Source organism: Oncorhynchus masou, chromosome 10 (genome assembly GCF_036934945.1).
Source record: "Oncorhynchus masou masou isolate Uvic2021 chromosome 10, UVic_Omas_1.1, whole genome shotgun sequence".
Taxonomy (NCBI): Eukaryota; Metazoa; Chordata; class Actinopteri; order Salmoniformes; family Salmonidae; genus Oncorhynchus; species Oncorhynchus masou.
Window position 1 is genome coordinate 18,278,377 of NC_088221.1, and position 114,397 is coordinate 18,392,773.

A 114,397-nucleotide genomic window follows, 5' to 3' on the forward strand; every position below is an offset into this window, starting at 1 on the left:
TGGGCATTCTCCACTGAGATACCACAGCAGAGAGGACACACAGAGATAAAGAAGTCTGGAACAGAATGAATCTCCCTAGGCATCATCCTACGCTAACAGGCAACAAACCCGTTGTAATTAGAAAAAGGCCGAATTGAATTTCTCAGCTAAAGACCCTAAAACCTGCGGGATTGATTGCAAATGTTTGAAAAAAATGACCGATTTCATCATCACAGTGTTGTGATGTTATGGGTCTGAAGTAAACATACCTCCCTGAAGACAAGTCATATTTGATGCTAACTGGACTTTTTTGGAAACATGGCAGAAGGCTCAATGAAGACCTTAGAAAACCTTGAGGAAATTCCCTCAGTTTCAGTGACTCCAATAAAATGAAATGACTACTTATTATCAAGGCCTATCTTCTGCTTAATTGCTGCTTGCTTTCACTTGACATTTCTTTGATACATAAAACGCATAATTATATGGTTGGAAACTAGATTTATCGCTCAGGGTCTCCTGCTTTGTCTGAGCACCAATGTTTTACCCCAATCAATTTAGCAAGCATTAATATTTAAATTAAGACATGCCTTGGAATGTTAACTAACAGCCTTCAGCGTTTTCTCCAGTGAGTTGTACTCTCTTCAGACAAAAGGGTTTGAAAAGGGTTCTTCGGCTGTCCCCATAAGAGAATCTTCTTCCTTCCAGGTACACTCTACTGAATGTTGGGTTAAAAACAACCAACCAACTCGTTAATAAGCATTGATTGGTATCAGCTGTGTAGTGCTAGGGCAAAAAAACAAAATGTGAAACCAGGTGGGGCCCAAGAACCGAGTTTATGAAACCCTGATTTTCTGTAGCTATGATGCACCGGGTCAGATCAGAAGACTGAAGTTGGGGATAGTTATTTTTGCTCACTCGTGAGAGTAAATATAATTCCAATGAATCTGTTCTGTTGTAAAGTCAACACATATTACATTTAAGCACAGACACTTTTGGGGTTTTATTGAGGTTTATACAAGAGTATGAGTCCTTTAAGGGCCTCTGCATATCTGAATGTTGGGTTAGTTACTGCTTAGTTATGATATCTAATAATAATGCAATTTAATTTTATATTACAATGTGTAAGGTGCAAAATAATTGGAATGTGCAGTGTACAAATTAAACATGATGAACAGGAATGATATTTCTTCTCACAGGAGGCCAAAATAATGATATGGAAAGCCATGCCCGTAAAAGGACATACATTATTAATTTATCCATCAGTTGTTGTTTTTTTCACTTTCATGCTGGGTTGACCCAACATGTATGTATTTATATATATTTTTATTTTCCAGTCCATAGGTTATTTTTAGGAGGCATTGCCTATGTGTGGGGTGGCATTTAGATTGTTATTGTTGGCCACCCATGAGAGTAAATGTCATTCCTCTTCATCATGTTGCTTACATTTCCAGAAATATTATTGCCTGTTACATATTTTAATATACAATAAATAAGATTTAAATATCATGAAGTGTTAACTAAGAAATATACTTTTGTTGGTAAACAAAAGGTTACATATTTACCAGTGAAATGGTCACAGGCCCTTCCCAACAATGCAGAGAGAAAGAAAATAGAGAAATAATGGAAAAGTGAAGAGCCAGTGTAGTAGGATTCAATCTTAGTCCTGTAATGATGCTTTGCTTGTTTGTTGCTTCATCGGCAGGGCGTAGCGGGAGTTCTTATAAACGTCTGAGTTAGTGTCCCACTCCTTGAAAGCGGCAGCTTAGTACTGACGTTGCCGGTAATCCATGGCTAATGGTGGGGACAACATCATCGATGCACTTGGCATACACATAGGCACTTGAGACAGTCAACTTGTGTAAGACTCACTACACAACAAAAGTGTCAGTGCTCAACCTTAACATATACTGAAAAACACAACAGAACAGATTAACCGGAATTACATTTACTCTCACAGGGGGTAAAAAAATAGCTATCTGAAAGCCAAGCACCTACTAAGCCACACCTCCAGTCTTTTGATCTCACCGGTGGATCATAGCTCAATAACCCATCTAAGTGACACAACTGACTGGGTTAAAAATAACCCAAAATGTGTTCTGTCCACTCTTTACCCAGCGTTGGGTTGTTTTAAACACATCATTTTTTAGAGTGTAGAACCCTTTATCATTCCAGGTAGAACCCCTTCCAGAGAAGGTTCTACATGGAACCCAAAAGGGTTCTACCTAGTACCAAAATGGTACTACAAATGGTTCTCCTAAGGGGAAATCCAGAGAACCCTTTTAGGTTTAGATAGAATAAGAGGCGCTAAGAGTGTAGCAATTACCTTTGGTGAATGTGTACTGAACAGAAATATGAGCGCAACATGTAAAGTGTTGGTCCCATGTTTCATGAGCTGAAATTAAAGGTCCCAGAAATGTTCCACACGCACACAAATCTTATTTCTTCCAGTGTGTGTGCAGAAATGAGTTTACATCCCTGTTCGTTAGCATTTCTCCTTTGCCAAGATAATCTATCCACTTGACAGGTGTGGCATATCAAGAAGCTGATTAAACAGCATGATTATTACACAGGTGCACCTTGTACTGGGAACAATGTAAGGCCACTCTAAAATGTACAGTTTTGTCACATAACACAACGCCACAGATGTCTCAAGTTTTGAGGGAACATGCAATTGGCATGCTGACTGCAGGAATGTCAACCAGAGCTGTTGTCAAATAGTTGAATGTTCATTTCTCTACCATAAGCCGCCTCCAATGTTGTTTTAGAGAGTTTGGCACTTCATCCAACCAGCCTCACAATTGCAGACCACGTGTAACCACACCAGCCCAGGACCTCCACATCCCACTTCTTCACCTGCAGGATCATCTGAGACCAGCCACCCGGACAGCTGATGAAATTGAGGACTATTTCTGTCTGTAATAAAGCCCTTTTGTGGGGAAAAACTCTGATTGGCTGGGCCTGGCTCCCCAGTGGGTGGGCTCCCCAGCTCTAGAAAGAGTCTTGGTGGTTGCAAACTTCTTCAATTTAAGAATGATGGGGCCACTGTGTTCTTGGGGACCTTCAATGCTGCAGAAATGTTTTGGTACTCTTCCCCATATCTGCGCCTCGACACAATCCTGTCTCGGAGCTTTACGAACAATCCCTTTGGCTTCATGGCTTTGTTTTTGCTCTAACATGCACAGTCAACTGCGGGACCCTATATAGACAGGTGATGTGAAATCAATTGAATTTACCACAGGTGGACTTCAGTCAAGTTATAGAAACATCTCAAGGCTGATCAATAGAAACAGGATGCGCCTGAGCTAAACTTCGAGTCTCATAGCAAAGGGTCTGAATACTTAGGTAAATAAGGTGTTTCTGTTGTACATTGTTAATACATTTGCAAACATTTTGAAAAGCCTGTTTTCGCTTTTATTCAGCTTTGATGAAATATATTCTTCATACTATAAAATAACATAAAATAACGGCACGGAATTCTAAGCAAAAGCATGTCTTCTAAATGAACTAGTGTAGTCCACAGCCATATGGCATAGCCAGATCAGGACCTGACGTAAGGACACCTCAGAGTATGTTCCTCTGTTCTTCTGAAATAGACCACATTTTCTTCATATTATGTTTCTTTTGACCTGTCGAAAATAAATAATGGATTTACGTATGTAGGCTATATTACGTGGAATTATTTGACTTTTAAAAATGTAGATCTTCCAAAGGTCTGCATCAGTGGCTTGTGTGGAAGCCAGTAGATGCTAAATGTGTTTATGTTCATTAACGGTCAATTACTGTGAGACCGACAATCCCCGGCTGGCGTAATTCCGTGTCCGCCAAAGCCCTAACCGTAACTCAGTAAAATAATTGAAATTGTTGCATGTTGCATTGTGATATTTTTGTTTAGTGTACATCTGAGAAACAATGCAATGTTTCTAGTTATTTACTTTGAGATATTTGTTTTGTTTTCCCCTGAAATTTGTTCGTCTTGACATCCAAGAAAGTTACCGAAGGGGGAACAAGCTAACTGTATTCACTCGACTACTGTGATGATGCTTTCACTATGTAGTCTCACCTGTAACAACACAGATGTGTGGTCTGTAATATAAGTTGCAGAACATTCAATACAATAACTATTTCCCAACCCGACATGAATATTTTGTTGATGTCTCAAGAAACATTGCAAAGCAAGTGTAGTTATGGAGAATAAATAAGCACTGCTAAGCAATATTTCAGCTTCATTCTATTTTACAGTCCCTTTTGAGAAGCCACATATTAATAAAAAATCTGTTTACAAGATCAGTCTTTTCAAATAGTTTGTCAACGAGACTGCTCTGGACTGCTCCAAATGTGATTATTTTGCAGCCTAGTTCTAAAATGGATTATATATTTTTTTCTCCCTCATCAATCTATAGACAATACCCCATAATGACAAAGCAAAAACAGTTTTTTAGAAGGGTCTGAATACTTATGTTAACGCCATATTTCCGGGTATTTTTTGTAATACAATTCGCAAATGCGTTACAAAAAAATACCCTGAAATATCACATTTACATAAGTATTCAGATCCTTTATTCAGTACTTTGTTGACGTGCCTTTGGCAGTGATTACAGACTCAAGTCTTTTGGGTATGGCTCTACAAGCTTGGCACACCTGTATTTGGGGAGTTTCTCCCAAACTTCTCTGCCGATCCTCACAAGCTCTGTCAGGTTGGAAAGGGAGCGTAGCTGCAAAGCTATTTTCAGCTCCCTCCAGAGATGTTTGATTGGGTTCAAGTCCGGGCTCCGGCTGGGCCACTCAAGGACATTCAGAGACTTGTCCACTGCAGTGTTGTCTTGGCTTTGTGCTTAGGGACATTGTCCTGTTGGAAGGTAAACCTTTGCCCCAGTCTGATGACCTGAGAGCTCAGGAGCAGGTTTTCATCACGGATCTCTGTACTTTGCTCCATTCATCTTTCCCTCGATCCCGACTAGTCTCCCAGTCCCTGCAGTTGAAAAACATCCCCACAGCATGATGCTGCCACCACCATGCTTCACCGTAGGGATGGTGCCATGTTTCCTCCAGATGTGACTCTTGGCATTCAGGCAACAGAGTTCAATTGGTTTCATCAGACCAGAGAATCTTGTTGCACATGGTCTGAGAGTCCTTTTGATGCCTTTGGGCAAACTCCAGCCGAGCTGTCATGTGCCTTTTACTGAGAAGTGGCTTCCATCTGGCCACTCTACCATAAAGGCGTGATCGGTTTCCAAATGAACTGTATCTGTAGCTCTGAGAATTACTGCTCCTTGTTGAAGTTGCACAATTCTCTGGTAGGAGTTGGATACTCTGTGTCTTTATTGGAAGTGGCTTTTGGTTACTATGATGAAGTAGAGTGCTAACACATTTAAAAAAAAATTTTTTTTGTTAAGAATCAGTTGGCCAGAATAAGGACATATTGAGGTTAACCCAAACTGATCTCCTGTCCCACCATGTCCAAAGCATCTGTATCCCCATTGTGCTAAAGTACACTTTGTCGACCCAAGGACAGATCATCTAAATAGGAGAATCGAAACATGACCTCTCTCCTAGAGGATACCAATATTTAAAATGTTTTTCAAAGTTCACACACATACGCTACATGCAGTGGTGTAAAGTACTTAAGTAAAAAAATACTTGAAAGTACTACTTAAGTCATTTTTTTGGGGTATCTGTACTTTACTTCGCTATTTATATTTTTGGCAACTTTTACTTCTACTTTACTCATTCCTAAAGAAAATACTGTACTTTTCACTCCATTCATTTTCCCTGACAACCCAAAGTACTGGATGCTTAGCAGGACAGGAAAAGGGACCAAATCACATACTTATCAAGAGAACATCCCTGGTCATCTCTACTGCTTCTGATCTGGTGGACTCACTAAACACATGCATCTTTTGTAAATATTGTCTGAGTGTTGGAGTGTGCCCCTGGCTATCCATACATTTTAAAAACAAGAAAATGGTGCTGTCTGCTTTGCTAAATATAAGGAATTTGAAATGATTTATTATTTTACATCTACTTTTGATGCTTAACTATATTTTATCAATCACAGTTACTTTTGATACTTAAGTATATTTAAAACCAAATACTTTTAGACTTTACTCAAGTTCTATTTTGTGACTTTCACGTTTACTTGAGTAACTTTCTATTAAGGTATCTATATTTTTACTCAAGTATGACAATCAGTACTTTTTCACCACAAAAGTACGTGGACATTTCATATGAGTGGATTCGGTTATTTCAGCCACACCCTTTGCTGACAGGTGTGTACAATCGAGCACACAGCCGTGCAATCTCCATTGACAAACATTGTCAGTAGAATGGCCTGTACTTAAGAACTCAGTGACATTCAACATTTCACAGTCATAGGATGCCACCTTTCCAAGGTGGATGCCACCTTTTCACAGTTCATCAATTTTCTGCCCTGCTAGAGCTGCCCCGGTCAACTGTAAGTGCTGTTATTGTGAAGTGGAATCGTTAAGGAGCAACAACGGCTCTGCCGTGAAGTGGCAGGCCACACAAGCTCACAGAACGGGAGCGCTGAAACGTGTAATGTGTAAAAATCATCTGTCCTTGGTTGCAACACTCACTACCGAGTTCCAAACTGCCTCTGGAAGTTACTGTTCATCGTGAGCTTCATGAAATGGATTTACAAGCAGCCGCACACAAGCCTAAGATCACCATGCGCAATGCCAAGCATCGGCTGGAGTGGTGTAAAGCTCACCACCAATGGACTCTGGAGCAGTGGAAGCTGGCAGTCCGATGGACAAATCTTGTTTTGGCGGATGGCATGAGAATGCTACCTGCCCCATTGCATAGTGCCAATTGTAAAGTTTGGTAGAGGAGGAATAATGGTCTGGGGCTGTTTTTCATGGTTCTGTCTAGCCCGTTAGTTCCAGTGAAGGGAAGTCTTATCGCTAAAGCATACAATTACATTCTAGATGATTCTGTGCTTCCAACTTTATGGCAATAGTTTGGGGAAGGCCCTTTGCTGTTTCAGCATGGCAATTCCCACTTGCACAAAGCAAGGTCTATACATACATGGTTTGTCAAGATCCGCGTGGAAGAAGTTGACTGGCTTGCGCAGAGCCCTGAGCTCAACCTCACCAAACACCATTGGGATGAATTAGAACACCGACTGCGAGCTAGGCATAATCGCCCAACACCATTGCCCGACCTCACTAATGGTCTTGTGGCTGAATGAAAGCAAGTCCCCGCAGCAATGTTCCAACATCTAGTGGAAAGTCTTCCCAGAAGAGTGGAGGCTGATGTAGCAGCAAAGGGGGGACCTACTCATGATTTTGGAATGAGATGTTCGACGAGTACGTGTTCACATACGGTTGGCCATGTAGTGTATCTACAGTGGCTTCAGAAGGTATTCATACCTTATTATTCCACAGTTTGTTGTGTTACAGCCTGCATTTAAAATGGATCTCACCCATCTACACACAAAACCCCATAATGACAAAGTGAAATCATATTTTTAGAAATTTTTGTGAAATGTATTGGAAAAGAAACTCAGAAATTTCTCAATTACATAAGTATTCCCACACCTGAATCAATGACTTCGTAAGATTGTCATGTCTTGTTATGTCTGTTCCTGTCCTTTCTCTTGATTCTCTCTCTCTGCTGGTCTTTTTAGGTTACCTTCTCTGTCTCTCATTCCTCAGCTGTTCTACATCTGCCCTAACTAGCTCTTTCACTCTTCACACCTGTTCTCTCTTCCCCCTCTGATTAGGTCTCTATTTCTTTCTCTGTTCCTGCTACTTTCAGTGTCTGATTCTTGTTTGTGTTTTTTGATGCCAGAAGCAAGCTGTCGTCTCGTTTGCTTCCACCTTGTCCTGTCCTGTCGGAGTCTGCCTGGCTGAAGCATCCTGCACTATACTAACGTTCTTTTTGTTTCCCTGACAACGTTGGAAGAGGATTTATGCCATTCCTGTATTTTCATTAAAGAACTCTGTTTTCTGTTAAAACCGCTTTTGGGTCTTCACTCAAGTTCATAACAGAAGAATCAGACCAAGAATGGACCCAGCGGCTCCGGACCCTTTTCACTCCGCCGTCGAGATCCAGGGAGCGATGCTAGGCAGACATGAGGAGGAATTGTCTGCTGCTCAACATGCCGTTGAGACCCTGGCCGTCCAAGTCTCCGACCTCACAAGACAGGTTCACCAACTCCACCTCGATCCACCGCCCACTTCCAGGGTTTCCGAGTCTCCGGAGCCCAGGATCAACAACCCGCCGTGTTACTCTGGGGAGCCCACTGAGTGCCGCTCATTCCTCACTCAGTGTGATGTGGTGTTCTCTCTCCAGCCCAACACCTACTCCAGGAGCGCAGTCCGCATCGCCTACGTCATTTCTCTCCTTACCGGACGGGCGCGTGAGTGGGGCACGGCAGTCTGGGAGGCGAGGGCTGAGTGTATTAACCAGTATCAGAACTTTAAGGAGGAGATGATACGGGTTTTTGACCGTTCTGTTTTTGGCGAGGAGGCTTCCAGGGCCCTGTCTTCCCTATGTCAGGGGAATAGATCCATAACGGATTATTCTATTGAGTTTCGCACTCTCGCTGCCTCTAGTGACTGGAACGAGCCGGCTTTGCTCGCTCGTTTTCTGGAGGGTCTCCACGTCGAGGTTAAGGATGAGATCCTCTCCCGGGAGGTTCCTTCCAGTCTGGACTCCTTAATAGCTCTCGCTATTCGCATAGAGCGACGGTTTGATCTTCGTCGCCGAGCTCGTGGAAAGGAGCTCACGTTCTCCGTTGCTCCCCTCTCCACATCACTGCCACCTGCCGCTTCACTGCCACCCTCCTCCGCCGGCTCGGATGCTGAGCCTATGCAGCTGGGGGTATTCGCATCTCGGCCAAGGAGAGGGAACGGAGAATCACCAATCGCCTCTGTCTCTACTGCGGCTCCGCTGGTCATTTTGTCACCTCATGTCCAGTAAAAGCCAGAGCTCATCAGTAAGAGGAGGGCTACTGGTGAGCGCAACTACTCAGGCCTCTCCTTCTGGATCACGCACTACCTTTCCGGTCCATCTCCGCTGGCCCGGTTCATCTGCTTCCTGCAGTGCCTTGATAGACTCTGGGGCAGAGGGCTGTTTTATGGACGAGACCTGGGCTCGGGAACATGATATTCCTCTCAGACAGTTAGGGAGCCCAGGGCCTTGTTCGCTTTAGATGGTAGTTCTCTCCCCAAGATTCAGCGTGAGACGCTGCCTTTAACCCTCACTGTCTCTGGTAATCATAGCGAAACCATTTCTTTTTTAATTTTTCGTTCACCTTTTACACCTGTTGTTTTGGGTCATCCCTGGCTAGTGCGCCATAACCCTTCTATTAATTGGTCTAGTAATACTATCCTATCCTGGAATGTTTCTTGTCATGTAACCTGTTTAATGTCTGCTATCCCTCCTGTTTCCTCTGTCTCTTCTTCACAGGAGGAGCCTGGCGATTTGACAGGGGTGCCGGAGGAGTATCACGATCTGCGCACGGTGTTCAGTCGTTCCAAGGCCACTTCTCTCCCTCCACACCGGTCGTATGACTGTAGTATTGATCTCCTTCCGGGAACTACTCCCCCCGGGGTAGATTATATTCTCTGTCGGCTCCCGAACGTAAGGCTCTCGAGGATTATTTGTCGGTTTCGCTCGACGCCGGTACCATAGTCTCCTCCTCCTCCCCCGCCGGAGCGGGATTTTTTTTTGTTCAGAAGAAGGACGGGTCCCTGCGCCCATGCGTGGATTATCGAGGGCTGAATGACATAACAGTTAAGAATCGTTATCCGCTTCCTCTTATGTCTTCAGCCTTCGAGATCCTGCAGGGAGCCAGGTTTTTCACCAAATTGGACCTTCGTAACGCCTACCATCTCGTGCGCATCAGGGAGGGGGACGAGTGGAAGACGGCGTTTAACACTCCGTTAGGGCACTTTGAATACCGGGTTCTTCCTTTCGGCCTCGTTAACGCTCCAGCTGTCTTTCAGGCACTAGTTAACGACGTCCTGAGAGACATGCTGAACATTTTTGTTTTCGTTTACATGGACGATATCCTGATTTTTTTCACCGTCTCTCTCGATTCATGTTCAGCACGTGCGACGCGTCCTCCAGCGCCTTTTGGAGAACTGTCTTTATGTGAAGGCTGAGAAGTGCACTTTTCATGCCACCTCTGTCCCTTTTCTCGGTTCCGTTATTTCCGCTGAGGGCATTAAGATGGATCCCGCTAAGGTCCAGGCTGTCATTGATTGGCCCGTTCCTAAGTCACGCGTCGAGCTGCAGCGCTTTCTGGGCTTCGCTAATTTCTACCGTCGTTTCATCCGTAATTTCGGTCAGGTGGCAGCTCCTCTCACAGCCCTTACTTCTGTTAAGACGTGCTTTAAGTGGTCCGTTTCCGCCCAGGGAGCTTTTGATCTTCTTAAGAATCGTTTTACATCCGCACCTATTCTTGTTACACCTGACATCTCTAGACAGTTTGTTGTTGAGGTTGACGCGTCAGAGGTGGGCGTGGGAGCCATTCTTTCTCAGCGCTCTCTCTCTGACGGCAAGGTCCATCCTTGCGCGTTTTTCTCTCATCGCTTATCGCCGTCAGAACGTAACTATGATGTTGGTAATCGCGAACTGCTCGCCATCCGCTTAGCCCTAGGCGAATGGCGACAGTGGTTGGAGGGGGCGACCGTTCCTTTTGTCGTTTGGACTGACCATAGGAACCTTGAGTACATCCGTTCAGCCAAACGACTTAATGCGCGTCAGGCTCGTTGGGCTCTGTTTTTCGCTCGTTTCGAGTTTGTTATTTCTTATCGTCCGGGCTCAAAAAACACCAAACCTGATGCTTTATCTCGTCTCTTCAGTTCTTCTGAGGTCTCCACCGACCCCGATGGGATTCTCCCTGAGGGGCGTGTTGTCGGGTTGACTGTCTGGGGAATTGAGAGGCAGGTAAAGCAAGCACTCGCTCACACTCCGTCGCCGCGAGCTTGTCCTAGGAACCTTCTGTTCGTTCCCGTTCCTACTCGTCCGGCCGTTCTTCAGTGGGCCCACTCTGCCAAGTTAGCCGGCCACCCCGGCGTTCGGGGTACGCTCGCTTCCATTCGCCAGCGTTTCTGGTGGCCCACTCGGGAACGTGACGCGCGTCGATTTGTCGCCGCTTGTTCGGTCTGCGCGCAGACTAAATCTGGGAACTCTCCTCCTGCCGGCCGTCTCAGACCGCTTCCCATTCCCTCTCGACCGTGGTCTCACATCGCTTTAGATTTTATCACCGGACTGCCTTCATCAGCGGGGAAGACAGTTATTCTTACGGTTGTCGATAGATTCTCTAAGGCGGCTCATTTCATTCCTCTCGATAAGCTCCCTTCTGCTAAGGAGACGGCTCAGATCATTATCGAGAATGTTTTCCGAATTCATGGCCTTCCGTCTGACGTCGTTTCCGACAGAGGTCCGCAGTTCACGTCTCAATTTTGGAGGGAGTTTTGCCGTTTGATTGGGGCTTCCGTCAGTCTCTCGTCCGGCTTTCATCCCCAGTCTAACGGTCAAGCCGAACGGGCCAATCAGACTGTTGGTCGCATTTTACGCAGTCTTTCTTTTCGTAACCCTGCGTCTTGGTCAGAACAGCTCCCCTGGGCAGAGTACGCCCACAACTCGCTTCCCTCGTCTGCTACCGGTCTATCCCCTTTTCAGTGTAGCCTCGGGTACCAGCCTCCGCTGTTCTCATCTCAGCTCGCCGAGTCCTGCGTCCCCTCCGCTCAGGCTTTTGTCCAGCGTTGCGAGCGCACCTGGAAGGGGGTCAGGTCGGCACTTTGCCGTAATAGGGCGCAGACTGTGAGGGCCGCTAATAAGCGTAGGACCAAGAGTCCTAGATATTGTTGCGGTCAGAGAGTATGGCTCTCCACTCTGAACCTTCCCCTTAAGACAGCTTCTCGCAAGTTGGCCCCGCGGTTCATTGGTCCGTTCCGTATTTCCCAGGTCATTAATCCTGTCGCAGTGCGACTTCTTCTCCGCGCTATCTTCGTCGCGTTCACCCGGTCTTCCATGTCTCCTGTGTTAAGCCCGTTCTTCGCGCCCCCGCTCGTCCCTCCCCCCATCCTTGTCGAGGGCGCACCCATCTACAGGGTTCGTAAGATTTTGGACATGCGCCCTCGGGGCCGTGGTCATCAGTACCTAGTGGATTGGGAGGGGTACGGTCCTGAGGAGAGGAGTTGGGTTCCCTCTCGGGACGTGCTGGACCGTTCGCTGATCGATGATTTCCTCCGTTGCCGCCAGGTTTCCTCCTCGAGTGCGCCAGGAGGCGCTCGGTGAGGGGGGGTACTGTCATGTCTTGTTATGTCTGTTCCTGTCCTTTCTCTTGATTCTCTCTCTCTGCTGGTCTTTTTAGGTTACCTTCTCTGTCTCTCATTCCTCAGCTGTTCTACATCTGCCCTAACTAGCTCTTTCACTCTTCACACCTGTTCTCTCTTCCCCCTCTGATTAGGTCTCTATTTCTTTCTCTGTTCCTGCTACTTTCAGTGTCTGATTCTTGTTTGTGTTTTTTGATGCCAGAAGCAAGCTGTCGTCTCGTTTGCTTCCACCTTGTCCTGTCCTGTCGGAGTCTGCCTGGCTGAAGCATCCTGCACTATACTAACGTTCTTTTTGTTTCCCTGACAACGTTGGAAGAGGATTTATGCCATTCCTGTATTTTCATTAAAGAACTCTGTTTTCTGTTAAAACCGCTTTTGGGTCTTCACTCAAGTTCATAACAAAGATGCACCTTTGGCGGCGATTACAACTGTGAGTATTTTTGGGTAAGTCTCTAAGAGCTTTCCACATCTGGATTGTACAATATTATTCTTATTCTTTTTAAATTATTCGAACAACAAGCCGATTGTTGATGGTTGCTAGACAGCCATTTTCAAGTTTTGGCATAAACTCTCGAGATGATTTAAGTAAAAACTGCAACTAGGCCACTCATGCGCATTCAATGTCATCTTGGTAAGCAACTCCAGTGTAGATTTGGCCTTGTGTTTTAGGCTATTGTCTTGCTGAAAGGTGAATTTGCCTCACAGTGAAACAGACTGAACCAGGTTTCCCTCTAGGATTTTGTGTGTGATGGATTTATGGATTGGATGGATTTATTGTGATAATTTTTTCCTTAATCTCCCTAGTCCTTGCCTATGACAAGCATAGCCATAACATAAATACACAAAGCGTGGTACTCAGTGATGTGTTGTGTTGGACTTGCCCCAAATATAACGCTTTTTGTATTCAGAACATTAATTTCTTTGCTACATTTTTGGCAGTATTACTTAAGTGCCTTGTTATAAACAGGATGCATGTTTTGGAATAATTTAATTGGTACAGGCTTCTTTCTTGACACTGTCATTTAGGTTAGTAATGTGGAGTAACTGTTGTTGATCCATCCTCAGATTTCACATATCACAACCATTAAACTCTAATTGTTTTAAAATCACCATTGCTCTCATGGTAAAATCCCTAAACAGTTTCCTTCCTCTTCCTCCTCTGAGTTAAGAAAGACACCTGTATCTTTGTACTGACTGGGTGTATTGATACACCATCCAAAGTGCAATTAATAACTTCACCATGTTCAAATGGATATTCAGCGTCTGATTATTTGTTTAATTTAAATTCTTCATATCTACCAATCAGTGCCCTTCTTTGCAAGGCATTGACAAACCTCCTTGGTCTTTGAATCTGTGCTCACGACTCGATTGAGGGACCTTACAGATAATTGTATGTGTGGGCTACAGAGATTGGGTAGTTCAATTAAATCAAATCAATTTTATTGGTCACACACATGGTTAGCAGATGTTATTGCGAGTGTAGCGAAATCATGTTAACCACTGTTATTGAACACGGAATGAGTCCACGCAAATTATTATATGACTTGTTCAGCACATTTCTACTCCTGAACTTATTAAGGCTTGCCATAACAAAGGAGTTTAATACTTACTGATTTAAGATGTTTCAGCATAACATTTTTTATTACTTTCTCAAAAAAACTAAATTCTACTTTGACATTATGAGTCATTGGGTGTAAATCACTGACACAAAATCTCAATTGAATCCATTTTAAATGCAGGTGACACGACAAAACATTGAGAAGGTAAAGGTATGTGAATACCTTTTTAAGGCACTGTTTTTTCATTTCTTATTACACTGAAATAATATAATGGGAATGAAATAAAGCGTGTTAGCTCAAGTACAAAAATACGCTCAATATACTTCCTTTTGGATCATCTCCTCACAGGTGTGATTACTACCTCTGAGGGTTTAGAGCTTGAGGTAGTCACCTCCTTGGGAGTATGGCTAGACGGCACACTGTCTTTCTCTCAGCACATATCAAAGCTGCAGGCTAAAACTAAGTCTAGACTTGGTTTCCTCTTTCGTAATTGCTCCTCTTTCACCTCAGCTGCCAAACTAACCCTGATTCAGATGACCATCCTACCCCTGCTAGATTATGGAGACATCATTTATAGATGGGCAGGTAATGGTGCTCTCAAGCGGCTAGATGTTCTTTACCATTCGGCCATCAGATTTGCCACCAATGCTCCTTATAGGACACATCACTGCACTCTATACTCCGCTGTAAACTGGTCATCTCTGTATACCCATCGCAAGACCCATTGGTTGAAGCTTATTTATAAAACCCTCTAGGCCTCACTCCCCCCTTTCTGAGATATCTACTGCAGCCCTCATCCTCCACATACAACACCCGTTCTGCCAGTCACATTCTGTTGAAGGTCCCCAAAGCACACACATCCCTGGGTCGCTCCTCTTTTCAGTTCGCTGCAGCTAGCGACTGGAACGAGCTGCAACAAACACTCAAAGTGGACAGTTTTATCTCAATCTCTTCATTCAAAGACTCAATCATGGACACTCCTACTGACAGTTGTGGCTGCTTCGCGTGATGTATTGTTGTCTCTACCTTCTTGCCCTTTGTGCTGTTGTCTGTGCCCAATAATATTGTACCCATGTTTTTTTACTGCTAGCATGTTGTGCTTCTACCATGTTGTCACGTTGTGTTGCTACCATGCTGTGTTGTCATGTGTTGCTGCCTTGCTATGTTGTTGTCTTATGTCTCTCTATATGCAGTGTTGTGTTGTCTCTCTTGATTTGTTTTGTCCTACATTATTATTCTTATTTTTATTTCTTATCCTCCGTCTCTGCAGGAGGCATTTTGCCTTCTGGTAGGCCATCACTGGAAATAAGAATTTGTTCTTAAATGATTTGCCTAGTTAAATAAAGGTTAAATAAAATAAACAATGAACATGTTCTTTTGAATGGCAGACATTCCTTCTGTTTTACATGGAGAGGTAGCTGAACAGAGCTCTAGAAGACTGAATATGAGGTTAAAACAAGCATCTCAAATGAAATGAAACATTTTTTTTTGTCACGAGCCCGAATACAACAGGTGTAGACCTTATCTTGAAATCTTACTTACAAGCCCTTAACCAAGAAATAAGAAATAAAATGTAAAAAATTAAACAAAAGTAACACAGTAAAATAACAATAATGAGGCTATATACAGGGGGTGCCGGTAACAAGTTAATGTGTGGGGGTACAGGTTAGTCGAGGTCATTTGTACATGTAGGTAGGGTTAAAGTGACTATGCAGAGAAAATAAACAGTGAGTAGCAGCAGTGTAAAAACAAAGGGTGATGGGGTGTCAATGTAAATAGTCCGGGTGGCCATTTGATGAATTGTTCAGCAGTCTTATGGCTTGGTGGTAGCAGCTGTTAATTAAGGAGCATTTTGGATCTAGAGTTGGCGCTCAAGGTACCACTTGCCTTGACAATTTTTTGGGCCTTCCTCTGACACCGCCTAGTATATAGGTCCTGGGTGGCAGGAAGCTTGGCCCCAGTGATGTACTGGGCCGTATGCTCTACCCTCTGTAAGCGCCTGTAAGCCGCCAATTGAGAATGAAACAAAGCAGATCTGTCCAGTGGTCTGTCAGTCTTAGTGAGAGCAAGAATGTTTCACATTAAATTACTAACAGAAGGAAAGGCTGAGAAGGAAGGTTGTAATTATATGTCCTGGCTGAATACAGGATCAAGGAATACACCGAGCTAAATGTGGCAACGTATAAGTAGAAACTTTACTAGACCAATGTCACTGTAGCATTTTCATTTTATTTGTATGGGGACAAACACCTTGGCCAGGAAGAGCATGAGGAGGAGCAGATGGGTTGGTGCACCCACAGTGCTGGTGTCTCCGTTCTCACCAGGACCCTGGCAAAAGACAAGGAGAAAACGTCTGTCAGGTTGGCCAAGGTACTTTATGCAGATGACTTGATATGTGTCCTACTAATCTGAAGGATGACTTCAAATTAGTAATGTATGTTTTTTTTGTGTTTTTTTTTTTGGGGGGGGGGGTGCATTTGATTTAGGGCATTGCCTGTATATGCTATTTAAATAACTTATCTCGGTGCTAATACCTGAATAAAATATCAAGGAAACCAGTTTCCTAGAATATATATGTTGTCCTGTGCCTTTCAAATATAAAGGTATTGCTCAGAATCAAAAGACTGGCAAAACAGTGCACCCAATTCCTTAAGCATGTCTTATCTTTAAAAGTCATGGTGATAATCTGAAGTCAAGTGAAAACATGTGGGTCCTCTAAGAAGATTTTGAAATGCTGTAGGCGAAGAGGCTTAATGCAATCAGTGTTAATCCTTTAATCGGAAAGAACCTTTTCTCTAACATAAAGTGGTGTTCACTTCCTCAAATGGGAGTTTCTAATGACTCTTTAATTGGTAATGAGTGTTTTAGTAGAATACTAGTAGAAATATCGAGTGATCGGCTCGATGCGTCATATTTTCTTCTAGAAGGGATAGCAGCGAATAATAGCAGTACTAAAGTAAAGCAGCATAAGACATTATGTTCGGGCTGTTCAATGTTTCCATTGATCACATTGTTAACAAAGCATGTGACAGTTCTACTGAGACTGGTTGTGGAGTGGAGACATATTCTCCTGCTCTTGAATAAGTTGTAATGGATGTTCTGTTGTTCCTGCATCTCCACCCACAGTCTCAACTACAACCTTCCTTTGTCCTCTCTGCAGCTGCTGCTGCCAGTAAAAAAGGTAGGATGGACTCCCTGTGAATGACTCCGACTCCTCTCCTCCCAGCCAGTGGATCAGCATGCATTTTGTCAGTACAACCCTGATAAGAGGTGAAATCAAATATTTCAGATTTGTCAATTGGCTCTACAGTACATTGCCCCAATCTCTTCAGAGCAATGTTGTTTTCCTATGACGCTTTTCTATCCCAGACCTGGTCTGTTTCTTCTTAGAGAGGATGGATTTGCATGTGTGGTGGTGGTGGAGGAAGGCCTGTTTCACTCTGTAGTGCAGATGGAAAGGGGAAGTGGAAGTAAACAGCAGTGTGGTTGGTTGGATTGGTTGGATTCCCTATAAAAATGCATCCAGACATCCTGCTCTGTCTCTCTGGCCTGGTCAGAGAGTGTGACGAGCTCTTTGGTGGCCAGAGTGGAATAGCAAAGCCTTTACACAGCTGTGGAGGCAGATATGGCCCACGAAGTTTAACCACATTTCTCAGTGCTGAGTAAATCCCCTAGCTTTGCCTAACAAGGAGTAGACTGCTTTATTATGACAACAGAAGCCAGATGTCCTGTTTTGGCAATTTTTCCAACGAAGAGCAGGGTGACGACTGGACATTATATTCAGCAGTACATCTTTAACACACCCACTTGGAGATCTTGTTGAATAATGCACAAAGGCCGAGTGATCTTTTACTTAAACCAAGCTTCAAAAATGTATTACTCGCAACACTGTCTGCATTGAGAGACTGAGCAGAGACTAGGGTTGCAAAGGTAGGTTACATTACTGGAAACTAAGTTTACCAGTAAACTACCAGAATTTTGTTATCTTTCAAGGATTTTATGTAATCTGGCTCCTTTGGGTACTTTAGATTATCACAGGTGTCTGTAATAGTCTCTGGACCTCTGTGACACTTTATAAGATTATTTAAAAATAATAGAATGACAAAGCTGTAAACTAAATATACACCATCAACTTAGTGAATACCATTGGTGTTTAAACCACCTAAGGTCGATGTCCGCTTCCCAGTGGGAATCTAATTAGCATAATAAAAACATCTGTCAGTTAAATCTAGAGATATCTGTTTTTTTTTTATTTTATTGGATGCCGCATCCGCTTATGCCGCACTTCCGAATCTGCTGTGAAAGGTGACAGAGCTAAAGCGGTGTTTGTCAGACAATGAGACAAACCCTGAAAATCGGTCTTCTCACAAAATCATCTGTAGCGTTCCGAACGGCTTCCAAAATATTATGTTCCATGTAGTAAATCTGTTATTCTATGCGTTTGTATGGACTAATAGCAGTAAGATCACTTTTTTATGATTTTCTTTTTTTACATCAAATCATTTTTTTTGATTTTTTTGGGGGATACTTCAACGGGTCTTAAAATTAAAAATCAAATAGCTAAATGATCCTTGTTATGACCTTCTTAAAACAATTCCAAATAGCTTAGCAGAACACTCACTTCCCCAGTTTAGACAGGGCTTAGACTGTTTAGTGCCAAAAATAAGTGGATAAATACATGTAAAAGAAAAAATAACAAATGTTTCCTGATCTTTCTTATATCGCTCAGATATATGAGAGATATTTCAGAACCAACTTACTTTTGATAATGTTTGGGGACTATATGCGGTTCCATGTAGTGAATATGGTAATTAATGCATTTGTAAGGGCTAATAGCAGTAAGATCAAAATGTCATGCCCTGACCTTAGAGCTTTTTATGTCTCTATTTTGGTTTGGTCAGGGTGTGATTTGGGTGGGAATTCTATGTTCTTTTTTTCTATGTTTTTGTATTTCTTTGTTTTGGCCAGGTATGGTTCTCAATCAGGGACAGCTGTCTATCGTTGTCTCTGATTGGGAACCATACATAGGTAGCTTTTCCCCACATGGTTTGTGTGGGTAGTTAATTTCTGTTTAGTGTTTTGCACCTTACAGGACTGTTTCGGTTATTCTCTATGTTATTTTTGTTATAGTGTTCAGTGTCAATAAAAAGCATGAACACTTACCACGCTGCGCTTTGGTCCGATGATTCCTCTTCTTCAGACGACGAATACCGTTAAACAAAAAAAAAACATTTTGATCAAATAATTTTTGTATATACAGTACCTGTCAAAAGTTTGGATACACCTACTTATTCCAGGGTCTTACTTTATTTTTTTTAAATTTTCGACATTGTATAATAATAGTTAAGACATCAACACAATAAAATAACACATATGGAATCATGTAGTAACCAAAAACGTGCTAACCAAATAAAAATAGATTTTATATTGGAGATTCTTCAAAGTAGCCATCCTTTGCCTTGATGACAGCTTTGCACACTCTTGGCATTCTCTCAACCAGCTTCATGAGTTAGTCACCTGGAATGCATTTCAATTAACAGGTGTGCCTTAATATGTGGAATTTATTTCCTTCTTAATGCATTTGAGCCAATCAGTTGTGTTGTGAAAAGGTAGGGATGGTATACTGAAGATAGCCCTATTTGGTAAAAGACCAAGTCCATATTATGGCAAGAACAGCTCAAATAAGCAAACTAAATGACAGTCCATCATTACTTTTAAGACTTGAAATTCAGTCAATCCGTAAAATTTCAAGAACTTGTCTCTCATGAGGACTGCCTGTAAGGGGGTGCGTGCTGGCTGCAGGGAAGTCAGGCGCAGGAGATTGAACTTGGTATAAATGGAGCAGTTTAAATTTGTGCTCAAAAACTCAGAAAACCAAAATATACAAAATAATACAAGGGGGTACAAAACCCGTCGCACACCAGAACATAACTTGCACATAGCTTACAAACAAACAATCACCGACAAGACACGAGGGGGAACAGAGGGTTAAATACACAACATGTAATTGATGGGATTGGAACCAGGTGTGATACAAGACAAGACAAAACCAAAGGAAAATGAAAATCGGTGACTTCGACCGCCAAACGCCGCCCGAACAAGGAGAGGGACCAACTTCGGCGGAAGTCATGACACTGCCACAGGAAAGGAAGACCCAGAGTTACCTCTGCTGCAGAGGATAAGTTCATTAGAGCTACCAGCCTCAGAATTTGCAGCCCAAATAAATGCTTCACAGAGTTCAAGTAAGACACATCTCATCATCAACTGTTCAGAGGAGACTGCATGAATCAGGCCTTCATGGTTGAATTGCTGCAAAGAAGCCACTACTAAACAACACCAATAAGACTTGCTTGAGCCAAGAAACACGAGCAATGGACATTAGAATGGTGGAAATCTGTCCATTGGTCTGATGAGTCCAAATTTGCGATATTTGGTTCCAACCGCCGTGTCTTTGTGAGATGCAGAGAAGGTGAACAGATGATCTCTGCATGTGTGGTTCCCACTGTGAAGCATGGAAGGGGAGGTGTGATGGTGTTGGGGTGATTTTCTCGTGAAACTGTCTGTGATTTATTTAGAATTCAAGGCACACTTAACCAGCATGGCTACCACAACATTCTGCAGCAATATGCCATCCCATCTGGTTTGCACTTAGTGGACTATAATTTGTTGTTCAACAGAACAATGAACAAACACAACACCAGGCTGTGTAAGGGCTATTTGACCAAGAATGAGTGTGGTGGAGTGCTGCATCAGATGACCTGGCCCCCTCAACCAGATTGAGACGGTTTGGGATGAGTTGGACCACAGAGTGAAGGAAAAGCAGCCAACAATTGCCAGCATATGTGGGAACTCCTTCAAAACTGTTGGAAAAGCATTCCATGTGAAGCTAATTAAGAGAATGCCAAGTGTGTGCAAAGCTGACAGCAAGGTGACTACTTTGAAGATTCTAAAATTACATGATTCCATATGTGTTATTTCATAGTTTTGATGTCCTCACTATTATTCTACAGTTTTGAAAATAGTACAAATAAAGAAAAACCCTTGAATGAATTGGTGTCTAAACTTTTGACGAGCACTGTATATTTTTCTGATACCTCAAGTGGTCTTAAAATTCAAAATCAAATAGCTAAATGATCCTTGGTATGAACTTCTTAAAACAATTCCATTTAGCCTAGTAGAACCCCCTCCCCCGGCTTAGACTCGGCCCAGGCTCTGATGGGTTAATATGAGAGTGTCAGCATAAAATATGTTTTATATATATTTTTTTTACAAACTTTTATTTATTTACTATGTCAATATGTATTTGTTGTCAATGTTTTGGTGGCAGTTGTGGAAAAAATGTCAATAGTTGGAAGATTTGCGGTGAATTGAAAATAATGTTAAATAAGGAAAATAGATGCTTTTTCATTAATTAGGCTATTTTCTCTTGCTTCATATGGTTTAACTACTAGAAAGCCAATGACATTATGAACACAGATATAATAAATGAATCCTATATATTAATATAATGTGTACATTGTACAGTCATTTTACAGTATAAATTACCAAAGTTACAATTGATTGCCATATATTTGATTTTCATGACCAAAATTACTGGTAGCTTTGGTAAATTATAGATAACTTTGCAATCCAACAGTAGCTGAGACACACTCTGTAAATAACCAAAACCTACAAAAAGGAAGATACACAACCATTTATGGATATTCAGCAAAATAACATAGGTATTGCAACCATGGTGAAGATAGAATGTTATAATTTAGAAAAAGTTGAAATACAGAAAATATTCCTAAATTTCCTATATATTCCTATTGTAATAACAAATTCAAAGATATGCAATGCAGGAAAACACGATCATTGAGAATAGGACATTCTGTTTGGTCATGGTTCCCTCTTGTGGCCGTTCAATTAAATGATTTGAATCTAGGTCACAATAACATCAACAAACACTGTATTTTGATTTACAACATCTATATGCTCAAATATTTTGTATAATCTCACAAAAATCATACTCCACCCTTAAGCAAACCGAGTTAAGTGGCGAAAGGACCATATAGGATTGGGCATGATAACTCACCCCACCCATAAAAAGATAAGCCAGTAATCAGGAAGCGGGTTTGCCTGTGTTCCAGTCTGGGGAGAGGAGAGGTGAACTCCCTGTGGTTATGTCTGGGACCCTCTGGTCCACTTCCTGGCTTGTGAGAGGGGTCTCTCAGAGACCAGACAGCTCTGGCTCCGGCACTTCATTACAGTGTTGAAATGTGCCAGAATTAAATCTTTATGGAGTCTGCGGAGAAGCTGCAAAAAGAGAAACCTTCCGCTCCAGTTCATTAGAGTGTGAACCACTCACATTGTTCCTGACTTCCCTTTACACAGACTGGGCACATTAGAAGTAAGAGCGAGAATAAATCATTGCAGTACTTGTAGTAGTTGGAGCATACTGACAGAACTCTGTGAAGTAGAAATTAAAAGGCATTTTAAAGACAGTAAGAGGTTATTGCCACATAACCTTCTGCCCCATTTTTAGTTTCTATGTATAGTTTTACAGAGGATGATAACAAGATGATAAAATTACTAATATCACATCATGGAAGTCATAGGAAAATGAACATACAGTGAAACAATCAGGCGGAAGAAGGGTTCGAGTTGGCAATAATACAGTATTAAAGCAGCTTGATTAGATTAAAAACATGTCAATACTGATGTTGCACAAGGTACTAAAGCATGACTATTAGCATTAGCAACGTAATGTTAAGTCAAGGTGAACATGAACAAGTCTTACTAGCATGACTTGCCATCTCAGAGACAATACTGTGGTTGTTACTAAGGCATAATGTTTGGTCAGGACAAACAAATAATATTTCCCAGCAAATATTCAAACAACAATGAAAAAAACTCAGTGAAAGTCATGACCATATTTTTATCTTAGTACAGTGCCTTCATTCCCCCTCAAAAGCTATAAAACAATTATAGGGGAGAAGAAAAAAACAAACTAGCTTTTGGTACATTTCATGACAGTGGCATTCAAGCACAAACTGAGTGATGCTTTTCTCTTTCTATACTCCACATTGTGGAATTACATTCACAATGTTCTGTATCTTCCAGTTTAATTTTTTCCCTTCAAATAATCTAAACAGTAAGATGACAGTTACTGTTTTATTTGGATGCATGAACAAATCAATGAATTAATGACTTATTACAATCAGTTGCAGAAGGCCACAAACATTAAAATGAGTTATAAAAAGCAAGTGACCAAAAGAGTGAAGTTCAATACCACTATCAAAAAACACAAACAATCCATTTTCATTTGTTTGGCAATAGCTCCACCAAGATACAAATAACACAAAGACACTTGCAGCTTCAAACATAATTGGATGTCATGTTTCACTAAGAAAGTTGTATTTTATTTTGGTTATAGCATATCTGCATTATATCTCACAGGGTGATATTACAATATAAATATAAGCATTACATGTAGGCTATTAGTACCAATACGTTTAGGATACATTCAGATTCATTCTCACACCATTGTTCTGAGTTGAAATAAAAAAAATAAAAATATAAAGGAAAGAAAGTGAAGTATTCAGTTACCATGGGGAAACAATATTCAGATAGTCACATGTCAGTGATGCTAATTTGCGTCTCAGTTGGGGTACTGTCTTAGTGGCAAAGTGTTGGAATCAGACTTCTGAAATATGAAAACTGTAAGACACACATCAAGAGCGAAATGACAACATTCACTCACAGACAATTGGCACAACTCAGTAAGTTTAACCTACAATTTAGAGAAGGACGAAGTAGTTAGAGCGAGTGCGTATAAACATCACATCTACTCTCTGGTAGAGTGTATTGTCTGCTGATAGGAGCTGCCCTACCTGACACCTTTCCCTCTGCAACTCTGGGCTGTCTGACATCTTCCCCTCCAGAGGACCAGAGGAGGGGGTCGTAGGGGCCACAGTCTGGGGCCCAGGGCTGCTGCTGCCCTGGGGGCAGGGGGCAGTTATGGATTCTGTTTGGGTCACACATCCAGGTTAGTGCGTGGAAAGTTAGAGGGAAGGTGTGGAGAAGTTCCTCTGAGCGGTCCAGAGTAGGAAGGGGGATGCCTTCCATCCACCCTGCCGCTAGGCCTGCCTCTGAGGGAGGGACTGGCAGGCTGTCCCATTCCACCCATTAGCGCAATGTCCTCTGGGCTGCAGCCCCCTGGTTGGCCCGGTGGTCAGTGAAGTAATAACAGGTCTGTATCCTCCAATCTCTGCCCTCTCTTCGTCAGAGGGCTACTGCTGCAGCAAGTCATTGGGGGATGTGGCCTGCACTCAGGCATACCAATTGAGGTGTAAAGTTCATCTGACACGCTGTTTGCTGTTGTTACCTTGGTGACCGTCGAGTCCCTCCAATGAGCCACAAGAGCTGCATTCTGAAACGTCGCCATGGGAAACTGGGGGAAACCATTTACACATAATCAAAGTCTTATCTCCACCTCGTGAACATGTAATTTATTCTAGGTTGCAGAGTTTCAAAGAACAAAGAATGAGACATGCTATTCAAAGACAATGAACGTACCAGTGATATGATGATCCATAAACCTTTTCCTTAGAGTGGAATGCCAGACACCCCAGAAATGTTAATCAGGTGTGTCTAATAGAAAAATCCGAAATATTCTTCATATTAAGCAGCAATATACAATACAGTGTATTAGTGCTATTTTCAGAGATGAAATGGCCAACAACTTGATCATTGGGCAGCTCCGCACCTCTCTGATTCAGACGGGTTGGGTTAAATGTCGGAAGACACATTTCAGCTGAATGCATTCAGTTGTACAACTGGCTTGGTATATTCCCCTTTGCCTGTGGATGGTGAGTGGTACTGTAGCTGTCGCTGGGACAACCTTTGACGTGGCCCACCAGTGTGTACTGCTCGGGGACCTTGAAGAGCTTGTCAGAGAGGGGGCTGTTGTCCCCCTGGTCTTGGGAGAGCAAGAGCTCCGACAGCACTGGAGAGTTCATTTCATAGGGGGACACATCCGCACTGGAGGCCTTGTTGGAGTCACTGGAGCAGCACCTCTCACTCAGAGAGAAGGGATCCTCAATCATCGGCAGGCCTGGACCACTATTGGAAAGAGGAGAGAGACATTATGAAGAAGAATCTGCACCCTAGTTACAAAGTATGCCATAATGTACAGATAAGGGGGGAAATTTTGAAGTTCCACATAAAGCAATTATAATTGATTAGCAAATAATGTATTAATCATTACTCACATATTTGTACGTTAACCTATTTAGTCAGACATTTATAAACAACTTTCAAAGTATTTAATAATGATTTATAAGATCATTCATAAGATGTTTGATATAGGCCTCTATAAACCAAATATTTTTGCCCACGGTCTCATCTAAAGTGTGGGCTATTTATACTTTAAAAATACTTCATAAATCTTTGGAGTGACCAGTGGAATTTCTCCCAAAAAGGAGCACATGCCATTGGTAGACATTCCAGCAGTACCTGATGCTCCTTAAGGTCTCAACATGGCACCTAGAACATACAGTATCAATGGTTAAACATTAAGCACGCAATACAGAGGATGTTTAAAACCATTTTATTCCAAAACAGTTACACTGTTGTAATAGTTTGATGTATAACTTCACATACACTCTATGCTGAATGAAAACTTTTTTTGTTGTCTGAAATGCTAACATAAGATTTCTCTGCAGTGACTTTTCTACCAAAATCAAAGTGTGGATTCCATTCACTCCTTGGAGCAGTATAATCTCAGTTAACCCAAAACTAAAATCTTAATTTGGCATCATCTGGTCAGCTGCATGATTAGGTTCTGGGTCCATACGTGTTAGAAATTGGGAGCTCCGAATTGCAAAGTCTCCAGCCTTGCAAAAGGAACAATACACACAAATCCAAAAAATAAAAATTAAGAAATTAAAAAAATATCAGAACAAGCCATGTCAGAATCTGGAATATAAATATACACTATCGTTCAAAAGTTTGGGTCACTTAGAAATGTCCTTGTTTTTGAAAGAAAAGCACATTTTTCATACATTAAAGTAACATACAATTATAGTGTACACATTGTTAATGTTGTAAATTACTATTGTAGCTGGAAACGGATGATTTTTGAAAGGAATATCTACATAGACATACAGAGGCCCATTATCAGCAATCATCACTCCTGTGTTCCAATGGCACATTGTGTTAGCTAATCCAAGTTTAGCATTTTGAAAGGCTAATTGATCATTAGAAAACCCAGCATCCCGGAGTTGACGTTGAGTACCCGCAAAACACAACGTCAACAGTGAAAAGGCAACTCCGGGATGCTGGGTTTTCTAATGATCAATTAGCCTTTCAAAATGGTAAACTTGGATTAGGTAACACAATGTGCCATTGGAACACAGGAGTGATGGTTGATGATAATGGGGGACACATCATCCAGTGTGGATGTGTCCCCAACTAGACTGCGAGGTCAGTGAGGGTGTGATTGTCCCTCAACCTTGTCTTCAGCCTCAGCATCATGATGTCCAGTCTATCCAGCCACTGTTTGCCATGATACCATGGGGACAGCCTCTATAGACTGCCTGGTGAACAGGTGACATGTCTACAGTGTCTGAGAATTGACAGTCCACCAGTGTCCTACAGACAGAGAGAGAGAGAGAGAGAGAGATTATTATAAAACAAATCGAATTCAATTTGATTTGTCACATGCCTCATAAACAACTGCTGTAGACTAACTGCTAAATGCTTACTTATGGGTCCTTTTCCAACAATGCAGAGTTAAAGATAAAGGTCCTGATGTTGGTGATGAGCTTGGAGGGGACTATGGTGTTGAATGTTGAGCTGTAGTCAATGAACAGCATTCTTACATAGGTATTCCTTTTGTCCAGGTAGGTGAAGGCAGTGTGGAGTGCAATAGAGATTGTGTCATCTGTGGATCTGTTGAGGCGCTATGCATATTGGAGTGGGTCCAATTGGACAATTGATCTGTGTTTCTAATGATTTTGGGGCAAAAGTCGCCTATTACTGGTTCCCGGAAACCCTGGTATGTTTGTATGGTCATTGTGGGGATGACATTGTCGACGCACTTATTAATGAAGCTGGTGACTGATGTGGTAAACTCCTTAATGTTATCTGACGAATCCCAGAACATATTCCAGTCTGTGCAAGCAAAACAGTCCTATAGCTTAGCATCTGCTTCATGGGACCACTTCCATACTGAGCGCGTCACTGGTAATTCCTGTTAAGAGTTTTTGCTAGTAAGCAGGATGAGTACAGTCTTAATGTCAGCATCGGTTTGTGGTGGTAAATAGACAGCTGCAAAAATTCTAGATAAAAACTTGACTAGTAAATAGAATGTTCTGCATCTTATCATGCAGTAGTCGAACACAGGTGAGCAAAAACTAGAGATCTCCTTATTATTAGAGATCGGTTTTGACGATGAATAGAAGCACCAGCAATATTTATATCTACAGTTGAAGTCGGAAGTTTACATACACCTTAGCCAACTACATTTAAGCTCAGTTTTTCACAATTCCTGACATTTAATCTTAGTACAAATTCCCTGTCTTAGGTCAGTTAGGATAACCACTTTATTTTAAGAACGTGAAATGTCAGAATAATAGTAGAGAATGATTTATTTCAGCTTTAATTTTTGTCATCACATTCCCTGTGGGTCAGAAGTTTACATACACTCAATTAGTATTTGATAGCATTGCCTTTAAATTGTTTAACTTGGGTCAAACGTTTCAGGGAAGCCTTCTACAAGATTCCCACAATAATTTAGGTGAATTTTGGCCCATACCTCCTGATAGAGCTGGTGTAACTGAGTCAGGTTTGTAGGCCTCCTTGTTCGCACGCGCTTTTTCAGTTCTGACCACAAATTTTCTATAGGATTGAGGTCAGGGCTTTGTGATGGCCACTCCAATACCTTAACGTTGTTGTCCTTAAGCCATTTTGCCACAACTTTGGAAGTATGCTTGGGGTCATCAGACCAGAGGACATTTATCCAAAAATATGATCTTTGTCCCCATGTGCAGTCTGGCTTTTTTATGGCGGTTTTGGAACAGTGGCTTCTTCCTTGCTGAGCGGCCTTTCAGGTTATGTCGATATAGGACTCATTTTACTGTGGATATAGATACTTTTGTACCCGTTTCCTCCAGCATCTTCACAAGGTCCTTTGCTGTTGTTCTGGGATTGATTTGCACTTTTCGCACCAAAGTACGTTCATCTCTAGGAGACAGAATACGTCTCCTTTCTGAGCGGTATGACGGCTGCGTGGTCCCATGGTGTTTATATTTACGTACAATCGTTTGTACAGATGAACGTGGTACCTTCAGGCATTTGGAAATTGCTCCCAAGGATGAACCAGACTTGTGAAGGTCTACAATTGTTTTCTGAGGTCTTGGCTGATTTCTTTTGATTTTCCCATAATGTCAAGCAAAGAGGCACTGAGTTCAAAGGTAGGCCTTGAAATACATCCACATCCACAGGTACATCCACAAGAAACTTGTGGAGTGGTGGAGTTTTAATGACTCCAACCTAAGTGTATGTAAACTTCTGACTTCAACTGTATGTCCGCATTCAATCCCGACTCTGAGAAACAATGAATATTATAGTTTTTTAGGTCCCGTTAATTCTTCTTTTGAGTCCAGGGGATTAGGGCCTGGTCCCGTGTAAGCAGAATGTCCAGAGCTTGTTAAAGTAGACATTTTCGTCCAAATCAAGGTAAGTGATTGCAGTTCTGATGTCCTGAAGATGTTTTCGGTCATAGGAAATTATGGCACTATGTACAATCATTAAAAGTTACCAGCTAGACCAGGATGAATACCAGTCATAGATATTAGCTAACTGTCATCATAAGGGTTAGGCTTCAGGCTTAGGTTCCATTAATTATTGCTTACTATTTTTAGGAATCATATCACATATAAACAGACACCTAGTGAGATAGCTAGCTATGTAGCCAGTTATCTAGCTAGCTAGCTAATAATTATATGGGTATCATACATTTTACTAGTAAAATAACAATCCTGCAGCAGCCCTCTCTTAGTTGTGGTAGACACAAATTGAAACAGACACTAGCCAGTTCATTTGAGCTCTTAGCTAATACCAATGACAAATGGTCTTTAAGCATTTTATTTTGTACAGTTACTTTGTCAAATAAAATTTAAATAAAAAAGACAAGGCAAGAGATGAGCTAAATCATGTAGGCTAGCTAGCTAGCTACGTCGTCTCATTTTTGGTTGACTGACTATTCGGCTTGTATCAGAAGTTCATTTCACAGACTAATTTCATCAATCGGAAAACATACTTGAAAATTGACAGATTATAATTACCCACATAAAAACAAATTGTATACAGTTTCTTACCTTACTATTGTTATCCTGATCTCAATGTCAAAGTTGTGAGAAAACTTTTTGGTCCAAGTAGAGGCGAAGCGCCTCCCGGTGGCAGCATATATTCACTTTCCGTCCCGCACTAAAACTCATAATTTACTCAAACCTGACAATGACACACTGGCATCAGTCATTAATAGGGGCGATTTAAGAGCTCTACACATACCGCTAATAAACTTAGAGATGTTTCTATGTTAAATGCACATGTTTAGTATTAGTGGATGAAACCCATTTCTTTGCTTAGCTTTACTTCCCTGAAGTGTTTCCATTCCCCTGTAAGGGTTGTCCTATTGCCTGGAGCAAGTGAACGGAGCAGTCGGCCAAGTTGAGCCTGCTCTAAAGTTGCTCCAAGTGTTAGTTTTTTTTTACTGAAAACAACAAAGCTGTAAGGAATTACAATGCCTGAAACAGATCTTTCTGGTTCATTCCCATTGTTCAAGTGTAATACGGATCATTTATGGCAGTTATGGAGTTGGGCAAGTTGAGCATGCTCTGTGGCTGTCCCATTAGGCAGGGTATTTTTAAACTGAAATCAAACAAACTGAAAATAATTTGAGACGGGTGTCTCAAAACAAGTTAATATTTTTACCTGCTACACTGGAAGTATAAGTTTTGGTCTGGGCGAGCTGAGCGCGAGCCACTTTATCCTTTTACTCCAGACTGAGATACTCTATATAGGGGTAACTTTACAGGCCACGCTAGCTTTACCCTCATGTGGGTGCTAGCAGGCATGTTTGGTAGTGCTACATATCAACAGCCAATGTAAACCAATCCAGTAGGGATTGGAAGCCTCAGTATGTTGAGCTTCGATGAGTTCTTCACACCACAATATAGCAGAAGTTTTGCATTAAGTTAAGCTTTGCCCAACTTCAGTGCCGCCCTGTTCAACGTACGTACGCACGCACGCACACACACGCACACGCACATGCACACGCACACGCACACGCACACACACACACACACACACGCACACATACGAACCGCACTGCACTGCACTCTGTTCAGAAGGCCATAGTGCAAGGCCATCTAAGCACACAGAAGGCCACACACTCACGAGTGCTGAGAAGCCTTCCTCCGCAGTAGGTAATCCACCACATCAGGATCTGTCTCCAGCAGACTCATTAGAACCTCATTCTGCAGGTCAGGTGGCACCTGGGAGGGCCAGAAATACAACATCTTTAACTGGACATCTGAATTTAACTGAGTTGGTACATCTATCTCATTCTGTGTTAGCTTAAACTGGATATGTACAGTAACTCCCTCAAGAAACAATCAGCTGCTCAGATGTAGGCCAACTTTTGAGCCATATATTGACACAATAATGTACAGTGCATTCGGAAAGTACTCAGACCCCTTGACTTTTTCCACAATTGTTACGTTACAGCCTTTTTCTAAAATTGATTTTTTTTTTAAATTGCCTTCATCAGTCTACAGACAATACCCCATAATGACAAAGTGAAAACAGGTCTGTAGAAATGTTTGCATATGTATAAAGAATAAAAAAACAGAAATACCTCATTTACATAAGTATTCAGACCCTTTGCTATGAGACTCGAAACTGAGCTCAGATGCATCATGTTTCCATTGATCATCCTTGAGATGTTTCTACAACTTGATTGTAGAAAATTTAAATTGGTTGGACATGATTTGGAAAGGCACACAACTGTCTATATAAGGTCCCACAGTTGACAGTGCATGTCAGAGCAAAACCAAGTCATCAGGTCGAAGGAATTGTCCATAGAGCACAGAGACAGGATTGTGTCGAGACACAGATCTAGGGAAAATTACCAAAACATTTCTGCATCATTGAAGGTCCCCAAAAACACAGTGGCCTCCATCATTCTTAAATGGAAGAAGTTTGGAAGCACCAAGACTCTTCCTAGAGCTGGCCGCACGGCCAAACTGAGCAATCGGGGGAGAAATGCCTTGGTCATGGAGGCGACCAAGAACCCAATGGTCACTCTGACAGAGCTCTAGAGTTCCTTTGTGGAGATGGGAGAAACTTCCAGAAGGACAACCATCTCTGCAGCACTCCACCAATCAGGCCGTTATGGTAGACTGGCCAGACGGAAGCCACTCCTCAGTAAAAGGCACATGAAATCCCACTTTGAGTTGGCCAAAAGGCATTTAAAGACTCCCAGACCACGAGAAACATGATTCTCTGGTCTGATGAAACCAAGATAGAACACTTTGGCCTGAATGCCAAGCATCACGTCTATAGGAAACCTGGCACCATCCCTACGGTGAAGCATGGTGGTGGCAGCATGCTTGATGAAAATCTGCTCCCGGGAGCTCAGGACCTCAGACTGGGGTGGAGGTGCACCTTCCAACAGGACAACGTCTTTAAGCATACAGGCAAGACAATGCAGGAGTGGCTTCAGGACAAGTCTCTGAGTGGCCCAATCAGTGGCCGGACTTGAACCCGATCAAACATATCTGGAGAGACTTGAAAATGGCTACGCAGCAATGCTCCCCATCCAACATGACAGAGCTTGAGAGGATATGCAGAGAACATTGGGAGAAACTCCCCAAATACAGGTGTGCCAAGCTTGTAGCATCATACCCAAGAAGACTCAAGGCTGTAATCGCTGCCAAAGGTGCTTCAACAAAGTACTGAGTAAAGGGTCTGAATACTTAAGTAAATGTGATATTTCAGTTTTGTATTTTGTATTAATTAGCAAACATTTCTAAAAACCTGTTTTTGTTTTGTCATCATGGGTTATTGTGTTAAGATTGACGAGGGAAAAACAAAACAATTTAATCCATTTTAGAATAAGGCTGTAACGTAAGAAAATGTGGATGAGTCAAGGGGTCTGAAATCTGTAAATATGTACTCTGAAACACTAAATTACAAGAACTGACGCAAGGATGTGTCAAGAGATTGATAATATCGCTCAAGATTTACAGCAGTTCATGTACAGTTTGAAGCTACAGTACCATATGTTAACGCATGCATATTAGATTATTGCTTAGATTAAACAATGGCCAAGAGAATGTTGTGTACAGGCTAACATGTTTTTGTGTTGGAAGGTCCTACAGACTAAGGTTAAGAAAAATAGAGCTAGGTTAAACAGGTCATCCACAGTTGCTACATCCATACTCACTGGTTCTTGACGAATATAACTTATAAATGCCTCATGAGCTAAATTCAACTGTTGTACCCTATCAGAAACTAAAATATAAACTTATTTTACTCCAATGTTTTTAAACCTTGTAAATGTAAACAAATACTATGTATTACCTCAAAATATACAAATACTATCATTTGTATATCTTGGAAGGTCAATCCTTGCTCTGTTTATGAATTTAAGAGTGTTTACATTTCTCCAGGTCCATCCCTCAGATTTTTGCGAATTGCCTCTTTCAGAAAAAAAGAGCTTGGTCCGAAAGGAGACTGTAATAATATTCCTTAAGAGTCTACACCTGTGCGTCTCTCTAAGTAACATAATAAAAAAATTCCCATCAAAATCTGTCAGTTTAAACTAGAGATATCAGTTTTTTACATGGGCTGCATCTCGACCCATCACATCCACCTATGTCGGCCTTCTGCATCTGCGGTGGAAGCTTGCTGAGCTACAACGGTGTTCGTCAGACCATGAGACAGCCCTGAAATTGGTCTTATCACAAAAATGTCTATAGCTTCCGACCGGTTTGGCCTACAAAACTAATATGACCACTCTATGGAATGATGAGACTCTCACGAACTTTTGATGGTGTTTTTGCTCTATGACCCCCACAAGTGTCATGGGACCCTTCTGAAGGTAACCTATACAAATGAATGGTAGTACGGAGGTCGTTTTGAGAAACAAACAAAAACATTTCCTGAGCTTTCTTATACTGTATCTTCTAGATAGGACAGACACGTCAAAACTTTATGATTTATTTTTTTTGCCATTTATGTATGTGTTATTCAATGCGTTTCTATAGGTAGGAAAGGCTAAATTCAATGTTGTTTTAATTAAAAAAATAATCCATGTTCCAAAAAGTGTTTGGTTATCCTTTTCTTAGACATTACAAGGACACGCACAGGAGTGAAAAACAACGGCACGAGTTCATTAAGCCTCTCTGTACTGGGGCTTGGTTTAACGAGGCTTAAGCCTTCTCGAAAATGTATAAATGTCATGTTTACATTTCATTAGATGGAGCCACTCTATTAAGCTTGAGAATTCCTCTAAACACAATTCTTCCTGGAATGGGGAGCAGTGACTAAGATAGTGAAATTGTTTGTCAGCTGTGCAACTTTTTTACCCTGTCGTCTATCTACTGTGATAAAAGCTTATCTATCTGTCCATTGGCGCCATGTTCTAGCGTTTTCCATAAGAGATAGCTTACCATGAAGAGGGTCTCGTATGTGTTGATCATCCTCTGTACCACGCCTATGATGGCTGTACTCTCCTCGGCACGGGCAAAACTCTGCACAGCAAACTCCTTGTCCAAGCTCTTTTGCTTGTGTAGAAGGTTCGGCCCAAAGACGGTGGCCAGGTTGAGCGATGTCATCTTGTTCCCTGTGATCTAAAGTGGACAATGCTGGATTTGACACTAAAACAATGAGCATACACACACACACACACACACACACACACACATACACACCTTCATGGGAAGCTCTCCTAACTGCGCTGGCATACCTGAGCTCCTTCTGCTCGGCAGGATTAAAGCTGTTATGCATCGTCACGAAATACCCAGTGATAAAAGGATGAAGAAGTTTGAATTTATTTCATTCTGGCGGTCTGACCAGCAGCCCCTCAGCCTCAAAACTCACAGGCCTTGGTGTGTGATTGCAAGGAATGTTCCTCTGACCGTTTGCGATTACAGGAAACATTTCAGGATTATACCAAAAGCTACAATGACGGACGTTAAATTTGAAAGATTATTCAAGGTGACGATGAATAAAAACTTCAGATGACTTTTAAGTCTTTCTTTAACCTGAATGAAGAATAACCACAGTCTTATAAGTGATTGTTGTGGTAGCAAAGGAACACAATTCATGCACACGGCTGACTTAAAGACTTCTCCTGTCTCACCCAAATGTGTAGACATATTCACAAACTGAGAGGAGTGTGGGAATGAATTTGCACTTAACATGCCCTGTCAAAATGAATAAAGCCATGTCTGTCAATCAGAATCAGAATGTCAATGGATCCTCAACATGTACTCCACTCTGCTCTAGTTTCGGTTTGGCAGAAGTACTACTACTGCATGTTATTAACCATGTATTCCGTGCTGTAATGTAAAATGCTGCCAGTATTTCAAAAGATGACTATGACCTTGTCATGGATATCAAATAACCAACATTGGGTGTACTACTACAACATTCATGAAATGTGATTCCAGACGAAGGGTGAAAAGGACAGTAAACTTCAGCCATTTTATTAGACTACTGATATCCCAACTAGCGTTCCTGTCCTGTCCTGCCCTCCTGTCCTGCCCTGTCTTGCCCTGTTCTGTCCTCCTGTCCTGCTCTGTCCTATCCTGCCCGTACCTGCCCTTACCTCCAGTCCGTCCCTGTCCTGGCTGTTCTGGGCATGGGCGGCCACCGTGGCCAGGAACTCCAGGAGGCGTTGCAGGGTGTCACTGTTGCAGGGTGGGAGCAGGCACATCAGCAGCTGCATTGTGATCTCCTGGTCTGAATGGTCCAGTACTGCAGAGGAGGACACGATAAACCTCATCACAACTCACTCTCATTTCTTACAGCTAAAGAACAAGTTGACCTCGCTTAACGATAGAGATTGTGTAGGAATTAGCTGTATGAATTATGAGTGAATTGTGAGCTTTCTTATTAACAGGCTTAAGCAGTGTAGGAGTGACTCAACATCAGTTGACTCACATGGAGTTGATGAATGCTATGTGAAGTGCTGTGCTGAGAGTGTGGCAAAACATTTGAGTTATACACTGTAGCGGATGTAGTGTACATGAATGTGGGATATGGGGCCAGCGTGGGCTGTTCAAGTTTTAATGTCATGTGCACAAGTACAGTGAAATGCCTTTCTTGCTAGCTCCAAACCCAACAATGCAGTAATCAATATCAATGTAACACTAAAAATAACATAAAGTAGAACAAAAACACACAATAAATAAAATAAAAAATAGGAAGAACACGAGAAAATAAGAAGCTATATACATGGTCAGTTCCAATACCACATTTAAAATATGCAGGGACACTGGAGTGATAGAGGGAGATATATATATATATATAGGGGTAAGGTGATTAGGCATCAGGATATGATAAATGGAGTAGCAGCAGTGTAAATGATGATTGTATGTGATTGTGTGTGCGTGTAGTCAGTATAAATGTTTGTGCATGTTATGTGCGTGTTAGAGTGTCAGTGTGCTTGAGTGTGTAGGTTCTTGTGAGTGTGCATAGAGACCATGCAAAAATAGAAATAAAATACAAGGTTCACACGTGGTGTTGATGAAGGGTATTTGATGTGTGGCGATGAGATTGTGTGATATTGCGGTATGAGGTTTGAAGTATGGGCTTAGCAACATGTGAGTATGTGATGTGTAGCCTGGCAAGGGAGTGTGTGGGTTCCTCACACATGGTGTTGATGAAGGCGGTGTAGAGCTCCCTGGTCAGTAGGGGATCAGGCATGTCCCTCAGGAACTCCTTGAGCAGCGCAGCCACATCATGGACACAGTGCTCCTCATCCAGTTGGACCTCCACACCCTGGTCATATTCCTCTCTCAGCTGAAGACAACAACACGACACGAGACAACATCCACCACAGTTTAACACTAGAAACATACTATGAATATCCTAGTGTGTTTAATGCGCACTCATCTACTTGTCAACCAGCATGTTCCAGTGAAACCTTACCTGCCGTACCCTCTTCTTTGAGCTCCCTACACGGAAAATGCCAACAGTCTGTAGACCTAAATTAAATGGCGAAATAGAGGACAAGTTTGCTGTAACAACAGGCAAAGAGTGTAGATTAATCCAGTCATGATTAAATCCTCTTCAAATCATATCGCCTTCAGTGAATGATTTACATGAAAGTCTGAGTTGCCTGGCTTCTCAACTCTGAATTGGGGCACAATATGCATAAGAACGACTGCAGTATATGTACCATGTTTCTCCAGGTACAGGCAGCAGCTCTCCACTACCCTGGGCACCTGTCGAAAGATGTGGTTGAGGCTGAGATTCTTGTCCCTCTGCTTCTTCTTGTTGCTGGGTGTCTCGGCTGGCAGGGACAGCTGCAGGACCTCCAGCAGACGAGACTGGTTGTCATCCAGGTCAGTGATGTAATCCACAGACACTCCTCCCTTGCCAGATACACACAGACACAGGGTTGAGTGAGTCAGGGGTTGGAACCGGTTCAGGGAACAGAGACGAAAACCAGAAAATAACTAACATTTCGAGGAACAGAACCAGAACAGAGAACAAAAGGGATCTATACTGTTCCAGAACTGAACCATTATTTTTAAAGCAAAGGAACTGGTTAATAACGTTCTTTAACGCTCTGGGCATTGTTTTCCAGTCCAACAAAAAAAACGCTACAAAGTGCCTATGTAAAGCCCTCACTGTCACTCAGAAACTTATTCTAGTGTCTGGCTGTCTGCCAGCTGAAAATCTTTGCCAGTCAATTTTGGCGTTCCTCAAGGTCCCGTTTTAGGAACACTATTGTTTTCACTATATATTTTACCTCTTGAGGATGTCATTCAAAAACATAAATGTTAACTTTCACTGCTATGCGGATGACACACAGCTGTACATTTCAATGAAACATGGTAAAGCCCCAAAATTGCCCTCGCTGGAAGCCTGTGTTTCAGACATAAGGAAGTGGATGGATGCAATCTTTCTACTTTTAAACTCGTACAAAACAGAGATGACTGTTCTAGGTCCCAAGAAACAAAGAGATCTTCTGTTGAATCTGAGAATTAATCTTGATGGTTGTACAGTCGTCTCAAATAAAACTGTAAAGGACCTCGGCGTTACTCTGGACCCTGATCTCTCTTTTGATGAACATATCAAGATTGTTTCAAGGACAGCTTTTTCCCATCTGCGTAACACTGCAAATATCTGACATTTTAGGTTAGACTACTGCAATGCTCTACTTTCCTGCTACCCGGATAAAGCACTAAATAAACCTCAGTTAGTGCTAAATAAGGCTGCTCGATTCCTGACTAGAACCCAAAAAAATGGATCATATTACTCCAGTGCCAGCCTCCCTACACTGGCTTCCTGTTAAGGCAAGGGCTGATTTCAAGGTTTTACAGCTAACCTACAAAGCATTACATGGGCTTGCTCCAACTATCTTACCTACACGTACGCTACGGTCACAATAAGCAGGCCTCCGAATTGTCCCTAGAATTTCTAAGCAAACAGCTGGAGGCAGGGCTTTCTCCTATAGAGCTCCATTTCTATGGAATGGTCTGGCAAAGTGGGTGGGGTTATATCCTGCCTGTTTGACCCTGTCCGGGGGTATCATCTTTGAGATATCGGCTGATGTAAGAAGGACTATATAAATACATTTGATTTGATTTGCCACTTGCCAGCATCTGTCATTTTGTCTTTGATTGACATGTTTCAACTATATTTCAGGTTGACATTTTAAATGCTTCAGCTATATTTCCGGATGACATTTAGAACTTTTAAAATTTCATCCTGAAAATATAACTGAAGCATGTCAATCAAAGACAAAATGGCAGATGCTGTGTGTAGGCTACCTGCCCCTCCCCCTCCCTCTGAAGCATTCATAGTCTTCTGAAGTTACAGGCCTGATTCAGAAATTAGGAAGAGAGATTTTTATTGAGAACAATTATGAACTTTTTCAAAGCTAGTTAAGGATACTATAGTTATCACGTTTCACATTGGATTTATTAACTACCAAAAGATAAGATGTGATTTTATTTTAATGTTGGTGCTGCTCTGCACACACAATCTTGTTAGTTAGCTAGCTTGTCAGCTAGCTTTGGTCTAGCTCTCGAAAACTCGGCATTAGGCGGCATTATGTGTAATGTAATGGAACTGAGAGTCATGATCAAGGGCTAGCTCTGGTCCAACGTTAGTTAAGCCACCTCTCTGAAGTTCAACAACATTCAAAGTTACTTCAGAAAAGCTGCTCCTTTGTAGGTATAATTCTGTGGGCCTAAAAGATTTTAACCGGTCCAGAGGTTTATTTTGCTGGTCGGAACAGTGGAATGGAACAAAACATTTTTGGGGGTTCTGTTCATAACAAAACGATTGGAAAATAATTTTGGTTTACAACCCTCGGTGTGAGAACAGTACCAACATATGGAGAGGTGATGGATAGCATATGGCGGCTAGCCTAGCATCAAGTGCATGGCATAGAACGATGGATTATATACAGTGGAAAGCATAGTGAAGTGAAGTGGGAGGATGGCCAACAGTATTTCTACCTTTGGCCCTCAAGTTGTAAGCCTCATAAATTCCTATTAAATTCTTGAATTGAAGTAGTAAACTGGATACAGAATTGCTTTTCAAATTTTATTAAAGTAAATAGAATTGAATTCAAATGCCTATATTCTGTATTAGGTGTATTATATACAAATATACACTCAGTGTGCAAAACATTAGGACTATCTGCTCTTTCCATGACATAGACTGACCAGGTGAATCCAGGTTAAATCTTTGATCCCTTATTGATGTCACTTGTTAAATCCACTTCAATCAGTGTAGATGAAGGGGAGGAGACAGGTTAAAGAAGGATTTTTAAGCCTTGAGACAATTGAGACATGGATTGTGTATGTGTGCCATTCAGAGGGTGAATGCAAGTCAAAATATTTATGTTCCTTTGAACAGGGAATGGTAGTAGGTGCCAGGCGCACCGGTTTGAGTGAGTAAAAAACTATAACGCTGCTGGGTTTTTCACTCTCAACAATTTCCCTTGTGTATAAAGAATGGTCCACCACCCAAATACATCCAGCCAACTTGACACAACTGTGGAAAGCATTGGAGTCAACATGGGCCAGCATCCCTGTGGAACGCAATTAATTGAGGTTGTTCTGAGGGCAAAAGGGGGTTCAACTCAACTTAGAAAGGTGTTCCGAATGTTTTGTAAATAAAAACATCACATATTTCGTTAAATGCTTGCATAAAAAATATTGTTGATTTTTGTTTTTAGATGAAATAAAAAGTTATTATTTTATAAATTGTGGTTATTATATTTCATTAATCACATACATTTAGTTCACTATGGGGAAAACACCAAATTTCCCAGAATGTATTAGTTTAAATCTGAAGTTGACCCTGAGGCCTTCAAAAAGAAGCCACACAAATGAAATGGTTGGTGGAAATATAATATGCCATTCTAAGCACTAAGATTGAAAGAGTATATGAACATTGTTTTCAGAGAAAAGTGATACATTCTTTGGTATCTAGGAGTGTGACCTGTCAAGTTCAAGGAAACGCCCATGTTCTATGACTGAGTGGAATTTCTTTGAATTGCACTGCATTAAATTGTACTTCCTGTCACTCAAACAAAAATTCAGATTCCACATCATGTCGGGTTTTGGCGAATCAATCCGAATTTAATCTCATGGGTTGAATGAGACTGAATTCCAAAATTCTGAATTGAGCCCAAACCTGCTAGCCAGCTATCTAAACTTGTACTAATCCTGGTCAAATTACTAACCAGGGCGCAAGGACCCTGACCTCCAGGGGTTTACATAAATGTTGTTTGTCACTCTCATATTGTCATGTCTTGTTATGTCTGTTCCTGTCCTTTCTCTTCACTCTGTCTCTCTCTGCTGGTCTTTTTAGGTTACCTTCTCTGTCTCTCATTCTTCAGCTGTTCTACATCTCCCCTAACTAGCTCATTCACTCTTTCCCACCTGTTCTCTCTTCCCCCTCTGATTAGGTCTCTATTTCTCTCTCTGTTCCTGCTACTTTCAGTGTCTGATTCTTGTTTGTGTTTTTGATGCCAGAAGCAAGCTGTCGTCTCGTTTGCTTCCACCTTGTCCTATCCTGTCGGAGTCTGCCTGGCAGGTGCATCCTGCACTATACTAACGTTCTTTTTGTTCCATTGACAACGTTGGAAGAGGATTTATGCCATTCCTGTTTTTCATTAAAGACCTCTGTTTTCTGTTAAAACCGCTTTTGGGTCTTCACTCAAGTACATAACACATATATCTTAATATGGCATAAGTCATGGAAAATGTGTAGAATTTCAGGAAATTAGCTGTAAAACTGCACATTTTATTCTCAGCCCTATGGCAAAATGAGTAGAATTACAGAAAATGTGCTTTGAAACTGCAACATTTTCTCTATGCCCCATGTAGAATTGCAGAAAATGTACTTTACAAATATACACATATTCTGTCCGCCATCAACAGTGGGCATCTAAAATGTTTTGCCAGCGAGGTAGGTGGGCCCCTCAACCAGAATACATTCAGGCTCCTAATGTGGGTTTTTGAGAACAGCCCACACATGTAAAAACCTACCCTCCTGCATGTGCGTGGTGGTGCCTCGGGCGTGTTGGGCAAAGGGGACTCATTGGGCGTTTCGGAGTTGGAACTGAGGGAGGAGTTGCTGCTGGACAGCTCCTTGTCCTTAGTGCTCCTCCAGGAGGTGAGGTGCAAGAGGGAGCACACCAGGTCACTGGCGTTCCCGTGCTCCTCTCGCTGGGTCTGGAGCTCCTGACGCTGCTTCTGGGCACGGTCGTTAGAGATCACCTGCGACAGCGTTATACCGAATGCCTGGGGCATAGACTCTGTGGTGCGGGGGAGGGACAGAAAAAGGAAAGTTAATATTCATCATTAGCTTCAATTCAATCATAAATCCATACACTTGCTTCCAAGTATTTTATTTTATTTAACCCTTACTTTACCAGGTAAGTTGACTGAGAACATACTGTCATTTACAGCAACGACCTGGGGAATAGTTACAGGGGAGAAGAGGGGGGATGAATGAGCCATTTTGGAAGGGAAAATCAAAGCAACATCTACCTAATGGGGAGTATGAAGTAACATCTACTGTAACTGTACTTGCCAAAAAGCCTGCATGGCTATTAACCATGCCTCCCTTTTGCTTTATTTAAAATTCACGTAAGAACTCTAATTGAAAAAAAAAACCCAGACACTATAGATTCTTGGGGAAATGTAGTGTTTAACCTATCCACTATCCTGTCAGGGGACGCATAGTTGGGGATTTTTCTCTTGATACACAGGGAGAGAAAAGAGAGGGAGAGTGGGATAAGGGCTGGCCATGCCCGAGGATAGGCTGTGATGACTGAGCCACCTCTCAAGATTGTTTTTTGTTATTTCCTTGACCGCTCAGCCGACAGAGAGAACTCACATTCCTGTGAACGAACATTGTTGCAGGGGGCAGGGCAGCAGTCGGCAGTGCAATTATTGAAGCAGCCCCTTCTACTGTATGTTTTCTCTGAGAGCTCGGCAGGTAGAAACAGCTGAGAATGCCTGCTCCAGTGAACTCCAGTGAAATGGATCAAAGAGTCAGTTCTCCACTGTCAACGACTGGCCGGGCCAGTGTGTGAGAAAACAGAGCCCAGCTGGACAACAACAACCCACTGGGAACAGAAGTCAGTTGAATATCTAGTTTAGATGTACATTTGTGAATTCACATAATGTGCACATTGCATTTACATAAAGTGAATTTAATGTGAAATCAACAAACAAATGTCACTCTGTCATTGGATTTAGGTTAAGAGTTGGGTGGAAAAGAGAGAGAATTATTTTACGCCGATGACGTGGAAACAACGTTGATTCAACCATTTCTTTCTTTTTTACCAGTGGGAAAGGTTTACAGGACTCAGTGACTATCCCACAGCCTTGAACTAAAAGGAGCCGTGTTTATCTTCTCTGGGTTGGAAAGTACCTTTTTCTTTACTCTTCTCTTTGGCCAATGAATCCAACTTCCTCCTGAGTGACTTCTTATGCTTTTGACCATCTAAGAAAAGAAAGAGCACAGATTTTATGCAAGACTTCCTAACTTTCTACCAGATATTACCACACTTGTTACATGTCACTTCGGGACTCAATATTACATTTCCATACACCACTTGTTCTCGTCACAATCTGAAAGAGGCTTCAAAATCTCCTTAAACAGACAACCCAAGCTTAAATCATATGTCATATTTAAAATGTGGTATGTGAATCCTAGTTAATAGTCTTCTTTTAATAGCACTATGGAGGTCACATGTGACTTTCCACACAAACATGCCTGCCATTACTGTCCTGTCTTACCTAACTCAATCCATATGTAGACAGTGTGAATTTAAAGTCTGCTACTTTTCAAATGACATTTAATGTGTTTTTCCAACAGTTCGTTTTTCTTGCTAGGGTTACAAAGCTACTGGTAATTTGCCAAAGTTACCAGCATCTTCAGTAATTCTGGTAATTAACAGAAAATCTATCGTAACTTTGGTAATTTATACTTGAATAACTGTAAAAATATAGTGTTCATTTATTATATCTGTGTCCATATTGTCCACGAGTTTCTAGTACATAGATCACAGGTTCAAGAGAAAATAGCCAAATGAATGAAAAAATAATCTTGTAATAATAGTGTTATTTTCAATTAACTTTTCAAAAGTAAGTACTCAAGTACTCAAATGAGCCACTAGATGTATTGTGATATTACATACAGTGTTAGGATCTTAATTTGAGCCAGTTTGCTACAGACGGAAAACAATCCTGCAGCAACATCTCACGGCACAACGCCTCTCCCCCACGTGACCTACTTGTTGTGTGTATGTACTGACTGATAGATGCGCACACACACACTACATGTTAATATTTAAAAATCGATGTAAATTGTAAATGATTTTGTCTGTTATGTCTGTTACGTTATGTGTCGGACCCCAGTAAGACGAGCCGTCACCATTGGCGTCAGCTAATAAATCATATCAAATTATAAGTCATGGACATTTTTTGTAGGGTTGATATATTTTTCTTTAGGGCAAATCAAGTCTGGCATTTTATAGTGGAAAGGACAAACTATAGAAGCCTTTTTAACCCTTGGCCTCCAATTTCCATGCCCCCCGTGGAAATCTAATTAACATAATACAAAAATCCCCATAAAAATCTGTCTGTTTAAACTAGAGATATCTGGTTCTTTGCATGGGCTGCGTCTCAACCCACCACATCCTCTGACATCGCCCTGCCACCTCTGCGGTGAAAGGTGTCAGAGCCAGAGCGGTGTTTGTCAGACCATGAGACATCCTGAAAACCGGTCTTCTCACGAAAACATCTGTAGCGTCCAAATGGTTTGGCCGACACACTAAAATGACCCCTCTGTGGAAAGCTGAGACTCTCACGCATACCAGTTTAAACGTTGAATACACTACAGGTTTGCATTTCCTGCTCAGTGACAAAAGAGCGATCAAATTGAGATTGTATATCTTAAAAAATCCTTGAAAGATACCAAAATTGGGGTAGATTACTGGTAAACTTTGAACGTTTCCAGTAATCTACCCTCCCTTTGCAACCCTATCTGTGAGAGGGCCCGGCCGACAAGAAACAGATCAAAGGTTGAACACATACAACCTCACACCACGGCAAAAATATATACTTCTAGCTACATACAGTACTTTCAAATGACTTTCTTCTATACAAAAAGTAATTGAATACACCGAATAAATAAGGTACATTTTTTTTTACAAATTGCTGTTTTATACCAACACTAAACATGCAGGATTAACTAGAAATGATACATTACATTCCGTTTTGGAGTTCGTGTCTGTTGAGTAATATTTAGACATGTTGTAACAAGAACTTCTCGCCAAGGGCCTGGGAACAAATAGCTTTGCTCACTGTATGGGAATCTGAAGGGAGGAATCAGGAGATAGTGGCTGACTGTTAGATGGCTTCCAGGCCTGAGTAGTAGAGTACCTTTGGGGATGGTGATCTGGCAACCCAGGTCGTAGTCCTGGAGCAGCCTGCTGAAGGCCACTTCCTGCAGGCGGACTCTCTCCAACTCTGAGAGGCTCTGGAGGAGCACCGGCTTCAGGCGCACGCTCAGCCCTGACATGCTGTTCCATGTGAAGTCATCCTGTTGTGAGGAGACAAGACACATGTCAGAGAGGGAACGAGAGAGAGAGACACGCACACGCACACCCCAGAGATATCTGTCACTGTGGAGGTTATTTTTTTAGTCACGCTCTTTGAAAAAAGTAAAGCACTCGTACACCAACAGACACTTCTGCCTCACCTGACAGCTGAATGCCTCAGGCACAACAGTCATCTGACACTTCCCATTACTAAAGATGAGATCCTCCAAAGTGTCAACAAGACAGTTGGATTTAGGCTAGTATATGTCAAGTGAATGGAGAGGGGTGGTGGATGGAGGAGTGTCCAGACCGAGCTCTGTTTCTGTTGTACTACATTCTGTATACGTAACATGCAAACTCTTCTTTCATTCTACTCTGGAAGTGTAAGTATTAACAAGAGCTTGTGTCCATCTGAATAATCTCCCGGATGATGGCATCGTCGGCTAGATAAGCCACTGACCTATAATTAAGCAATAAGGCCCAAGGAGGTGTGGTATATGGCTAATATTCCACGGCTAAGGGCTGTTCTTAAGCGCAATGCGGGGTGCCTGGACACAGCCCTCAGCCGTGGGAAAATTGGCTATAAATCACAAAACCCTGAGGTGACTTATTGCTATTATAAACTAGTTACCAATGTAATTAAAGCAGTGCAAATAAATGTTTTGTCATACCCATGGTATACGGTCTGATATACCATGGCAGTCAGCCAATCAGCATCCAGGGTTCGAACCACCCAGTTCATAATAAAGGTAAGCCTCGTGTAGAAACACGTCATCGGGTCTAATGGTTGTCGAGCGCCAACTGCGCATGTGCAGGCTGTCAAATCAGAGGCCCTCCTTTGATATAAAGTTGTTGTTGACAAAAAAAGGAAAACGTGTCAGTTTATCACTCTCACGAGGTTGGAGTAATAACATGTTCAACAATACTGAACAAAAATATAAAACGCAACATGCAAACTGTTGGTCCCATGTTTCATGAGTTTAAATAAAATCTCCCAGAAATGTTCCATATGCACAAAAAGCTTATTTCTCTCCAATGTTAAGCACAAATTAGTTTATATCACTGTTAGTGAGCATTTCTCCTTTGCCGTGTTAATCCTTCCACCTGAAAGGTGTGGCATATCAAGAAGCTGATTAAACAGCATGATCATTACACAGGTGCACCTTGTGCTGGGAACAATAAAAGGCCACTCTAAAATGTGCAGTTTTGTCACACAACACAATGCCACAGATGTCTCAAGTTTTGAGGGAGCGTGCAATTGGCATGCTGACTGCAGGAATGTCCACCAGAGCTGTTTCCAGAGATTTGAATGTTCATTTCTCTACCATAAGCCGCTTCCAACGTTGTTTTAGAGAATTTGTCAGTATGTCCAACCGGCCTCAAAACTGCAGACCACGTGTAAACCAAGCAAGCCCAGGACCTCCACATTCGACTTCTTCACCTCATCTGAGACCAGCCCCCCGGACAGTTGAAGAAACTGTGGGTTTGCACAACCAAAGAATTTCTGCACAAACTGTCAGAAACCGTCTCAGGGAAGCTCATCTGCGTGCACATCGTCCTCACCAGGGTCTTGATCTGACTGCAGGTTGGCATCATAGCCAACTTCAGTGGGCAAATGCTCACCTTCGATGGCCACTGGCAAGCTGGAGAAGTGTTCTCTTCACAGATTAATCTCAGTTTCAACTATACAGGGCAGATGGTAGACAGCGTGTATGGCTTTGTGTGGGTGAGCGGTTTGCTTAATGTCCTGCTCCACATGGTGGCGGTGAACAAAATTGCATTTTATCGATGGCAATTTGAATGCACAGTGATACTGTAATGACATACTAAGGTCCATTGTCGTGCCATTCATCCACTGCCATCACCTCATGTTACAGCATGATAATGCAAGGTCCCGTGTCGCAAGGATCTGTACGCAATTCTTTGAATCTGAAAATGTCCCAGTTCTTCCACGGCCTGCATACTCACCAGACATGTCATCCATTGAGCATGCTTGGGATGCTCTGGGTCCATGTGTATGACAGCCTGTTCCAGTTCCCGCCAATATACAGCAACTTAGCAAAGCCATTTAAGAGGAGTGGGACAACATTCCACAGGCCACAATCAACAGCCTGATCAACTCAGTAAAATCATAGACATCGTTTCATGTTTAATTTATATGTATGTTCAGTGTACTTAAGACACTGGCTCGAATCTATGTTGTGCTTTCAGATTTCGATGAAATTAACAACTAAGTAAGAATTTGTCACTTATCTCAAACTTCTCAAACTTCTCAAACCCCAAACCCTGGCCTAGTCTGTTTTGTCTGTTTCACAAGTGTTCCCAGAAGTCTTGCGATGTTGCTCCTCTGGGTATAGAAACTCTCTGCCCACACAGTCAGTTGAGTTCGGTGAGGAAGAGATGTGACAGATGTAGAGTGAAAACATCTTTGGATGTGATGTAGAGAGAATTATGTGATGGAGAGAAATGTCTTCACAAATATATAAAATCGAAATCATATCCTATTTTATTCGCCACATGCGCCAAATACAACTGGTGTATACTTTACCATGAAATGCTTGCTTACGAGCTCTTCCCAACGATGCAGAGTTTAAAAATAATAATAAAATGCAATAGTAACACAAGAGAAATAAAATAAAATACACAAGAATGGAGCGACAGTATACTGTATACAAGGAGTACTAGAACCTAATGCTCACATGTGGAATTGCATTTTCAGATGTGAAAAACTTTCAGATGAAAAAAATAGAATTTGCACTTTCATGTGGAAATCTACCTTGCACTATAATGTGAAAAACTATCAAAGTTCAAATCTAACTCTCACATGTGGAATTGCATTTTCAGATGTGAAAAACATTCACACATGAAAATCAAATTTACAGTTTTACGTATGAAAATCCTTGTTACATGTAGTTTCATGGTATCACAAGTTGGAATTTTGCATCGTCATGTTGTAACATTTATTTTTTAATGTGCTCAAATATTTTCACGTGTAGTTTCATGTTCTCACATGTTGCTTCTACATGTTGAAATGTTATCACATTAACTCCACATGTGAAATTCATGTGGTTTTTCCATAAGGGCTACCTCAGCGAGCTCATTGCAAAGGTTCCTCCCTTCGTAAGGTGTTGGATCATTGAGTAATTTTCCCCAGTCCTAACCTATAACAGTCAGTCAGGGGACTGATACTGTGTACTTTCTTCCCTCATCAACAAACAAAAGACTTGGCTCTGTTGCGATTCTCTCCATGTTCTGTCCACTGGAGCCAAGATCTCTGCTGTAGCCAGATAATGTGTTTAATCTCCCTGCCCTGCATGCCAACCAATAAAGGCCAAACACACACACACACACACACACACACACACACACACACACACACACACACACACACACACACACACACACACACACACACACACACACACACACACACACACACACACACACACACACACACACACACGGCTGATGCCCTCCACAGCTGGGAGGCATTAACACCCAGTAATACATCACAGCACTTTATCACACACTTGCACAATGTGGGATTGATCACAGTGTAAATGGGACGGCAAATCTGACCAAACAATCCCATTAACCAACATTACAGTTTCCTGTGTGGATAGACATGAAAAATACTGTGCAGATTGTCAACAGTTTTGCTGAAACTGGACGAGAGGTAGGAAAAGAAAGGCACATTTTTAACTATTCTATTATTTCTCCAAATCAAAGTAAAAAATGGGGAATAGGACAACAAAGCTGCCTAATACTGCTTATAAGTTCCTACTAATTGATGTCCCTATTGAATTGATTGTGATAATGGTTGAGGTATGAGCAGGTGTCATTCCAGGGTAGGATACCGTGTGATTCTAAAGTAGAGCAGTCTGTAATCGTTTCCAAGATATAGTTTTAAATGGCTGGTTGGTAACTTGGCAACCACATTGTTTGCTTTCACCCCTGCAGTTGTATGTATCTTCACAGTACTTGTCAAACTCATTCCACTGATGGCCGAGTATATGCAGGTTTGCGTTCCCCCTTGTTGATTAATTAAGATCACTAATTAGTAAGGAACTCCCCTCACCTGGTTGCAATAGATCTTTGTTGAAAGGGAAAAAATAAATTAAAAAAATAAAGACACTGCTCTCCGTGGAAGGAGTTTGACATGGTGCAGCATCTCTCCACAAAATAAAATTACAGGGTATTCGTTTACAACCGACTCTAAGATGAAAAGGTAATCGGACTAGTTTTTAATGAGAAGGTATCACCACTACCTGATACCGTACAATACGTTCAAAAAAAGTTACATACACTGAGAAATCACACACCAAATTCCCCAGTGTTAAATCAACACTGCCAGTTTTAAATTAACACTGAAAGTGTGGACCTGTATAAATTAACACACTGCTTGGTGTAAAGCCTTATTTTCCAGGGTGCCTTGCCTTTCGAGTGAATTGAAGAGTTACCACCCATGACTTTGTGAGTGACAGAGACATGTTTATTTTTATTGATTATTTTCTATTATTGAATATTTAAAACATACAATCTACTTGCAGTGAAGCCACTCAACATTTACATCACATTAGTATTCTAACAGACTCCCATCCAGAGGGACCCACAGAAGCAACCAGAGTCAACGCCCTGCTCAAGGGCACATCGACAGATCTCCCACAAGGTCAAAAACGGGGACCCGAAGCGGCGACTCATCAGCCACCGGCCCAAGCTCCCAACCGCCAGGCTACTAGCCCTCCAAGGTCCCCTCCACAGTTCCCCAAGAGCTGCACTTCAACCACCCGAGACCCCCCCCCACCCCAAGAAAAATCTTATAATTCCATTCCCCAACCCCAAGACCCCCGTCCTCCCCAATGCACCAACAACCATCAACATGAACAAAAGAGGAAAAAGAGAAAACAACAATGCAAAAAACAAGATCTGAAAGACAACAGAAATCATAACAGAAAGGTCAACTGGACATGTTTGAGTGCATGTATGGCACTATTTACATGTGTGTATGTGTGTGTGTCCGTGTATGTGCACATGTGCATTTGAATGTGAGTGTGTGTATATGCATGTGTACCAAGTCTATGCGGCATCAGCCTCAGGCAAACAAGAATTAGCTGCAATACTATTTCTAGAGTAAAATTCAGATCAATGTTATGCATTTTCAGCCATTCCTGAACGTGAGACCAGAAACAGGCTTCCTGAGGGCAACACCAAACAAAATGGTCTGTTGATTCTGTATCCTCACAACAAAACCTGCAGAGCTGCGATGATTGTATGCCCCAAATATTCAACATTTTGTTGGTGGCAAGAATAACTTTAGCGGAAAAGCACAAAGTCTTGAATCTTGTGTCATTTTATATATCAGTTCATACACCCTGTGCCATGGAATCGGAACATCAAAAATCTCTTCCCAACTATTTTGCAATCTGTATGGCACAGCTGTCAACATCCTGGTCCTCAAATGAAACTGGTCTACTTTCCTATTTATGCTATTTTTATTTCTCTGACAGTTTCGATCCTTTATATTGGGCAGACAGACCAGTTCCCTACCTCCTCCTGCTGCCACCCGCCTCGTCCATTTTTGGGGAAATGCTGTTATCAATTGGTTGTAGTCTTGGATTGAGCAGTCCTTCCTTTACAATTCTGATAACTCCATGAAAGACATACGTCTACCATTTCAATTTACAAAATCATTTAAAAACAAAATACCCTTTTCAAACATATTGTTCATAAATACAGGTCTTATCAACCAGCACATTTGAGGTCAGCCATACTATTTGTTTAATAGTAATCAACTTGAGAACCATTTAGGGTTCAAGTAAACCTTTTGGATAAATGAAGCTTTTAGAGAGAGGTTTAGTGCTTTTATATTCAATCATCTCAACCCACCCATTATATAGATAGGCACGCTTTATCTTGTATGGTTTAGCATCCCAGATAAATCAAAATAAGTGTGTAAACTGAGATATGGCTAAGGTGTTAATCAGGGCAATATTTCCATAAATAGACAGGTATTTACCTCTCCATGGTCTCCAGCATCTTGTCTATTTTCTATTGAAATTCATTGTGGAGAGCTCATTGATATCTTATGTGATATGAATACCAAGTATGTCTACTTCGCAGTCAGCCCGTGTTATAGGTAAACTGCTGGGTAAATGTAAAAGTTGTATTTTTTAAAGATCCAATACGTAATGTTATACACTTATCATAATTAGGTTTTAGTCCAGAGTCCAGAAAAGCTATCTAGATCTTCAATGAGACATTGCAGGGATATAGCTTGCGGATTTAATATAAAACTTGAGTCATCGGCATACATGGACACAGAAAATGCAGAAGGTTGGTTATCCCCTCTCTGCTGGAATCCAATAGAAATTACACATCACTTTGCAAACCAGTATATTCTGACAGGTTCGGCGTATAACCCAACATGCTGGGTTGTTCAGATTACCCAAGCGTGCGTTCATTTTACCATCAGATGGGTTTCCATTCACTTTTATGATGGGTTGCCCAAGCAACTGGGTCTTTGTTAATGTAATCCATAGGTTATTTTTGAGAGGCATGGCTCATTATCATGCTAAGTATGTACACTGCAATGTTACATTTGGCTTGAATATTGCACACAACATACAAAAATATGAATATGATTATTTACATAATGCAACAAAGGGTTACTATCCCACTGGGATTTAGAGAGGTGTTTGCATAGGACTCATACACTTCTGTAAGCATAATTAAAGCTACAAAAGTGTCATTTGTCAAGCTTAATATGTGACAACAATTCAGCAGAACAGAATAACTGGAATTACATTTACTCTCATAGGTGACCAAGAATTACTTCCTGAAAGCCACGCCCCTACCAAGACAAGCCTCCAGTCTGATGGGTCATAACTCAATGACTATTTACACAGGCAGCCAATTCTGATATTTTATTTCGGTCTTTTGACCATTCACCTCAGATCTTTTCATCAAATCTTCTTCTTCTTCCTCATGTGGTTTTGCAGCAGACTAGACGCTTCGTTGTGTATTGGTACCTTTCACAGTTTGGAAAGTGCATTCACATTTGTTCACAACAACAAAAAAGGAAATTGCGCTGCCATCTAACCCTATATCCCCAGCACTCCTTTCCCACCACTTTGGTCCCAACAGGTTCTACACCCGGCCGTCGACCTGGGAAGGTGGAACCCCTTCTCTCAAAATCCCCTGTAGTTTTTCTGCACTAAAATCTCTGATACCCCAAAACATATCTGCTGCTACGACCAGTTCAGTCTTCTGGGATTTCCTTTCCATCTGTACAATTAATGATCATAGTAATAAAACGCCAAGAAGTCAACCTTACTAAAGCACAAAACATTTGGGTCACTCTGCATTGGCCTACTACTCACAGGGATCCTCCTCATCCTCTACTTTCTTCACTGCCTCAACATGACACTTTCTGCACTTCCGCCACCCTAGACACTTCAATCTGTCTCACTCGGATAGGACATTTCTGATCCCCAGCAACATGGCTACTCCCACAATTGAAACACACCACTTTTCCCCCTCGAAACTACACACCCTCTGGCACACCTCTCCCTCTTACATACTGCTGCAACTTGACCATAAACTTGGCACTTAGTGGGGTTGGAAAACCAACCCTCTCACGGTAGGAGTGAAACTGGATGAATGCAACAAGCATGTCTCTGTTACTAACAAATTCAGTCTTTGGTGATAACTCTACAATTCACTTGAAAGGCAAGGCACTCTAGGAAATATGAAAATAAACCTTTACACTAAGCATTGTTAATTCAACACTGTTCAGTGTCTATACGGGTCCACACTTTGTGTTAATTTAAAACTGGGGAATTTGCTGTGTATAAAACTGAGGGAACATGCAGATATGTGTACACATTTATCATACACTGTAATTGTGTATAATAGAAAGTCGTATCTTATTCAGAATAGTTTAAATGACAGCTTGCATCTGCTCAATCTGTTCAGACATTCCTACAGAGTGAGTACTGTACATGGCAGGGGAGGCTTTCAAAATCATTTCTCCCCTATCAGATCTCTGTACATGCTAGGTTCCCACAGTCCTTCTCAAACACAGAGGAGCACGGCCCTCATATTGAAAACTATACAGACATGGTGGACTGGACTTTGACATAACCCCAGCACTCATAAACCATCTCTTGTAGAAATGTTTAGTGTAAAAAAAGTATTATTAAATAAATGTTTACTATGACCATGTGTGTGTGTTGACTTGCTGCAAAAGAACGCTACCTGGATATTATCGGTGAGTGCAGAGATATGAGGGCATACGGTGGAGGAGATCTTCATGGGCTATACTCAGCCTTGTCCCATGTTAGTAAGTTGGTGGTCTATTGATATCCCTCTAGTGGTGTGGGGGCTGTGCTTGGCAAAGTAGGTGGGGTTATATCCTGCCCGGTTGGCCCTGTCCGGGGGTATCGTCGGACGGGGCCACAGTGTCCCCTGGCCCACGCTTGTCTCAGCCTCCAGTATCTATGCTGCAATAGTCTATATGCCGTGGGGCTGGTTTAATTCTCCTGTCTTATCTGGTGCCCTGTGTGAATTTAAGTATGCTGCCTCTAATTCTCTATCTCCCTCTCTCCCTTCCCGGAGGACCTGAGCCCTAGGATCATGCCTCAGGACTACTTGACCTGATGACTCCTGGCTATCCCCAGTTCACCTGGTCATTTCAACTGTTCTGCCTGCGGCTAGGGAATCCTGATTGTGTTCACCGGACGTGCTACCTTGTCCCGGACCTGCTATTTCCGACTCTCTCTCTCTACCGCACCTGCTGTCTCAACCAAGCCAACTGTCATTTACTCCTGACGTACTGACCTGTTGCACCCTCTACAACCAGTGTAATTATTATTTGACTCTGCTGGTCATCTATGAACATTTGAACATTTTTAAGAACAATCTGGCCTTAAATGACCATGCACTCTTATAATCTCTACCCGGCACAGCCCGAAGAGGACTGGCCTGGTTCCTCTCTAGGTTTCTTCCTAGGTTCCTGCCTTTCTATGAGAGTTTTTTTGTGACATCTGCTAATGTAAAAATAGCTTTATAAATACATTTGATTAAATTGATTGATGCAGAATGATGATCAGTATATTCAGTCAACAGATATTATCATTTTCAGCAATGTATTATAACAAGTTACATGTCTAATATCATCTCAAGCATTATGATGTTAGGAAAACACACCACGGTGGGGAAAAAAAGAGCATTCTATGAAATGGATCATCCTGAAATGTTGGCTTGAAAAACATCATATGAAAATGTCACTCTTAGTGTGCATTCATTCTTGCACACTAAAAGGAGCACCTGGTCTTTGAAAATATTGAACGTGTCATCAAATGTGGATGTTGCTGTCACACTAACCTGGGGTCAAAATCTCATTTTAAACATGGTATGGGAAAATATTAGGCAACTCTGTGTGGTGTTTAAAAAAAATCTAATTACAGGTGAGAGGTGCGAACTGCTGCCAAAGCACTAATCAGAGGATGGCAGAACATTACCCAAGGTGACACATAGACATATGAGACACACAGCCATACACCTCCACATGTGGGAGCAGGGAAACTTAGTCTTGTTACTAACCGCTTTGATAGATAATCATTTCAATTCAATTAGAGGAAATAGTACTTTATTGTAAACTGTAATACTGTAGCCGATATGAAAGAGTTCACACAAGGTGCATGTCTTTCAGTGGTTACCTCCCAATGCAATTAAAACATATATTTTAAAAATTGTTAACGAGATGCTTACTCTTTTCACTAAGAGTTTTCACTTACAGTTTTGATCGTCTAAAAGATTACAGAAATATTCCATATGCACAAAAACCTTATTTCTCACAAATTTTGTCCACAATTTTGATTATACCCACGATAGTGAGCATTTCTTTTTTGCCAAAATAATTCATCCACTTGACAGGTCTGGCTTATCAAGAAGCCAAGAACATTGTGCTGCGGACAATAAAAGGCCACTCTAAAATGTGCAGTTTTGTCACACAACACAATGCCACAGATGTCTCAAGTTTTGAGGGAGCGTGCAATTGGCATGCTGACAGCAGAAATGATCACCAGAGCTGTTGCCAAAGAAGTTCATGTTAATTTATCTACCATAAGCCGCTTCCAACATCATTTTAGAGATTTTGGCAGTACGTACAACCGTCCTGCAGACCACGTGTAACCACGTCAGCCTAGGACCTCCACATCAGGTTTCTTCACTTACAGGAACGTCTGAGACCAGCCACCTGATGAAACTGTGGGTTTCCACACCCAAATCATTTCTGCACAAACTTTCAGAAACCATCTCAGGAAAGCTAATTTGTGCGAACGTAGTTCTCACCAGGGTCTTGACCTGACTGCAGTTTGGTGTCGTAATTAAATTCGCTGGGCAAATGCTCAACTTTGATGACCACTGGTATTGCTGGAGGAGTGTGCCCTTCACGGATAGATGTCAGACAGCGTGTATGGCATCGTGTGGCAAGTCGTTTCCTGATGTCAACATTGTGAACAGAGTGCCCCATGGTGGTGGTGGTGCTATGGTATGGGCAGGCATAAGCTACGGACAAAGAACACAACTGCATTTTATCAATGCCAATTTGAATACGCAGAGATCCCGTGACGTAATCCTGAGGCCCATTGTCGTGCCATTCATCCACCGCCATCACCTCATGTTTCAGCATGATAATGCACGGCCCCATGTCGCAAGGATCTGTACACAATTCCTGGAAGCTGAAAATGTCCCAGTTCTTCCATGGCCTGCATAGTCACCAGACATTTCACCCATTTAGCATGTTTGGGATGCTCTGGATCGACCTGTACGATAACATGTTTCGGTTCCCGCCGATATCCAGCAACTTCGCACACCCATTGAAGAGTAGTGGGACAACATTCCACAGCCTACAATCAACAGCCTGATGAACTCTATGCGAAGGAGATGTGTCGCGCTGCATGAGGCAAATGGTGGTCACACCAGATACTGACAGTTTTTTTGATCTCGGCCCCTACTTTTTTTTTTTTACGGTATCTGTGACCAACAGATGCATATCTGTATTCCCAGTCATGTGAAATCCATAGATTAACTCAGTAAAGTCTTTGAAATTGTCATATGTTGCGTTTACATTTTTGTTTGAGTATAGATTGGGGCACATGTGCGTCAATAGACTTTATAACCTAAAATAGTATGAATTTGCATTCAATAAATATAACTTCATTGTATACTGTAATACTGTAGCCTAAATGAGAGCGTTTACACAAGTGACATGTCATTCAGTGGTTCCTTACCAATGTGCTGATTTCTTTTAAAAGAGAAAACATAAGATATCATTCAGTGGAATACAATGAGCAAGGTAAACACAAAATAGTGAGATTGAGCACCCAGAATACATCCATCAACCCCATTTGAACTAGATCCGATAGATGATGAATATTCCTCTCTGTTCAGGAAGTCTTCAATGGAGCATTTTACGAGTTGTGTTCTCCACAAACACTTCAAACTGGGACTAGACTAATTTTAGGAACAAATAACTAAAACAAACGCTGGTGCACATTTTCCAAAACCTCTACAAGCACAGCATTACCTAAAAAAGTGGAAGAGAGCCAGTTATCTCTCCGATCTGAACCAGTCAGGATTCTGCATGCTGATCAATATTCATGACTGCATGCCGAGGTGAGTTTGGGGTTGTTGATTATTCATTGACTTTCTGATGTCTGGGAAGCTCACAACCTGCACACACAGCAACCACTTATTGTATCTAGAATGAGGGGAAAGACACCCATAATTGGTTATTCCTAGTTTGGAAATAGATTACAAATGACCAATAGTAATGGCAGTTTCAGTTGCACCTATCTTAACTACATTGACATTTATTTTGGAGAAAAAAAATACCTTAGGATGTTCTGTAGACATTGTCAACAAAAACAATGACTACTATTATTGCACTTCACAACAAATGTTTTTTGAATAATGATGTGAAACACAAGGTCGCGTACATGTCTTGTTTTCAGAAGTTGATTCTAGGACATTTTATCATACTTCATACGGTACTTCCTGCTTTTAAGCACAATATCATATATTATATACAGTACATATTACCTCAATTACCTCAACTAACCTGTATCCCTGCACATTGACTCAGTATCGGCCTGTACCCCTGCACATTGACTCAGTACCGGCCTGTACCCCTGCACATTGACTCAGTACCGCCCTGTACCCCTGCACATTGACTCAGTATCGGCCTGTACCCCTGCACATTGACTCAGTACCGGCCTGTACCCCTGCACAAATTATTTCTGAACTCTTATTTTTCTTAAAACTGCATTATTGGTCAAGGGCTTGTAAGTAAGCATTTCAAAGTTGTATTTGGTGCATGTGACAAATACAATTTGATTTAATTTAAATTGTACAGTATTATACTGTGTGTCATACACAGTACTTGCTTTGAAATCGTATTTATATTGCAGTAAGTGTACTGTAATATGAAATACATTTTGCTTGTCGCCGAGCTGCCTGTAAGCTACTGTCAAATTCATACTAACCCCTTCACAGTTTGGCTATTGCCTACCTGTTCATTTCTGAGCAGTAATGGATTTGATGAGATTTCACTTTAAAGCTACACTGTAAAACGGGCATGTAGCCAACCATTAAAGGGTGGACCCCAATAAAACAAACTATGGATCGATGGGATCCCATGCCATTTTATTTGGGATGATTTCAAGGACATAACACTGAAGTAATGACATTCCACGTGAGCAGCATTACTTTTTAACATGATTTGCACATTTCAGTTATTCTCAACAACATATTAAACCACCATTTTCTACACAAAATCAGAAAGTTATCAATGTCTTGGCTGAACATAGCCAACACTAAGTGTGGCAAATTCAACAAATAGTCTACTACAGCGCTGATTAGAAGATAAGGGCCGCGCAATACTCACAAGGTAGGAGATGTGCCTGTCGAAGGGTAGGAGGTCCCCCATGATCAGAATACATAGAGCAGCCCGCAACACAGAGCAAAGTTTGTGGAGTTTAATTTCAGAAGAGTTTGCTTCGTTTGCCCTTAGTTTTACTTTTAGAACCAATTTTGTTTAACTCTCAATTGCGTGTCTCCTGTGGTGTAGCTGAGGTCCTTGAATAATGATGATTATGTGGGCAGCTAGAGGTGCTCTGTCTCTCTCTCTCTCTCTCTCTCTCTCTCTCTCTCTCTTCATTTCTCTCTCTCTCTCTCTCTCTCTCTCTCTCTCTCTCTCTCCCTCTCTCCCTCTCTCCCTCTCCCTCTCCCTCTCTCTCTCTCCCTCTCCCTCTCCCTCTCCCTCTCCCTCTCCCTCTCCCTCTCTCTCTCTCTCTCTCTCCCTCTCTCCCTCTCCCTCCCTCTCCCTCTCCCTCTCCCTCTCTCTCTCTCTCTCTCTCCCTCTCTCCCTCTCCCTCTCTCCCTCTCCCTCTCTCTCTCTCTCTTCATTTCTCTCTCTCTCTCTCTCTCTCTCTGAAAGTTGAACAACTCAGTGGTTAATGAGGCAGTAATAAACACTGTCAAAATTCCCAGTAAAGAGTCATACATGTATGTTTATACGCATCTGAAGCATGCCATCCTTCACCATACATATTTTCTGATCAAAATGTATCAACTTGTCCCACTGTGATAAAATGTATTTATACTAGAGACCATACCTCGACATCATTCAATCACTTATGTAAATTCCACTATCGACGTGTTGTCAGTGAAATCTACTCACGTGTCAATGGAGATATTTTTGGTAAGAGGAGGTTTTGATGGCAGGAATGTGGCTGTCCTGCAAGAAAACATGCTGTTGCAGTGTGAGCACAACTGTGTGAGGCACATGCAGATAAATGTACACACCAGATGTGATGTAGTACCCTACAGTAGCCTCTATAGGTAGAAGATTAATGGACATGTTTGTTATTACTTTGCCATGCTGACATCTTCAGCAGCTTTTACTAAAACAAAAATGGCCAAAATGTATCATCGTTGTATTTTTCACATTTTTGACGGTATGACGGTATTTGACGATGTTGATGTTTTTTAATAATAAAAGTTCAACATTTGCTTCATGAGTAGTGCGTGACACATACACACTAAGTGATATCAATGGGTCTCTCTCTATTCTGATTGTTTTATACTGTTCAATTAAACTTCAACCCAAAATGATTTTCCACATTTTCATAACTTCCCGCAGTCATTTGAGATCATTTCCAAACTGCCACGTAGGGCTGCATGATATGGGCAACAAAATCTAGGTCTTATTTTTTTACCAAATATTTGCTTTTGCGATTTGACTCGAGATTTAGATCAAAACACTTGGGTGAACTGTTGGAATCAAAAATGATGACTATTCTAATTCTATAGTTAGAAGATAATAGTGGGCACTTTGAATAAAGTGCTGTTTGACATGGCAACAAATTAAAATTCCAGGGAGGAGTTATTATGATGGGTTGGAACCAAAGTGTTTATCAGTGTTTCCTAGGGGACCCTATCATCTTTGGCTACATTAAATGTTCTCTTAGCTACTTCATGTAGCTAACATATTCATATTTGCATATTCCTCTTTGATTTAGAAGATACTGTTGCACAAACAACATAGTGATTTAGGCCTAGACCATCACTGCTATCAGGCTGTATAGCTAGCAAAATTTGCTTTGACTCAGTACATTTATTAGATAGCTAGTTAACCAGCTAACTAGCGATTAACATTAATAAGGAAATGATCTCAAAAGAGAAATATGTCCTCATGTGTACTACCTATAACCCCCCAATAGAATCCCCAAGTCAGTCGCTTGAACTATCCCTTTTTATAACATCTTTGGTCTGACAAACGCTTACATGATAACCAGAATGCATTGTATGATGTCAACAAACATGGCGCCACACTTAGCTGGCAAATAGCTGAGCATTAGTTCATCATAATCAGTACAACCTTCAAAAAAAGTATTTTACACACATCATGTGTCCATTACAATCTATGCAAGAATCGGAATGAATGATTTGTCACCACATACTTGAAAACGTGTGAATAAACAGTAAATACATTATTCTCCATACATACATACATACATACATACATACATACATACATACATACATACATACATACATACATACATACATACATACATACATATATACATATATACATACATACATACATACATACATACATACATACATACATACATACATACATACATACATACATACATACATACATACATACATACATACATACACAGTATGCTACAGTAGAAATGACAGGATATACAGAAAAAAGGGCACTTACTTTGAAGGGAATGCACACATGACCAAAGTTATTATTTGTAAGGAAAACAACAATGCAGGCAATGTGAGCGTAAGCCAGAAATGTGAGCGTAAGCCAGAAAATGTGCCAGGGGGAAAAGTTTGTGCAAGGCCTGTTTTGACTTTAGGTGCGCAATGTCATCATACCTGATCTGGCGAAACACTGGGGAAGTGCTTGGGCTCTCCTTGAAGAGACAAGTTTGTCCGGCTCAGTAAAGCTTCAAACATAAATGTCTGCAACAGTGAAATGTGCTACTTCTTATGTGGATTAATGAGGAGGCAGAACACACCTCAATTCAAACTGTTGTTAGAAAATAAAACTTGTTAGAAAATCACTTGAAATTGACGAGTTGAAACATAGCCTATAGATAATTAGCAGACAGTGTGCCTTGGTTTGAGGGCAGCCCAGGTTACCTGTCCGGTTGCGTAACTATCACAGTTGTGAACAGTGAGTGCATTCTGACATCACGCACATAAAACAACTCATGCATTAGAGATGTCTGGAACAAAAGTGGGGAAAGGTTAAGATCACCACTAATGGAATGGCAGCACAAGAGGTGATTTCATTTCTTTTAGAATATTTCCTGATAATGTTCGATAAAAAATGTGGGTTACTGAGCCAACGATGATAGGCGCTGCACACTTAAGCAAAACAGGATCCAATTGGTCTGCCCCTGTGGATTTCATGTCTATTGCAAGCAAAGCATCCAGGACTTATTTTTCTGTAAATAGTCGAAAAGAAAAGCTTTGATTATAATTTCTCTGATCATTCAGCAAGTTTCCCTTATCAGCATCTAGACCAGTATCATTGTGAAGTTCATTCAAAGAGAATACCCGCTGAAATAAAATGGTGATTAAATGCATCATCAATTTTTTTCCAAAATGAGGCCAGTGTCTGAATTAATTTGTTGTGTCAGAGGAGGAAGTAGAACCCTTCAGGGATTTGACAGTTTTCCATAATTTAGCCGGGTTCTCATTACAATCCGAAAGAGTGGTTACATAATAATCAGAGGTAACTTGTCTGATTTCTTTAACACAATGATTCCTCAGTTGCTTAAAAGCTTGCAGGTCTGAGCCCAAGCCTGTGTTCCTGCCCTTGACCCAAGCATCATCTCTTTAATGAATGACTTCTGATAATTCCAGAGTGTACCAGGCATTCAATCTACATGTAACCCCTCATTTTTTGAAGGGAGCATGATTATCCACAATAGTATTGAAGACAGCTAAAAAAGGTCTCAAAGCTATATCTGTCACGCCTGCTCCCGCTCTCCCTCTCTGGCACTCAAGAAGGCAAGGCTTCCCTTCACTACGCACACCTGTCACCATCATTACGCGTAGCTGCACAATATTGGACTCACCTGGACTCCATTAACTTATCGATGACCCCTTCTATAAGTGTCTACTCCCCTGTTTGTTCCCTGTGTCAGCATCAATGGCATTATGTGTTCATGGCCAGACGCTGCCAGATGCTATTAAATGTATACTCCCTGTACCTGCTTCTCGTCTCTACCAGTGTCGATCCTTACAAAATCAGGTTCAGAAAGAGCTGAAATACAATCAAGGTCACTAAAATAAAGATCATGTAAAAAAGCCTGTTCACTGAAGTTTTTAAAGTTCTCTTAGTGATGACACAAGGTTTCGATTTTTGTATTCTCACATCTCTAACACAAACTACTGGGCAATGGTCATTAACGTCTTTGGCGAAGACACCAGTAGAAATATATTGTTGTGGTGTATTCGTTAAAATAAGATCAATTAGAATTGACTTTGAAAGACTTTTAGGGTTGAGCTGTGTAGTCTTAGTCACCAGCTGGGTTAGGTTTAGATCATTAGATGTATTTTAGATTGTCTGAAGCCTGTATTTCCAAATCATAATTTAGGTCACCCAGGATAATAACTTCTGATTAAGAAAAAAGAAGACAACAAACGAGTTAACCCCTCAAGTGCACAAAGGTTAGCTGAGGGAGGATGGTAGACCCCTATAGCAGTTATGGATACATTTATGCCCAGACAAAGGCTTAAATATAGTAGCTTATAAAAATTGGCAGGTGAAATTAATTTCAGTTAAGAGACAAAGAAAACATTTTTTTAAATAAAAATGGCCGCTCTATATTATGACAAGCAATATTAATTGGAAACCTCTTCTCCCGATGACACGTCATTTAATTGAAGATGTCAGTAATTCTTAAAGAAATGAGACAAATGCTCTACGAATGAAAACACAAAATGTATAGATTTGTTTTGGCAGATCATCTGTGTTACTGTAACGTGTGGTCAATGTCTCCCTCTAGTGGACTCTCTAATACTGACTGTGCAGACGGCAATACAGGGAAAGGAATCTATGCAATGAATATAAATGTCTTCTAAGCATTTGATTAACGAAATGAAATACAACTTGCAGACGTGTTTTGATGTGGCTAATTAATCTAACACAAAGGCTAGATTCATATATTTCTTTATAAGAGATGAAAACAACTCCTATAACTTATTTCAGAATTTTGTATTGCAAAGGGTCAGGTGAGTTCAGGACATGAGACGGGCAAAAGAAAGCTAGTGACCACCAGATATCAGCACTGAGCAACACCTTGATATTCAACTGCGCTTTGATATCATTGATGGGGGAAGAGAGCGTCTCCTGAAGTAATCCACAACAGCCGTCTTCACAGAAAACAGCAATATACACGGACGGAGAAACACAGTCTGATGTACAGTCATTCATGTGGGGTCCACAATAATCTGAGTTTAAAAAAAATGGCATTGATTACATCAACATACAACCTTTTCACAGTTTCTCATAGGGTGCTACAAGTTCCATACTGTACCTGCCTGGGGCAATTCAATTACAAAGCAACATGATATCATAAAATCAACCTAAATGAACCCAAAAGCATCCGTAACTAATGCTGGGGATGTGGGTAAACAGAGAATGTCCACAGCCACATGAAACAGTAATTAATTTAAGGCTCCGACGCCCAAAGCCATCAGATCAAATTGTATTTGTAAACAGAGCTAAAGCAGCTCTCGTTTACAAAGGGTAGTCCCTCAGAAACAACAAAGGGTCACAACTTCCTCTCTATATCTTATTATCTATGTTCATTTGAGCTTCGCTGCCTCATGTGTCTCTAATCTAATCTCCTCTATTGAGAGATCATCTAGTCTATCTTTAGACCTGGGGTGAATAAGAGTGAGGTGATTGTTACATTTAATGAGACCTCAGACCAGACACAGCCAGCCCAAGCTAATACATTGTGATGAGCTACTGAGCGCAACACACTCATCTGAAGCCAAAACAGCAGGATCCCCATTGAGGATTCACTCCCTGATTGTGACTGATGAGTGTTCCTTCTCCTCCGTCACGTTTGCATCTCCTCAAGAAGCTGCCGCCGTGCGGTCTATATTTAGAAAAGGTTCTCTCGACAAATAACAACATCAATGTTCTGTAGCGAGCTGTCTCACTCAGCCCATTTACACTGAACTGTAGGACCTTAATTTGATCACCTTGTTGCAGCGGAACTGCGGGACATTTAAAACTTGTAGTGTATTTGAGGTTTAGAAAGGCTTCTGAAGTTTGTCATTTCCACTTACTAATATAAGATTTGATTTTCCCTTACGGAAAATGAATCAACCGCTACAAAAAAAAATGTCAATTCATTTTAATACACATAATACTTCACATTTCCTGTTGCTGCAGGGAATATTTTTCCTGCTGTAGCAACCTGGCTCAAATTAAGGTCCTACATCTGCTGGTATAAATCCTTTCCATACTGTATTCTCTCTCTAAGAAAGGCAGTAATGAGGCCAGTAATAATGTGAGGAGAAGTGAGAATGTCTTGTTGAGTAAGTTAGCATCCAAATAATTAAATAGTAATCATGTGCCAAATCACTGTGCTTGGATAGTGTTGACAATTCTGTGCTTTTTGAAGAGATTGTAATGCCATAGCAACCTCGTCCACACGGTAATTGCTACCACATAGAGCTAACTGGGGGATGAGACTATTCCAATAGTGATCCTAAAATGTATACATTTGTGGATAGTTTAACGATCATGGGCTTAATCATCTAAGCATGTGAGATTTTTGTAGTGTATTGGGACATTAAATGCATTTTAATACAATTGTTACTTCATTTGAGTGTACCACCATGCAAAATTACATAGGTATCGCCCTCTTTGGATTCCATGGGGTTCATCAATGATTGAACCAGCTTGTTGATTATTTGCATTCTACACTCTGGGCTCTATTTTCGGGTTGCGTTAAGCAAGCGCAATTGTCAAATGCATTCTCGTTTGCAATTTTGACCTGTTAAAGCCAGAGCTCTTCTATTTTCTAGCCCTAACGCCAGGATTGGTAATTTACCTGCCTTACATTGTTAAATGGAAGAAGTTTGGAACCATCAAGACTCTTCCCAGAGCTGGCCGTCCAGTCAAACTGAGCAATGGGCGCAGAGAGTTCCTCTGTAGAGATGGTAGAACGTTCCAGAAGGACAACCATCTCTGCAGCACTCCATCAATCAGGCCTTTATGGTAGAGTGGCCAGACATAAGTCACTCCTCAGTAAAAGGCACGTGACATCCTGCTTAGAGTTTGCCAAAAGGCACCTAAAGACTCTCGGACCATGCAAAACTCGATTCGCTGGTCTGGCTTCACCTTAAAATCAAATTAATAGCTTGTCATTGTATGGATAATCCGATTGCTTCCTAATGTTTCAGTAAACCATTATCCAACACTTCAATTATTAAAGTGTCAACATGAAAACTTACTATCTCTTCACTTTTTCAGTGGTTACATCTATTTTTTCCTGTTATTGTGAACTGTGTTATTGTGTTATTGTGAAGGCTATAACAAATTAAACTTTTCAACGGAAGGCCTATCACAAACCTCTTTTTGTAGTTGATTCTGGCAAGCTAATAAAAGGATATTGTTCACAGCATTGACCAGCCTATTATCTCTGAAGTTCATTCATTTATCGTGATGGATACTTAAACTGTACATTAAGGCTACTGTTAAAGCACTCACATAGGCTTCTAATCTGCCAGAGTGCGTGAGATAACTAGTCCTACTGGTAAGTGCGGTCTAAGCAATTCCCATATGATATCATGTTACCTCCCTACAATGATTCTATTGATGGAGAACCATTTGTTTGCCTCTTGTGTGGAACACATTTAATTTAACGTTTAATTCTAGCTCACAATAAAGGATGGCTGTGTGTTCCCTCCAGCAGTAGTGAAGTGCCTATTACTATGTAGCCTTGTGACACTGTCCTACTGGACTCTGTGCCGGTCCCTACTTCAGTGTAATACATTTTTGAGAAATAGCATCCCCACGAGGGGAGCTTCATCTCAATGTATTTGTAAATTTTAGGCATTTCAAATATTTTCCATTGTCCTTTCTCTTGTTTATAGTATGGGTATATTCACACTAATATTCCCTTATGTAATTAAGCTTTTACATGTTTTGTTCTGTCTTTATAATATTGATAAAAATGTCATTTGTAGAGCGCATTTCCCACACTGTCATGTGTGATCCCTCTCCGCACACCTGTCACCATTGTTACGCGCACCTGTCACCATTGTTACGCACACCTGTCACCATTGCTACGCGCACCTGTCACCATTGTTACGCGCACCTGTCACCATTGTTACGCGCACCTGTCACCATTGTTACGCGCACCTGCACGTTATCACACTCACCTGGACATCCATCGCTCCCCAGATAACCTTCCCTATATATGTCACTCCCTTTGGTCCCTTCCCCATGTGTTATTATTTCCGTTCCAGTGTTAAGTCTGTGTGTTGTTCGTGTTTCTTGTTTTGTTTCATTTTATGTTGTATTTACTTATTAAAACACTCTCTCCCTGAACTTGCTTCCCGGCTCTCAGTGCACATCATTACAAACACTCAATGCACATGTGAAACTTGTTGGTGCTTGTTTCTGTGTGCAAATCACTTGCAGTTTCAGAGGATTTATTCCATTTTATTTATGAAAGAAAGCTCATACAGGCCTTAATTATTTACAATTTATTCATTATATTTTATCTTAATTAAATGGATTTATAATAAGAAAAACTAAAATACTTTTGACAGGAGCCTATGTATTGTCTACCTAAAAGACCCGTTAATACACATATCCTAATGTTAGAAAGTAGAATACAAACTCGATATAGGCTACTGTGAGTGGGGTAGGCTAAATAATAACAGCTGAATAGGCCTAATTACAAGAATGGTGATAAAGGAAATGAAAAATGGTTAAGCAGTAGAGCGAAATTTGCGCGGGAAAGAAGGCCGATACCATTTTTTAAATCTGCTCGATTTAAGCTAGAGAGATAATAAGTCGTTCAAACGACTTAGTATCTTGCTTGAAATACAAGGACTGTGGCGGTCATTGAATTTTGCCAGCCGGTGATTGTCAAGCAAATAACTGCCGGTCTCACGGTAATTGACCGTAATTAACATAAACACATTTAGCATCTCCTGGCTTCCAAGCATAACCTACAAGCCACTGATGCAGACCTTTGGAACATACAGTGCCTTGCGAAAGTATTCGGCCCCCTTGAACTTTGCGACCTTTTGCCACATTTCAGGCTTCAAACATAAAGATATAAAACTGTATTTTTTTGTGAAGAATCAACAACATGTGGGACACAATCATGAAGTGGAACGACATTTATTGGATATTTCAAACTTTTTTAACAAATCAAAAACTGAAAAATTGGGCGTGCAAATTTATTCAGCCCCTTTACTTTCAGTGCAGCAAACTCTCTCCAGAAGTTCAGTGAGGATCTCTGAATGATCCAATGTTGACCTAAATGACTAATGATGACAAATACAATCCCCCTGTGTGTAATCAAGTCTCCGTATAAATGCACCTGCACTGTGATAGTCTCAGAGGTCCGTTAAAAGCGCAGAGAGCATCATGAAGAACAAGGAACACACCAGGCAGGTCCGAGATACTGTTGTGAAAAAGTTTAAAGCCGGATTTGGATACAAAAAGATTTCCCAAGCTTTAAACATCCCAAGGAGCACTGTGCAAGCGATAATATTGAAATGGAAGGAGTATCAGACCACTGCAAATCTACCAAAACTTGGCCGTCCCTCTAAACTTTCAGCTCATCTAGGAGAAGACTGATCAGAGATGCAGCCAAGAGGCCCATGATCACTCTGGGTGAACTGCAGAGATCTACAGCTGAGGTGGGAGACTCTGTCCATAGGACAAAAATCAGTCGTATATTGCACAAACCTGGCCTTTATGGAAGAGTGGCAAGAAGAAAGCCATTTCTTAAAGATATCCATAAAAAGTGCCGTTTAAAGTTTGCCACAAGCCACCTGGGAGACACACCAAACATGTGGAAGAATGTGCTCTGGTCAGATGAAACCAAAATTGAACTTTTTGGCAACAATGCAAAACGTTATGTTTGGCGTAAAAGCAACACAGCTCATCAACCACAACACACCATCCCCACTGTCAAACATGGTGGTGGCAGCATCATGGTTTGGGCCTGCTTTTCTTCAGCAGGGACAGGGAAGATGGTTAAAATTGATGGGAAGATGGATGGAGCCAAATACAGGACCATTCTGGAAGAAAACCTGATGGAGTCTGCAAAAGACCTGAGACTGGGACGGAGATTTGTCTTCCAACAAGACAATGATCCAAAACATAAAGCAAAATCTACAATGGAATGGTTCAAAAATAAACATATCCAGGTGTTAGAATGGCCAAGTCAAAGTCCAGACCTGAATCCAATCGAGAATCTGTGGAAAGAACTGAAAACTGCTGTTCACAAATGCTCTCCATCCCACCTCACTGAGCTCGAGCTGTATTGCAAGGAGGAATGGGAAAAAATGTCAGTCTCTCGATGTGCAAAACTGATAGAGACATACCCCAAGCGACTTACAGCTGTAATCGCAGCAAAAGGTGGCGCTACAAAGTATTAACTTAATAATTTTGCACGCCCAATTTTTCAGTTTTTGATTTGTTAAAAAAGTTTAAAATATCCAATAAATGTCATTCCACTTCATGATTGTGTCCCACTTGTTGTTGATTCTTCACAAAAAAATACAGTTTTATATCTTTATGTTTGAAGCCTGAAATGTGGCAAAAGGTCACAAAGTTCAAGGGGGCCGAATACTTTCGAAAGGCACTGTAGCTGAATGAAATGTAAATAATATGTTCTCCAAACAATTTGAGGGAGTGCGCACATGCGGCTACTCTGTGTTGAGCGGTTAACAAAGAAACAGGTACATCTATATGCTTAATAGGATATTTAAATATTTTATATATTCTAAGGCTGCATGATGCGATTCTAATAATGATTTGAAAAAACTCATGAAAGGCATGAGCTCTGCTTTGTTTTTTCTGCGCAGGCTGTACACACTTGATCAGTCTCTCATTCACAATTTTACAAGCATTTGATAATGCCTCAAATGTCCCAGCTGAATCCCCTTTGTGTGGCCATAATGCCCCCAAAAGAATCCATGCATTTTGCAGCCAAATGCAGCCAATGCCCTTGGGCTGAATATAATAATTATAATTAAATATGTTTGATTAGATTTTCGATCACATTTGCATTGATGTCAGGGTGATTAGAGTGACAATAGAGTCCTGAATACAAGGCAGTTAGCAACTTTGGTAGTCTACTGTTAGGTTTTAAATTAACCTATTAAAAGTCAGAAAAGCATAAACCAAGTTTATTCACACATTGGGTCAATATAGCTGCAACAGACAAAAGATATTCACACAAGTGGTAATATATATATATACCCCAATGTGGGTGGAGTCTCCATCTCTCTAAACATTGCATCTTTATTACTAGGCAACAAACTGTTCCTTCTCCCTTAATGTGACCTGAACTCGACCCCGCTTCTCACTAATCCACAGCTCTCCACCCTTATCAGTGCCTGCCAACATATCGTATTCCCTGCACTCAGTACATTCCAAGCTTCATTGCCTCTATCATATACATTCCTCCTACAGATAATCATTAACTTCTGGTGTAGACCCTCTAGACCATAGCACTCAATATTTCAATAGGATAGCTGATAATTAACACTATTCCAAGTTCAGGAGACAAGACCCAGAATCCATCACTACTGATGACCATCAGCAGCATCAGAGCTTGGAGAAGCCTTTGAATTTGACTGCCGTCATGACTCGTGACCGCTGGTGTGGCGGTAATACGGTCAATTTAGTGTCTCGACTTAGTAAAAATGCTTTCGTTGAAACGAGATACTAAGTCATTCAAGCGAGATAATTCCAAGAGTCTATGTTTTAGTTTTTTTGCCTTGGGCTTCAGGGCATCCTTATGTAAAATCTATAGGTGTACCAAATGGTTAGGTGATCATGAATTAAGAGCAGTCGGATTACGTAATAGTCAAATGTATTTTAACAAAAGAGAAGATAATCATACCAAAAGTAATGTGATCATTGCATTGTGAATGGACATTATATGAACATGTATTGCAATGAAACACTGATTAAGTTTGGTGTAAAAGTGACTGTATGATTTTGTGTGTTGTATTTAGTATACAATTGAAAATGTGCTTAGAGGTTTGAAATAACTGCCTTTAGAAGATCCGTTTTGAGTTTTGTACTAAGACTTGTGAAAATATACCACATACTTGTGGAAATGTACCACATACTTGTGAAAATGTACCACATACTTGTGAAAATGTACCACATACTTGTGGAAATGTATCACATACTTGTGGAAATGTTCCACATACTTGTGGAAATGTATCACATACTTGTGGAAATGTACCACATACTTGTGGAAATGTATCACATACTTGTGGAAATTGCACCACATACTTGTGAAAATGTACCACATACTTGTGGAAATGTATCACATACTTGTGGAAATTGCACCACATACTTGTGAAAATTGCACCACATACTTGTGAAAATTGCACCAAAACGATAAATACAACAGAAACATTTCCCCCCAATTTTGTTCAATGTGATTAAAAACCAAGCGTTCTCTCCTCTCAATTAAGGCACTTATATTGTCCTGCCCAATGCATTCGATGCGTAGTCAAGACAATTAAGGGTTAGGCTCGTGAGATCACTTTGAAATAAATCTTAATCCCCTAAACTTGATTAAAATATCAAGTTTGGGAGCAGCAAAAACAGTGAACGGACATCCCCTTTTCATCTCTGTAGGCTACTTGACATTATTTTAGCCAGCCCCTGTTATCATTTAGGATTTGGATGTGCGTAAAAGCCTACATGGATGGGTTATATGCCCATCATGGAGCGGGAGATGAGAGGATCCAGTGACACTCATATTTAGAAACGTTTATGTATCACGCCATCCCCGGACCTATAGCGGTATCGCCAGCGTTAAGGTTTACCATTGCATTAGGTTTGCTAAAATAGAGCTCTCTATACGGAAACTATACAATGATGCGTAGGGCATTGAACATCCACTTAAGAGACCACATTTAGTGTACATGCATGGTACATCTAGGTGAAGTGGACATTACGTAAGCCAAATAAATGTACCTTACAGAAATAGAATATCTGAGGACATTGTAATGACTCTTAGATCTTGGTCTGAACCTTTAACAACCCAATGGAAAGCTTCACATCCTGCAGTTCTTTTGTCCTAAACAAAGACCAGAGGTTACAGGACATACTGTACATCTAATCAAACGAGAGAAAGAGGGAACTGCAGGCTGTAAGTAGGGGGCTGCGGTGCAGGGTTTCATACAACGGGGAAAACAATGTCAATCTGACTTCACTGTTGTTATTGGGTCAGTCCAAAGTCTCTTAGATACAGCAGGAACAAACGACCACAGTCGCATATTAAGACACCTTGGACCTAACACGTGACTGTGGTTATTGACCTGAAATGACATGTATAGTTGAAGTCGGAAGTTTACATACACTTAGGTTGGAGTCATTAAAACTTGTTTTTCAACCACTCCACAAATTTCTTGTTAAGAAACTATAGTTTTGGCAAGTCGGTTAGAACATCTACTTTGTGCTTGACACAAGTCATTTTTCCAACAATTGATACAGAGAGAAAATTTCAATGAACCCAAGCATACTTCCAAAGTTGTGGCAAAATGACTTAAGGACAACAAAGTTAAGGTATTGGAGTGGCCATCACAAAGCCCTAACCTCAATCCCATAGAACATTGGTGGGCAGAAATGAAACAGCGTGTGCAAGCAAGGAGGCCTACAAACCTGACTCAGTTACACCAGCTCTGTCAGGAGGAATGGGCCAAAATTCACCCAACCTATTGTGGGAAGCTTGTGGAAGGCTACCCAAAATTTTGGACCTAAGTTAAACAATTTAAAGGCAATGCTACCAAATACTATTTGAGTGTATATAAACTTCTGACCCACTGGGAATGTGATGAAAGAAATAAAAGCTGAAAAAAATCATTCTCTCTACTATTATTCTGACATTTCACATTCTTAAAATAAAGTGGTGATCCTAACTGACCTAAGACAGGGAATTTTTTACTAAGATTAAATGTCAATAATTGTGAAAAACTGAGTTTAAATGTATTTGGCTAAGGTGTATGTAATCTTCCGACTTCAACTGTGTCAGGATTTGGCCAGGGTTGTTCCGGGTTTTGGTCACTAGATGCCCCCATTGTGCTTTTTGACCTTATGTTTTTTCCCTTGTTCCCCATTATTATTTGCACCTGTCCCTCGTTTCCCCTGATTGTATTTAAACCCTTAGTTTCCCTCAGTTCTGTGCTCTGTGTTTGTATGTTAGCACCCAGCCCTAGTGTTCTGTGTATTCTTGTCGATTCCGGTGGATGCTCTTGTGGAATTCTGTTTTTGTTTTTGAGTATCTCTTGAGGCTTTTTTGTGCTATTCCTACCACCTTTTGGATTTGCCATTTTTGTATTTAAGGACTTCTCCTTTTTACTTTATTAAATACACCGTCTTAAGTACTGCTGTGTCTGCCTCATCTTCTGGGTTCTGCTGACTATTCGTGGCTAAGTTGGTTAAGTGACTGTTTCTCACTCTGGAGATCCAGGTTCGTAACCGGGTCCTGACAAACTGTACCTAAAGTTTGTTAGTCTTGTCAGTGTACGTACTTAACTCCACACTGACCATGGTCATGTGAATCTGTAGAATCTCACACCAAGGTGCCCTCATCTTAACCGAACTGGCTAAACTGTAGTCTGGATTGGCCTGTGCTGTTCTACCACATTCTTGGGCAATGAAGCAGATGGTAGCACTGGCACTTGACTCACACTTCCAAGAGCTTTCAACTATTATTAAATAGCATTGAAGAAGGGAAACAATTAATAATTATATGCATAAATCTGATTTAACATTGGTAATGAACATCTGTGCTTCATAACACTATAATGCAAACTACATAGCTACAGTAAGTCACTAATAAAATATTCAATCAATACCATTGATGAGTCACATTTCAACCAATTTTAATCCAGAAGACTAACTTAATTGATTCATCATGTAGATTCCATTTTGAATCAGTGTTTTAAGGCAGCACAACATTTACTTAAATGTTACCGAGATATAACACAAGGAAATATACATAAAGCCCACCAATCAACTTCAATGTGGTGTTGTAAACACTGGCAGCCGATTTTCAGAGCATGAGCACCATGTAAGATATACAGTCCCAATGGCACAATAAATCCTATTAAGTATTCCACTGTCATAGACCTACTCCCCCCTGCTATTAATCAGCCTCAATCGTATTTACAGTGATTACATTTCTGAGGGATCTGGCTTTGGGTTCGGAGCCCTTGCTGATGACTGTGGTATGAAGAAACCAGAAGCCTGGTCTTCATTAAAACCTATCATAATGTCACCCTTTCAATACATATTGTTAATGCTAAATAAACAGTACAGCCGTGGATACCTTCTTAGGGTCGTGCTGCTACTGGGACTTGATGTGCACAGGAATCACTCAATTTATCATCCACCTTCAAGGATTGCCACTGAATTAGTGAGCTGTTCTGGCTTCTCATGGCTGTTGGACACTAAATAATACTGTAAAAAGGCATCTTCGGCATTAAACAACCTACAAGAAGTGAACAGCCTTCTGCTTTTGTTAAGTCTGAATTACCCTTAGTGACCTAAGGGTTTGTGCATGACAAGAGCTCCAGAGGAGTGTGACATTATGACATGACACCAGTAAAGCCTCTGTCCTTGGCTAAGACCATCATTAAATTAGCAATACTTACTCCAGTCCCATGTCGCACATGGCAGAGAAATTCACCCGCTAAATGTCGCTGAGCTGCAGCAGCAACAACAATAACTGTCTTGTCAGACACTTTCATGATCCTATAGCACTGATGTGTCTTGGGAACAAGTGAGTAGAAGCTACACTCGTTACCAGTACAGATCTGTACTGCACATTCTGCACATTCTGCACATTCTTACAACAAAGAATATTTAAATCCAGGGTCAAAGGGTGACCAACTCAGAGTAGGACATGCCGCTACACTCTGACAAAAGGGTTCCAAAAGGGTCCTTAGGCTGTCCCCATAGGAGAACCCTTTTAGTTTCCAGGTAGAATCCTCTTTAGTTCCACTCTTACGGAAAAAACACATGATTTTACGTGACGTTTCCATGTCATGCACAAGAGTGTGCAAATCTTGTTATGATGTGGATTTTCACATGACAAATCATGCGAAACCATGTGTTTTTGGAATGCTTCAAATGTGCTTCACATGTGGATTAAAATGTTCACATCAGATTTCACAGGTGATGCCCTGCAAACAAAAATGAGTCACGGCATTCTTATCCTCCTGCTATGCCACCGTGTCTGTGTCCATAACGGATTTCTACACTTTGGACTTCAAAGTAAATCTCAGCTTTGTTAAAAATACACTCAAGGCCTTTATGGTAGAGTGGCCAGACGGAAAGACACTCCTCAGTAAAAGGCACATGACAGTCCGCTTGGAGTATGCCAAAAAGTACCTAAATGCCTCTTAGACAATGAAAAACAAGATTCTTTGTTCTGATGAAACCAAGATTAAAATCTTTGGCCTGAAGTCCAAGCATCACGTCTGGAGGAAACCTGGCACCATCCCAACGGTGAAGCATGTTGGTGGCAAGCATCATGCTGTGGGAATGTTTTTCAGTGGCAGGGACTGAGAAGCTAGTCAGGATCGAGAGAAAGATGAATGGAGCAAAGTACAGAGAGATCCTTGATGAAAACCTGCTCCAGAGAGCTCAGGACCTCAGACTTGGGCGGAGGTTCAACGGGACAACAACCCTAAGCACACAGCCAAGACAACGCAGGAGTGGCTACGGGACAAGTCTCTGAATGTCCTTGAGTGGCCCAGCCAGAGGCCGGACATCTCTGAAGAGACCTGAAAATAGCTATGCAACAACTCTCCCCATCCAACCTGATAGAGCTTGAGAGAATCTGCAGGGAAGAATGGGAGAAACTCCCCAAATACAGGTGTGCCAAGCTTCTAACAAAAAGACTCAAGGCTGTAATCCCTGCCAAAGGTGCTTCAACAAAGTACTGAGTAAAGAGTCTGAATACTTATGTAAATGTGATATTTCAGTTTTACATTTTTTATAAAATTGCAAAAATGTCTAAAAACCTGTTTTTGCTTCGTCATTATGGGGTACTGTGTTTAGATTGATGAGGGTAAAATGTTAGTTGAACATAATTTAGCTGAACAGCAATAACACATTGAATTACACATTTGAAAACATGATCACGTGAAGTGTTCCAAAAACACATTGATAACACATGACACATGATAACATGTAACTACACTTATCCATTGCTGTTAATTTTGTGGTCAATTTTACAGTCATTATATGGTAAATGTCTACAGTAATAGGATACTGTATTAGAGTATTGCGATATATTTACTGTCAATCGCTGTTAATCGCAATACACCCTTCCTGCAAATTAACTTGGCATGCCTCCAATGAAATTGTATTTAAACTTATAAAATACTGTAGAGGTGCTTATGCAACAAACTATTTTTTTAAATCCTGTAATTTTACAGTAAGTTACCGGCTACTGCGTTGCGGTGAAAATAGTGAAAACAATGTTTAATGCATTTCTACAGCTTAACTGTATTTTCTGAGTAAATATACAACAACAAACTGTTTTCAGGAAGTACACAGAAATGTGTATTTATTTATTTTCAAGAGCTTAAAATTAGGAATTGGATTTTGGTTTACTTTCTGAATTGAATGGAATTTAAAGGAAAAATATACCCACAATCACTAATTCATGTAATTTACAGTGTTAAATAACACAATGTTTTTTTGTGAACAAATGTTTAATTTTGTCGTTATAATAAGGTTGGTAGCAATGTGAAAATCATTTTCGAAATCTGTTGCAGCGCACATCAACTACAAAATCCACAATGCAATGCGGTCTATGGCCTGGTTGACAAGCTAGCTAGTAAAGGTAGCTACACATAGTAATACCAAAGTTAATATCAGCATGTGAATGAGCTAGTTCGATGTAAAATAACCCAAAAACAATTTAGGAGTTAATAATCTCATCATGTTCAACCTGAAGAGTGGCTTATTTGAGAGAAGGGAACCTCCTCCATCAGCTAGTATTGAAATCTGACATGCATGAGCGATGTTTTCGAAAATGTAAAAATCATATTCCTTTTAAATTCCAGTGTAGTGAGAGCAGCATTTTTGCAATGCTAAATCATACCAGACAAATGTATGTCTGCTTGAATGCCAATAGCTCAGATACACAAGAAAACATGAAATGACTCGGAAATCGATAGAACATACAGTACCAGTCAAACGTTTGGAAACACCTACTTATTCAAGGATTTTATTTTATTTTAATATTTTCTATATTGTAGAATAACAGTGAAGACATCAAAACTATGAAATAACACATATGGAATCATGTAGTAACCAAAAAAAGTTTAAATAAATCAAAATATATTTTATATTTGAGATTCTTCAAAGTAGCCACCCTTGGCCTTGATGACAGCTTTATGCACTCTTGACATTCTCCCAACCAGCTTCATGAGGAAAGCTTTTCCAACAGTCTTGAAGGAGTTCCCACATATGCTGAACACTTGTTGGCTGCTTTTCCTTCACTCCAAATCTCAATTGGGTTGAGGTCAGGTGATTGTGGAGGCCAGGTCATCTAGTGCAGCACTCCATCAATCTCCTTGGTCAAATAGAATTACACAGCTTGAAGGTGTATGTTGGGTCATTGTCCTGTTGAAAAACAAATGATAGCCCCACTAAGCACAAACCAGGTGGGATGGTGTATCGCTGCAGATTGCTGTGGTAGCCATGCTGGTTAAGTTGGCCTTGAATTATAAATAAATCACTAATAGTGTAACCAGCAAAGCCCATTGACACCATCATACCTCCTCCTCCATACTTTACAGTGGGATCCACACATGCAGAGATCCATTCACCTACTCTGCGTCTCACAAAAAAAAAAAAAAAATCTCAAATTTGGACTCATCAGACCGATGGACAGATTTACACCGGTCTGATATCCATTGTTTGTGTTTCTTGGCCCAATCAAGTCTCTTCTTCATACTAGTGTCTTTTAGTAATGATTTCTTTGCTGTAATTCGACCAGGAAGACCTGACTCATGCAGTCTCCTCTGAACAGTTGATGTTGAGATGCGTCTGTTACTTGAACACTGTGAAGCATTTATTTGGGCTGCAATTTCTGAGGCTAGTAACTCTAACGAACTTCTCCTCTGCAGATGTAACTCTGGGTTTTCCTTTCCTGTGGCGGTCCTTGTGAGAGCCAGTTTCATCAGAGTGCTTGATGGTTTTTGCGACGACACTTTCAAAGTTCTTGACATTTTCTGGATTGACTGACCTTCATGTCTTAAAGTAATGATGGACTGTCGTTTTTCTTTGCTTATTTGAGCTGTTCTTGCCATAATATGGACTTCGTCTTTTATCAAATAGGGCTATATTCTGTATACCACCCCTACCTTGTCACAACACAACTGATTAGCTCAAAAGCATTAAGAAGGAAAGAAATTCCACAAATTAACTTTTAACAGGGCACACCTGTTAATTGAAATCCATTCCAGGTGAAGGTCATTGAGAGAATGCCAAGAGTGTGCAAAGCTGTCATCAAGGCAAAGGGTGGCTACTTTGAAGAATTTCAAATATAAAATATATTTTGATTTGTTTAACACTTTTCTGGTTACTACATAATTCCATATGTGTTATTTAATAGTTTTGATGTATTCACTATTTTTATACAACGTAGAAAATATTAAAAATAAAGGAAAAACCCTGGAATGAGTAGGTGTGTCCAAACGTTTGACTGGTACAGTAGCTCAGAGATAAACAAAAACAATAGAACATTAAAAACGTTCATTGACCTCAACATTGCTTAGCACACTTTGGTACTCAACCACACCTAGGATTTGAACTCACAACCTCTTAGCTTGTAGAGTCATACGTTTTACGTAAGCATTGAGTGCTAGGAATATGGGACCAAATACGAAACATTTGAAAACTACTTTAATACACATACAGTAAGTGAATTTGTTCCAATACTTTTGGTCCCCTAAAATGGGGGGGCGATGTACAGAAAGTGCTGTAATTTCTAAACAGTTCACTGTGATATGAAAATAACTTCAAATAAAGGCTGACAATATGTACTTTAGCCTCAGAGTCATTGTATCATTTCAAATTTAAAATGCTGGAGTATAGAGCCAAAATAACAAAAAAATGTGTCATTTTCCCAATAATTATGGTGGGCACGTAATACTGATGGTACAATTTCCTTTCTTTTCCCATTTCCCCCTTTTTTTGTGAACAAATGCGCTATACACTTTCCAAAGACCCATGTTTCCATCCAATCACTTCATACAGATGAATTACCTGATGCATGAAAAAGGTCACGACTGGGCTGATGGAAACATCAAATGCCGGTACAATTTTCTAAATGTCGAAAGACAATTTGTTCGTACGACATGGTGGGATCTTTTTGTGATGTCATATGTTGTGTGGTCCTCCCACTACGACTCGGGAAAGCATGCAGTTTATTTGGCTACAGATGAAATAAATGATGATGAATTTCACACGGTGGTGAAAAAAAGTCAGTTGGATAGAAACCCATCTCCGTTGGGAAAACGTGCAAATTGTTTTATGCAGATTTTAAAATATTCTAATTGAAATGTTGGTGCAAATTGGATGGGAACCGAGCTTGTGAAAGGCAGCAATACGCAACATACCGTCTAGTCTGCCGGAAAGCAACATGAAGAAGAAGAATAACAAGAAGAAGATGAAGGTTGAGCACTTCTTTTGACATTGTAAGTTGTGCAATCATTTTTAAGAACTTAACAACTAAAGGTCAATAACAGTCAAAATCATGTTTTAATGATTTGGATAGTATTTGAAGGTAACCAGATCTTGAAGGTATGATGACCTAAGTATGAAAAATGACTGTTACTATGACATTGATAAAGTTTGATTATAAGGTTACTGGTCCATGTCAAACACTTGGATTCATTATTAAGGGGGTGTAACGGTTTTCTTCTGGGGAAAGAGAGGCGGACCAAAACGCAGCGTGGTTACTTGTAAACATCTTTAATAAAGATGAACAATGAACAATCTACAAAACAAGAAATGTGAAAAAAACGAAACAGCCCAATCTGGTGCAACAAACACAGAGACAGGAACAATGACCCACAAAAAAACAAAACACAAAACAGGCTACCTAAATATGGTTCCCAATCAGAGACAATGACTAACACCTGCCTCTGATTGAGAACCATATCAGGCCAAACATAGAAATAGACAAACCAGACACACAACATAGAATGCCCACCCAGCTCACGTCCTGACCAACACTAAAACAAGGAAAACACACACGAACAATGGTCAGAACGTGACAGGGGGCAAGGTGACATCACCTGAACTCTCATTTTAATACACCAAATGTACCACAATATTCTCTTACAGAATTTAAATAAGTACCACTTTGTAACCAACATCTGAGAAGGCGTGTTTGGAGATGGGCATGGTATAAATAGCTACTGGTGCCAAAATTTGACTGTAGTGTGTCAGCAAATATAATTAAAAGTTTACCCTATTGATCTATGGGAAAGATACTTGTATTTTTGCCCTTTCCTCTGTGTTTGGTCTGAGTTAGTTACTGTGAACCGCATCACAAGAGACATGCCAAACGGGAGATATTTAAAAAAAATATATATATATACAGTATATATACTGTATATATAGTTGATGCAAATGTAATGTTGGTTGAGTTGCTTTGTGTATCACCAAATTAGCTTGAGATTATTTTTACGGCAATCTGCTCACTGCATCCTCATTGCTTGAAATAGGCATTTCAAAGAGCTGTCAGTCAAGGCGAGCTCATTAATATATTTCCCCACCCACTGGGAGACGAGTCAGGATCGAGGGGAAGATGAATGGAGCAAAATACAAAAAGATCCTTGATGGAAACCTGCTCCAAAGCACACAGGACCTCAGACTGGGGCGAAGGTTCACCCTCCAACAGGACAACAACCCAGCCAAGACAACACAACACAGGAGTGGCTTAGGGACAAGTCTCTGAATGTCCTTGAGTAGCCCTGGCAAAGCCATTTAACACAACCCCTCTGGTGCAGGGGACATCCACGTCATTGGGCACCCAGTGAACAGTGGGTTAACTGCCTTGCTCAGGGGCAGAACAACAGATTTTTTTTTACCTTTTCAGCTTGGAGATTTGATCCAGCAACCTTTCGGTTCATGGCCCAACACTCCTACCCGCCAGGCTACCTGCCATCCAGAACATAGCTGTGCAGCGACACTCCCCATCCAACCTGACAGAGCTTGAGAGGATCTTCAGAGATGAACGGGAGAAACTCCCCAAATACAGGTGTGCCAAGCTTGTAGTGTCATACTCAAGAAGACTCGAGGCTGTAATCACTGCCAAAGGTGCTTCAACAAAGCACTGAGTAAAGGGCCTGAATACTTAAGTAAATGTGATATTTCAGTGTTTTATTTGTTATAAATTTGCAAAAATTTCTAAAAAAACAATTTTTGCTTTGACATTATGGGAGTTGTGTGTAGATTGAAGAGGGGAAAAGCAATTTATTACATTTTAGAATAAGCCTGTAATGTAACAACATTTGGTAAATGTTCAGGGACTATAGGCTATAACTACAGTTTCTATAGGCTATACAGCTATAGGCTACAGGTTTTTGATATTTTATAGGCTACAGGTTTTTGATATTTTATAGGCTACAGGTTTTTGATATTTTATAGGCTACAGGTTTTTGATATTTTATAGGCTACAGGTTTTTGATATTTTATAGGCTACAGGTTTTTGATATTTTATAGGCTACAGGTTTTTGATATGGCACATCCACCTTTGTCAGACAGCAGTTTGTGGTGACATCATACTGTCTAATTGACATCCTATTGCTCAATTGTGAGTGTTTCAGACATGTCACAACAAATATACAATTGAAAGTTAGAATGGACATTTCCCAGGAAAACAGGTGTAAATATGACTATGACTCTATACATGTTTTTGAACCTTGTAATTGACTGTTACACTGTAAAACTAGGTGGTCATGTCACCATACCACTACAAATGCTACTACTTCCACCTCGACCTTCAATCATAATCAACATCATCATCATCATCACCTTCATTCACGTGCTTATCGCTGTGTAATACAACCTGTTGTCTACATCATGGACAGTTTGATCAACAAGAATATAATCGCGATCACCATAATCATCAACAACAACAGCACCAATAAAACTGTAATTTTAAGACTTGCTTACTTCAGATTTCCATGCAGCATTTGAATGAGGGATGGATGGTGGAGATGGCTTCTTTTGAAGCCACTTTCTAGGTGAAAATAAAGTGCTTGAGCTTCCGGTTGGAGTATAGGGGCTTCTTTTAGTGGCTTTTGAATCATTGTCGAAATGGCCAGAAGTATCCAAATATATTGACAGGCTTGAGGATGCAGATTGACAGTGTTTAACTCCGGCTGTAAGGCGCGCGTCTGGTTTGGAGAGGCTTTCGTTTGAGGCTCGGAGCGACTTTTGATCATCTGCTTGACCAGATGTCCCATCCGGTTCAGTCCCATCGCGTTTTATCAAAGCTGGGTCCAAACTTATAGTCTTTCTCAGTCTCCGTTTGGACCTTGTTTCGGATGTTTGCGAAGAGCATGAGAAAACGCTGCTCAGCAACCCGTGCGCGGACATATCGTTATTCTTAACGTTTCACAAAGTAAACTAGGCTACTATATCGAGTTCATTAAAGCGATCAGAGATTAAATGGTTACATTGAATAACCATAATCACATGCCTTCCATTCTCAGTGGTAAGGCTGGCTACCTGCTGCGCCCCATACGACCCTGATATTCAACCAAGAAAACCCACAAACAAAAGTAATTCGCTCAGCTATAGTTCTTCTTTGTTAGTTCTTCCTTTTCATAATTTACATGAACAGGGATGGTAGTATAGTTTCACAACCGTGGACTCTTGCGTGTCACCAAGCTTCGCCCTTCTGAGTAATAAGAAATAGATGCATGCATCTGACTCATCGCATGAAAACCGCTCTACTCCCAGTCCCGCCACCGTCATAATTAAATGTGATTTCACATCCATAAAATATATTGGAATATAATAGAATAAGATGTGGTTTTGTGGGGTACACTGAAGAAAAAATGAAGGTCCTTCCTCAGTTCTTAGGATAACTAATTATTAGCATTAGCAAGTCAGTTAAGATCAAATTCTTATTTACAATGACGTCCTAGGAACAGTGGGTTAACTGCCTGTTCAGGGGTAGAACGAGAGATTTGTCAGCTCGGGGGTTTGAACTTGCAACCTTCCGGTTACTAGTCAAACGCTCTAACCACTAGGCTACCCTGCGCCCCAGTATGCAGCAAATTGGCCAGCGTTAAAGGTCCAGTGCAGTCAAATATAATATATATAGTTTTATAAACACACTGTTGGAATAATACTGTGGAATTGTAAAAATGATGATAATACCCTTTTAGTGTAACAGCTGTTTGAAAATACCGCCTGAAATTTCAGCCTATTTTAGTTTTGATTGAGTTTTGGCCTGCCTGGTGACATCACCAGGCGGTTTAATAGTTGATAGACAAATAATATAGTTCCAAACCTCTTCCAATAACAGCTAGTTTACAGTTTTCCCCTCGCCACTCAGACTATTCCAAGACAGTCCTAGTAAAATGATTGCTTGAGAAATTGCTCTTCGCTAAGAAGCTACAATACATGGCCAAAAGTATGTAGACACCTGCTCGTCAAACATATCATTCCAAAATCATGGGCATTAATATGGAGTTGGTCCCCCTTTGCTGCTATAACAGACTCCAATCTTTTGGAAGGCTTTCCACAAGATGTTGGAACATTGCCGAGGGACTTGCTTCCATTCAGCCACAAGAGTATTAGTAAGGTCGGACACTGATGTTGGGTGATTAGGCCTGGCTCGTGGTCGGCGTTTCAATTCATCCCAAAGGTGTTCAATGGGGTTGAGGTCAGGGCTCTGTGCAGGCCAGTCAAGTACTTCCACATCGATCTTGACAAACCATTTCTGTAAGGAAAGGGCCTTCCCCAAACTGTTGGCACAAAGTTGGAAGCACAGAATGGTCAAGAATGTCATTGTATGCTGTAGCGTTAAGATTTCCCTTCCCTGGAGAATTGTCTAGAATGTCATTATATGCTGTAGCGTTAGGATTTCCCTTCACTGGAGCTAAGGGGCCTAGCCCGAACAATGAAAAACAGCCCCAGACCATTATTCCTCTGCCATCAAACTTTACAGTTAACACTATGCATTCGGGCAGGTAGCGTTTTCCTGGCATCCGCCAACCCCAGATTCGTCCGTCGGACTGCCAGATGGTCTACACGTTTCCACTCCTCTAGAATCCGATTGCTGCGAGCTTTACACCACTCCAGCCGATGCTTAGCACTGCACATGGTGATCTTAGGCTTGTGTGCGGCTCCTGACAAACAGTTATTGTGCTGATGTTGCTTCCAGAGGCAGTTTGGAACTTGGTAGTGAGTGTTGCAACCGAGGAAAGACGCACTTCAGCACTCGGCAGTCCCGTTCTGTGAACTTGTGTGGCCTACCACTTCGCGGCTGAGCTGATGTTGCTCTTAGAAATTTCTACTTCACAATAACAGCACTTACTGGGGAAAATCTAGCAAGGCAGAAATTTGACTAACTGACTTGTTGGAAAGGTGGCATCCTATGACGGTGCCACATTGAAAGTCACTGAGCTATTCAGTATAGGCCATTCTTCTGCCAATGTTTGTCTATAATAATTGCATGGCTGTGTGCTCGATTTCATACAGCTGTCAGCAACGGGTGAATTTGAAAGGGCATCCATATACTTGTATTTTTATAGTGTATTTTTGTTTCTTTTTAACAATTTTCTATGTAAACAATCACAGTAAGGTTCTTAATATTTGAAATTATTTGAAATTGAGATTGGTCTGCATTGGGCCTTTAAAGATACACTATGCAAAAATCTCTCCAACATTTCATAGTGGCTAAAATTCAAACAATTCACCTAATTTTAGTTTATGTGACAAAACAAGCAAGCTGTGAAATATATTTTATATAACCAAAACTATTGCATTTTCTGCTGTTTGATGCTGGTGTACAAAACCTCAAGTAAAAGACACAAAATTGTAACTTAAGAATGGGAAGCATAGAAATAGCACACATAGAATAGATATACTGCTTTTTAGACTTGCTTTCAATTAGAATGACAGATCTATAACTCACCTTTCTATGTGAATTTGGTCAGTCACACAAAAAGTTACATTTACCAGCTTTAACAAGATTAGATTTTTTATCGTAACATTTCCAGTGTTGATTCAAGTGTTAAATTAAGACTACATTACTGTAAATTAATCAGTGGAAGAAAAAGTACCCAATCGTAATACTTGAGCAAAAGTAAAGATACCTTAATTGACTCAAATAAAAGTGAAAGTCACCCAGTAAAATACTACTTGAGTAAAGATCTAAAAGTATTTGGTTTTAAATATACTTAAGTATCAAAAGGCCAGCAGACAGCTCGGACCCTCGTGCATACAGACAGTTAACCCACTGTTCCTACAGTGACTTGCGAAAGTATTCGGCCCCCTTGAACTTTGCGACCTTTTGCCACATTTCAGGCTTCAAACATAAAGATATAAAACTGTATTTTTTGTGAATAATCAATAACAAGTGGGACACAATCATGAAGTAGAACGACATTTATTGGATATTTCAAACCTTTTTAACTGATCAAAAACTGAAAAATTGGGCGTGCAAAATTATTCAGCCCCTTTACTTTCAGTGCAGCAAACTCTCTCCAGAAGTTCAGTGAGGATCTCTGAATGATCCAATGTTGACCTAAATGACTAATGATGATAAATACAATCCACCTGTGTGTAATCAAGTCTCCGTATAAATGCACCTGCACTGTGATAGTCTCAGAGGTCCGTTAAAAGCGCAGAGAGCATCATGAAGAACAAGGAACACACCAGGCAGGTCCGAGATACTGTTGTGAAGAAGTTTAAAGCCGGAGTGGATACAAAAAGATTTCCCAAGCTTTAAACATCCCAAGGAGCACTGTGCAAGCGATAATATTGAAATGGAAGGAGTATCAGACCACTGCAAATCTACCAAGACCTGGCCGTCCCTCTAAACTTTCAGCTCATACAAGGAGAAGACTGATCAGAGATGCAGCCATGAGGCCCATGATCACTCTGGATGAACTGCAGAGATCTACAGCAGAGGTGGGAGACTCTGTCCATAGGACAACAATCAGTCGTATATTGCACAAATCTGGCCTTATGGAAGAGAGTCAAGAAGAAAGCAATTTCTTAAAGATATCCATAAAAAGTGTCGTTTAAAGTTTGCCACAAGCCACCTGGGAAACACACCAAACATGTGGAAGAAGGTGCTCTGGTCAGATGAAACCAAAATTGAACTTTTTGGCAACAATGCAAAACATTATGTTTGGCATAAAAGCAACACAGCTCATCACCCTGAACACACCATCCCCACTGTCAAACATGGTGGTGGCAGCATCATGGTTTGGGCCTGCTTTTCTTCAGCAGGGACAGGGAAGATGGTTAAAATTGATGGGAAGATGGATGGAGCCAAATACAGGACCATTCTGGAAGAAAACCTGATGGAGTCTGCAAAAGACCTGAGACTGGGACAGAGATTTGTCTTCCAACAAGACAATGATCCAAAACATAAAGCAAAATCTACAATGGAATGGTTCAAAAATAAACATATCCAGGTGTTAGAATGGCCAAGTCAAAGTCCAGACCTAAATCCAATCGAGAATCTGTGGAAAGAACTGAAAACTGCTGTTCACAAATGCTCTCCATCCAACCTCACTGAGCTCGAGCTGTTTTGCAAGGAGGAATGGGAAAAAAATTCAGTCTCTCGATGTGCAAAACTGATAGAGACATACCCCAAGCGACTTACAGCTGTAATCGCAGCAAAAGGTGGCGCTACAAAGTATTAACTTAAGGGGGCTGAATAATTTTGCACGTCCAATTTTTCAGTTTTTGATTTGTTAAAAAAGTTTGAAATATCCAATAAATGTCATTCCACTTCATGATTGTGTCCACTTGTTGTTGATTCTTCACAAAAAAATACAGTTTTATGTTTGAAGCCTGAAATGTGGCAAAAGGTCGGAAAAGTTCAAGGGGGCCGAATACTTTCGCAAGGCACTGTAGGCCATCATTGAAAATAAGAATTTGTTCTTAACTGACTTGCCTAGTTAAATAAACGTTAAAAAAACTATACCCCACAAGACATGCCACCAGAGGTCTCTTCACAGTCCCCAAGTCCAAAGCAGACAATGGAAGGTGCACAGTACGACATAGAGCCATGACTACATGGAACTCTATTCCACATCAGGTAACTGATGGAAGCAGTATAATCAGATTTTTAAAAAACAGATCAAAATACACCTTATGGAACAACAGGGACTGTGAAGCAACACAAACATAGGCACAGACACAAGCATACTAACACACGATAACATGCTGTGCTGTAGATATGTGGTAGTGGAGTAATGGACTGAGGGCACACACTTAGTGTGATGGGAAATCGGTTATGAATGTATTGTAATGTTCTTAAAATTGTATAACTACCTTAATTTTGCTGGACCCCAGGAAGAGTAGCTGCTGCCTTGGGGGGGGGGGGGGGGGGTAGAGTTGGACACTGTATGGGACAACTGTGTACTCTATGGCACCATGCACTTCCCTGTCCAAAGTAGTACTAGTTTTAAATGTAAAATGTACATATATTTGCTGTACATCTGATGCAGTTTATGATCCACAGGTTAACCGTAAACATCCAACAATAACAGTCCCTTATGTATGGGAAAACTATGGGAAATACGGACATACAGTACACAATATATACAAACGTATGTGGACACCCCATCATATTAGTGGATTTGGCCATTTCAGCCATATCCGTTGCTGGCAGATGTTTAAAATCGAGCACACAGCCATGCTATCTCCATAGACAAACATTTGCAGTAGAATGGCCTTACTGAAGAGCTCAGTGACTTTCAATGTGGCACCGTCATAGGATGCCACCTTTCCAACAAGTCAGTTCGTGAAATTTATGCCTTGCTAGAGCTGCCACGGTCAACTGTAAGAGCTGTTATGGTGAAGTGGAAATGTCTAGGAGCAACAACAGCTCATCCGCGAAGTGGTAGGTCACAGAATGGGACCGCCGAGTGTTAAAGAATAGCGTGTAAGAATTGTCTGTTCTCGGTTGCAACACTCACTACAGAGTTCCAAACTGCCTCTGGAAGCAACATCAGCACAAAAATGGTTTGTCGGGAGCTTAATGAAATGGGTTTCCATGGCCAAGCAGCCACACACAAGCCTAGGGTCATCATGTGCAATGCAAAGCATCAGCTAGAGTGGTGTAAAGCTCGCCGCCATTGAACTCTGGAGCAGTGGAAACGAATACTCTGGAGTGATGAATCACGCTTCACCATCTGATGGACGAATCTGGGTTTGGCGGATGCCAAGGGGAACGTTACCTGCCCCAATGCATAGTGCCAACTATAAAGTTTGGTGGAGGAGGTATAATGGTCTCGGGCTGTTTTTTCATGGTTCCCCTTACTGGCCCCGTAGTTCCAGTAAAGGGAAATCTTAGCGCTACAGCATATAATGACATTCTAGACAATTCTGTGCTTCCTACTTTGTTGCAACAGTTTGGGGAAGGTCCTTTCCTTATTCAGCATGGCAATGCCCCTGTGCACAAAGTCCATACAGACATGGTGTGTTGAGATCGGTGTGGACGAACTTGACCGGCCTGCAGAGCCCTGACCTCAACCCCATCGAACACCTTTGGGAGGAATTGGAACGCCGACTGCGAGCCAGGCCTCATCGCCCAACATAGACCTCACTAATGCTCTTGTGTCTGAATGGAAGCACGTCCCCGTAGCAATGTTCCAAAATGTAGTGGAAAGCCTTCCCAGAATATTGGAGGCTGTTATAGCAGCAAAGGGGGGGAACCAACTCCATATTAATGCCCATGATTTTGGAATGAGATGTTCCATGTTCCGTGTTCACATACACTACAAGACCAAAAGTATCTATCCATATCTCTTTTACACAAGCAAAACCTTGTTTCCCCAATGTTTTGCTTCAGGGTTGGGACACTGTGTTAATTTAGTCTTAATGTTGGGGTGATTTGACATTACACTCATCTTGTTGGAATTTTGGAACTGGTTATTCATTCCCTTTGGTATGATGTTAGTGTTCATTAATGTCATTCATTCTCTACAGAACAGAGCCACCTTGTGGCTTTACAACAGCTAGGTTTCCATTAAAGGAAAGGTTCACCAATTTCAATGTTACATTGTTTTTGAGCATCTCTGAGTGATGTTCTGTCGATTCCCTGGGTCATTTCACGTTTTCACATGTATCTGAGTTAGCATTCAAGCAGACAGAAATCCGTCAGGTATGACGTACCACTCTGATAAAGTGGCTCTCGCTAAACTGGAAGTTCATAGGAATATGACTTTTAGAATGCGAAACGTCTATCGTATGTGTCAGATTTCAATACTGGCCGATGTCATAACTCAGGAGGATGTCTTCTTTCGACTGAGCTATTGATCATATTTTTTGCAAAATTCCTATTGCAGGAGTAGCGAGAGGTTTGTATTTCTAGTTCCAAGAGTCCAATAATATCTAACAATTTTACAACAAAACACAAAATACACACAAATCTGAAGTAAAGGAATGAAATAAAAAATGTTTAAATATTTGAGCGAGCAATGTCAGAGCGGCATAGACTAAGATACAGTAGAATCGGATAGAAAACAGTATATACACATGAGATGAGTAATGCAAAATATGCAAACTATTAAAGTGACTAGTTTGCAAAATATGCAAATTATTAAAGTGACTAGTGTTTCATTATTAAAGTGGCCAGTGGTTTCAAGTCTATGTATCTAGGGCAGCAGCCTCTAAGGTGCTAGTGATGGCTATTTAACAGTCTTTTTGGCTTTCCTGTGACATTGGGTGTTGTATGTGTCCTGGAGGGCAGGTAGTTTACAGCCCAACAGGATGCTCTCAATTGTGCATCTGTAAAAATGTGTGGGGGTTTTAGGTGCCAAGCCAAATTTCTTCAGCCTCCTGAGGTTGAAGATGCCCTGTTGCACCTTCCTCACCACACTGTCTGGGTGGGTGGACAATTTCAGTTTGTCAGTGATGTGTACGCAGGGGCTTGAAGCTTTCCACCTTCTCCACTGTGGTCCCATTGCTATGGCTAGGGTTAGGGTACTCCCTCTGCTGTTTCCTGAAGTCCAGGATCAGCTCCTTTGTTTTGTTGACATTGGGAGAGAGGTTATTTTCCTGGCACCACACTCCCAGGCCCCTCACCTCCTCCCTATAGGCTATCTCATCATTGTTGGTAATCAGGCCTACTACTGTTGTGTCGTCTGCAAACTTGATGATTGAGTTAGCAGCGTGTGGGGCCACGCAGTCATGGGTGAACAGGGAGTACAGGAGGGGACTGAGTATGCATCCTTGTGGGGCCCAAGTGTTGAGGATTAGCGAAGTGTAGGTGTTGTTTCCTACCTTGACCACTTGGGGCGACCATTCAGGAAGTCAAGGACACAGTTGCACAGGGCGGGGTTCAGACCCAGGGCCTCGAGCTTAATGAGTAGCTTGGAGAGTACTATGGTGTTGAATGCTGAGCTATAGTCAATGAACAGCATTCTTACACAGGTATTCCTCTTGGCCAGATAGGGCAATGTGCAGTGCAATGGCTATTGCATTGTCTGTGGATCTATTGGGGCGATAAGCAAACTGAAGTGGGTCTCGGGTGTCAGGTAAGGTAGAGGTGATATGATCCTTGAATAGTCTCTCAAAGCGCTTCATGATGATAGAAATGAGTGCTACTGGGCAATAGTAATTTAGTACAGTTACCTTTGCCATCTGAAGGTTGAACATGTTGAGATTGTAGACTCCTAAATTGATAGTGCAGTTCGTTTAGGTAATTTTACAGCTACGTTTTCTAGCTAGCCAGCCAGCCCATAGAGAGATCATTGCAGATGTTGTAGTCCACTTGAGCTGCAACAGATTTCCACAATGATTTTCCACCATGTTGCTACCAACTTTACTATAACGCCAAAATTATTTTTTACCCACAAAAAATATTGTTCTCATATATTAGTGTTATTTAACAATGTAAATTAAAATAATGAGTGGTTTTTGGTGGATTTTTCCTTTAACATGTCCAGTGATTTTTTTGTCTACCTGTAAGAAGTTCGTATAGAAAGTAGATGCAACAATTGCATGCCACGATGTGTTTTCAATGAACTGTCTTGTGTTGATAAGAACAGCTAGACGTAATGACGTAAAAAATAAAAAATACAACTTTTTCGTAAAAACCTAAAATGTCATATAATGTTGAATATCGTTTGTTGAAAAATTGTTTCCATGATCCATTTATGCAAATTTGAGCATCAATAAAGTTTTGACAGCCTGTATGCCCTGCCCACATATCTGTTTAACGTCTCAGGTAGCCCACAAAAAAACAGCGTAGATGGAAATCAATAATTGACAAATATTTGCCATATTCTAATAATCCTCATGTGTCTACTTATCGTCACTGTCCGTTCCATAGTGTAACTTGCACTAGGCCTAGTAGAGATCTGAAACAATTTGATGGTGAATCTTGCAAAAAACTTCAGGTATTCTTGAAAGTCAAGACAATCCTTGTCTTGCAAATCAACATACTTTTGTCTAGTTGAATAAATGGGAAGCAGTAGGCATTTAGAATTAAATGTGGAGTGGAGCCAGACATACTGTGTATAATATGAGATGGTCTCTGCCCTAACTATTGGAGTCATTGTCTCAAAGGCGGAGATGCAGGCGGTCTGATTATCTGTCTGTGTATTGACCGATAAAGGAGAATCACTGTTTAGTTAGAATTTACGGTAACATACTGTACCAAACAGTTTAAACAGCAAACAAACATATTTATTGGGTGGTGGAAATGAAGTTGTACTTTGGGAGTCTTGCTAATGTTCATGTGCACTATAAACATCGCCTACTCAGAGGGTAAGAAATGGTAAATAAAATGCAACAATATTATCGAATCAAAATAAAACAGAAGTGTCTGTCCTATACCTAGGAGGTATAAGAAAGGTCAGGAAATATTTTTGTTTTTTTGGACACATATTTAACCCCTTATTTTGTTGGAAGAAAAATACCTCCATATTTCCATTGGTTTGTATGGGTTACCTTCAGATGAATCCTGTGACACTTGTGGGGGTCATAGAGCAGAACGGAGAACACCATCATGTTTGTGAGCGTCTCCTCTTTCCAGAGAGTGTTGTCATACGCAACAGACGTTCAATCGCTCGGACGCTATAGACGTGAGAAGACTGATTTTTGGGATGTAACATGGTCTAACAAACATCACTGTAGTTCGGCCACCTTCCACAGCAGATGCAGAAGACCGACATAGTCAGATGGGGTGGATTGCGCCCACTGACGGATTTTGATGGGTATTTTTTAAATTATGTTACTTCTGTTGACGCACAGGTGCTTCAATAATCTCTTAAGGATTAAACTTCCATGGGCTTTGTGTCCTGCTATCAATCCCTATTTATTACCTTGCTACCCTTATTACAAACCCTGAATAGTATTTCACCAATTGCTTTAGCAGTTATCTTTCCTCAAGGTAAAACATACAGTTATGACTATAACTACTGTTCCCAGAAGGAGGGAAACGAGGTACAACACACCTATGGGGAATTTGTGTGCTAGTGCCCTCGGAATCCTCGCCTTCCACAGGTGATAAGCCAGAGGCACGGATTCATTCCTTCTTCTCAGTACCGCTCTTCGCCGAGCAAGGAACTGGGCTGCCCCTGAACAGGTGTTGTACTTAGTTTCCCTCTTTCAGGGAGCTATAGTTATAGTCAACTGTATGTTCCCTTTCAATCGCTCATCTCTGTACAACACAGCTATGGGGATAGGACATCACGACCCAAGCGATAAAACCTCACAAAACTGGATGGTGATGCCCAATTCGCCGCAGCACAAATATCACCTACAGACAACCCTTTAAACAATGCCCAAGACGCTGGCAGAGTGGGAGAGTACACTGTAAGGTAATTCTTGCCTTTTACTAGAACAATAGCCTCCACAATCATTTTACATTTCAGTGATTTAGCAGACACACATTACATTTTAATACTTTTTTCATACTGGTCCCGTGTGGGAAATCGAACCCACAATCCTGGTGCCATGATCTACCAACTGAGCTACACAGGACATAAAACAGAATCCAGTGTGAGAGACGCTCCTTAGAAAGTGCTCTCCCACAAGCCCGATTAGCAAGATAAGCAAAAAGCTTTTCACACAAACTGAGATCCCTGGTGCATAATGCTCTTACCGGACACAGGACATGTGACTGTTACTCCTCAGAAGAAAACAGAGGAGGTGAAAAGGGAAAAACTAGAGGCCTGAAAATAATACAATAAATAAAAATAAATAAATCTAGAGGCCTATAGGATATAGTCGTGACCTTAGGGTTGAAGGCCGCATTAGTACACAACATCACTTTAGATTCGCCAAGGTTGAACTGCATGCAGGAGCAGTGAATGGGTAACGCGCTGAGATCTCCAATGCGTTTAGCTGAGGCCAAAGCCACAAGCAGGGCGGTCTTGTAGGAGAGGATCTTCAGATTCACAGACTCCATCGGTTCAAAGGGGGCGTCACACAGCATATCCAAAACAAAATCCTAAGCCCCGCGCCATACAATTCCCACACAACATGCTGAAATAGCTTCAGGGTGGAGAATGAATGGCCCTGCTCGAAAAGCCCCTGTCGGAACATTAAAATGTCCACCAAAGAAATCTGAAAAGGAGCAATGTTTTTATTTTTTGCAACAAAGCTCAAACACCCGCCACTTATCTCCATACAACCCTTGCCATCAGATAAATCCTTTCAGGGGCCAATCCTGTTTACGTGTTTTTGTCAAACAAAACTTTTTGTGGAAGGTACAGTACTACGCAGCACACAGACCCTCTCGCTCAATCATCTTCGTCGAATTTCTTTGTTGGCCTATTTGGCAGGGAAAATGTTAAGCCAGCACTATAGCCAATTGCCCTTTTCTGTTTAATAGTCTTTTATTAAAGAATGTGAAACAAACGGTTCTAACTAGCACCAAAAAGGACAAACCTGAAGGACCCAATATGGTTGTACTGTACAGGGCAACATTATTTATAAGAGTGTAGGCTTTAGTATACCGAATTTTATGAAAATAAAACATTTCAATCAAAAAAAAATATTATCTGGTACAAGGCCGACATTTGGATGTTTCAGTTAAAATATACTTTTTGTCACATGACTAAAGAAATGGAAACATTGTGATTTTAGAGACAAATTAATAATAGCCTATGATTAAATGTTTAGGCTATACTGGGGTCTCAACACCATCATCATTATCATTATTCACATCATTCCAATTCATTCAAATCACAATAATCAACTTTGGTATTGACATCAGTGAGAAGGCTTTCCAAGTGAGGAGAGACACATGGGTAGGCCGACCAACAGAAAACATCTGAAAATGAAAATTATTATGAAATTCGGATCACAAAAATCCAATGTTTATTTAAATTCTGCCTTTTAACAATCTAGTCAGTCAATTTAATATAAAACAACATCACAAAATCTATTTGGCCTATATCGTTGCATTTAGTTTCATTAGGATAAAGAAAATGTAGGCCATTTCAATAGAACAGAATACCATATTTTTATAGATTAAGCCAAGGTTAAACTTTAAGGCAAAGGCATCTTTTAACACTATTTTGAAACTCACCTCATGTCTCAGCCTGGTCTCATAGACTAAACGCAACACAGTCAATATATCCGGGACACTCATATTAGTATGAGATGTTACGTTTAATATGGTTACATAAGACAGAAGGTTACTTTAAGGTAAAGAACGAAAGGAGGGTGATTGATTGGAGTGGAAGGTGGGCGTATAACACAAACATTTAGTAACCCAAAGGTTGCGTGTTCAAGTCTCATCACAGCTAGCTTTAGCTAAGTAGCAACTTTTCAACTACTTAGCGTATTACTGTACCTAACCTTAACTCTTTTAGCTAACCCTTTCCCTAACCATTAACCCTTTAACCTAACTCCGAACCGTAACCCGAACCCCTGACCCTAACCCCTAGCCTAGCTAACATTAGCCACCTAGCTAACTTTAGCCACAACAAATTGAAATTCATAACATATCATACGAATTGTAATTCGTTAACATATCATACGAATTGGATGATGGACATCCACAAATGAATACATACCATACAAAACGTAACATATCATACTAAATGAAGTGTCTCAAATTTACAGTACATACAGAATAATATGAAATGATGATTGTTGAAACAGGGTTGAGTTCAATGTCTAATTTCACAGTTACAAGCTTATTATATTGATAGGCAAAAGAGACTGCTATTAATACAAGGAAGTGTAGAATGTCACACGATTTTGGACAAGTAAAATGTTATTAGAATGTATTAAAATGTAACATGACGCCCAAAAGACGGTTCTAGTTTTAGGAGGTTTTGCTTAAATATAAAATGATAATCGGAAAACAACAAAGTATGCTGCTAACGAACAATAACTAGGCCCAATTGTTTAACTTTTAAATTATCCTCTTTGAACTGCTGGAACTGAATAAATGGGTTGGATGGATGTCTTCGATAGTCCAGCAATTGAATTGAAAGTTGTTCATATGCTAACAATCCAAATATTCTGCTTAAAAAGATATTGCACTGCTACCCTCAGTTTTCATCATTCTTAGAGGAGGTCAGAACAAGCAATGGAACCTGTATTTATCCTCTCTGTGGGTGGAAAAAAATATCCTGCCGCAAATAACGACAGACCTCAAATGAATCCTTCTGGAAGTTCACCGAATATGACGTTTTCGAATGCCGAGGTCGCATAACCCTCACTGATGGGGTTATCTCCAAGTTATTTAGAGAATACAACCATATCCAGGATCCGAAAGGTGATGAATGGCCTGAAGGGGAGACGCCTGAAGACCCAGGAAGAACAACCAAGTTTGGGGAGAAATGCCCTTTCTGAAGAACATGAACAAGTTGGTGCAGAGGCACCGACAGAAGAACAACACGGCACCCCCTGTACCTACATCCCTCACCCCCTGTACCTACATCCCTCACCCCCTGTACCTACATCCCTCACCCCCTGTACCTACATCCCTCACCCCCTGTACCTACATCCCTCACCCCCTGTACCTACATCCCTCACCCTCTGTACCTACATCCCTCACCCCCTGTACCTACATCCCTCACCCCCTGTACCTACATCCCTCTCATCATCTCTGACAGCTTTAAGGCCTCCTCTAGCATGACAGTGGACTCAGGCCAGACAGAATTCTGATCTTCACAACCACAAGCAACTTGGAATACCTGTGTGACTTAAAGGACTGGTTTGCAGATGGACCATTCAAGACACACCCTTGTCTGTTCAACCTGCTCAGTCAAATGGCACATCCTGTTCAATGTTACCGCGAATATTTAAAGATCCATTGGATTAACTAATATTTTCATCATGGACTACATGTAAAGTGTAGCTACTGCTTTCAATACCAGTGTTGTACTGGATACAGCTCCTTCTTCTGTGCCTTAAGCAGTCTGGACTGGTTGAAGCCGAGTTATTTTGAAAGTGTTTCAGACAAGTCTGCTGTGAATCATCATAATCGATATACTATACCAGTAAGAGTCTACAGTTAAAATGCCAAGATAGCTACATGTACATACGTTGGCTTAACTGAATCTAAAAGGTATTGTTAGCTGTTGTTAGTTATTGCTTATTGTTAGCTATATAGGTAGGTAGGTAGCTAGACAGTTGCGTTCAGGTACCGTTGCCGCTTGCTTCGTCCTGCAACAAGCCACTGTTTAAAGATGGCTCGTTGCGAGACAAAGTAATGTTAAGACAGCTAGCTGAGCTGTCCATTTGCATTCTGCTGTTAATGTGATTGCTGATGTGCTAAGGCTTGCATGACATGATGATAATCTTTTTCATGCTTTAGAAGAAAAAGAAACGCACACCTATTAAGACGAGGTGCTGGCTAGCGGAGTAGAAACTTGAAAATAAAAGAGAGCCGCACACTCTTGGAGCTCAGATGCAAAAATGGAATACCAACGTTTCGACAGCCAAGCTGTCTTCATCAGGGTATAATCACAAACACTGCGGGATGACTCGTTTATAGTGTCAAAGGACACAGGTGTCTGTAATCATGGCCAGGAGTGGCCTGATATCATTGGTTAATAATCAAATAGTAAAATGTCATACAAAGAACAGCATACAAACAAATGGATAGCATACGATCATAGATGAATTTGACTATACAAGTTTACACACAATTACAATGGCAAAGTCACAATAATCACAATAATGGCTTCAGATCAAAGTCTACGTTGAGACCGAAGGGCGCAAGGGTCTTTAAATTAAAGATCCAGGCAGCCTCTCGTTTTAACAATAAATTATCAAGGTCACCCCCTCTCCTAGGGAGGGTGACATGTTCGATGCCAATATAACGCAGAGACGAAATCGACTGGCCTGCCTCCAAGAAGTGGGCCGCAACTGGATAAGTCAAGTTTTTACACCTAATGGTGCTACGGATGCTCTGAGATACGTACTTTTAATTCACGCTTTGTTTTACCTACATAATTTTTACCACAAGGACAAGTTATAAGATAAATAACTGCCTTAGTGGAGCACGTAATAACATATTTTATTGGAATCGATTTCCCTGTTTGTGGGTGTTTGAAGGATCTACATTTATAAGTGCCATTGCATTGAGCACAGCAATTACATTTGTAATTTCCATCCAACAGGGGCGCAAATAGACGTTGTTCAGGAATATTTTGGGGTGGTAAATCAGAGTGTACCAATTGGTCTCTGAGATTTCTGCCCCGCGAGAATACGACCAAGGGAAGGTCCGAAAACACATTACCGAGACTATCATCGGATTTTAGGATGTGCCAATGTTTGTGAACAATTCCCTTAATTTGTTCAGAGCACTTTGAATAGCGGGTAGTTAGAACGCAAGAATGCGTCTTTTTGCGAGACTGACCTTGAAAAAGGTCATGTCTCGTTTTGTTTTGAATTTTCTCAATGGCAATATTAATCTGATCATTCTTGTATCCCCTCTCCTTGAACTTTCTTTGCGTCTCAGCCATATTTCTGTCGGAATCGGACTGTTTTTTGCAAATTCTTTTGATTCGACAGAATTGGCTGTAGGGCAAACTGTTTTTCAAGGGAAGTGGGTGACAACTATCAGCCCTCAACAAACTGTTACGATCAGTAGGTTTCCTGTAAAGATCAGTGTATAAAACATTATCTTCACACAAGATCAGAAGATCAAGAAAACTGATTAGACGTGTATCAAATTGCATAATAAATCTCAGATGCTCAGAACAGGAGTTAAGAAAAGCATGAAATTTGTGATTATACCCTGATGAAGACAGCTTGGCTGTCGAAACGTTGGTATTACATTTTTGCATCTGAGCTCCAAGAGTGTGCGGCAATCTTTTTCATGCTTGCCAGTTTGTCATATTTAACTAGCTAGCTGTCGAACATAGTCGCTAGGGTGCGAATGCTAATCGATTAGCAAGCTAATCAAACCTCATGTTATGTTACAGTGACACATGCTAAATTGGCTAGCTAGCCACAATGAAAATAAAGCTAAGTAGCTATCTATTGGATTATAGATTTTGAGGTCGGTTTTATTGCTTGTTCAACTAGCTGGCTAGCTAGATAAATACTATTTACATTTAGCCAGCCGGTAACTATGAAGCTAAATGTTTGCGAAATCTTGCTTTTTTATTGTGTCTGCATTGCCATTGTTGGTCTGGAAGCAGGTTAAGTGTGTATAGGTCATTTCAGTACAGCTGTAGCAGTAAACAGGCAAATAAGCAATAGGACATTAATTAATGTTTTAACTTATTTTTCTGGAATTTGTCTTTCAGCATAAACCTGCTCTCCGCCACCAGTACAAGGAGATGAAAAGGAGAGCCGCACACTCGGAGCTCAGATGCAATCATTATTAGAACCAACGTTTTGACAGCCAAGCTGTCTTCATAAGGGTATAATGACAAACTCCGGGTCACAAGTTTATATAGTTTGAAAGGAGACACACAAGTGTCTGTAATCATGGCCGGCTGCGGCTTGATTTCATTGGTCGATTTACAGATATAAATAGAACATAATAAAAAGAGGAATGGATTAAATATGATCGTAGATACAATTTGGCCACATACTGCAGGCCTACAAACATGATTTACAATGGGTAGCAAAAACACAATCACAACAACAACAAAAATATTTGTATTGCTGGTATGCAAGGTTTTAATGTCTTGTCTATTTCTGCTTTTTGTCTGCTTTCCTCCTTTACAGCCTGGTGTTGTTGTAGCCAAGGAGCTTTCACTCAGATGGATCCAGGTTTCAGCTGCTGTGCAATGTTGAAATCCTTCCTTCCAGAGATGTAAAAGCATCCTCCGGACGAGACACAACCCGGGCGAACATAGATTTTTGAGAAAATCAGAACATTTGCAATGAAAAGGCCATGGACATTTACATGTCCTGCTCTAAAGGCTAGATTCCTTTCTTCATATCATATCATAACATGACCTGAACCACAGTTACTCAGAGGATCTTTATGAGTAACTTAGATATTGTTTTTACCTTGATTATACAACAATAGGTAATTTCATACAGTAAATGGTTTGGCTAATGGGGTAACTTGGTGAGATAATGTTCAGAGAATCCATTTAGGCAATTTGGTGAAAGTATTCCTTCTCTAAATATACTGTATTTTCTCCAAGGATTAATGTAGGTCAGGTGTGAAAATGACAGCAAAATGTTTGGAAATTAGATTTTTCAACTTTTAAAACAGCATTACTTCCACGTTTCCTCCAACTAAAGTGTATGATATGCCGTTTTGAAGCTCTGTACAAAACACAATTTGAAATGTTTTAACATTTAGTAATCAACAAATACAAAAAATGATGGGGCAAAAATAACCAAAAAAAATAAGAGAAAGCTACATGACAATGCAGTGCCATAAAAACAAGTTCACAAAATTTCAGCCGTTTTGAGGCGGATCCGCACCCGTATTGAGACTTCCTGGGAGATGCGTCACCCAGAGTGAGGGAAAGTGCTCACTGCCCCACAGCAGTAGGGAGCAAGCCAAGGAAAAGATCGGGCGAGACCACACCATCCCTGTCTGTTGATGTATGCTACGTTTTGGGATATAACTTGACCCATGGGGGTCCCCAGTGACAACAGCTGCGAGTCCTTCCGCCGTGCTAGAGCACGTAGACAGGACTGGGACACCCGTAGTGACCGGTTTAGGTGGCGCAATGTGTCCAAGCGAGTGTCTATTCACCACCGCCTTTAAAGGTCGCATCAGCAACAGCCCGAAAGGAACCATGGCTATCATAAAAGCCATCATCCCCAATATGCGCCTGCAGCCGGAATTGAGCCAAGCAAAGCCAGAAACTGGTCTCCCTCTGCAAGGTTGGCTCAAGATGCAAAAATTTAATTACCACAGTTTCGACAGCCAAGCTGTCTTCATCAGGGTATGTGGCTGTCGAAACGTTGGTAATTACATTTTTGCATCTGACCTCCTAGAGTATGCGGCTCTCTTTTATTTTTAAGTGAAGATGTTTGCCTGAAGCCCGGTCCACATACTGTTGTCACAGTGAACATCTGAAGAGGGGTCCATGCCCCCTCCCCTCTCATATCACCAGGTGCACGGGGGCTGCTACCTACCCGCCCCAGCCCCTCCATCCTCTCCAAATCCATGAAGTGGGAATACCCTTGCAACATCAGCTTGGCTGAATGTGGCTGGGCTCAGGTTGTCTTAAACTCAATTCACAAAACTAGTTACCAATTAACACACAATGTGCAGAAGAATGAGCACGCCCTCCTTAAGTGGGACAGTTAAGTTGGAGTAAAGACGTTCCAATGTTGTTTTTTTTAAAGAAAGGCATGAATTGTTCTGCTCAGCTCGAGGTGAAGAGCAGAAGAATTTAAGGAACGAATATGTGACTTGGGTTTATCACCCAAGGGGTGGGGTGAGGCTTGCAATGAGGCACGGTGTTCATTGGCCTTGTCAGACGTGATTCAAATGTTCTTCAGTAGAGGGCGCTGGTGCGCAAACTCTCCCTAGCTGTGTTGTACAGAGTTGACCGACTGAAAGTTGAACTATCATTGAGGACTATGACCCTCCGATGAGCTCCACAACTAGTCATTCATATACCCTGGTTGTTTGATTTGGAATCCCCACAGCTGTTAAGGTTTTTCCTCCACAGAAAAAAAATATATTTACCAGAGGCTCCCATAGTGCCAGGAGCTGGGGACTCGAGCACACCGTGTAGTCTGTGCCTGACAGAGGGTTCATAATGCAGCCTGAGTTGTTGTCTCACCGGAGCCCGCTGCTTCGCGCCTGTAAGGCTTCTGGGGCTGCTAAATGTGGGAGTTATTTCCTTCAATGATTTATTAGGTTATCTCTACACCGTTGCCCTGGGATTTCAAGTGGGCTGCAGAGTGAAAAAATGAGAGGAGGCCTAAGCTTTATCATCCCAACACTCCTGTTCTGACTCGCTCACTTTGCAAGAATGCATATTCACATCACTATCCTAAAACGCACATCAAAGCATTACATTCTTTTTTGAGGTGTAGGTTATTCATTTAACGAATGATTTTCTTTTTGTATTTCCATAACGCTGTTAGACTGTAGCAAACAAATTACACATACCGAAGGTGTTGCTTGGTCGGTTTCAAAGTGCAATTCCGTCATTGGTCACATGTCTGTGCTGTTGTTTGGTCTAGACGGACAGTGGATGCCATCAGAACATTTACAATGTCTGAGTGTCAACTTGTTCCCACATTTCTGTTGATTTGTGAGGGGTTTTATTGTCAGATTTGATTGAAAATGCTTTGCTCATGGGTCAAAGTCTTTAATATTTTGCATGATAGTAACATTACTCCCTTTATTCTGTAAGGATACCTCTTATAGTCAGCCTATGTTTTTCAATGGACAATAAACAACGTAGCCTACCTTGACTGAACTTGACAGACAAAAAGAGCATTTCAGATGCTTCCCCTATTTAGCCTTAATCCATGTGGAAGAAACTAGGGCCATTTTCCACATGAGGTCAGTTTATGCCTACCCCTTTAGCTGATCAGTGAATTGGATTCCTCGGAACACATGCTTTTTTGGTTTACTTGAATTTATTGAAGAGCTCTGTATTATTCCATTTTCTATGTAGCCTATTGCTTCGGAACATCTTGCATCAGGACACAGTCATCTGTCACAGTCATAGGCTGCAAATGTAGTCATGGGAGACTATTTTACCACAATGATAAAGAAGTGCTTTGGAATTTGATTGCATCATTGTGTCTCTTGATAACATTTGTGTCTCTCCTCATGAATGATTTCATTGCCTGGGTGTGGGCCATTTTTTTTATTTACAGATGCCAAACTGCAAAACGTGTCACTGCTTGACACCACAGGAAGTGATGTATTTTTCATGCCACTGCACCCATGTACTTCAACTGAGTCATCAGCCAATTATATGATAGTACTGAATCATCTCTCTAAGTAGAGGACTTTGAAACTCTGACCTGCAATTACTTTAATAGGTTAATATGATTCTCTCATGAAATATACTATCTTTTACGGTCATTCAGATGGTTTCAGCCATATTGCGTATGGGAAATCAATAACCACAGTATCATTGGATAAGATAATAAGAACGTCCAAAGTACATCAATATGCTGCACACTATTTTGGATTACTGGAGCTTTTTGACTACATAATGTCCAGGTGCCCGACTGACTCACTGCTGAAAAATGTTACTATTGAAATACAACTGCTATCAACATTATCACCTTTATTGTAATTATATAGAAGCCAAAAGGCGTAGTATCTGTTACATGTTTTTCAAGTATGAAATCTTTGCTAAACCTATGAGAGACATTTGAATGTCTTTACAAGGCTGTGAATGTGAGGAAGCTATCAGGTCTGAGTGCTCTGATTATCAGTCTTCACACTTGATAGCCCATCTCCTCTTCAATGAAAGGGGAAATGGCAGTAATGGTGAGAGAAATGCAATTTAGATGTGAGACAAGCTCTTGATAAACCACTTCCACTTGATAAACCACTTACAAAAGCTATGCCGTTTCACATGTCCACTTAGACTGAACATTGAAACATAACTGGCCCCCCATCTATTGATTTCCTCGTTCTTCTCAATATCATCCGGCTGTTGATAGGATTTACACCAGAAGACAGTCAAGGAAGACAGTCAGAGAAGGCTGGAAGAGAAGTCCTCCTCTCCAGGATAGAGGGGGCATATGGTAGATCGCAGGTTTTCTTTCTATTTGTCCCATTAGTTAGAGCCTACCTTGGAGGGAGAACATGGAGATAGAACACAGTGGTGTACCTGCAGTAGAGCAAGTCTGTGATGCCAGTTTTGCCATGGATGAGCACCAATTAGAGCAACAGAAGTGAGTTTTTTAAATTATAAAAAAATATATATATATTATATTAATCTACTCCAGCGTGCTGATATGACTGAAGATACTGTAGAGTACAATGATTTGGATACTGCAATAATTTGTATGTAGTCCTACACATGAAATATGCATGTGTTATTGCTCTGTCTGCAGGTTATTTTTTAAGCACATTTCTAGTGTATTTTCACAATCTTTGTAATGTGCTAAGTTATCACAGTTAACAGATGGATGTATATTAGTTAAGTGTCTCCACAGTTGTAGCAATATTCAAGTAGGATAATGCATTTTTTGTTGTTGCGTGTAAGCCAAGAGCACACAACTGTTCAGGTCTGCCTTAGAATATATTTGTTAGGTAGACAAATCAAGGACATTTGGAAAAAAGAAAAGGAGAGCCGCACACTCGGAGCTCAGATGCAATCATTTTTAGAACCAACGTTTTGACAGCCAAGCTGTCTTCATCAGGCTATAATGACAAACTGCGGGTCACTAGTTTATATACTTTGAAAGGAGACACACCAGGTGTCTGTAATCATGGCCGGAGTTGGCTTGATTTCATTGGTCGATTTACAGATATAAATAGAACATATGAAAAAGAGGAATGGATTACATATGGTCGTAGATACAATTTGGCCACATACTGCAGGCCTACAAACATTATTTACAATGAATAGCAAAAACCACAATAATCACAAAAACCAAATGATTTTTTAGCTTTGACAATTGAGCCAGTCATGCTTTAAAAAGGTTCCAGCTGCAGGTCTGTGCTAATTTCTAAGTGACACCCTGGGCTTTGTGACCTTACTGGCTTTCCATGGCCACATTGATTTTCCTCCCACATTACAGATAATTGCTGGGTGCTGTGAATCCTATCCTCCCAGAGCTGTAACAGGGAGGTGCTGTAGTGTGTAGAGAGTTGCTATCTGATATTGGGAAGATGATAGACCTTAATCTCATTGACTGATGGGTTTCACTGTAAAAACTCCATTCTCTGCTAGGAGTAGAGAAACAGCTATACACACTATAGAGTGGAGTTGATGTGGTTATTATAGAGTTTGTTATGGAGTTAAATTGTATTTCATTTATTATGAACCTTGTTTTCAAAGAGTTTACTGTATCATGAAAATAAGATACCAAAAAATGGGCTACATAAAAGTTTCAGAACCGAGAGGGAGTATTTTACACTCATAACAATGTAACCTTTCGCTGACTTCCATGTAATATAGTATTTCCATACAGCTAATATCATTCATGAGAATAATGTCCAATGTTATGAAGATGTTGACCAATCATTCTAATTGGTCAACATATAATGATACACTTTTCAAATTGTGAAACAAATCACACTATTGCTCCAATAAATTGAGTCCATAGGGTTTGTGAACACGTTAGTCACCTTTAGGAGAGTGTTTGGTGTCTCCCGGAGCTGCAGTTAATATATTAATAATTCTGCTGTTTTGCATGGTGTTACTGTCATCGTTTTATTCAAATCGCTGCATCCACTGTTTCTTCTGCTCCATAAACTCGGACAAAGACACTTTCCCCCGTTCTTAATATGTCACACACACAACTACTTTGATAAAACTAACTCACTGCGAGTGAATCACTTATTTGATGGTTTGTAGACCATTTCAAGTCTGTCATGTACAGAGTAGTCATGTAAGTGTAGTTGGTGACTATCGTCTGGTTATTTTGTGGCTACTAGTGTACCATCCTTGTTATTTGTTTTATTATGTTATATATGCCTAAGAGTGTGGTTGATAAATCTGAAGTTTAGAACCTAGTGTGACAACCATGCCGGTCAGGATAGTATTTTGTAAGGAGGAAGGCAGCTCACATCTAGAGTTAGATGATTGAGGCTACCTCCCACACACACTGGCATTTTATCAAACCTAAAACATGTATCGTCATTACTGTGGTGATGACCGTTGTGCATATTTACCCGAATCTTAACATTTAAGCTCGTGATGAATTAGATCAACAACAAACAAAAAAGATAGGCGGCATTGCCTCTCTTGGAGTGGCCCCCATCCTTGGGCTAAATGGTACGGTCTGGTCTGGTTTGTGTGTCATGGAAAAACAGGCCACTGTTGCATTGCACTGTGGCCCAGGGGCCAGTGGCAGTCCACATGACTGGATTGGTTCATGTCAAGTATTAATGTCACAGGGGGAAATACTTTTTCGACCTCGGCCTAGTCCATATGGTTATCCTCAACTTTATGGTAATGAGAAAAGGGTGTGTTGGAGTGCTATACAAGGTGTATCGGACGTGTAGAATTTTCCAAAAGATAATTGTATTGGGGATTACTAGCCTGTACTTAATCATTCATACAGTAACTGTTCAGTTCTCATGGACCACTGTCCAAAACCTACAAGACAGCATATCTGTTATGTCATTTAATTTAATTCAGTTGCAGCAAGGCAACACACATGTGCTTCATTTCCTAACTAATGGAAGACTGCGTATGCCATTCACGCATGAGAGAATCTGCTCAGGGTAATCCAGCATGAACTATCATAATGCTGTAACGCTGCAGCTTTAAGGGAGAATTCTGTCCTAACAATCCCATAATCAGAACACGAGATAATACAACAGAAATGACTCATTAATTGAATAGTCTGGGGCTAGAATTTACTGTAAGCTACAGTACATGATTAATGCATATTATTGGCAAAGCCTTGTTTTGGACAGGTGCTTGAGTGATGGCTAGTAGGCCATTTGATTTCATAGTGTGACGTTCAAAGTTGGTACTGGTATCTATAGGCCTGAAAATCTATTTTTGTCTCATCTGCTGCTCAAATGGTTAGGGAAAGTTACATGTGTTGTACAGTTGTGTTCTACAAACAGCCCACTGCTTCGATGTCCTGCATCATCATTGTCACCATTGTGCAGCTAGGTGAAGGGGAAGGAGGTGAAATCCTGACTTCCAATAGGTTTTTCTATTTGTTTTGTGCCCATTTTCTTAGCGAAGCATCAGTAGTGCACCAGCACAGCCACTTATCGGTTCCTAGCTGTTCACAATTGATCCCTCTTTGCTTTCTGATGCAGTGGCCCGGAATGTGATGTTATTTCATTACTGAGGCAGAAGAGACGAGCTGGGTCCCAGCCCTGGGGGCATCTCTCTCTCCCTGACTTGGACAGGACCACAGTACGTGATAACAGCTGAATGGTTCATGCAGGCTAGCTCAGTCAGTTGCCTATGGTAACTCCTGCTGGAGCGTGGAACAGACAGAGACTCTGGACTCTGGAGAAAGGAGTGAAGGAGTGAACATCCAGTAGAACTGGTGAAAGGGTCAGATCGGAGAGAGAGAGGAGGAGAGGAGAGGAGAGGAAAACGAGGGCTGTTTCAAGGCCAGTCTTTAGCTATGGACCCAAATATGGACCCAGAAGACAATGAACTTGGAGTGTTCACCGTCATTCAGTGAGTAGATCATTCAAGTCCTAGTACGCAGTTCTGTATTGTACTTTTGCAATGAACTTGCTGAATATTGGTTTGATTACATAACATTTTTATAATTTGGAATTTTAAAACATCAGTGTTAGTAATCAATGAATGCTGTAGAGGATTCATTTCAGGATTGTTGATTTAGATTGTGGATTAACCATAAATCGACTTCTGGTTGAAGTTATTTTCATTAAACATGTCACATGAAAGTTGTAAGTCTTTTTAGTCTACAAATGCCAAACAACTGAGGATAAGATGTATATTGTATACATGTCATTTCTCTCTAAATGTGATTCGATTGGACTATGTGTGGATGCTGGGTATTTCTTTGGCGATGACGCAGTCATTGGCCATGTGATGATTGTACTTTCCACTGATGTTATGTAAATAGCTTGTATTGACAGATGGAACCTCCAAAACCCAAACACACTTTACCCAGCATAGGATGGAATAATATTGGTCTGTGCCTCAAAGTTTTTGGGCAATTTTGGTTTATCCCTCTTTGAAGAATTCCACTGTACTGCAAATAATGTAATTGCCATACGTACTGTACTATGTGACCTTATCTTGGATTAGCAGGGTGTTGACCTCTTTTAACGTGAGCTTTGAACTTCTTAAGGTGTTTTACTAAAACTGATCAACTGAATCAAAATCCATTTTGACTTATTCTGTGATCTCAGCCAGGTTTCACTCCACTTCTAATTCCAATTAGTCACACTGGTGAATATTCATGGAACATGCCATTAAAATGTTGAGCTTCCTGCTTACACTGTTTAATTCAGTGAATAAATCCCCAGTGGCATGGGGATAATGAGGATGGCACAACTAGATCACAGACACACAAACAGATAGGCTAGGTTAAAGCACCGATGTGGCACACATATAGGCAGGCAGGCAGCCAGCCAGCCAGCCAGGCAAATGAAAGCGCACACGCATACGCAGAATAAGATGGACAGGGGGCAGGGTGGTGTTAGTGGTCCATGTCAGAGTGCAGCTTGCTGTGACGGTTGCTGACACGTACCTCTGGTTGAGGGCCAGGGGCCAGGTGAGGGCGAGAGGGCAGTCTACCACCACTGACAGATTAACCGTGTACTCTATCTCTGCTGTGGGCTCCAACAAACTAACATACTCAACATCACTGAGAAAACGCACCATGTACAAACAACCTATACTGTATATTTTCCTTCACAGTCTGATGCAGTATCGGTCTGAAATGTATATTTTGATATCTTGAATGGGAGGATATAAGTCTGAGTATGTGCTGCTGTCCTTAAATCACACTAAACACTAAACTCCCGAAAGTGATTACTCCATAGCCTTCTGCTTATAGGTCTTTTAGCTTTCTTTGCGAGCAACTTGAGTTAAAGGTACAATACAGACATGTTTATCTCAATATCAAGTCATTTCTGGGTAACAACAATTTATTGTGATTGTTTCAATTGAAATTATACAAAATAAACAATAGCTTCTTAGCAGAGAGCAATTCCTCAAGCAATAATTTTGCTAGGACTACTCTGGGACTACTCTACTCTGGGAGTGGTTTGATTTGGGAGGGGAAAACTGAAAGTTAGCTGTTATTGACAGAGAGGTTTGAAACTCTCTTTCTTATTGGTCTATTGACTAATTACTGAAAGTTAGCTGTTATTGACAGAGAGGTTTGAAACTCTCTTTCTTATTGGTCTATTAACTAATTTACCGCATGAATGCCAAACCTCCTTCCCACCAAAACAGGCTGAAATTTCAGGCGGTCTTTTCAAACAGCTCTCACACTAAAGGGGCATTATCATAGTTTTAACAATGTCACAGTATTATTTCAACCTCATAGTGTGGAGATGCATATTAAACACAGGGAAATCACGTTTTTGACTGCACTGGGCCTTTAAACTCTGGACTTGCAGAATTTAGCTAACCGCGGGTGAAATCAGCTGTTTTTCAAACGAGCTCAGTGATAGAGGCAGCTATGTTAGGAATCAGAGGGTGAGCTTTGATTGGTTCAAGGCCCGGGCCACAGTTTCCTTAGATGTCCTTCCTGTCTGACCTTAATATCCTCTGCCACTCCCGCTGGCCTCTAGGCAAGGCAGCGGCCCAAATGGACAAACAGCCCAGAATACGCCGAGTCTCTCTTTCTCCACCACAGCCATGGGACAAGCAGACTGTCAGATATTTTCCACTCACTGATCTGATCTGGGTGTACTAGATGCCTTGGCTGTTTGGCAGTTAGGAGCATTGGGCCACTAACTGAAAGGTTGCTGGATCGAAATCCCTAGCCGACAAGGTAAAATCTGTCGTCCTGCCCTTGAGCAAGGCAATTAACCCTAAATGCTTCATGGTCACCGTCAATAGTGGCTAATCCCCTGGCTCTGACTCCACTCTCGATGATGTCTCAGGGGGAATGAAATACAGGTTACCCACTAGTACAGGTTACCCACTTGTACATACAAGGACTATATAAGCAGGACTATATAAGCACACCCTAATTAAATAATAATACAATTATTACTATACATGATCTGCAACATTTATGTTCATATTTTGTAAGATGGTTATACTGTACCTCTATATTTCAGGCTGAGCCTCTTATGTGTGTGATGCTGAGCTTTACAGGTTGCTAGATTCTATTGACCAACCGTATGCAGATGCAGACAATATTTCCCCGTTTCCTTAATGGTTACTGATGAAGTTACAAAGTTGCAGAGAGTCAGCATTCCTGAGGCTCAAGGTCTCTACATGGTCAGTGGGGCATCAGGGATGTCTGAGTCTGACTGATCAACCATGCTTCTGCCTCACTGCCTTAAAGAGAGCAGCCAAATCATGAATCTGAATAGAGTGGGAATGACAAGTTGCTTTATTGCACGGCTCACCAACAAAGGCACTCTAAGTCACTCTCTAGACGCTAACAAGCTGTGGCGTTTTAATATAGAATGGTTGCTGTGTGTCTGCAGGGAAATGGCTACAGATCATTGTTTTAAATGCCTTAGCCTGAGTATCCTAATATTATACTAGGAAATGTAAAACGCATTGTGTGTGTGATGATCACAGGAGAGAGAGTGTCTGAATAGATTGCCTTTATTACCGAGGAGGGAAGACCATTTTACCAGGATGTCAGAGACAAGATGAGGCAGTATCAAACCCCATATATCACAGACACTTTAATGATCTAAATTGCCTCTTGGTGCTTTTTGACAGAGAGACCTGGTCTGTAGACTCTGATTAATGAGGGGCGATTCTTCCTCAATTGGATAATAGACATTTGCTAATCTATCATTTGCATGTGAGACTGTAGAGTGGGCTGGCACTGGGGTAATTTGAGTGTGTTTGCAGGTGGGATTAGTTATGATCCCACCTGCAATGGGATTAGTTATGAAATAGGCTACCTTTGTTAATATCCTCACATCCACCAACATGATTCCACAGACCAATGGCCTTTACGTGATGTAAAATATGTCTTTCAGTCTAGCAATATGAAACATTCAAACTCAAAATGTGAAAAAAACAGCTTCTGAGTAATTCAATGGCTATGAATCATAGGAGCGCCTCAGCCCTCCTCCCATCCCCGATCTTATCTGGACATCAGAACAGCAATTACTAACCTCAATTTAGACGAAGACTTCTACTTTAATGAGTCTTCGACGCAGGACATATTGCTCACTCCGGACCAGGCTCTATTCCCTCACACTCGGAAGAGAAAAAAGCCGGAATATATACTATGCTTCTCGGAGTCACGGCTGAACAAGGACATGGATAATATAGAGTTAGCTGTATACAGAGCCACAGGTGACACAATCTCTATTGCACTGCACACTGCCCTTTCACACCGGGACAAAAGGAACACCTAAATGAGAATGCTGTTCATTGACGACAGCTCAGCATTCAACTCCACAGTGCCCTCTAAGCTCATCACCAAGCTAAGGACCCTGGGATTGAACACCTCCCTCTGTAATTGGATCCTGGACTTCCTGACGTGCCGCCTCCAGGTGGTGAGGGAAGGTAACAACACATCTGACAACACTGGGTACCCCTCAGGGGTGTGTACTTAGTCCCCTCCAGTACTCCCTGTTTACCCACAACTGCGTGGCAGCACACGACTCAAACCCCATCATTAAATTTGCCGACGACACAACGGTGGAACAGCTTTTAGGGAGGAGGTCAAAGATCTGGCACTGTGGTGCCAGGACAACAACCTCTCCCTCAATGTGGGCAATACAAAGGTTCTTATCGTGGACTATAGGAAGTAGAGGACCAAAAATTATTTTTTTAGTGGTTTGTATCACTTGTTTCACAACATGCCTACCACTTTGAAGATGCTAAATATTTTTTATTGTGAAACAAACAAGAAATAACACAAAAAATGGATAACATAAGACTGCATAAATAGACAGCTAACTATTCAGCTCCTTCAAGTTGGATGAGTTCCGCTGGTGTGCAGCAATCTTTAAGTCTAGGATTTGACTAGGCCATTCCAAGATATTTAAATGTTTCCCCATAAACCACTCAAGTGTTGTTTTATCAGTATGCTTAGGGTCATTGTCCTGCTGGAAGGTGAACCTCCATCCCAGTCTCAAATCTCTGGAAGACAAACAGGTTTCCCTCAAGAATTTCCCGCCATCCATCATTCCTTCAATTCTGACCTGTTTCCCAGTCTACTTTAATGAGTCTTCGACGCAGGACATATTGCTCACTCCGGACCAGGCTCTATTCCCTCACACTCGGAAGAGAAAAAAGCCGGAATATATACTATGCTTCTCGGAGTCACGGCTGAACAAGGACATGGATAATATACAGTTAGCTGTATACAGAGCCACAGGTGACACAATCTCTATTGCACTGCACACTGCCCTTTCACACCGGGACAAAAGGAACACCTAAATGAGAATGCTGTTCATTGACGACAGCTCAGCATTCAACTCCACAGTGCCCTCTAAGCTCATCACCAAGCTAAGGACCCTGGGATTGAACACCTCCCTCTGTAACTGGATCCTGGACTTCCTGACGGGCCGCCTCCAGGTGGTGAGGGAAGGTAACAACACATCTGACAACACTGGGTACCCCTCAGGGGTGTGTACTTAGTCCCCTCCAGTACTCCCTGTTTACCCACAACTGCGTGGCAGCACACGACTCAAACACCATCATTAAATTTGCCGACGACACAACGGTGGAACAGCTTGTAGGGAGGAGGTCAAAGATCTGGCACTGTGGTGCCAGGACAACAACCTCTCCCTCAATGTGGGCAATACAAAGGTTCTTATCGTGGACTATAGGAAGTAGAGGACCAAAAATTATTTTTTTAGTGGTTTGTATCACTTGTTTCACAACATGCCTACCACTTTGAAGATGCTAAATATTTTTTATTGTGAAACAAACAAGAAATAACACAAAAAATGGATAACATAAGAGTGCATAAATAGACAGCTATCTATTCAGCTCCTTCAAGTTGGATGAGTTCCGCTGGTGTGCAGCAATCTTTAAGTCTGGGATTTGACTAGGCCATTCCAAGATATTTAAATGTTTCCCCATAAACAACTCAAGTGTTGTTTTATCAGTATGCTTAGGGTCATTGTCCTGCTGGAAGGTGAACCTCCATCCCAGTCTCAAATCTCTGGAAGACAAACAGGTTTCCCTCAAGAATTTCCCGCCATCCATCATTCCTTCAATTCTGACCTGTTTCCCAGTCCCTGCCAATGAAAAACATCCCCACAGCATGATGCTGCCACCACCATGCTTCACTGTGAGGATGGTGTTCTCGGGGTGTAGAGAGGTGTTTGGTTCGCGCCAGACAGTGTTTTCCTTGATGGCCAAAAAGCTCAATTTTAGTCTCATCTGAGCAGAGTACCTTCCATGGTTGGGGAGTCTACCACATGCCTTTTGGTGAACACCAAACATTTTATCTTATTTTTTTCTTGAAGCAATGTTTTTGTTTTTTCTGGCCACTCTTCTGTAAAGCCCAGCTCTGTGGAGTATACGGCTTAAAGTGGTCCTATGGACAGATAATCCAATCTCCGCTGTGGAGCTTTGTAGCTCCTTCAGGGTTATCTTTGGTCTCTTTGTTGCCTCTCTGATTAATGCCCTCCTGTACTCCCTGTTCACCCACGACTGCGTGGCCACGCACGCCTCCAACTCAATCATCAAGATTGCGGACGACACAACAGTGGTAGGCTTGATTACCAACAACGACGAGACGGCCTACAGGGAGGAGGTGAGGGCCCTCAGAGTGTGGTGTCAGGAAAATAACCTCACACTCAACGTCAACAAAACTAAGGAGATGATTGTGGACTTCAGGAAACAGCAGAGGGAACACCCCCCTATCCACATCGATGGAACAGTAGTGGAGAGAGTAGCAAGTTTTAAGTTCCTCGGCATACACATCACAGACAAACTGAATTGGTCCACTCACACAGACAGCATCGTGAAGAAGGCGCAGCAGCATCTCTTCAACCTCAGGAGGCTGAAGAAATTCGGGTTGTCACCAAAAGCACTCACAAACTTCTACAGATGCACAATCGAGAGCATCCTGACGGGCTGTATCACCGCCTGGTACGGCAACTGCTCCGCCCTCAACCGTAAGGCTCTCCAGAGGGTAGTGAGGTCTGCACAACGCATCATCGGGGGCAAACTACCTGCCCTCCAGGACACCTACACCACCCGATGTTACAGGAAGGCCATAAAGATCATCAAGGACATCTACCACCCGAGCCACTGCCTGTTCACCCCGCTATCATCCAGAAGGCGAGGTCAGTACAGGTGCATCAAAGCTGGGACCAAGAGACTGAAAAACAGCTTCTATCTCAAGGCCATCAGACTGTTAAACAGCCACCACTAACATTGAGTGGCTGCTGCCAACACACTGACACTGACTCAACTCCAGCCACTTTAATAATGGGAATTGATGGGAAATGATGTAAATATATCACTAGCCACTTTAAACAATGCTACCTTATATAATGTTACTTACCCTACATTATTCATCTCATATGCATACGTATATACTGTACTCTATATCATCGACTGCATCCTTATGTAATACATGTATCACTAGCCACTTTAACTATGCCACATTGTTTACATACTCATCTCATATGTATATACTGTACTCGATACCATCTACTGTATCTTGCCTATGCTGCTCTGTACCATCACTCATTCATCTATCCTTATGTACATATTCTTTATCCCCTTACACTGTGTACAAGACAGTAGTTTAGGAATTGTTAGTTAGATTACTTGTTGGTTATTCCTGCGGAACTAGAAGCACAAGCATTTCCCTACACTCGCATTAACATCTGCTAACCATGTGTATGTGACAAATAAAATTTGATTTGATTTGATTTGATTTGATCCTTGCCTGGTCCATGAGTTTTGGTGGGCGGCCCTCTCTTGGCAGGTTTGCTATGGTGCCATATTCTTTCCATTTTTTAAATAATGGATTTAATGGTGCTCCGTGGGATGTTCAAAGTTTCTGATATTTTTTTTAACCCAACCCTGATCTGTAATTCTCCACAACTTTGTCCCTGACCTATTTGGAGAGCTCCTTGGTCTTCATGGTGCATCTTGCATGGTGGTGACCCTTGTTTAATGGTGTTGTAGACTCTGGGGCCTTTCAGAACAGGTGTATATACAGTGGGGCAAAAAAGTATTTAGTCAGCCACCAATTGTGCAAGTTCTTCCACTTAAGAAGATGAGAGAGGCCTGTAATTTTCATCATAGGTACACTTCAACTATGACAGACAAAATGAGAAAAAAAATCCAGAAAATCACATTGTAGGATTTTTAATGAATTTATTTGAAAATTATGGTGGCAAATAACTATTTCTTAAACTTCTTCTTTAAGAGGCTCCTCTGTCCTCCACTCGTTACCTGTATTAATGGCACCTGTTTGAACTTGTTATCAGTATAAAATACTCCTGTCCACAACCTCAAACAGTCACACTCCAAACGCCACTATGGCCAAGACCAAAGATCTGTCAAAGGACACCAGAAACAAAATTGTAGACCTGCACCAGGCTGGGAAGACTGAATCTGCAATAGGTAAGCAGCTTGGTTTGAAGAAATCAACTGTGGGAGCAATTATTAGGAAATGGAAGACATACAAGACCACTGATAATCTCCCTCGATCTGGGGCTCCACGCAAGATCTCACCCTGTGGGGTCAAAAACGATCACAAGAACGGTGAGCAAAAATCGCAGGACCACACGGGGGGACCTAGTGAATGACCTGCAGAGAGCTGGGACCAAAGTAACAAAGCCTACCATCAGTAACACACTACGCCGCCAGGGACTCAAATTCTGCAGTGTCAGTACATGTCCAGGCCCGTCTGAAGTTTGCTAGAGAGCATTTGGATGATCCAGAAGAAGATTGGGAGAATGTCATATGGTCAGATGAAACCAAAATAGAACTTTTTGGTAAAAACTCAACTCGTCGTGTTTGGAGGACAAAGAATGCTGAGTTGCATCCAAAGAACAACATACATACTGTGAAGCATGGGGTGGAAACATCCTGCTTTGGGTCTGTTATTCTGTAAAGGGACCAGGACGACTGATCCGTGTAAAAGAAAGAGTGAATGGGACCATGTATCGTGAGGTTTTGAGTGAAAACCTCCTTCCATCAGCAAGGGCATTGAAGATGAAACGTCGCTGGGTCTTTCAGCATGACAATGATCCCAAACGCACCGCCCGGGCAACGAAGGAGTGGCTTCGTAAGAAGCATTTCAAGATCCTGGAGTGGTCGAGCCAGTCTCCAGATCTCAATCCCATAGAAAATCTTTGGAGGGAGTTGAAAGTCCTTGTTGCCCAGCAACAGCCCCAAAACATCACTTCTCTAGAGGAGCTCTGCATGGAGGAATGGGCCAAAATACCAGCAACAGTGTGTGAAAACCTTGTGAAGACTTACAGAAAACATTTGACCTCTGTCATTGCCAACAAAGGGTATACAACAAAGTATTGAGATAAACTTTTGTTATTGACCAAATACTTATTTTCCACCATAATTTGCAAATAAATGCATTAAAAATCCTACAATGTGATTTTCTAGATTTTTTTTCTCATTTTGTCTGTCATAGTTGAAGTGTACCTATGATGAAAGTTACAGGCATCTCTCATCTTTTTAAGTGGGAGAACTTGCACAATTGGTGGCTGACTAAATACTTTTTTTGCCTCACTGTATACTGAGCTCATGTAACACTTAGATTGCACACAGGTGGACTTTATTTAACAAATTATTTGACTTCTGAAGGTAATTGGTTGCACCAGGTCTTATTTAGGGGCTTCATAGCCTCTTCCCCACTCAGGAGGCTCAACATTTTTAGCATGGGCCCTCAGATCCTCAAAAAGTTATACCACTGCAAAGTTATACCACTGCACCATTGGGAGCATCTTGATTGACTGCATCACCACTTGGTA

General features: G+C 41.2%; 1 protein-coding gene across 1 annotated transcript; it reads right to left on the reverse strand.

Annotated features, from left to right (window-relative positions):
• Nucleotides 1-21,527: 21,527 nt before the first annotated feature.
• Nucleotides 21,528-57,440, reverse strand: LOC135547270 (rho GTPase-activating protein 6-like). Its single transcript, XM_064976092.1, has 12 exons — nucleotides 57,157-57,440; nucleotides 44,050-44,209; nucleotides 42,035-42,106; nucleotides 40,642-40,910; nucleotides 36,306-36,501; nucleotides 36,056-36,111; nucleotides 35,776-35,926; nucleotides 34,731-34,879; nucleotides 33,571-33,750; nucleotides 30,293-30,390; nucleotides 24,407-24,952; nucleotides 21,528-24,281 (listed from the first exon to the last, which is right to left on the reverse strand). Exons 1-11 carry the CDS (start codon nucleotides 57,196-57,198, stop codon nucleotides 24,655-24,657), a joined length of 1,671 nt encoding a protein of 556 aa, XP_064832164.1. The 5' UTR covers nucleotides 57,199-57,440; the 3' UTR covers nucleotides 21,528-24,281; nucleotides 24,407-24,654.
• Nucleotides 57,441-114,397: the final 56,957 nt, after the last annotated feature.

Bases quoted from the DNA above. Each gene is read 5' to 3' on its own strand.
- LOC135547270 (XM_064976092.1), bottom strand. From the start codon at position 57,198: ATGGGGGACCTCCTACCCTTCGACAGGCACATCTCCTACCTT. The intron at 35,927-36,055 runs GTAAGGTTTCAC...TGTTGTCTTCAG, and splicing joins CAAAGAAGAGGGTACGGCAG to CTGAGAGAGGAATATGACCA. The intron at 24,953-30,292 runs GTGAGTGTGTGG...TCTTTCCAATAG, and splicing joins AGGAAGGCTTCTCAGCACTC to TGGTCCAGGCCTGCCGATGA.